A 144179-nucleotide genomic window follows, 5' to 3' on the forward strand; every position below is an offset into this window, starting at 1 on the left:
GTGGGTCCAAATTACTGCCAGAGGGCTGCTATAGCCATCATTCCCTTTATGGCCATTACACTGACAACAATAGAAAAAGAGACTGTTCTTTCGTCTGTATCCAAAACAAAAACAAAAACTTTTTGACTAATGTTTTACTGTTTGCTCAAACTTTTATTCAGTTTCATGTGCTGAGTAGGGTAACACATTTTCCATTTACGCAAGATGCATTGAGACTAAATACAAATAAGGCTACGTTCACAGTGGGACGATATTGTCCTGCTTTAATAAAGTGTTATAATGCAGGTTACCACACTGCAATGTTAAGCCAAATCGGCATTCACAGTGCAATGTGAATTACGCAGTGCGTAACGTCTAAACGCAGGCATTAACAGATACGGGGAAGCATACTTTTCATTGCCTGTATGCTGCACTCTATTTACTCTATGTGATGGTAATGCAGGGTTAAGCTGCATTGTGACTTTGTTGCAAAGCAATTTTGCATTGCGACTTTAACATCGCATTGCAACGCAATGTTCCACTATGAACCTAGCCTTAGTATTTGCTGCATTTTCTTACTGTGTTGATACACTGATGTTTTTCGATCCACAAACCTTGAATCGAATGTTTTAAATCATTACATAAAGATATATAATACTACAGGAGATAAGGGTATTCTCAAGATGCAGGTGAATGGGCGCAGACCCCAACTTTACCAAGTGTCCATCTCTGCTGCAACTCCTGGCTCCTGACAGACATCCAATGCTCTCCAGGCCCTGCCTTACAACAGATTGGTTTAGGGATAAAGAAGGGATTTGCATATTCAATAATGATGCGTTGTGGGAAACCATTATCGCAAATACGTCGGGGGGGGGGGGGGGGAAGCATTCTTCACAGAAGAATGCATTCTTATGCTTAGTCACCTACACTGCGCAGAAGTACCCAGGTAAAGATAGGTGTCCTAACTCTGGCCCTGTAACATGCATAGTGCAGACATGCAAACATTCATTGCATCACACCTATCTAGGGATTAGGAAAACACATCCTGACGTCCTCTCCTGGGACAGATAGCGCATCTTACCAATCGCACCAGGGAGCTAACGTAATGTATCCATGTGCACCATGCACATACACCAGCATAAGCTGTGTGCATGCTGACAACAAAAAAAACATACAGGGGAAGGAGGGAGTGCACTGAATTAAAACCCTGGCCACAGGGGTCAGTAACAAGGAAAAAAAAACACATATATCCAGGCACATTGCCTCTAGTTAGGACATTAAATAAGTTGTTAACCACTTGGACCAGCGTGGTTTTTTTATGATCTGTGCTTGGTGGGCTCTGCAGCCCCCAGTACAGATCAGGTTGCAGGCAGTTGCCTGGGTGTTGCGGGGGGGGGGGGGCACCTCAAAGCCCCCCTCCGCGGCGAAATTCCCCCCCTCCCTCTCGCCCCTGGTGATTGGGGCTGCACAGGACGCTATCCGTCCTGTGCAGCCTGTGACAGGCTGTCCTCTGTCACATGGCGGCGATCCCCGGCCGCTGATTGGCCGGGGATCGCCGATCTGCCTTACGGCGCTGCTGTAGCAGCAGCGCCGTTCAATGTAAACAAAGGAGACAAACGTCTCCTGCGTTTACATTTAGTCTGCGGGCCGCGATCACAGTGTGTGTGTATAGGGTGGGCCATTTATAAGGATGCACCTTAATAAAATGGGAATGGTTGGTTATATCACCTTCCTGTTTGTGTTACATTAGTGTATGTGAGGGGGGAACCTTTTCAAGATGGGTGGTGACCATGGCAGCCATTTTGAAGTCGGCCATTTTGAATCCAACTTTTGTTTTTTCAATAGGAAGAGGGTCATGTGACACATCAAACTTATTGAGAATTTAACAAGAAAAATAATGGTGCACTTGGTTTTAACATCACTTTATTTTTTCATGAGTTATTTACAAGTTTCTGACCACTTATAAAATGTGTTCAATGTGCTGCCCATTGTGTTGGTTTTCAATGCAACCCTCTTCTACCACTCTTCACACACTGATAGCAACACCACAGGAGAAATGCTAGCACAGGTTTCCAGTATCCGTAGTTTCAGGTGCTGCACATCTGGTACCCTCTTCCTATTAAAAAAACAATGGTGTGGTATATGGGGTACAAAGATAGTGGGGCCATTCTTCATCAATGGAAACCTCAAGGCCACTTGATATGCGAAATTGTTACATGACGATGTGTTTCCCTCTATATGCACTGAAGCTGGCACGTTCTGAGTTTTTCCAGCAAGATGGTGCACCACCACATTATGGGTGTCAGGTCCAAGCATTCCTAGGTGAACAGGTTCCTGGAAAGTGGATTGGTCGTCGTGGGCCAGTTGAATGGCCCCCAAGGTCTCCCGATCTGACCCCCTTAGACTTTTATCTTTGGGGTCATCTGAAGGCAATTGTCTATGCTGTGAAGATACGAGATGTGCAGTACCTGAAACTACGGATACTGGAAGCCTGTGCTGGCATTTCTCCTGCGGTGTTGCTATCAGTGTGTGAAGAGTGGGAGAAGAGGGTTGCATTGACAATACAACACAATGGGCAGCACATTGAACACATTTTATAAGTGGTCAGAAACTTGTAAATAACTCATGAAAGAATAAAGTTATGTTAAAACCAAGCGCACCATTGTTTTTCTTGTGAAATTTCCAATAAGTGTGATGTGTCACAAGACCCTCTTCCTATTGAAAAAACAAAAGTTGGATTCAAAATGGCCGACTTCAAAATGGCTGCCATGGTCACCGCCCATCTTAAAAAGTTTCCCCTCTCACATATATAATGTGCCACAAACAGTAAGTTAATATCACCAACCATTCCCATTTTATTAAGGTGTGTCCATATAAATGGCCCACCCTGTATATGTGTGTGTATGTATATGTATATATATATATATATATATATATATATATATATATATATATATATATATATATATATATATATATATATATAATATATGTAAGAACATAGTGCTCTGATAGAATGGCTATGGAGCTTAAAAGACTCTCTCCTAATCCTAGAATATTCCTATTGAGCCTTCTCTGTCCCCTCATTCCAGTCTTTTCCCTCAATGAAGCTTACACTGCCTCCGTGAGCCCTCGGAGGAGATCCTGCTCCATACTACACATGTGCAAGTGCCCATCGGGAGCGTACATGGCGCTTTGGCGGAGAGGGCTTTTTGGCACAGGGTGAGCCAAATGACAGCTTACCCTGCTTCCGCACACATTTAGGAAAGGGGGGGGGGGGTTGTTTACTATTCGCCCTCTGAATCGTCACAGCTTGGAGGGGATTGCAAGATCCCCAAATTACCCATGCGCTAGGCGCAAACTATTGCATTACTGCTATATCCAAGCTTCTGTGCTACACAGCGTGGCGCCAAAAAGCCCTGCTTTGCTAAGGGAGGGCTTGGGGGCGCATGTGCTTCCGATGGCTCTTGATGGGGACCAAAACTGTAGGGAAAATCCTGCTATGAACCTTCCCTTTGATACAGAGCTTCATCCTTCAGATCAGGAGTATTTTGGCTGCAGTTGTTATGGGTGTGTGGCCACACCTGTGTTATAACCCTTGCAACACATTTGTGCCTTTAATTTGTAATGATGCCCCTGCTTCCAGGTATTTAGTCACATTTTGTCTTCGTAGTACAGAATGATTCCTGTCTGTGATTGTCAGACTGTGCAGACTGTGTGAAATATTTATTTTCTCACTTTCATAACTGACTCTCAGTATAACTTAATTAGTTAACATAATCTTAGTAATACACAGCAAAACCACCACCGGAAATATCACATTTATTACAGAGATTTAACAAGTCAACTTTGTAAAAATATTATATGCTTAGGTAAAATTATAACATGGATAACAGTTGGCATCACTTATAAACAGTATAGGCTTTGTCCCTTGCAATTACTAGCGTCAATGTATCTAATCATTGTAAACCACACAGGTAATAATACATCTTTTATAAATGTAACTAAAGAACAGTTACATGGCTTCTGCTTTCTTTGGCCCTGTCGCCACATAATATCATTAGTCCTTGTGATTTTTCAGCCATGTTCTGAGCTGCTCAACCTGTGCTGTCACACATCCCTTGGCTGTCCCCCCAGCGGCCGTGTACTGCTCCACACTGTTGGTGTAGTTCCACACTTTGGACACATCACTGCTAAAGAGGGGGCTGGGAGAGTAAAAGAGTATTAAGATAACAAGATCAGTAGCAGTAGTGAAAAGATAACATGCCTTCCAACAAAGTAATAATGCAAAGTGGCAGACCTGGCATTAGGCCGGTTAAAATCATCAAGAAATGCATTTGATTGGCACAGTTCCAAGCTGTATACAGTTTGCATAAAATTTTCATGCACGTTACAATTATTAGCATCTCTTTGACCAAATTACTGGTGCTCATTGATACAGCCTTGATTGTACAATCTTAACCACTTTTGTTTAATAAGGGGCAGTACCTAAAGCATCCATTAAATGTATCTACACTCTGCTTACCCTTTTGCTATATACTGTAGATTTGTAAAGATAGTATCATTAGAGGGCACCTAACCCCAAAGCCACTTACACACCGAGATACTTCTACTTCCCGGCAGGGACCACGACTCAATCCTTCGGACGACAGAGTCGAGCCAACACTGTATAGATGCCTCACTAAATTTCAGGCTAGCAATGTGTCTGTTACTATGGAGTGAGTGCAGAGGGACAACAAGCAGCGCACCATGGAGCAACTTCCAGTGGGCAGGGAGTAGAGAAAACAATGCGCTCGTTGGGGATCAGTAAACATCGGGCATGCCGGGTCTTCAGCAGACATTGGGCTGCCGCTGTACACGCGCTGGATTCACTTGAGACTCTAGATTCAAGATTATCAGCCGCCATGGCAGAATTCAGTCCAGTGTGTGTTCATAGCTCTAAGGCTTGTTCAGACCGTGTGGTTCAGTTTTAATGCACCACATATGGTCTGCTTTGTGCATGGGCGTATGAAAGCTCAGAGACTTACAAATGATGTACATCGCACATGCAGCGAGATGTGTTAGCACACAGCAGTGTGCAGTTTTACAAGCATCTTACACACAACACACATCATGCAAGTCTATGGCAACACAAGGTTGCTTGAGTGCATTTTGGCACACTTTTTCATCATGTGGAAAATTGGATGGGCACCTTTATAAGTAAGGCATAAAAGGTGGGCAGGGGTGGAACTGAGCACAGTGTTTATATTTCATAGTAGAGGACTAAGGTTTTAAAAGTTCCCATGGTACTAATGAGAGATGGAAGAGAGGGGCAGGATACAGCTATTGTGAATTTTTACTCAAGATTTCTGTTTTAATAGTTTATTGAAACCTGACTGATGAATTAATTACACACATTGTTTGCATAGTGGTAATGTTTGCATTCACATGAGCTCAGGAACAACATGGTTTGGCATTACAAGCTACTGGACTATATTGTCAGATTAGTAACTGCCTTAAGGAGAACAAAAACAGGTTCCTCAGTTATACAATAAGAGAGTACATGAACAACAACTCTGGTGTGCTTCTAGTATAAAACATGTACAAAAACTGTTAAGAAATATGGATATTAACACTGGGAACATACTGTATATCTCTCTTCTCCATCATGCTATTGCATTGCCATTAGCTCCAGCTTTCTTAGAGAATGCAGCTTTCATCCTGCCTTGTTCTTGACCAGGCAGCACTCAGTGAACAATGAAAGGATGCAATGTGTGTCCTAATCATTAGGTAGTGCTCAAGGCACAAATCTAGGAGGCATATGCCTAGAGCTGACTTTGAACCCTATAGTGCTTTACCTGGAGTACTGTAGGCTGTGTAGGCATTAGACAAAAAGTAAACTTAATGTTCTACCAAGAAGAGCCAATTCTAGAGAACTAGTGACTCCTGTTCAGAAATATCATTTGATTAATTTCCCAACATGTGGGATTCCTCCAGATATCACCTAGATGGCAGTATCTGCAGGGAATTATTGTAGATTGTGCATTTGTTATTTCATATTCATTGCCACTTTGGGAACAGAGATCAATCTTTTAGTTCTTTCCCACGCTCGCTGAACTACTGAGCATCAAAATTGGAAATGATGGCCACCTGACGCAGCTAGCACAGGACCTGATATGGTAGCACATGAAACTTAATGCTCTGCTGCCTTGCATAAACTTCTAATGGCACCAATACCATAACAGACCCAGGGTACATAAAAGCTGTTACACATCCCGAAATGCCCAATCCATGCACCACATATGCAAGATACTACAGCATCCAAAGAATGAACACCATTAACCAGCAAAAGACAGGTCATGCTATGCCTTTTACTTGTGCCAGAATTGAAGTGCTGTCATTCATTATTATTGATAAGACAGGAATGAACCATCATATATTTTATAACACACCTGATGCTCTTCAAGTCCTCCAGGGAGAGTTTATTTAGAGGAATGCCTTTGGTTTCTGCTAATTGTACAGTTTTACCAGATACTCCATGTGCTTGTCTGAAGGGCATCTATTATCATAGAACAAGAATAAGTTTAGTAATAAGTATGCTTTGTTTATGTACATACTTTGTCATACATGTATCACATGGTTTAAAATGGCTAAAGTAATTTATGCTAAACACAATAAAGAAAACAATCAACATGCAGTTCCTTAAAGCAAACCTGTACAGGACGGGGAACACTGACTGACCCAGGGAGAGGGAAGCCTCTGGAAAGTCCTCTTCATGTCCCATACAGTTCGCAGCCGCACTCCCCTTTATAAACAAGTTGAACTTTGTGACTCTGCCTGCGCCATAGCATGGAACTGCTTGCGGACGATCGGCTTTGGCTTATTGAGCAGGTGCGGTACCGCCGCTCTCGTACATGGCGGGGAGCTTGGCCACAAGAACATATCCGCTCTTGTCAGATATGTTCACTTTTATGTCCTCCTCGCCCAAGCGCAGCAATGGCGGGGTCAAGGAGGACATGGGAAGCCTGTACTCTATCAAGAGGCTTCTCTCTGCCAAAGGTCACTATCTTACTTTTTGTTCCCCCGGCCAGTTCAGGTTTACTTTAAGCGCGTATGTGTTCTGCACTTAAAATCTGTATTCCTTTTTTGTAAACACACACCTGTACTATAAATCTTATACTCTTTCAGTAAAGACAAAAATAATGTTGGGAGACACCTAATCCTATATAATAATCTCCCTGTGTCCCTGCATCCTCCTGTATCCGTGTCCTTGTGTTTTGGCCAGCACGCATGCACAGCACACGGGCGGACTTGGGACATCACAGGCGACAGGGTGCAGGGGGGCGTGTGCGTGCTGACCGTGCATGCGTTGCGACAGCGGGGAAGGGTGGGTGACGAGAGTAGCGGCCAAGCCCTAGTGACTGTTTTTTAACGGGCGGGTTATATCTGGTTGTCAATATGCTTTACTGCAAAGGTAACTATTTTCTACCCTTCATCACATGGAACTTAAAAAATTGAGCTACTAAAGTGGAGAAAACTGAAGATGGTGTGCCATTTTTTTTAAAGGAGCAATATGTTCTTTTGTCTAAAGGTAGTTTTGTACTATTCACAGGTAACACGTCATCGTTTTGACAGCATCTTGTGCACCGCACTGCTGACACCCAGATGTGAACCTTACCATTATTACAATGGCATTGTGTTACTATGAGATTATATTGTCCATTGCACTGCACTGCAACAGTCCTGTTCAAAGGACCCCAAATACCAATCTTTCATTGACAAATATATTTCAGAATATATATTATGTTTCCTGCCTAGACTTTATTAGTATGTGTAGACTTTATTAGTATTCATCTGTTAAATTTAGACCTGCATTGAAGATGACAAATGTTAAATGTTCAGGTTGCTCAAAAAAAAAAAAAATGTTGTGATTAAAGAGACAAGCTCTTCCACTGCAGAGCTACAGCTTCTGCTAATAAAAATATCTCAGCAAGTCAGGTAGGCACTGTTTTGAAGGCATCAGTTAATAGAGGAAGAGTGGCACACTAGCTATCCTTTGAGTAAAGTTAACCTTGAGGTGACTGCAGGTGCTTAATGAGCACACCACTCCATGGGGCATATTCACTAACCATTGGTAAAATGACCGTGCACACACAGAGCAACTGACATAGTGTGTGCTGCACACATAGCACAACTTGCATTGCCTAAGTCACATGCGGGTTACTAGGTGTTGCGCATGTTATGTTAGCAATGCGCTCTTTACTTAAGTAACGCATCTTGTGCTACGTGCGCAGATTATGCTATGTCAGTTGCTCTGTGTGTGCACTATGTCAGTTGCTTAAATACTGGTAAAATGGTGTGCACTGGTGTGTGCAATGGTGTGGGGGCACTGTAATTTTACTGCCATTTAGTAAATATGCCTGATGTCCCCAGCATTTAAGTCCAATATTTGCTGTAAATCTGACAATTGTTTGGGGGCAACACAATGTCCTCCTCATGGTGTCAGATACATAGCATGTGCTACATACACATGTTCTATTTTTGTCACCCGAAATGATTGTTCTAAATGGCAGTTTAGAAGTGCTGTACAGAATTCCTGCTCAGCTTCCATCTGAAAAGCATCTTCTGTTCTATGAAGAAGGGTGGGTGGCGGACAGTGGAGCAGCACCCTGCAGCAGAATATTTAATTGAAACTCCTGTAGCACAATAGCTGTTGGGGGACAGTGATATGTCTAACTGGGTTGCAGAAGAAAATCCAGCAACATTGAGGGGGGGGGGGGGGGGTGATGAGAGAGGTGGAAACTTATACACACTTCTGATTTTGAATGGTAAGATTGTACAAAGATAAATCTAGGCCAGCATTCCAGCAGGATCTTTTATGTTTACAGCACGCAGCTAGAACATTGGTCAAGTTTTAGTTTTCAATAGGAATACAAAGCAAGCTTGGTGATAAGACACTATATGAGATGATACACTTTTTACACTTCAGTCTCATGTGTGCCCACAACAATTTGTAGAAATATATTTTCCATGAGCCTGGACACTTTCTATGTCATGATGAGTTTAGAGGGCTCTCCCAACACAGGTACAATAAAATGTCAGGAACAGCACTGATACCATAATCACATCATTTTATATGGAAGGAAACAGGCTAGTCCTGTTCTAGCTACAGTTAAATATTTCTGCACCATAATTAACACAGAACAGGGCACCTCTTACCCCTTTCCTGACCAGATAATAAGCAATGTCTGTGGCCAGCATATCTGGGCTCAGAGCTTTCTCCATAGCTTCCTTGTTTATCTGGAACATAAAATAAAGTCATACATACACTACATATTTATTAAAAGACAAAATAGTCGAGTAAGTACAATAATGGATGCGCAAGAAAATAAATCACAATAGTCAAAACATTTATAAAGCCTCATCATGCAAGCGTCACTAGAGTTTAATGAGAATGCCTTAGAAAATGTTATTTTGCTTTTTAAAGGATTTATGAGGTGAAACAAACATATAAAGCTTTACTTATCTGGGGCTTCATCCAGCCCCTAGAAGTCTCTCTGGTCCCTCGCCGCAGTTCTGTCTTCCTCCAGGGTCCTGTTGTCAGCACTGTAATGATTGGTGACTTGGCTGGGTCGGTGGCTTGTACGCATGAGTGGGCACGGGTGGTGAGTAAGAGACTACATTCATAATCCAAATAACCTTACATTACAAATGTAAATGGATAACAGAATGCTTATTTAGGCTGGAAGGCTGCTTTAACCAGTTTCAGACTTTAGTTGGGGGTGACAGTGGCATGACAGAGGGGCCCTTGAGGACTCCGGGGGACCTCCAATACTACAGGGTGCTGGAAGAAGCCCCAGGTAAGTAAAAGTCAACTTTTTCCCCACCTCAGTTGTCTTTTAAAGTTAGCGACTGCAACTGAAGTCAACTATGGCACACTACAGTAGCTAGTTCCTGCTGCTCGTGTGAGTCCTGGTCATTGATAACTGCATTGGTTAACATTAGATGCAGTTCCTTAGCTAGAGACTCTGTAACAAATTTTTCAGCCTTAGTTCTTCTATCCTATAAGTTCCTATGCCTGTTCTAATCTGCTCTGGCTTACTGCAGTCTTTCCTAACTGCACTGTCTCTGTAATAAATCAATGTATCTTTCCTCTGTCCTGTTTGTCGGGCTAAGGCTTGATTGTGTGGAATGTGCAGGGCTGCTTGTGATTGGTAGAAGAGATACACACCCTCTGCAGGCCCCCTGCACACTCTGAATGACTCACACACTATGCTTAGCTGAGCCTATTAGAAGCTGGTTAGTTTGTTTGTAAACACTGCCTAAAACTGTTAATTACAAGCCAGGATTGCAGCAGAGAGTGGCAGAAACAGCACAGAGGGGCACAGGAGAAAATAATGAATAGAATGGTATGCTTTTTATCGTAAGAATATTAGAGTACAGATTCTCTTTAACAGTAACTACTAATGTCCACCATACTTTATTAGATGGGTTTTAAATCAGGAAACATCAGGAAAACAATTGATATATACTAAAGATATACAAAAGTTTGAATTTGCAAGAGTATGAAAAGTCTTTTTAGATGATGTACTTATTCAATAAAAAGTGAAAGTGTAAAGGTAAGTAATACATAGCAACCAATGAAAGATCAGTTTATTGAAGCCAGTCTTGTTCATTGTGGATTTTCATAGATTGCCTCTAATGATGCCTTTTTCCAAATATATCCCATGCGATGTCAATAAACTGCACAGTTATATGAAGAGTTTACCTGCAGTGTGGAAATCACACCAGAGGCCACCTGAAGTACAGCACACACTGTGTCAAACACGTCAAACATGGCTTCCTTATCTTCCTGTTGAGGGCCAAACAGAAATGAAAATGGATGCATTGTATATACTGGGGAAAACAGACCTTGAGATAATTACAACAGATAGGATTTCATTCCAGTATACATAATCCAAAGCAGGTATTCTGCCACACAGGTTTATAAATACAGGTACAAAAGAAAGCAGATAGCTAGAGCAACCAATTAGGATTTAGATTTTTAAGAATATGTTTTAGTTATTTTAACAACTGTCTTTATACACTGCAAATAAAATGTATAACAGAACCATCCAGATCATACTCCATACTAATTTGGGTAAAAGCGAATTATGGGAGGTTTTGTTTCAGACAGATTGAGTGTTAAGATGTGTAAACACCCACAAAAACTGGAGCCTGTATAGATCAGGGTTAAATTCTTCAGCATGGCAATATGGTCCAAGAAGAGCCCTGGCCTGCTCCACCAGATTTGCAGCCTAACGACTGCAAAGCTGCATACGTTTATTTACACATCAATTCATCTCAAGTGATCAGCCTGGGAGTTGCTTCTTTCTTGCTTTTGGCTGGAAGGGTTATTAGATTTCTCTGTCTTTAGGTACACACTTCAAGTGTCCAATCACAATGTAATTGTGTATGCTTTACTTGAATAATGTGAAAAAAAGTGTTTTTATATCAGTGGTCTGATTCAGTATTAGTTTGACTTTGCCCTACACTACTGTCCTGTACAGGTCTGTATATATTTTAGCCCACTTTACATTATCAATAGGCAAGAGCATGTTCAGCCTTCTTTGTGAGGACCCCGCTCTCATTGGGTGACAAATAACAGATTTGCATGTAACTTTCTTAGGCTCTTTTGACAAGAGACATGATCATAAAAGGCGCTGCAGCTAAAAAACTTAAATTACCCAAAGGTTCTAAGTGTTTGTGTTTCTTGAATAACCTTATTTTTTCAGTGATAATATATCCCAGATGTTCTTGATTCTGAGATCTGTTAAATCAGGGTGGTCTTAGCCAAGTATATATATGCATAAATACTAGCTTGAGAATGGCCTTATTGACCAGGGAATGACAACAATGCAATTACTCTGCTATAACCAGGGAATCGTGTACTACATACACCATATCTCTAAGTAGTGTATAGCAAACATACAATTTCTGACATGCCCTATTGGCTTTCTGGCATGCTGGGAGAGTAACACTGGCAAAAAAGAGTCACTAGTGATCCAATAGGCTTAGCATGGAGCTCTCACCTGAAGATCTTTGTTGTAGGTGCTAGGAAGACCTTTCAGTGTCATAAGGAAGCCAGAACACTAAGAAAAGACAAAACAGTTACTGTATGTGAACACTTTAATGAATTACTGCTGCTTATCTCTCAGCAAGAAACCCAACACTGGATAATAACTTCCCTATTTGATCCTAAATTCAAATATAGTTGCTCATCTAAAATGTTGACATAGCACAATTCACACATGGAATTATTCACAAGGGGAATCAATTAACCCATACAACTAAATGGCTAGTGCAATGGGCATACCCTTACTGACCTACAGAAGTCCTAACATGTGAACTCATTCTCTGCTCCCACTACCCATCACTGGGAATACACGGTCCCTAATGAAGCTCCCCCACTAGTTAAACATACATAAACAGTGCTTGGTTTCATGTTGATACATTGGGCCCGACTGTGCAGGTTTTAACTATCTCTTAACAAAAAAGATTAGAGAAGAATAAATCTGTGCAGTGCTTGGGAAGATGAAGGCTAACCTGAAATACAATGAAAAAAAATAAGATCTTCTACCAGAAACTTAAACGAATGAGGTGGCAAAAAAATCAGAACACAAAACAGTACATTTATTATATGAGGAATTTCAGAAATGCTTGAGAAAATATAGCCCTGTCTGTGTAAAAACTACTGCAGCTTTAAGGTCAACATGCATAGTTAAAATAATTAAACATTCCAGTAATCCCGTGTAATTTGTACCCTCCATCATGTGATAGCAGGCAGAGGGAAATCATACTAGTGTAAAGATACCTGGCTTCCCTTACATGTCATCCAAAATAAATGAGCACTGCTTTTCTCCTTGAGCCCCTTGATGGTGCATAGCAAGTATATAATCTTAAACAATACAAAATCTTAGATTACAGAGAGGGCGGAGTACCAGTAGTTGCACAATTCCCTTTTTTCTCACGAGGGATCTCTATAAATAATTTCTGACAAAACAGTGTTGAGGATGCCAAGATTGCCAAGTAAATGAAATGCATGCTCAGGACTTGGGCAGATCCCAACAGGTTCATATATGATTTTAGTACACATTTGTTTGTTGTATTGCATACACTTACAAAAGTATATTTCTCTTTTGTGTCAGTCTGCAGTGACCATCTCTGAGGGGGGTTTTGCTGGCTTCTCCCGTGCAGTCCTACAGTGCATGACCATAACCTCCTCACCTATCCTTTGCCTAATACTAACCTCTTAACTCAGTCAAAGAAAGAAAATCAATAATGTCCACCCTTGACCAAAGTCAGTCAGTAGACATAGCATAGAGGGCACATCCCTCCCATAACAACTGGCATATTCCACATACACTGTCCAGACATCCTGTACAGGAAGTATTGTCTTCCTGAGCAGCTCCATGTAGATTGATTTCTCTTCCACAGGAAGTGTCACATGACTCCACATACCAGTTCTATTTTATGTAATGTGCGTGCTACACAATCCTAGGTGAATTTCAAATGGAATATGGTAAAAAGAGGTGCCCGTTATGCAGAGTTATATTATGATACTAATAGAAATGCCAGGTTAACAAGTGATGCCAAGTTGAATATGGCACTGGTATTTCAACTTAAGGATACCATGCTATCTAGGTCCTTAATTTCACAATTATTGGAGGGTTCCTCAAGTGGACACTTAATCACTAAAAATATTTCTACAGGTAGGACTAATAACACAGCTTCCATAGTTAACGTACTCTACCAAAGACACGTCCAGCTTTGCTGCGAATGAGTTCCAGACTGTCAGGGTTCTTTTTCTGAGGCATCAGGCTGCTCCCAGTACTGAGAAAAAAAAAAAAATTCCTTAATGGTAAATAAAATAAAATCTATTACATGCCATACCTGCTTTAGTAATCTTGTCTGCAGCAACAACATTAATAGATATTTCTGACTAACTGAAACCTAAAACATAACATGGCTTGTAATTAGTTATTGAGAGTTATGTTGCAGTTCAGCTCAAGTCCAACTGAAGTGTCATGTGCATATTTGATTTTTTTTTTTTACATCCTTTAAAGTGTACCATAGACCGTAATATAGAAAGATTTTATACTTACCCAGGGCTTCCTCCAGCCCCATAAGCATGTCTGAGTCCCTGACCATCAGCTGTCATTCCTAATTGTGTTTGAAGCAGAAAGAAATAAGAAAAGGGGATACATGGCAGTGATTGCAAGCCAGATAACTAGATATTAAGGTGTTGGGGAGGTTGTGGGCCCTGTGGTGCCTCATAGTCTAATAGCAATCAGTGTGTGACGGCTGGGGTGGGAGGGATGGAGGTGCGCACTTTGCTGTCTCAGCCTTGGGTGCTGGAGGACCTTGTCCCGGCTCTGCTCCCGTGGTCTTCTGTTCAGCCACAATCCGCCCTGGTAACTGGTTTAGTTGCGTCATTCGGGGTCTTCTGCGCATGCGCAGACTTCCCACGCATGCTCAGAAGACCATGACTGATGGGACTGAACCACAGGTAAGTATCAAATCTTTCTATATTACCATCTCTGGTGTAGTTAAAATTTTCCAGCATAACAGAAAATTACATTGAACAGAAGTGTAAGACGTGCATATTTGCAAATAGCCCTTCACAGAAAAGCAATCTACAATGAGGAATTCCAAAACATATTTAACTGATTCTCTCAGAGTAGCATATGTTAACTCCATAAATTTGTTATTGATACAAAAGCTACTCTGTTTGTTGGCGCTTTATAAATCAATAATAATAATAGTAGTTCAATAGCAGCGTGGAAAAATGGAAAGAGACACAATAAGAAGGTAATAGCATAGAGGAGAAGAGAAGAAAAATGAGAAAGGTGGGAAAGAAAAAAAGATAAACCGATCGACATGTAACCAGCTATCCCATCTACATGTCACCGTGCTGGGAATTCACTATTCTATTTGCCAAGGGGCAGAGCTGAATTGGACACCCTTACAGTGAGAAAAAAAGGAACACAGTCTACTTCTAAATAGGCTTGGGACTGTACATATACATGCTTATCTCACCAAGTCACAAGGCAGTTCAGGTACCCTTTAAAGTTAGCCTAAAGTTAGAGAGGAAGAAATAAAGTGGCCAATGGATGCCACTCTAATTTGCATAAATCTGTGTCATCTGCTGCTACCATGGGCCTGATGTGTCATATTCAATTTTGAACATGAAAGTTTCTATATAATTAGTATGCCCCTGTTCTCCCACATGACTGTGATCATGCCTAATGATTAGATGACTGTCTTACAAAGGTGATGGATGGAGCTGCACTGCAGTTTTTTCACATGGCCAAATAGTTGGTTGTTAGTGGTCCAAGAAAGGCAGTGCTGCCATAGGGCAATCATTCTGCATTGTAGCAAAAAGCACTACATATTTATAAACATTAAACACAGTATATGTATTACTACCCCTCTGATACATTCTTGGAGGAAGAATGCCTTCATGTGTAATTCTTGTGTAGAAAGGTATGTGGAAATATTCACCTGTAGGAGTCCGACAAAGCAACAAAGCTAAATTCCTTGGTGCTGTAGATGATTAAATCTTCAGACATCTTAGAAAGGTGAGTCATACAAAGAGAGGCCCAGAACAAAAACTCAGCTGAAACCAACATCAGAAAGCTTTATTCAAATAACAGTTTTGCAAAGCAAGTGAATGCACACTAATTTATACAGCTTACCTATAAAGTCTCGCTCACTAGTAGCATCCATGCTATTTAGGCTGACAGAAGCGAATTCCAGTTCTGTAGGTGGGGAGAGAATGTTGTTTAAAAGCCAAACCAGCATGTTAAGGCCAAATATTTATATTTTATTGTATTTCAGGCACTGCTGAAATATCACAAATATACAAATTTTTAAGTGATAATTTAGATGAAGCTGCAATGAAAATATATACTGTTTTTATCAGAAAATATTGATTTCCTTATTCAGGTAGGAAGGCCAATAAACAAGTATACAAGTTACAACTCTGACTTCTGTTGCACGGAATAGTAAATTATTAAGTTGTCCCTTCCACAAGTATCTAGCAGCTATTGCCCTTCCTATTTATCACATGGTCACTCCTTACTGACCCACCCAGCAGTTTCAAGCACATTTGGCCTATGGAAACAGAATTATGTCCTGCACATACAACTACATAAATAATCATTGGATTGGGCATTGAAAGAAATAGTATTTTTAACAATTTCCAATCCTATGTCAGACTCATAGGGGCTGGAAGAAGCGGTCAGTAAAGATACATGTCCCTGCTCATCTCGTCTGGCAAATTTTTACCATTAGTGGCCACCTTAAAGAACAAACTATTGTTTACAAATGATTCTACGTATGAACAATTGGTATTGATGGTTTGGGACTACTAATGGAAAAAAAAAAAATCTAATCAACCCAATCAGATTAATGAAATAGATCCGAAAATTGGATCGATTTCATTAATATGATCGGATTGGTTAAGGGAGTTTTTGTCCATTAGTGGTCCCAAACCATCATTTCCGATCATTCATATGAAGAATCGTTCATAAATGATCGTTCAGCAGATGGTATCGTTAGTGGCCACCTATAGGGCCGGAAACTCAGAAACCAGCTGTATTCCTTAACCTACTTTCCGCCAGAAAGTGGCAAGGCCTGGACAAGTCCAAAACATATGCCAAAATGTACCTGGAGCTGAGCCACATAGTGCAATCTGCTGACATGGAAGGGTTAGTATCGTGCATACAAAGTAAATGCTGTTCAGAATCTAAATCTGGAACCTCCAATCTCCATCTACCTACACCATATTTACCACCTTTTACGTTTACAGCGATACAAGCAGATCATTCACCAGTACATAAACACAAATACAGTTATTTGCACAATACTGCCACATTTCCTTTCAAAATTTGTTTATGCAAAAGGTGTGCAAACATCGGCACTTGTGCATGCTTTGTTTATATGTCAGCAAGAGTATCCAAGTCATGGAACTTTTACAATGGCTTTTTTATATTTTTTTTAACCATACCTTTACGGAGGAGTTCCCGGTCTACTCCTAAAGGATTTCCAGCTATTGCACCACTTAAAGAAAACATATTAGCATTAGAATAAAGTAAATAAAAATGTTAATATATCCAGTTATAGTAAATGTAAATGAAATGTAATTATTTTTTACCAAGTGCTAAAGAAAATAAGAAAAGTATGCAAGTTAGTGTAATGTACTTACACAAGTAGTTGGAAACTTCAGGATGGTCCAGAGCCTTCCTAAATCCTCATGAAGCCCACCATTCTACCACAGGGCCCCTCTCCCTCCTATGGCCACGCTCCCAGCCATGGACAAGTGCACCTGGACTTGGCATTTGCAAATAAGGTCTGCACCTTTTGTACTGACTAGTAGCACCATCTTTAAAGAGAAACTCCAACCAAGAATTGAACTTTATACCAATCAGTAGCTGATACCCCCTTTTACATGAGAAATATAATGCTTTTCACAAACAGACCATCAGGGGGCGCTGTATAACTGATTTTGTGCTGAAACCCCTCCCACAAGAAGCTCTGGGACCGCGGTACTCTGGGCAAACTGCCACAATGTAACAAGGTTCACAGACAGGAATTAGCTGTTTACAGCTGTCTCTAACAGCCAAAACAGCTAGGAGCAGCTACATAACCTGCCCACAGTAAAAATGTCACCATGTAATAAATGTCAGAATGTAAATCGGGGAGAGGAAAGATTTTACAATGAGCAAACACTGACTAAATCATTTATACATAATTATGGTAAAAAATGAAGCACATTTTTTACTACATTATTTTTACAGGAGTTCCTCTTTAAGGTAGCAGTGCCTAATTAAATCATAAAGGGCTACACAGGATGCTGCACTGCCATTACTAAGCCCCTCCTGCTGAGATGGATGATCTTCGGTCAACTATTAGCTGACAATCATATTAATAAGTGCTAGTCCATTACAAGGGGACAGTGCTGTGCATATGGCCCTGTTGGTGCATCCTGCCAGAGGGTCATGTTTGCCATTTTTTGTGTTGAGGTGGGATGCGTTAGGAACATCACATCTCTACTGCAATGCAAAAAGTGTAATACCGGCCTGTTCTAGGTACCTCTGCTATAAGTCAGTAATTATAGCTGATACAGTAAAAACATTATGCTTAATACAAATTGTTCTTAAAACCCTATTGCACCCTCCTGGATTTGTCATTGTTAGTGAAGATGAAAAAGGGAACTATGCCATTGTTGACAAAAAATTCATATTTGATGCAGCTGTTCAAGATAAAATTCCCTTTGAGAAAAAAAAAATCAAGGTTGAAATACATCACTATCTAATGGCCAGATTGACCATTAAGCCCCATCGACACCATACAATTTTTTGTCCGATTCGATTCACCCAGACATGTCCAATCGGGATTCGATTCAATTCAATTTGCCATTGTTTTGCAATAGCAAACTGAATCGAATCAAATCCCGATCGGACATGTCGGATTGAATCAAATCAATGAATCGAATAAAAATTGTATGGTGTAGATGGGGCTTTAGACAGATCCCTCTCTGTTCAAATCTAACCAGAGAGGGATCTCTAGCCTGCCCACACGCTGCACAGCCATTTCCTATAGATTTCAGCATGCGCACACACCCCTCCCCCTAAGTGTAGGTGTGCCTCACTACCCACTTGTTTCTATCACTTGTTCACACCCATCACCTCCCTCGGCTCCCTTCTGTGAAGCACGTGGACAGGATCAGCTCTGTGCACTCAGGGAGAGACTTACTGGCTCCACCCCCACTACCTCCTATGGGCAATGGGAAAGGAGTATGGACACCTTGGTGTTCAGTCCAGCCAAGCCTTATCAGACATTAACATAGAAAGTCAGCACTCCAAATCCAGCTCACCAGGAAAGTACTTGTAGACACAGCAGTCTTTTGAGTGTGACACCCTGAACCTCTGGTGACCCAGGTGTTTTTTCCTGAAGATACAGAAGCATCCAGAGATGTAGAGGTTTACATGTAACTTCAACTCAAACAAAGCTGACTGGGGAAAAGAATGATCTATCTTAACCACTTGAAGACCGGAGGTTTATACCCACCTAATGACCAGGCGATTTTTTACAATTCACAACGGTTTATTGCTTGGACATACAACTTAGCACCCAACTGAATTTTACCTCCTTTTCTTCTCACAAATACAGCTTTCTTTTGGTGGTATTTGATTGCTGCTGCATTTTTATTTAATTTTTTTAATTAATCAAAAAACACTTAAAAAAAATAATTTCCCCCCCTCCCCCCCCCCCGCCCCAAACTACACTACCTTACATAAACTACAGAATACATACATAGATCTATGTCTATGGCAAGAATTAAATTGTGAGCCCCTATGAGGGACAGTTCAGTGACAATGATATCCTCTGTACAGCGCTGCTGGAGATCGCAGCACTATATAAATCCAATCGCGAGCTGGCATGCTGATCGTTGCGGCAAGCTTTGTTTACTGACGGTAGCTCCCATCTAATCTCACTCCTCACGAGATGACGCCATATGGAGTGACCGAGGAACAAGAGAGCCACACTGCGGCCGCAAATCGGCATTAGGCGGTCGAAGAGTGGTTAAAGGGACTCTGAGCAGTGAATAAAAACAAAATCTGAACTTACCTGGGGCTTTCTCCAGCCCACCGAGGGGTTTTACCAGAATATCAGCCATACAGTCCCCCTGATGATCCGTTTGAGAAAAGGAATAGATTTCTCATGGGAAAGGGGTTATCAGCTACTGATTGGGATGAAATTCAATCCTTGGTTACAGTTCCTCTTTAACTCACAGTCCCTGTCTCTACTAAATGGTCAATCTCTTAAAATGACATTTTGTAATACAGAAACCTTACCTTCCCAACGGCAAGACATTTATCCTCTTTCTGATTTCTCCCAGTCTCTCAGCATCTCTGCACAATGCAACTGCATGGCTGTGACACACAAGCGTAAAGAGAAGATGTCAGCACCCATTACACTATATTTATTTCAGTTGTATTGTATATTATAGATAATTACTCCAGTTATAAGGGCCCATTCACACTTGAAAGTGGTTTTGCGCAGGTGATTTTACAGCGATTAGCACGGTAAAATCACTGTACACTCTTGTGATTTCCGGAAATCGCGATCAGCGTTTTTTAAGCACTGTATCGCGATCGCTCCAGAATCACGGGAAAATGCTGCAGGCAAATCGTTTTGCGATTGCCGCCAATTGCAAAATGCCTACGATCGTCGGGAATCGCGGCAGTGAGTTCACTGCCATATAGTTACAATTGCGCTAACGGTTTAAAAAACGCTAGCGCTTTGGCGATTAGCAGGAATCACCCACTAATCGCCCTAGTGTGAATGGGCCCTAAGGGTGTCTATGAATAGTGTGAATGGGCCCTAAGGGTGTCTATGATTACTTATGAAGTACCACGGATGTATAGTGTGTTACTGACCTCTAGTGGGCAATTTAGAATAATGCTAGCAATTTTAAATGCATACTCATATTGCATACCCTGTGTCTGCTGACTGTGATGTAGAGGGTCAAAGTTGACCCCAATGATGTAGTATAGGGGGCGGGTCGAACTCACATATAGTCCGCGGTTCACCGTGAACGCGAACCACCAAAGTTTGCGCGAATAAGTTCGCGGGCGGACCGTTCAGGCCATTTCTAATTATAACCACGACAGGACTGTACAATAGAAAGGGGTGAAAATGACTAGCTTAAATGCATAACAAGTACAAACTATAACAAAAAGTAGATAAGGATCCTGTCCAAATGTGCTATGGGGAAACTAATATACAATAGTTAGGAAGAATGGGACTGCAGTTCATTATAAATGAAGGATTCGGAAAGAGAGGAAGATGGGTAGGCCATTTACTTTTATACAGATGTCATGAGTGGATTTAAAGGTGAGATAGGAAGGAAGATTAGTTCATTATCATCTAGGCTAAAATTTAGGTAGATGTCAGGAATTTAGGTAGTGGCATACAGTATTATGAAGTATGTTCCAGTGTAGAGAGACAAGTTAGGAGTAGACAGGTAAATCCAAGTGTCATCTGCGTATAAATGGTATTACATAGCTCCTTCCTATCTTAATCAACTTATTTCCAGATACCATCCTACACAAAATCTCCGCTCAGCTAATGATATCCTTCTGTCTTCTTCCCTGATCACCTCTTCCCACTGCCTCTTGCAAGACTTTCCTCGATCCTCTCCACTCCTCTGGAACACTCTCCCTCAACACATCCGCCACTTTCCCACACTTACTATTTTTAGGCGCAATCTGAAAACTCACCTCTTCAGGCAAGCATACTCTCCTACCCTGCCCACTGACCACCATTACTACCACTCCACACAAGGCTTTCCTTTACCTACTACTGTCCTATACCATAAATGTTTAGACTGTAAAGCCCCATCTAAACGATACGATTCTTTGTACGATTCGATTACGATTCGATTAAATCCGACATGTCAGATCGGGATTCGATTCAATTCAATTCGATGTACCATTGCAAAACAATGGCAAATCGAATTGAATCCAATCCCGATTGGACATGTCGGATTTAATCGGATCGTAAATAGAATCGTAATCGAATTATACAAAGAATCGTATCGTGTAAATGGGGCTTAAGGCAAGACTGTAAGACTGTAGCTAGTGATTTTTAAATCGCTAGGGTTGTTACTTTATCATAGAAATCATGAGAAGTATTTTCCACTATAGTGATTTGATTTGGAAATCACAATCGCTTTCTAGAACGATTCTTAGAGTGATAATGCAATGCAAATGTAAAATCGCAATCGCATAACAGAATTAATGAAAAATCGCAATTGCTGGCATTTGTGATTTGTGATTGCGATTGCTAGTGGAAAAGGGACCTAAGGCCTTTTGGCCGGGGCTCTCCTCCCCTTTTGTTTCACAATGCTGTATAATGGATGTACATACCCCCCCACCTTTTGTAAAATCATGTAGTTTATTTGTTCACTGAATTAACTGTTATACCCTCTTGTCTTGTATCAAGTGTTGTATTGTATACTCTGTATTGTTATACCCTGTATGCTATTTTACAGCGCCACAGAAGATGCTGGCGCTATATAAATCAACAATAATAATAATAATAAAATAAGGTTAGATTACCTCAAAATCCAATGACTCCAACGGATAGGCTGTGCTCTCTGCATATGGGTATAACCAGGAAACAGTATATCAACCTCTCTGCAAACAATATATAAAGATTAGAGCATGCGCTTATATTTTCTCATCTGGACTATTATAATATACAACTCGGTAGACTACCTACTAACAGACAGGCACCTCTCCAAATGTGTACTGAGCTTTTATGTCAAGCTCTTCACTAGATGTCAATTAACCAGACAATTCACTTCAAAGGACAACTGAAGTGAGAAGAATATGGAAGCTGCCATATTTATTTCCTCTTAAACAATACCAGTTGCCTGGTAGTCCTCCTGGTCTATTTGTTTTTAGTAGTGTTTGAATAACACCTGAAACAAGCATGCAGGTAAACTAGTCAGATCTGACAATGTCAGACAGAAACACCTGGTCTGCTGCATGCTTTTTAAGGGACTATGGCTATATACTGTAGTTAGCAGAAGATATGCTTTGGAACTGTGTTGCGGGCCATATTGCTGTTATTTGTCCATGTGACTTCTTCGTAAAATATTTATTTGTACAATATCAAAGAATATGTTGCTGCTATATAAATTAAATAAAAGTCAGGCAATTCATGCAGTCTGGTTATAAAGAAGGAAATGTGAGGACAATAGGTTCGGAGTTCATGGACTAATTTCTTACAATATCACAGTGAACTATTCTGTGTGCAATGTTGTAATCTCAGGTCATTAGCCTTTTGTTTGCAGGCAGTGATTCTGCATTTCACAATCACAATGCTGACAAATGCTGCCAGGATTTAAAAATCAACCATAGCATATCATATAATTTCTGTCATTAGGAAGCATACTGGCAATATATTACCATTCATATAATAATATAAAAAGCATGTGTCTGCAGTGTGAAGAGAGGGATTTTCTCTCAATCTTTTATTGGTCAGTCAAGTCACAATACGTTGAAACAGTCATGCAATCCATTTTAGGCTTCTTGCACACTACATGCGATTCTGATTTTTTGATACGATCCGATTTTTGATTCTTATTTTTTTAAAAAAAGTACTGCATGCTGCTACGTTTTTTAATCGGAATCAAAAATCGTATTGTATAAAAAAAAACAAAAAAAAATCGGAATCACATGTAGTGTGCAAGAGGCCTAAAACCAATGGTAAGCTTGAAGCAGGAAAAATAATATTACACCTCATTGCAGTAGTGCTAAACACTGCAAAATAGACATTGGCCTATTATAAATAGGCTGATGATTTGCGTTGTGCTGATGGTACTATCACTTACATTGCTGCCCTGTCCACCATGGTCCGGATAAGTCGAGTCAAGTGCAAGTACAGATCAGAACATGAATCACGCAACCACAGTCTCATATCTGTAACAACCTGAGTGGTGAAAAAAATTTAAATAACATATAATGTAGTCTGTAGAAGAGCTTATGACACATTTCCCCTCTTCTACAGTGGTGTTTAAGTAATTTTATTACACAATTGCCCAGTCAAGGTACCATGAAACCCACTTAAAGGTCCTTTCCATCTCATTTTTTTCAGCCCTTCCAGCCTCGCTGATCCCAAATGACTCATGATCAAATTTACGAGAAAAAAAAAGAAGTAAAATTATGGCATTCTATAACTCGCTTATCAATAACTTCCAGGACATGTAATTTTCTTGTAAAGAGCAATCATCCACATTTTCTCTCTGTCCATTGTGTGAATTTGAAGGCAGGCTGCTAGTCAGTTTCTGTAATAATTTGATTTAAGGCGTGTAGGTTATTAGCCTTCAGCACTCAATATTGGTGTTGGGGGTGCCACCTAAAGCTTCCAGACACACTCAATTTCTTCTGGGGTTTCTTCTCTTAGTGTTTGGAATTCCACTTTCTTCGTAGGACAGCGGTGCTTGTTTTTGGTCAGCTCTGAATTACACCAGTACTTGCTATTTCTAGCCAGCATTCTTTGATCTGCAACCCCAAAGAGGCTTCTAATGGGAGGCCAGCAACTCCACACAGTCTTCACTTCACTGTAACCATTATGTTCAAGGTTCCTGTCACGCCTTCATAGCTGCTGTAGTGGTACTTCACCCCAAAAGGAAATCCCCTACTGCTAGTACTGGGAGTGGGAGTTGCACCTGTGACACGCATCAAACATAGGGGTGCCAGTAGCCAGGCTTCTTGATACATACTGCACATAAGCACCTTTTTACTTTCTTACTATTTTCTTTTTTCTAAACTATAGTTTGTTTATGAGTTACAGATTGCCCAGCAAGCTCATGGTGAATCAGAACTCATAGGAGTGTGTAAGGGTCTGAAAGAGCTACTCTCTTAATTAACTGGCGCACAAACTCATCAAAGGTGATGAGCTTGTTATGATCTGCCTATGCCCTAGCACCTATTATTTTAGGTACATCCTAATATATACACTGGCAATATGTACTGTATTTTTCAGACTATAAGACGCCCCTGACCGTAAGACACACCTAGGTTTATAGGACAAAAATCAGGGGGAAAATATATATACTAAACCTGGTGTATCCATGGTGAAGGGGCATCTTGTGCATTATGTCCCCCTTTGTACCTCATGCCCCCTTGTACCTCTAGTGCCTTCCTGTGTCCTCCTTGTGTCCTCCTCTATGCCCTGTGTGTCTCCCTTGTGTCCTCCTCTAAGTCCCTTTGTGCCCCCTCGTTCTCTGTTTGTCCCCGTGTCCTCCTCTGCATGGGCACAGTACAGGGAGTCCCCAACATTGCGGCGGGTTGGAGGTTCGTATTGGCAGGCGTTCACAAGTCAGGAACTCCCTCCATTTGGACTATAAGACGCAGTGACTTTTTCCCTCCACTTTTGGGGGAGAAAAAGTGAGACTTATAGTCCAAAAAATAGAGTAGTTGTCAGCTGTCAAGCATCTGTGTGTACATAGGTGGATAATTTATACGTATTTATCGTAGCTGGGAAGTACCCTGCTCCCAACTATATTAGTAGAGTTAATGGTTGTGTTGAATAGTTTAGAGTACCTATTTTATTTAAATGTACACTACAGAAAAAGGGATGGCATTAAAGTTTCCATGTACTCTCTAAATGCACAGTATACATTTTCCTCTTCACTACAGTACCGAAGTATGGCAAATACCTGATCATTTCTACTGCGTCCTGTATGGAGTTTTCCTGCTGGTTCTCCAATGAGTTCCTAAACACAGAGAACACTTATTTGTCACCAAATAAACACAAGATTCATTCATGGAAATGCGGATAACAGACTTGCAGATCACCAAGGCAACTGAGGCAGTCACTTCAGGTACGAATGCAGAGCTGCAGGTGTAGTGTGCTGTTGAAAACAAACCACTCTGTGGGCACATTCTTCCTCTCTTGTCAGAGCATGCAATATCAATGGCTTGTCACAGCTGTGTCACTGCTCCCATGTCCCAGCCTGCATGTGATCTCAATTCTCACATGCTGGCGGGAAACACTGACATGACCTTGGCAGAAAGTCATCATGATGCACACCTAGACCATTTTCTGGCTTATATACTGTAGTTATTCTTTATCAATGGATAAATGTACCTTGCTTTTACAGTCAAACTAGCCAATCTATACCGTAGAATCCCTTTATAGTAAACTTCAAGGGACCAGGAACAGTAGTTTACTATATCAGAAGTTTACTATATCAGAATTGGTTATACATTGTATATTTATACAGCCGCATTTGCTGGGACTGGAGGACTAAGTTTAATATAAGCAGAGTTTACAATATCAGTTTACTTTTATGAAATTCTCCTGTATATCACTTTTAAATTATGGTTTTCCATTGATGCATTTCTATTCAATTTTGCTATTATTCAATAATAATAAATTGTATTTATTTTTACTATGAAAGAATATTTAAAAAAAGATCCAAATTGTTTTTATTTTTCTAAAATTTCAGTTTGTCTAAATGTAATGTCTGCTATGAGCTTTCCTCTTATAAAACCCCTGGTCAATGGAGACATTAATGTACACAACTGCAGTTCCAGTGTTTAAAGTGGACTTGAACTCAGAATGTCCCCTCTGCTCTAAAAGATATGCAACAGCATAATAACCTTTAAACAAAAAAACATTTCTTTGTTACAACCGATACAAATCCTAAAATAATTCTGCAATGTTTCTACTTCCTGATGCATGGAAGCAGACATATTGTTAACAGCATGCTACACAAAAAAGGAAGGTGTGCTCTAACCAGGCAACACCTGATTTATATGCTGGATGCCTCAAGTCAATTGACTAATTAAAATAGCAAAGCGTTTGCTTGCTGCATTCGCCTACCAGAATATGCAGGATCTAAAACTATCTCCCTGCTATTCCTGCAGGAGTTGGCCCACGCAATATACATTGAATCTCAACAGGGGTGCCGCGTGTAGGCCTCCTTGTACCCCTAAGAAATGAAGGGCAGTGCAGATACCCCCACAAAGCATCCACTGCCCAGGAGCGCCATAACTGCCCCTCAGGGAGGGGGGAGTGAGAGAACATGGCTGGTACACCCCCCCTTCTCCAGATGGGGCCAACGTCCAGGGGGGGGGGGATCAGATGAGGGGGAATTAAACAGGCTAAACTCGTTAAATACATACAGGGTGCATTTCTCTATGTTTTCCTTCTGTCCAGTGCAAGAGTTCAGGTCCACTTTAACATCACACTGACCACTGTGATTGGATCTCTAAGTAATCAGGTGACTAGAAGCCACTTAATTGGCTTCTAGTTTTGCTCTTCATGTTCCTGCCTTCAACTTGACAGCTGGATCACTTAAGAGATTAGTGTTTGTTCATTAAGAGCCAGCTTTAAACCGGGCGATTAATAAGCGAATTGCCTGCTTGTGTTGATCCTTTGTGACTAATAACTTTTCAATCTTTTACCCAGAATAAAGTATGCAGACCGCCAGTTTCAAAAGTACTTCTCCATATGCCTTAACCACTTCAGGATTCTGCGTACGCATATATACGCCCCTGAATCCTGAAGTGGATTCCATGGAAACCGTTCCATGTCAGCTCACGGAGGGTGTCTCCGTGAACACCCTGCGAGCCGATCGGCGGCTCGCAGGGTAAATGTAAACACACAGGGAAGATCTTCCCCGGTGTTTACATGTATACGGCGCTGCCGCGCAGCAGCGCCGTAGAGGAGATCGGCGATCCCCGGCCTCTGATTGGCCGGGGATCGCCGGCATCTGATAGGCTAAAGCCTATCCCATCAGGCGCAGGACGGAAATCCGTCCTGCGCCGCTCACAGGGTAAGGGAGAGGGAGGGAAGGGGAAGGAGGCCAGGAAGCGCTGCGGAGGGGGGCTTTGAAGAGCCCCCCCGCAAGCGCAAGCAGCCGGCGGCGATCAGACCCCCCCCCAGCAGGACATCCCCCTAGTGGGCAAAAAAGGGGGGAAGTCTGATCGGCCTGGCTGCAACCTGATCTGTGCTGTGGGCTGGAGAGCCCACGCAGCACAGATCAGCACAAAATAGCGTGGTACAGAAGTGGTTAAAGCATACCTAAACTGAAAATAAACTGATGAGGTAACCAATTGTATGTGTACTGTAGTAACCAGTGGCGGCGCCAGGGGGGTGCTCAAGCACCCCCAAAGCACCCCCTTGCGTGAACTGACTTCAGGCGTCTAAGAGACGCCGAGTCAGTTCACAGCAGAAGCCCGGAGCAGCAGGCAGGGCTACGGTAAGATAGCCGCCCGAAGCCCTGCTCTGCAGACTTAGAGTCTGCAGTGCAGAGCTTCGGGCGGCCATTTTCCCGTAGCCCTGTTCGCCGGGTAATGCAGGCTGTTGCAGGAAGGAAGATTATCGTGGGAGCTGAGCTGCGCACCACAAGGAGGTCGGAAGAGGAGGAGGTCGGAACAGGAGGTCTTCTGACTAGGTGAGTAAATGGGTTTTTCTTTTCTTTTTCAGGTGGTGCTGCTGATTGTGGTCAGATCTGATAAGGATTGTGCATATTGGGGTCAGATCTGATAAGGATTGTGCATATTGGGGTCATATCTGATAACGGTTGTGCATATTGGGGTCATATCTGATAACGGTTGTGTATATTGGGGTCATATCTGATAACGGTTGTGCATATTGGGGTCATATCTGATAACGGTTGTGCATATTGGGGTCATATCTGATAACGATTGTGCATATTGGGGCCATATTGGGGTCATATCTGATAATGATTGTGCATATTGGGGTCATTGAACGTGGTTTTTGTTCAAATCTGCTCACATTACGTGTATTTTCTTGAGAAAACCTGCACAATTATGTGAATTTTCTGGGGAAAGGGTCACCAAAACTTGGGCCCTCTGTCTTTGCGTTACACTTTTAAAGGGAACCCGAGGTGAGAATAATATTGAGGCTGCCATATTTATCTCCTTTTAAGTAATACCAGCTGCCTGGCTGCCGTGTTGGTCCTCTGCCTCTAATTCTTTCAACCATAGACCCTGAACAAGCATGCAGCAGGTCAGGGGTTTCTGACAATATTGTCAGAACTGACAAGATTAGCTGCATGCTTGTTTCTGGTGTAATTCAGTTCACTACTGCAGCCAATAGATCAGCTGGGCTGCCAGGCCACTAGAATTGTTTAAAAGGAAATAAATATGGCAGCCACCATATCACTCTCACCCTGGGTTCACTTTAAATTACAGTTAGCCCCGTCCTCATCCGGTCATGCCACGCCCATTTTTTGCCGCGGCGCGCTGCAGGTTGTAGCCACACCCATTTTTTGCGCGACGCAGGTCGTCAGCTCCCCCGGAAATTGGTCCAGCACCTGCATAGCACCCCCTAAAAAAAATTTCTGGAGCCGCCACTGGTAGTAACAAAATATATATATATATATATATATATATATATATATATATATATATATATATATATATATATATATATATATACATATATATATACATACATATATATATATATATATATATATATATATATATATATACATATATTCGCTGAATTGTTTATCTCATCATGTCACAAGTCAGGTATGCTTTAGAAAGGAACTTAACCAAGGATTGAACTTCATCCCAATCAGTAACTGATACCTCCTTTCCCATGAGAAATATTTACCTTTTCTCAAATAGATCATCAGGGGAGTCTGTATGGCTGATATTGTGGTGAAACCCCTCCCACAGTGGGATATCATGACCATGGTTCTGACAGTTTGTTGTCTGTGAACCTCATTGCATTGTGGGAAATAATATTTTTTGCCAACTGCCAAGCAAGTACTATCTCCCTCTGTGCATAGAACTGAGTAACTAACATTACAGATCATCTGGCAGAACTAAAAATGTCACCACCAGTGATACATTTCAGAATGTGAATCAGGGCGAGGAAATATTTTACATTGGGCAAACACTGCCTAAATAATTTATAAGTGAATATTGTAAACAATAAGCCATTTTATTCATTATGTCATGCTCACTGAAGTTCCTTTTTAAAGCAAAATGATAGAGCTGTAAAAGTAGATGGAGACAATTCAGCATCTGCTGGATTTGTGTGGCCTTTGTGAAATATTCAGCAGTAGCAAATTAGCCGTTTTAGCAGCTTATATTCAGATATGATAGATACACTGCTATGAGCATAGATGCTGCATTGGTTTATTCACTACGGCAGTGTCCAGGGTTAATGATTAGTGGCTGGATAGTGTAATGGTTAAGAGCTCTGCCTCTGACACAGAAGACCTGGGTTTGAATCTTGGCTCTGCCTGTTCAGTAAGCCAGCATCTATTCAGTAGGAGACCTTGGGCAAGTCTCCCTAACACTGCTACTGCCTATAGAGCGCGTCCTAGTGGCTGCAGCTCTGGCGCTTTGAGTCCGCCAGGAGAAAAACGCGATATAAATGTTCTGTGTTTGTTAATGATACAAGACCAAGTTGCAGACATACCATACTACCCTCGCTGATGGCAAACAGATATACTTCACTCGCTTGATCACTACCCAAGCCTCCAACCCACGTCGTCTTTTTGCCACCTTCAATGCCCTACTCAACTGTCTCTGCCTGCCTCACATTCATTTCCTCCTGGATGGCCGCCTGAAGCTTAATTTGGACCAGACTGAGCTTCTAATATTCCCACCCCGCACAGCTGCACCCCTCCCAGATCTGCACATCAATATCATCAATATCGAAAATACTACCATCCGCCCTACCTCCCAAGCCCGCTGTCTAGGCGTTACCCTGGACTCTGAACTTTCCTTTACACCCCACACCCAAGGTATTGCCCGATCCTGCAACTTCCACCTCCGCAACATCTCCAAGATCCGCTACTACCGTCCCCTGACACTACTAAACTCCTTATCCACGCCCTTGTCATCTCCCGCCTAGACTACTACAATTCTCTTTTGTCTGGCCTCCCCTCTAACCGTACTGCCCCACTTCAATTGGTAATGAATGCGGCAGCCAGACTGATACATTCTTCTCATAGTAGCGCCTCTACAGCTCCGCTCTGTAAAGCCCTACACTGGCTTCCCATCAGCTTTAGGATCAATTACAAAATCCTGTGCTTGGCCTACAGATCAGTGCACAAGAACTGTCCAACGTACATCTCTGATCTGGTCCACAGGCACATACCAGCCCACCCCCTCCGATCCTCCAATGACCTGTGCCTAGTCACACCACGCATATCTCAGTCGCATGCACGATTGCAGGACTTCACCAGGGCTGGCCCTGCTCTCTGGAACTCGATCCCACCAGCCATCAGACTCGCCCCCACCTTTAATACCTTCAAACAAGCTCTCAAGACTCAACTTTTCATGCTCGCATACCCCCCCTACACCAGCACTATAATATGTTCTGTTAGACACCCTCTCAACAGATGCACCTATTGTCTCCACCCCCACCCTTTAGATTGTAAGCCTCTGGCAGGGCCCTCCTCCCTAGTGTTTCCAGCTTGATTATGCAATCTTACTGACAATCACCCCTCTTGTAGACTAGAACAGTCTCTATTTTGACATATAAAAACAAAAGTTTGCCTTCTTAAAACAGAAAGAATTTGCAATAATTCAGGTTTGAGTGAGCTTGAGATGTCTCCCAGTGCATCACTGCTGAATATATGCAAATTAAACATTGTTACCCTTAGAAGCTAAACACACCTCCAGAACCGCTGGAATGCAATGATGTGTCAGCTTGTTAATTTGTACAGAGCCATAATCCAACATGCATACAGACTGTTTTAGATTGTTTGATCCTCATCAGTGCATGGAATGGATTAATTTGGCTCTATGGAGTAGGGCTTGTAACACCGGGAGGTACAGACTAACCAGCAAGCTCATGGTGAATCAGAACTCATTGGAGTGTGTAAGGGGCTACAATGGTCCTAAAAGCCCCCTTACTAAAATGCTAAGAAAAACAAAATGTCAGTAATTCTGTGCTTACCAGCTCAATCGCGGTTTCTTCAGCTGGCAGCGCATCTGGGACTTCCAGTGCGGCTGCCCGCATTGTCAGGGATGGTGTCAGCAGCATTCATGCGGAGATCCGGCCGCATGATTCTCAGACTGCAAATGAGGGTGGACACATGCGCTGTCGGCGACGCCCTTCTTATACTCTAAGGAAGCGTGTCAGCTGATCACCTGTCAGCTGACACGCATGGCTCCACCTCCGGTTCCTGATTGGCCAAGCGGCTTAGGGGCGTGGTTGCCTGCTTACCCGGGCTATTCAAGAGCTGTGCTGACACTTGCTCACTGTCTGCTCTAGGTAACACTTCACAGTGAGGGTGCGTTTCCACTAACGCGAATTCGCATGCGTTCCCCGCATGCAAATTCGCATAACCAATAAAAGTGAATGAGCCTGTGTCCACTTGTCAGGAAAACGGAGCGTTTTCTTGTGCAGGAAAAATCTGCTCAGCAGAGTCATCCGAATTCGGACACCGCACACATGCATGCGATTCGCATACAATGTATTTAATAGGGAATTCGCATGGTGTTTTTTCATGCGAATTTTCATGCGAATTCGCATACGATTTCGCATGGAATCAATGAAAAAGCACACAGGCACTGACATGGTTAAATTCGCACACAGCGTCATCCATGCGAAATTGTATGCGAATTTGCGGTAAAATTCGCATACAACCGCATGCGATTTCACTCCTGCATGCGAATTCGTCCGCGGAGAATCCGCGGTGATTTCCCACCGCACTAGTGGAAACGCACCCTCAAGGCTTCAGACCTTAGTCAGATCCGTGTGTGCTTGAACCGGCAGGACCCTGGGGATTCGCACTTAGCTCAGGAAAAACATATTATTGTGATTGTATTTATTGATCTCTGCCTTGTCTCTTACTACTCTCTTGCCTAACGATTCCGTACCTTTGCCAATCTGATCTGTTGCCGACCTCAACCTGATTACTCACTACTCTCTTGCCTCACGTTTCTGTACCTTTGCCTATCTGATCTGTTGCCGACCTCTGCCTGAATAAACACTCTGATTTTGCCTTACGATTTTGTACTTTATCTGTCTGATCTGTTAACGACCCTGCCTGCTGACCATTCTCTTAGCTGTATCAGTGACAGTACTGCTTTCTGCTGTCACTGAATGTTAGACATTTCCCCTGTCTGGGAACGTCTATTTTCCGTCTGTCTGCTGGTGTCCTCATACACTAGCAGAATCGTTACACAAAAGTTTGCTTTCTTAAAACAGAAAGAATTAGCGATAATTCAGGTTGGAGTGAGCTTGAGATGTCTCCCAGGAGCCACTGCTGAATATATGCAAATTATTTTGACATATGACACCGTACTGTTATCAAATCATTTGCATGATCTTGTTTTGTTGTGAGTTTCCTGTATGTCCTACCTTGTATGTTAACCCATTTATCTATTGTGCAGTGTTACGTAATATGTTGACGCTTTATAACTACAATAAATAATGATAATAATAAAATAATAATAATTATGCATTCCTTTTTACGTGACAGATAACACTAAAAAACTGCTTACCTTGAGGCGGCGTTCATTGGCAGTATGTATATCCTCGTCAGCTTTTGTAAGGACAAATGTACCTTTAGACCATTCCTCGTGGATCTACAAGAAAAGAATGATCAAGCATCTCCTAAAATATATAGAACAAATGCAGAATGGAGCATTCATTCAGCAGGGAGGAAAGTCAGTCATCATTAGATGTGATCAAGAGAGGTATGCAAACTCTTGTCAACTAGAAATCCAGAAATCCAGTTTGCTGCACACCTAGGGCTTGATTCACAAAAGCGTGCTTAGCACGTGCAAACTGGCTTTTTCATGCGCTAATATGCATGTGCAAAATCAGCCACTTAGCGTGCTAAGCATACTTTGTACGCGAAGTGGCTGATTTTGCACGCGAACAGTACGTACGGCGCAGCGCCGTTTGCGCGCACTGAGTTATGTGGTGCATTCGATAAAATAGCACGCGAACAGTGACAGCTTTGCCCATGGAAACTTGCAAAGCCTTAACACGTGCCAACTGAGTTAGCACTGGTTAGTGACTCAAGCCCCTTGTGTTCTCCAACACTAGAGCACCTTAATAGGTTAGGCCTACATTCTATATAGGGGCAGCGAAAAAAATGGTATTAAAAAGGCAATAATCGATGTAAATAACAGCACATTTTACATGAATTATCACAGAGCTCTTCCTAAATATTGAACATTAGCCATCATAGAAGGAGATTCTGACCAAGTTATGTTTGAATGAGTTTTACATGTCTCCTCATCACACTGAGTCTGTGGAATGTGATGTTCAAGTATTATCTTTTTTTGTCTTAAAGTAGCCAGCATGCTTGTGGGACCCTCTTGATGTTGTAATTAGGCATCCAATTACATATAGTGCAGAACCATGTATCTCCTTTTCAATGTCTAGTGTATATATGCTGTGTTCCTAATTTTGTCAGTATACAGCAATCAGTCTGACCAAAGGCTTCATAGCTGAAAGCTTACGGCTTTTCTTCTAAGTTAGCCAATCAATGGTATCATCCTGATTCAGTTTTTCTTGCTGTTCCAACCAGGATTGCAATTGATCTCTGGATGTATCATTGACAAAAATAAGAAACTACTTCATCATACATTCTACAGTAAATGCTCTTGTGTTTCACATGTACAGTATAGGATCACCACATGCATTGTTCTATGTAATGTGCTATTCGGGAATTCGAACCACTGAACTTCTCAAAGCTCTTACATTCCTTTCCACAGAGCAAAAAGGGAATGTAATACAAGTACTGTTATGGTGGGCTGAAGTCAAGTGGTCATTAACTACCTAAAGACCGCTTCACGCCAAAGGGCGTGACCGCAGCAGCAGCCCCAGGACTTCCTAATGCCAATTGGCGTCAAGCCCTGGGGCTGGATTTTGCAGGAGATGCGCACGAAACTCCACTTGGTAGGCGGAGCTCCGCTCCACCTTCAGTCTCCCAGTGGCGATCGCTGCTAAGAGACTGTTAGACAGCGAAACCGCCATCTATTAGCATAGTACAGTGTTGCGATCTAAGGTAGCGCTGTACTGGGGAGAGCAGTACTGGGGACAGCCGTAGCCTATGACAGCTGATCGCCGTCATTGGCCGGCTTGGAGGAGAGAGGGAGTTAGGGGGGAAAAATAAATTTAATTAAAATAATAATAATAATAATAGCAAATATTTGCAAAAAAATAAAATAAACATTGGGGGAGCGATCATACCACACCAAAAGAAAGCTCTGTTGGTGGGGAGAAAAGGGGGGAGTGGGGGAAATCACTTGTGTGCTGAGTTGTGCGGCCCTGCAGCGAGACCTTAAAGCTGCAGTGGCCAATTTAGCAAAAAATGACCTGGTCTTTAGGGGGGTTTAACACTGTGGTCCTCAAGTGGAAAAAACAAAACACTGTAACCCATTACACTCAGAGGCGGCCTCTTTTTTTTGGGGGGGGGGGGGGGGTCAAGTAGGGCAATCGCCCCAGGCCCTGCACCTTCTGCAGGGGCCTTGGATTTCTCAGTGCGCCCCTCCATACCTCCCACTCCAGCTGTCACACACTAATTGCTATTAGACTGATTGCTATCCACCCTGAGTTCCAAAGAGCTTGCACACGTTCTATTGGTCACGTTGCAAACCTCACACTGGTGTGAGGCTTGCAACACGGCCAATAGGACGCGTGCAAGCTCTTTGGAATGCAGGGTGAATAGCGGAATTATGGGTAAATAGCCCCTTGTATCCCCACCGCACACCTGTGCCAATTAAACCTTATTTGAATCACGAGTAATCACTCGGGATTACTCGTGACAGCATCCAGTGAGCATCACTGCTGTCTTGCAGTCACTGCTGTGTATCCCCTTCTTCTTATTTTTCTCTGTTTCAAGCACAATAGGGGAATGATAGCTGAGTGAGTTGTGCACCCCCTCCTACACTGTGCCCTGAGGCTGGAGCCTCTTTCGCCTCGGACCGGCACCCTTGTCATAGCTGTGGATTTCCAGCTATGAAAATGAAAGCACCCAACACCCTAATAAACATTGATAAAGAATTTGCTACAACTATTTCCAGTGGTAAGACATTCCACATATTAGCCATTATTTATGTAAAGATTCCCTTTCTGAAACAGATGAATGGAACTCCATTAATTTCAAGCTTTTGTATTGCCCGTGGATATATTTACCACATTAAGAAGATCACCTCTAAGTTTTCTATTTACAAAGCTAATTAAGCCCAGTATGTCCAATCTTTGTGATGTGGTGCACATAACTGTTTTCCATATTGCAGATGTGGCCTTACAAGTGACTTATACAGAGGCATTAATATACTACATTTTTATGTACATTTATTATTTTCATGCAACCCAGAATTGTATTCCTTAGCTGATGATTCACTACCACTCTTTGCCTTGTGTCCCTCAACCAGGTCTCTTTACACACACACACAGTTACCCCGAGTACCTGGGAATTCTGAGCTTCTGAACCAGGCTGTTGTAGGGAACCGTGCCAAACGCTTTTGTATAGTTAAAGTATTTAACATCTATTGCTTTCCCAATTTCTAGTTTTGCATTCACCACCTCATAAAAGCTGAGCAGATTTTACAGGCAACAGACATTGCTTTAACAAATCTATGTAGCTTGTCTGAAATTAGGTTATTCTGTGCTAAATCACTTTTTATAGTGCTCCTTAGGATAGCTTTAAATTGTTTACAACTGATGTTAAGCTTACAGGTCTATAATTTTCTTAAACCAGACCTAAACTCCTGCACAAGAGACAAGGAAAACACAGAGAAATTCACCCTGTGTGTGTTTACTGAGAACAGTCTGTCCAATTCTCCTTTATCTCTAAATTAGGGCTGTCCTCCCTGTCTGAACTATGCCGCCAGTGCTGTGCTAATATCTAAACACAGGAGGTTAACCCTTTCTGTGTTGACAGAAAACCAGGAAGTCAACACTGCAGGATCTCTATTGGAGTTCTAAAAGTTGTAACAAAGAAATGGCTTTCGTTGAAGGTTATTACTCTGATGCTTATATTTTACAGCAGAGAAGAAGTTCTGAGTTTAGGTCCACTTTAAATTTAAAAAAAATGGGGGGGGGGGGGGGGGGGGGCAGCAGCTGTACTTCACTCCTATGGAACTGACCAGCTTGAAAAAAAGAGTCATCGAAAAAAACAAAAAGTAACTGTTAACTGAGCTTAAGTCCTCCAGTACCCAGGGATGGCTGCCATAAGGGATGATGGGAACAACACACAGTTGTATTAAAAGATGCAGGTAGCTCTCTTGTAAGGACAGGAGGAAAGCATGCATTTAGTTTCTTAGCTGCAGTTCCCTCAGCTGCAGCTACAACTCAATTCCCTTTTCCATCTTTTATGGGTCCTAGGACAGTATTTACAGTGGAGTACAAATGTAAGCATGTAAAGGATCTTCCACTGCTCTGGCTGATACTTTGTTCAGCTTTCTCTTCACCCCCAATGAGGTTCCTCTGTTGCAGCGCATTTCCGATCACTGGTGATTAGAAAGCACTACTAGCCGCGGTAGTGGGTCCCAGTCCTCATTATCACTAATGTTAACTCTAGTCTCACACTCGCTTCCTAACCACTTTATTGATACATAAACCTAGTCAACCACTATCTTCCCCACCTCCCTGATTGCCTGTTGCTACACTGTTTTTGCAGATCTGTGTTTTAATGAATAAATGGAAGTTTTAGAGTAATTGATTGTACAGGTGGGATTACCGCTCTGTTGCACTTACGTGGCACTATAAAATTAACCCTTAGCTGCACCAGTATTTAAAGTTTCAGATTCTGTCTTTGGGTGTGCACTTTGCTCCACATCTCTTTGCTGATTAGATGGCAGACTGGCAGGATTGGACTGGACTGATAGTCACTATCAAGTTTGATAATAAAAACAGCCAACAATAAAATAGAAAAAAAAAGTAATTTTTTTAAAAATGATATGAGGCACACATATCAGTTAAATGCAAGGATGTGAGCTACAGAGTTACCGGTATGTTTATTCCCTTGCCTGAAGCTATGCTTTATATCTAATGCTGGATACACACGTTGCGTTTCCGCGTCGATGCAGCGTTCGATTCGCATCGCTTCGATTATTTCCAAAATGTCCGATTCGCGGTTCGATGGATCGTTAGGTCGATTTGCCATACTTTACATGGCATTCAACCTAAAAATAATCGAAATGCGCTCGGAAATGCTCGGAAACAATCGAATCGACGCGAATCGAACGCCGCATCGAACGCGGAAACGCAACGTGTGTATCCAGCATAAGATACTTACAGTGGGTTGCAAAAGTATTCGGCCCCCTTGAAGTTTTCCACATTTTGTCACATTACTGCCACAAACATGCATCAATTTTATTGGAATTCCACGTGAAAGACCAATACAAAGTGGTGTACATGTGAGAAGTGGATCGAAAATCATACATCATTCCAAACATTTTTTACAAATCAATAACTGCAAAGTGGGGTGTGCGTAATTATTCAGCCCCCTGAGTTAATACTTTGTAGAACCACCTTTTGCTGCAATTACAGCTGCCAGTCTTTTAGGGTATGTCTCTACCAGCTTTGCACATCTAGAGACTGAAATCCTTGCCCATTCTTCTTTGCAAAACAGCTCCAGCTCAGTCAGATTAGATGCACAGCGTTTGTGTACAGCAGTTTTCAGATCTTGCCACAGATTCTCAATTGGATTTATATCTGGACTCTGGCTGGGCCATTCTAACACATAGATATGTTTTGTTTTAAACCATTCCATTGTTGCCCTGGCTTTATGTTTAGGGTCATTGCCCTGCTGGAAGGTGAACCTCTGCCCCAGTCTCAAGTCTTTTGCAGTCTCCAAGAGGTTTTCTTCCAAGTTTGCCCCGTATTTGTCTCCATCCATCTTACCATCAACTCTGACCAGCTTCCTTGTCCCTGCTGAAGAAATGCACCCCCCGAGCATGATGCTGCCACCACCATATTTGACAGTGGGGATGGCGTGTTCAGAGTGATGTGCAGTGTTAGTTTTCCGCCACACATAGCGTTTTGCATTTTGGCCAAAAAGTTCCATTTTGGTCTCATCTGACCAGAGCACCTTCTTCCACATGGTTGCTGTGTCCCCCACATGGCTTGTGGCAAACTGCAAACGGGACTTCTTATGCTTTCTGTTAACAATGCCTTTCTTCTTGCCACTCTTCCATAAAGGCCAACTTTGTACAGTGCATGACTAATAGTTGTCCTATAAACAGAGTCCCTCACCTGAGCTGTAGATCTCTGCAGCTCGTCCAGAGTCACCATGGGCCTCTTGACTGCAATTCTGATCAGCGCTCTCCTTCAGGGCCGGCCTTAGGTTTCACAGCGCCCTGAGCGAAAGCTGATTTTTGTGCCCCCCTTCATCCTCTTTCCACGTGCGTGCACACACACGCACTCACACACATAGGGCCATATGCAATTCACCTTTTCTCATGAGATATCTCCCAGGACAGTGGTTAGCAACCATTTTGATGTCGTGGCACATCACGCCAAATGCTCAGATCTCTGTGACACAGCACATATGTATAATAGGAAAAATACTACTAATAACCACGAATGGATGGAAAGAGTGCATTATCCTGAAGGCTAGAACCTTTCAGGAATATTAATAAAAACAATGTTAGCCGCCCCCCCCAAAAAAAATTTGCACCACACGTTATAGCCGCAGTGCGCCCCCCCAAAAAAACGCCCCCCCCCCCCGATCTCATGTGTAGGTGCCCTCAATATAGGTTGCCAAGCATAGGTACCCCCAGTATAGGATCTCATGTGTAGGTGCCCTCAATATAGGTTGCCAAGCATAGGTGTCCCCAGTATAGGAGGTCAGTTGAAGGTCTCCATCGCCCCCATAGGTAGACAGGCATAGGTGCCTCCAGTATAGGTAGCCATGTGTTGATGCCCTCCTTAAAGGTAGCCAGCCATAGTTGCCCCCAGTATAGGAAATCAGGTGTAGGTTCCCTCAGTATAGGTTACCAGCTATTAGGCGCCCCCTTGGAAGCCGGCGCCCTGAGCCACCGCTCTGGTCGCACAGGTCAAAGGCCGGCTATGCTCTCCTTGTTCGGCCTGTGAGTTTAGGTGGATGGCCTTGTCTTGGTAGGTTTACAGTTCTGCCATTCTCCTTCCATTTCTGAATGATCGCTTGAACAGTGCTCCGTGGGATGTTCAAGGCTTTGGAAATCTTTTTGTAGCCTAAGCCTGCTTTAAATTTCTCAATAACTTGATCCCTGGCCTGTCTGGTGTGTTCTTTGGACTTCATGGTGTTGTTGCTCCCAATATTCTCTTAGACAACCTCTGAGGCCCTCACAGAGCAGCTGTATTTGTACTGACATTAGATTACACACAGGTGCACTCTATTTGGTCATTAGCACTCATCAGGCAATGTCTATAGGCAACTGACTGCACTCAGATCAAAGGAGGCTGAATAATTATGCACACACCACTTTGCAGTTATTTATTTGTAAAAAATGTTTGGAATCATGTATGATTTTCGTTCCACTTCTCATGTGTACACCACTTTGTGTTGGTCTTTTATGTGGAATTCCAATAAAATGTATTCGTGTTTGTGGCAGTAACGTGACAAAATGTGGAAAACTTCAAGGGGACCGAATTTTGCAAGCCACTGTATGTGCCATGATCTATGTACATTTCCAGTCTGAGCCTGTAAACAGAAATTATCACAGCCTGCTTCTGCACATTATTCCAGTTATTTCCTCACTGTGCAATTACCCAATTACTGTATATACTCGCATACAAGCCGAATTTTTGACCCCCAAAAAGGGGATCAAAAGTTGGGGGGTCGGCTTGTATGCGAGTGTTCCCTGGTGGTCCGTGGTCCGCGGCCCCCGCTACCCCCTGCCCGCTCCCCCCGCCGCTGCTATTACTTGTTTCGGCAGCGGCTTCCTCGTCCCCGGCGGCGCTTCCTCTTCCCCGCTCTCATGCCTCTATGAAGAAATCACAGCAGCGCGCCCGGCGCTGCTGCTCTGATGATGCAGGGGGCAGGAAAGAGCGGTTCCCATGGTAACGGCAATGCAGATCGCCGCTACAGGGAGCCGCGCTCTTTCCTGCCCCCTGCATCATCAGAGCAGCAGCGCCGGGCGCGCTGCTGTGATTTCTTCATAGAGGCATGAGAGCGGGGAAGAGGAAGCGCCGCCGGGGACGAGGAAGCCGCTGCAGGTAATAGCAGCGGGGGGAGCAGGGCACAATACCGGCCACTACCTACCTACACTGGGTACTATACTAGCTATACTGGGGCACTACCTACCTAAACTGGGCACTATATTAGCTAAACTGGGCACTATACTAGCTATACTGGGGCACTATACTAGCTATACTGGGGCACTATACTAGCTATACTGGGGCACTCTACTAGCTATACTGGGGCACTCTACTAGCTATACTGGGGCACTCTACTAGCTATACTGGGGCACTCTACTAGCTATACTGGGGCACTATACTAGCTATACTGGGCACTATACTAGCTATACTGGGCACTATACTAGCTATACTGGGCACTATACTAGCTATACTGGGGCACTACCTACCTAAACTGGGCACTATACTGGCTAAACTGGGCACTATACTGGCTAAACTGGGCACTATACTGGCTAAACTGGGCAGATTGGCTTCAATTTGTTCCAGACGGTAACATTCGACACACTAGTTTTAGACCAAAATCCACTTTTTACCCTATTCAGGCAAGGGGGCAATATCTGAATACGTTTTACCAGGTAGTATTAGATCAGTTTAAAAGCATATGTAGGGAAGGATCGCCCAAGACCCACCATAACCTAAATGCCGCTGAGAAGATCTCACTTAGACAATTTGCAGAAAATAAACAAGTGGTAATCAGACAAGCAGATAAGGGCGGTGGGATTGTGATTATGGACTATGCAAGGTATCGAGATGAAGGGATTAGACTGCTGACGGATTCAACAACATATCGAATATTATCTAAAGACCCCACACCAAATTTTAAACAGGAACTGCAAAACCTGGTGGAGAGAGCTTTTTGTAATGGCATAGTAAACGAATTTGAGAAGAAATTCCTGGTACCCAGCCACCCCTCCATCCCGTATTTTTACCATATTCCGAAAATTCACAAAAATCCTGTTGAACCTCCGGGTAGACCAATTGTAGCAGGGATGGAGGGACTGGTTGCAAATACCTCTGCCTATATTGACTATTTTCTCCAGCCCATTGTGTTACAAACTCAAGCCTATACACGGGACTCACTACACGTGATGGACATGCTTCAAAACTATAGATGGGACAAAGGGTATCTATGGGCATCATTGGATGTCACATCATTGTACACCAGCATTCCGCACGAAAAAGGAGTGGAGGCTGTACAACACTTTCTTATTCAAGATGGGTCCCTCTCTTTCATACAAGGTCAGTTCATTCTGGACTTACTGCAGTACGCCTTGTCCCACAACTATTTTAGCTACATGGGAAAACTTTATTTACAGACTTGCGGGACATCTATGGGAGCTGGGTTCGCACCCAGCTTCGCAAATCTCTATATGTCGTATTGGGAAACCCAACATATATGGGCAGGCAATCCCTTTGCACAAAATATCGTATTTTACACCAGATATATTGACGATATTTTAATAATTTGGGATGGGGATGAAGATTCCTTTGTGCAATTTACTAAAAGGTGCAATACCAATACATTTGGCTTAGAATTTACTCATGTAATTTCTGATAAGAGCCTAGTTTTCCTTGATCTGGAGCTCTATTCAGACTGTGATGGACAAATATGTTCAAGGACACACTTTAAGCCCACGGCTGGCAATTCTTATCTACACTCCTCTAGTTGTCATAGTGCCAAATGGATACAAAACATCCCTAAAAGCCAGTTTTGTAGACTAAGAAGGAATTGTACCTCAGATGTGGATTATCTTAATCAAAGTGAGGTATTGGGTAATAAATTCCTCGAGAAAGGGTATGACCGTGTACACATACAGGCTACCCAGGAGCAATTTAAGAAAAGGCGCCCTAAGTTAGAAAGATGCACTAAAGACGATTTAAGCCAGCCCAGACTCCCCTTTGTTACCCCTTATAATGCAGTACATAACAAAATTAAGTCCATCATAACCCAGAACTGGCCTATTTTGCAACAGGACCCCTTATTGAAAAGAATTATACCAGACCGCCCCTCAGTCATTTTTAAGAAAGCGCGATCTGTTAAGAACACTATAGCACCAAGCAACATAAGAAAGATTGTAGAAAAACCTAAAAGCATGTTTCCCACTGTGGTAGGCAACTTTAAGTGTCACGTCAAGAGGTGTGGTTGTTGCCCCTTCATCCGACACAGAACTAAGGAAGTACTTGATGCAAACCAACACGTTTCCAAAGTAAAAGAATTTATAACATGCGGTAGTGACCACGTCATATACCTTCTTACTTGTGGTTGCACTAAGGCATATGTCGGCCGAACCACCCGACCACTTAGACAAAGACTTGGAGAACACAAGTGTAACATCTTGGAGGGGATAGAAAAACACAGTGTCCCTCGCCACTTCAAAGAATGCCACGATAGTTCAGTAGAGACACTCAGAATCATGGGACTAGAAATGATTTCAAAAAACATGCATCATGGTGAAAGATTCAGGAAACTATGTGAGCGTGAGACATTCTGGATCTTTAAGATGAATACACTGAGCCCAAATGGACTCAATGAGAGTCTGGAGATTTCGACATATTTGTAAAAATTTCTTGTAAAAATTTATTGTAAAAATGTTGTGGTAATGTTGTTCCCTAATGCTTTCCACAGTAATTTATGTTCCTTTCTTCTCCCCCCTTCTTTTCACAGCACCCCCCTTTAGCAGACATCCACACTAGATGAGGGTGGTGAGTACTTGAGAAGTAAGGTTTGGCCCTTAGTAGGCTTCCAGCTGGAGATATAATGTACTATATAACTGTTTGTCACGGATAGTGTTGTTAGGACCCCCCAGATGATATTCCTCCACAACAGGTGGCATATTCCCTCATCTTTCCCTATATTCCCTCCCCTACTTCCCTCCTTTCCCCACCTTCCACCCCCCCATTCCTTCCCCTCCCCATCCCTTCTACAAATCCCCTCCCTCCTTTCCCAACCCTGTCCTGGCCCCCGGTCCCTTAGCTACCAGCCGAGATTTGATATATAGCATTTTCTTGCATAATGTTGCCCACGCCCCGCCGAGTTTGGAGGTAGCCTCAGAGAAGATACTTAGACACATTGACCAGCCCCTCTTTATAAAACATTGGCCTTATGATATTTTATCTTATTTTATATATTTATTATATATCTTTTACTGGTTTGATTACTATTGTTCTAATCATACTGTAATTTATATGTATTTTATATTTATGAGTAGGTTGTTATTAATCTTTGATTTTCAGGTATTTACTAAAGGTGTTTTTAAACATTTTTCCATAAATGTATGTATATAAAGGTTCTTTTTGAATATATGCATGCAGCAGCGGCGCTTGGTGCGCCAATATGATCAGAGTTTCCTTTTAATACCCCCAGCCGGGATGCACCACTACCCCCAGGCGTTTCTTGTTGCTAAATTAAAGTTATAAATAAAGTTTTACCGACAGTTTCAATGGGAGAGCCCTGTAGCCATGACAACGGCTCAGAGGACTCCCATAAACAGTGTGCGGTGCGTATGGTCGTCATCTGACGAAGGCGCAGAGCGCCGAAACGCGTAATGACGCCATACGCACACTGATTCCCAGCCACGCCCAGACCTACAGCGAGACGGCGCTCCCAACTCCACCGGAGATCGCGCTATTGGCCACAGCGCGCCGCTGCTGAATCGTCCATAGGTTGAAGCGGTGGCTGTACCGCTGAGAAAGCGTTGTTTTTATTCCTATCTTGTAAGTACCAATATTCTTTTGCGAATAAAAGCCCACCTTGGGTAATGCACCATTGTGCGCTCCATCTTTTTCTTTTTAAACTGGGCACTATACTGGCTAAACTGGGCACTATACTAGCTAAACTGGGCACTATACTAGCCATACTGGGGCACTACCTACCTATACTGGGCACTATACTGGCTAAACTGGGCACTATACTAGCTAAACTGGGCACTATACTAGCTATACTGGGGCACTACATACCCATACTGGGCACTATACTAGCTATACTGGGACACACTGGGGGGATTACGCGGCCTGCACCAATCCAGCATTTCCTACCCCCGGCTTATATGGGGGTCAATCATTTTTCCCTTTTTTTCCATGGAAAAGTTGGGGGGTCGGCTTATATGCGGGTCGGCTTATATGCGAGTATATACGGTACCTGTTCCAGTCCTGTGACAATCTGTTCCATTTCAGAGTGGGTCACAAGTCCAGCTTTTTCCAAAGCTTTTACATAAGCTTGACTTCCCTTGATATCAGCTGACCACATCCTCTTGTCATAGGATACAGATGAATTAAACATCTCCATTATGGGGTCAATGCTGCCAACAAATCTTCCACCCCATAATTTATCTCCCTGGAAGAAAGTTGCAATTTTCATTAGTGGCATCAGCAAGAGCTTGCTTTCACAATAGCACTGCTGAAAACAATGGTAAATATTTTATTGTATAGTTTATTGAAAAAAGAAATGACATAATGAAAATTTACAAATAGGCTGATTTATCAAGACAAATGAAAACACAGATGAAGCAGGTGAATTAGATTGTGAGCCTTGCTGAGGGACACTTATTGAGGTAATTTGTTCAATGTACTCTGTGAAGATATGGAAAAAATGCTTAAATCCAGTATTCATAAATTAAGAATAATAAGAAACAAAAAGTTGAAAGTGGTCTAGGGCAACAATTCAGAATCTTTATTCCATTTTAGGCCCTATTCATACTGGTGGATTTTTCTGCAGCGTTTCAGTGCTTTGCTGATCACCGGTGTACAATGTATCCCTATGGGACCATATTTACTGCATCGCTTGGGATTAGTATCAAGTGGAAACGTGCTGCATGTAGCACTTTTGGAGCGCTCATGATGCATTTCCTGTTTCCTGAACAGGAAACTTCAAAGCACAATTGCTGCAAAATCGCAACATAAAAACTGCAACCACCTAGGGCTTTCATGTGTGAACCAGGCCTAACAGTTTAAGCGTGATTGGTTCCTTGGGTTGCCCAATAATCATGGACCTATTTATAAAGTGATAATAGATGACTGCTTTAGATCCCATCCCACATCACTGCACATTGCAGTAGACCACACAACTAAACAGTGACCCATCTATAAAAGGCAGATGTATTTTTGCAGATTCAAACACAACTGTACTGTGCTCTGCAGTTAGCTGGTGTGGTATACATGATGCTGAAATGCTGTTGTGACCTGGCTGACCAATGACAAGGTGACAAAACCTATCTCTCACTCTTTGAAAGCGATGGCCACAATTGGCAGCCAGAAGGTCAGCCTCTTAAGTAGTAATGTTTTGCGATCACTACCAGTCAAAAGCTCCTTGGATTCTCCTAGAGATGGTCAATAATAATTCTGGCTTCCATGCAAATTCAGCAGGCAACATTGCAGGGCCGAGGCTGAGCAAATGGTCGCTGTCTTACAAGGTCTGAGGATGCGGGGCAGTGCTTTTCAGCGCTGCTAGATTTGGGCGCAGCCGGCGCCTCCACAGACTGGAATAGGAATTACTTCTATCAGGCTCTCAGTGAGTAACGTTGGCGCTGTCAGAAGACGGAGCCAAAGTTGCTTTTAAAACATAATAATTCGGCCTCCAGCAATCGCCGGAAGCCGAATTATATAATTCCCCCCCTATCCATGGCGGCCTGGAGGGGGAATAGTAATTAACACGGCCCGGACTTGTGCAGAAGCAGGATAAGCCATACACCGGCTGTGTCCTGCGCCCAATTTCATATGTATGCTGAGGATGGAGTGATGTCATGTAGCAGGCAGCACAAGTAGGGAGAACAATGCTCTTGACCGTTGCTCCCCTGAAGTGATCCACCAGGACAAATTATTGTTCGAGCAGTTAAGAGGCAGTAGTGGCTGGCATACAAATCCTGGGGTCTCTGCAGAGGCGGCAATTATCGTCCGCCTCAGCCAAGTGTCAACTGGCTTAACGCCTGTGAGATGTAGACCAACATCGCCTCTCTGGCAATCACCACCTCTTCCACATCTCCTGGTCACTTGCCGGCACTTCTAATATACTTAATTGAGCATTTCAATGTATACATGTACAGCATGCTGGCTCCAAGTTATGGCTATATTCCCTCTCTGACACTTGCATGCATTCCAATCAGGATTCTATGTTTGCACAGCCACAATCCATAGGCTGCAATGATTACAACTACCTGTTTGATTGTTGTATCAAATCGTGAGCACTGATACTGTGTGAGGTGCCCGGTGAGTAGATCAGGAGGCTTTGGCATACTCCTTACTGCACTGGCTCTTACCTCTGCTGCTGCTGTAGGCTGTTAAATGGGAGTTACATACAGGTGCACCATTCTCTCCACATTTAAACTCAGAATTGTGTCTTTGTTGTACTCTTGGCTTCAGGATATAGAATACAGAAGAAGACTAACCTACTTTGGGGAAAAAAGTGGCCTGGAACATCATGTGCTCTTGCAAAATTCCAGCGATATCTCTCTCACTATGTTCAACACAAAACAGCCTTTACTGAACGAATTTAGGACAGTAAAGACAAAGTTAGAGATCAGGTGACCAGTACCTATTGTGTAAGACTAGTCACAGGACAGATTGGGTGCTGGCACACACTTCCAAAGTCAACCAGAGCACACATAATCTAGCTTAGTCTTGAAAAACAGAGGCTACAAAGGGAAATCCTTACTGAAAAATATATTCCTAAAACAACTATATGCAAAGCAGAATATAATAGGATATTAATGTTAACTTTGGATCCAGCAGCAATAGATTTTGAAATACAAAACTTGTGGACATAAAATGCTAAAATGTACAGTAGCTATCTCATAAAAATGAGTACATGTTTTTGTAAATATTTTAGTATATCTTTTCATGGGACAACACTGAAGATATGACACTTTGGTACAATGTAATGTAGTCAGTGTACAGCTTGTATAACCATGTGAATATGCTGTCCTATCAAAATAACAACACACACCCATTCATATCTAACATACTGGCAACAAAAGTGAGTACACCCCTAAGTGAAGAATGTCACAAATCTGCCCGATTTGACACGTACCCTCCCAGTGATCATGTTACTCGGGTCATGTGGGTGTGTCATGGTTTGGAGTTGCATGAGTGCTGCCAGCACTGGGGAGCTACAGTTTGTTAAGGGAACCATGAATGCCAATATGTACTGTGACATACTGAAGCAAATCATGAACTCCTCAAATGGAAGGTGGAAGAGCACGGTCTCTCGAACATCCACCTGGCAACCTGTAAATCTCCAGTGCACTCCATGCCAAGGAGAGTTAAGGCAATGCTGGAAAATTATGGTGGGTACACAAAAAATTCACAAGACAAGACACAGACCATTTATATCACGCTTTTGTTCTGGCGGACTCAGCACTAGAGCTGAAGCTACTAGGGTGTGCTAAGTAGGCAGTATCAGTATTAGGAGTCTTGCCCAAAGCCTCTCTACTGAATGGATGTCGGCATACTGAACAGGAAGTGCCAAGATTTTAACTCTGTTCTCCTGAGTCAGAGGCAGAGCCTTTAACCAGTACACTATCCATTCAAATATTGTCATCTTCAGTGTTCTCCCTAGGCTTTTTTAGCCAGGTGCTCCACCCGGCTAGTTTTGGTGAGCACCCGGCTTTCATCGGCTCACCTCCTCCTATGCTATAAGCAGAGTTGTGCACCAGCCCTGCATTCTCCCATATTGCCCCACCCGGCTACTTTTTCATACCACCCGGCTGGGAAAAAATTCTAGGGAGAACACTGACCTTGGGGAATTGTGCCATACCTCACTTAGGGGTTTACTTACTTTTGTTGCCAGCAGTTTTGACATTAATGGCTCTGTGTTGAGTTATTTTGATCGGTCAGCACATCTACACTTGAATCAAATTAATAAAAAGAATACATTTACTGAGAATCAGACATTCAGACTACTACATGTGGGCACTAATATGGCTTTCCCAGCTTGAGTAGCTCTCCAACAGGATTCAGGGAAAAATGTTAGAGCACAGTTACAAAGTATTCCAGTTATTCTACATGAATAACAATGAACAATATTTTGTTCCCATTTGATGGACCATAAACATTAGGTAGATAGTCCTTTTGGATGTATACTGTATTCCTTTAGCCAAGAAAACCATTCTGTACTGGAATTCTTGGACCTCTTACCTCCCTAACGTGTGTACCTTACTCGGATTTGCCCCATAGGTGTGTACCAATCATAACGCTTATTTTCAGTTCCATCTAGCACAGTCCTTCAATTTACTGTAAGTGCTGCACATCTTCAGGAATGTGTTGTTCCTCTACACCCAACAATCAGAAGGATTTTTTCACAATAAAACCTGGATTGTATCTTGCTGATTATCTTATAACTCTCCGCACTTCATCTGAAAAAGGTCTACATTTGTAAAGACTAAAAAAGGAAAAATATCAGTTTAACTGCAACCAAGAGGTTTTATTTTAGCTATGGGCACAGCACGGAACTATTAGAAAGGGAAGTCTCTCCAATAATGACACTGTGGCACACATTCCATAAGCAAATTCTTCTTCTAGTAGTGTACAAAGATTTCCCTAAATTCCTGCAGTGGTGAAAGGTTCACTGAGAACAGGAAGTAAAGCAGATCTATCTAACAAGGGCATAGACAGTGATAAAAACTTATCAAAATCTAAAACATGTTTTTTTGCCGTTACATTGTTTCTTTCTGTGAAAAAAAATTAAATCATGCTATGTGAAGGCTAGGATGACAAAATAATCGCTTAGAAATTGTGGAGAAATCTTCAGTCATGATCTTTACATTACAGTGAAATGGTTAATGGAAATACATAAGAATCTAACAGGTTGAAAAGTTCATAGTTTAATCCTAGTCACAAGGCAAGATACACAGCATGGTTCCTCTGATTTTACAGGCTCTGCAGAGGAAAGTATATTTTATGCCACCTGAAAAAGTATCAGATCTTTCAAATGAAGTAATTTTGCATAGTTACCTAGAAGTTTATTACCATTTTTTTTTAATTTAAAAAGTAATGTTATAATGATCACATTAAGGCCTCTTGCTCACTATATGTGATTGCGATTTTTTCAATTGCTGAGTGCTGAAAAGTTATTTTAAATAGCAAATTAAAAAGATTTGGTGAGTTTTAGTAACATTTCACTCCTATACTGCAAACCTGTCTGGCATCACAATTCCGGATGATTGTATAAGTGATGCGTTAAAGTGCAAGAATACTACCGGTGAGCAGGGAACTTAGGGGGAAGTGTGTCCCCATCCTGCATGCGGGGAAGGCAACTCCACACAGCATGTGAATTGCACAAGGGTGTGCTCTGGTGGATGTTACTCGCTATGTACCTGCTCTCTGTTTCTTAGGCACATTGGAGGAGTGTTCATTTGAACCAGGATTGATTACCAGAGGTGCAACTGCATTTTAAATCATTCACGTAGAGGAAAGACTGTTCTTACTCTTGGCAGTTTGCAGCAAGCTGAACACTGAACTGTTACAAGGTGGTGAGCACAGTATCATTTGAACAAAGATACAAAATCTTACCTCTGATGCCATAGTTTCAACTATGGAATAACTTCACCAATGCAACAATAAACCTGAAATACACAATGCCCAAAAACTTATTGTTATGGAGTTGAGACAAAGGAGATGATAATGAGATGGTTACTTTGAATGTTCTGATTGATACACATACAGTAACAACATTGTTTATAAACAACAAATGGTTTCACAACAAATACTCGCATAGCAAGTACCCTCTTTCCCTGAAATTGCCAGTATACTTTCCCTGGAATTTTGAGCATGCTCAAAATATAATCCCTACCCCGAAAGTAAGCCCTAGCAGCAGTAAAGGGAAAAAGCATGGCAAATTGTGGTATTACTTCTTCCCCATAGGTTGAAGATCTAAGACATAGCAGCATGGAGCTTGGGGGGAGAAGAGGATTAGAGGGACATCGCAAGACATGGGGGATAGTGCGACATGGAGCTAGGGGTAAGAGGAGGATGCAGGGGGACACCAGGAGGACACTAAAGGTACAAGGAAAGGCCTCTTTCAGAGATATATTCTATTCTGATGCCTGTATCTTGTACAAGATTGGATGGTGCACGTGAAAAATGGTCCCTGGATGTCGGCCCACTCTCAGATGTGGAGTGGATGGATGTATTAAGGGCAATGCATGGTATTTTGATTTCTGCGGTGGATAGGTTTGTACATTTAAAACGTATCTATCGGGCATATTATACCCCCCAACAGCTACATGGTTATTATCCAGAAAGGTCAGATAGGTGCCCTAAATGTAAGGTGGCAGAGGGAAACTTCTTTCATATGATTTGGAACTGCCCGGTTATTACAAACTATTGGTCCGATCTGGCCCATATTATGACAGGGGTAATGGGAGAGAGGGTGGTGGTTGACCCTAGATCTCTTTTGTTGGGTTTATATATAGACTCTAATATTTCTCCACAAGGCATTGCCATGGTACAGTTGATGAGCTTCTATGGAAGACGGGAGGTTTTTTATAGATGGGGCAGTGATACTCCTCCTTCTGTCTCTTCATGGGTTAAGAGAATGAATGGGGCCATGGTGTTGTACAAACTTACATTTCTCAAGCGTAAATGCCCTGAAAAATTTGAGAAGATGTGGCAATGTTGGATTGAATATATCGACAACAACAATGTTTTAGACAACCCTACTTAATTGAAGGCTCTGGGTGTATGTTGGAATAAGTTACTATTCTAATATACGGAGTTGTTGTTACGAGTTCTTGCACTGAACCCAGGGAGGGTGGGATGGGAAGGGATTGATGGGGGGGGGGGGGGGATGTTAATATATAATACTGTAATGTTTGTTGCTGGTCTTTTTTTTTTTTTTTTTTTTTCTTCCTCTCAAAATTTCAATAAATTTCAACTTAAAAAAAAAAAAAAAAAAGGTACAAGGAGGACACAGAGGCACACAAGAGGTGGATCCAGCAGAGGAGGAAGTGGCACAGTGGGGAAAGTAGGAGCACACTACACAAGAACTTGTGTGTTCATAGAAATATAAGACGTCCACTGAAAATAAGCCCTAGCACAACATTTGGAGCAAAAATTAATATAAGACACTCTTATTTTCGGAGAAACATGGTATTGCTTGTACAACTTCCGTGCTTTGGGTTCCATGACTGAAAGCCTTGACCCTGGACCTGCTACAACAGTACTTCTTGCTGTTGTATACCTAGTTTACTGAATGGACACACACACCTCTGGCAAACCCCTGACACTGACTCAACGAACCCCTGGGGTTCGATCGAATATAGATTAAGAATCACTGCTCCAGAGGCTTCTCACATCCTCCTAGAGACCACCACTGCTGCCCGGAACCCCCTTTAAGATTGCAACCAGGCTACCCTCTTCATGCATGAGTGTGGCCATTCTGGGCCTTCGCTAAACAGCCGCACCAGTACAGTAGCACAGAGCAGCTTGTATATGATCTGCTTCTGCACACAGTGTAGGAAGGGCTGTACTCATGAAGGTGCAGTAAGGCCGTGCTAATGCGTGAAAAGGAGTGTGGCCATGTTAACATATCCTAAAGCCCTTGTTGGATATGTTCTGGGGCTCTACACATGGCAATGGTGAGGACCAGGCGGATATGGAAATCACCTGGAGTATTTAGAGGCTTCCCTCTTCCGAGGTATCTTCTTTTTTGTCTTTAGGTTTACCTTGGGTACACTTTAAAGCTACTGTATGTTCACAGTGCTAGCTGCATTACATCACACATTATACCTACAAAAATGTTATTTGTATGTACCTAATCGCCCTTACATGACTTACAATATTGCATGATGCACTTTGTAGCCTACTCAATCACTATTTACATTGTACCCATCTGACTTTCCTTAGTTACCCCCACATTGGTTTTACATGTGTAACAATTAGTCAAATAACGTTTACATCTTTACTATATTGTTGCAGATTACAATTGCATTATTTTGCATAATTATTGCCTGGTGCTCCTATGGGGATTATTATTCCTTTGTTCCCGCACTTTATATGACCATTGCAAAGCATACAGTCGAAGAAAAGTATGCTTCACTGTCACTGTTAGGGCTCGTTCACACTAAGGGCATTTTTGCCCTTTTTTCCAGCGCAGGCGATTTTCAAAAAATGCTTGTGCAATGAATCTCTATGAGAAGGTTCATATCATCACGTTGCGTCCTCTTTACCATTTTTGGGACATTTTTGCTATAATGGAAGGTATAGGAAGAGCACTAAACGCTCGCAAAACCACTTTATGCGGCGATTGCGTTTGCGTTTTTTTTTAAATAAATACATTGTATTTATTCTTATCCGGGTCAAAGAGTTCACTTCCTCACTTGCGTCAGGGAGTGAAGGACAAAACTGCTCTGGAAAAGCGCTTAGAAAAGCGATTTTACCAAAAACGCAGCGCGCAGTGGAGTGGTGGGAGGAGGAAAAAAACGCTGCACAAAATCGCAAAATGCTTGCGTTTGCAATTACAATTTTAGATGTGAACGAGGCCTTAATGTATTTATACTTACCTGGGCATTCTCCAGCCCCATGAGGTGCTTGGGCTGCCTTGCCACCCGCTCAGTTCACTTCATATCGATCCCTGTGCCAGGGCCCATCGTGACCAGTCATGCACTCCTGTGCGTGCGTGGCCTGGCCGTGCTACCGTACCTGGGAGCCGGGCTACACATGTACAGGCACACACGACAGGCCACAATGGCCAGGTTACCAGCATCAATATGAAGTGAACAGAGCGGACATAGAGGACGTAGAGGGAGCCCACGCACCTCATGCGGCTGAAGGAAGCCCCAGGTAAGTATAAATACATCCAATTGTACCATTTCAGGTTCCCTTTAGCATTTGCATTATGCAGTAACGCACTGCATACAGTACGTTGCAATGCCGCACTCCCTTAGATTGCACTGACGCACAGTGAACTTTGCATTGGGTTTACTTTACAGTGCGACATTCCGCGTTACTCTGCATCCACTACATCACACCAAAATGTACCACTGAGAACATAGCCTTAGAGCAGCTGCAATATCACTGATGCAATGACTATCATGGATTTCATAAGATCTTGTTCCAGATTCTATATTATTATACTATATGAAACTGAAACTGTTTTCTATCTCTTAGTTCCAAACGGATCTCAGTAAAAAAACAAAATACAATTGTCCTACTATAGAGAACTTTCAGGAGACCTTTGACATTTCCACTATTTTTTTGCAATCAAACTGCCCTTTCCATCTATAGAAACATTATATAAAGGAAATACAAACTTCCTAGTAACAGATCAATGAATGTGTGGTAAAACAAGGCGAGCTACCTGCAGGCGTGCCCCTCACCTGATTCTTGTAGGTAGGCAGCAGGTTCTTTCCCTTTAACTCAGGGATGACGCTCTGGCATTTGCTGTAATGTAGTCCTTCTGCAGCGCGATGTCATTAGTAACCCCGCCTCCATTGCTATGAATGACCAATCGCAAATCGTGTGAACCATGTATTTTTGTCATTCATTATTAGTTCCTGTGCCTGCTCCTGTCAAATGGTAGAAAGCATCGCTTTGACGTCAGCATCAGCAGCTTCATGGGTTCTCTGCAAACTGAAGCAGAGCAGTCAGCGGCTTCGTGGCGCTTTCGGGAGAGTTCCTGCCTGCAAGGGTCTTGGAGGCACGGATTCGATCCTGGCCAGTAGCTGCTGCCAAGTTTTAATAATGCGAACTTGTATAAAATCAGTGCGGTGTAGCTGTCTGTGTTAGCGCCCACATTAAAGCTTTATTTCAGTGTTATAAAGGATTTTAAATAGCGATTAAAAGAATTTCGCAAAACTAAATCAAGCGTAGTGAAATGTACCTAGAAGTCCTTAGCATCTTCACAAAACCGGTTATTATGAGCAATTTATAACATCGAGCACGATTATCGCCGTACAAAAGGGCTTTTGCGTGTAGTTGCGACAGAATGCAGCGGAACCTAATATAGGGAGCTATTTTCCGGGGGAATGAGAATAGTGAGGGACACAGACAGTCAGAGAGAGAAAGAGAGATCAGCAAGCATGGAGGTGTAAGATGCTTATGTTAATTTAGCACTGCTGTAGGCATATGTGATTATACATACGTGCATGCTTATGTATGGGAGAGGGTGTTCCGCTATTCATAGTGTGTTTCTTATTTTTCTAGGAAGGATGCGAATGCAGCATTACTCAGTAATTATGAGGTATGTGTGGAGGTGTAAGGAAAGCAACAACCATTATGACTAGTACAGTATATGTTGCCTGAAGCTTACGTCGCACAGGTAACTGCTCAGTGACAAAGTGTTGCAATACTACTTACCTATTACCGGTGTTCCAACATTTTAGCACACCCGACAGAATAGCATACAAATGCTACTGAGCATGTGCAAAGTCATGCAGGGCATACAAACATCGGTAGTGACAAGATCAACAACAGGGACTAATTTCAACTTGCTAGCAACAGAGTAAAATCAATTGCGGTGAGCTTTTAACACAAGTGCAGATGAGTGCAATTTCCATGCCTCTCGATGGATCTATGCATTTAAAGAGAACCCAAACTCAGGGCAGTTTGGAGGCTAAGATGCTCACAGGTTGAGAGTGTCAAAATCCCCATCCAGAATGTTATTTGCGTTTGCAGCCCCCCACCCCCCCAGTATGATTTAGCCAGGGGTGGCCCCCCAGTATTAGGTAGTCAGTTGTCCCCTTAGTATAAGCCCCCCTACCTCCCCCAGTATTGGTGGCTAGATATGCCCCCAGTATAGATAGCCAGGCATGGGTGCCCCCAGTATAGGTAGACAGGCATGGGTGCCCCCAGTATAGGTAGACAGGCATGGGTGCCCCCAGTATAGGTAGACAGGCATGGGTGCCCCCAGTATAGGTAGACAGGAATGGGTGCCCCCAGTATAGGTAGACAGGAATGGGTGCCCCCAGTATAGGTAGACAGGAATGGGTGCCCCCAGTATAGGTAGACAGGAATGGGTGCCCCCAGTATAGGTAGACAGGAATGGGTGCCCCCCAGTATAGGTAGACAGGAATGGGTGCCCCCAGTATAGGTAGACAGGAATGGTTGCCCCCAGGATAGGTAGCCAAGTATAGGACCCCCAGTATACGTAGGCAGGTATAGGTGGCCTGGCATAGGTGCTCCCAGTATAGGTAGCCAGGTATAGGTGCCCCCAGTATAGGTAGCCAGATAGGAGGGGGCCAAGGGGGGAGTAGAGTTCACAGTGTAATACAGCCGTAAGGAGAGGGGCCTGACTTGAGCCCCCCCCCCCATGCTCCCCCCTCTAGCACAGCTTTGGCAGCAGCGGGCACTCTGGCAACTCGCCTCTTTCGGGCTCTGGTCTCATACAGTAGAGCTCCATGTGATGCAGTGCTCTGTGTCTCCAATGAAGACAGTAGCACGTGGAGCTCTACTGTATGAAGATCGGAGCCCGGAAGAGGTGAATTGTCAGAGCGCCCGCCACTGCCGAAGCTGATCCTCCAGCTGATCAGGGCTGCACTCCTCTTCTGGCAGAAGTGAGGCCGTGCCTGCGCAGTAGCACGGAGCCGTCCATGCACGAGCAGCTCAGTGTGTGTGACACGGGTGCCCGGGACTTGGAAATTAAGAGAGAAAGGAGCAGCCAACGGTAAGAGGCTAAATATTAAAGGCCTCTAGTGGACACATAAGGTATGTGCCACGTTTCACCCAGTGTTTGACCTCTGTACCATATGTCACACAAGTTTACGAGAGGTATCAGTACAGGAGACTTGGGCGCAGGATACAGCCGGTATATGGCTGGTCCTGCTGCTGCACAAGTCCCGTCCATGTTCCCCCTCCAGGCCGCCATGGATGGTGGGGAATGAAATAATTTGGCTTCCAGCAACTGCTGGAAGCCGAATTATTGTGTTTTAAAAGTAACTTCAGCTCCGTCTTTTGACGGCGCGGAAGTTACTCCCTGTGCGCTGCTATAGCCGTAATTCCTATTACAGCCTATGGTGGCGCCGACTGCACCGAAGTCTCCTGCACTGGATTAACACTGTTCGGTCACACAAGTGCCCCAGACTTGGTAGTAAAGAAACAATAACTAGCAGCAGGCAGGGACAGGAGAGATTGGGACTGTGGGGTGGACAGGTGAGATTAAGCTTTGGTAGTACTGTGCAGGCATAGAATGCTCCCAGCTAAGATGGATAAGTGTGAAGCTATGAACATGATTATGCAACAGCTGAAAGAAGCAGTGATTGACAGGCGCATGTGGTGAGCAAAAGTCCCTATGGTTATGCAGAGTTGACTAAACAAATGAGGAAGAGGAAAGGACTATACTTGTTAAGGTGGAACTGAAATAATAAAAAACAGTGTTAAACACACCTGGGGCTTCTGCCAGCCCCTTGCAGCCTTTCTGTCCCGCGCCGGTCCTCCACGATTCTCTGTTTTCCCGCTGCCAGCTGCTTTCGGTACTGTTGTACCGTTGACGGCAGCTGCTGCCCCTCGCTAATAGCGCATGATGCTATTGAGGAGAAAGAAACACATGGCCTGGGTCACGCAGGTGCAGTTGTCGAGTCCACCGAATCGAAAGTAGCTGGCAGTGGGAGAATCGCAGAGGACCGGCGCGACACAGAAAGGCTGCAAGGGGCTGGCAGGAACCCCATGTAAGTGAAACTCTTTGGTCTTTTTTTAATTTCAGTTCCACTTTAAGTTGCATCTGTGTCCATCTTGTAGTAAACATCAGGTATCTGTGTGGGTACTATGCTAGCAACAACACCTGGTTAAATAATGGTGAGAGAGTGTATATATACCATTTAGACCAGATATAGGTAAACTTATTAAAGTTCCCCTGTACTGAGAGAGATATGCAGGCTGCATTTCCTCTTAAACAATACTGGTTGCTCAACAGTCCGGATGATCTCTTTGGCTGCAGTAGTGTCTGAATCACACACCTGAAACAAGTTTCCAGCTAATCATCTGGTCTGCAAGCTTGTTCAGGGACATTTCACACAGGGGCGGTGCTTATCTCTATAGAGACTTTTGTACGGCCTCGTTATGGCATGACAGAAGTGATGCCTTTGCCGCATCACCATCGCAGGTCCAGAGCTACGTTATTGCGCAGCTTCTGTGTCAAGTTGCGTGATCTGCGTTTGCCCGGAAGTCATGTTAGTTTATGGCAACACCGGGATTCTTAAAAAATTACTCTTGTGGCGCACATGCGCAGAAGTGTATTTTTACAGTACGCACCTGTGCACTTCCACATACCCCGAAAGCAGGAAGTGACCATAGCGCGCGTTATTTCCTGCTTGGCCCAATGCCAGATGGGAAATACCACGCAGTAACTCGGTATGCCCCGAGGGCCTGTTTCTAGCGGAGCGGTGCGGTGGAAGCGACACACCGCATCATTGCCTCCAGTTTACAGTGTGAAACCGGCCTCTGGGTCTGTGGTTAAAAGTATTGGAGGAACAGGATAGCCAGGCAATTTGCATTGTGTAAAAGTATATAAATATGTCAGGTTCCATATCCCTCTTTCTTCAGATGTGCTTTTATTGTGTTTCTGTGAAAACAATCACTTTGTGGTATGGGAGTACATTATTGATAGTCATTATCCAAGTGTAGGTTCAGAGGGTCCTATTTAAAATCTAACAGGTACTTTCCTGGCCATATGTATGATTTCTAATACAAACTGTCCTTCAAATGTAACCTCTATTTTGTGCTTGTGGGTTTTTTCCCGAGGCTCTGTGTGCCCCCGAAGAAGAGCGTGACACAGATGTAAACCGTCCCGTATCTTTCAACTTCCACAGACACCACTGCAAGTACCTCTTTCTTTGGCATTCCACATTTGTCTACAGATGGCCAGGAATCTTTAAACTTTTTTGCAAATCCTCCAATAAAGTTATCATAAATGCTACATAGCATTCTTCCTCTCTAGACCTCAGGCATACAATGTAACCTAGTCCAAAATAACTCCCTATTGTGTCTTGGAAGTAGTTGTACATTTTTGTTTTTCGCTATGCAATATTCACTGTAGCTTATTATTTTGTCTGCCATTTCTATATCTTGTAACAATGTCTGTATTGTTATGTACCCATGTGTTTTTTACTCTGTACAGCACCACGGAAGATGATGTGCCTGTAATGTTGTTGTTTTTTTCTAATGCATCAGGTTTATTAGAGAATCCAGTGTCGCTGTAGGTTTTGAGTATTTAAATCCAGTGGACCACACTTTCTAGGCTGAGACGTTGACTATTACACCCTTATTAAAGTCTGGAAACTCTCTTAAAACCATGGAATGAAAAGTAACGGCTCAGCCACACTATAAGCGCTTTTCTGAGCGCTTGTGATTGGTAAAAATCGCAGCGATTTCTTGTGTACGCGATTGAGCAATCGTGGCAATTTTTACCACGATTTTATTGAAAGTGAATGGGAGCGATTTTTTTTTTTTTTTTTTTTTTTTTTAGTGTGGCTGAGCCCTAAGACCTATCTCTGTACAAACCTGAGGTGTGACTGATCCATACTTCGTTTGGTGGACATTATGTGCAGTATCATGGATCATGCGCAGTATCATGGATCTAGATTGCATGGTACCCTATTTAAGGGGATTTATAAATTGAATATATCTAAACGGAGGAGGGGGGAACAAACAAACGATTTGCTGTGCAAAGAAAGTATGTGGATGTCCTGATTACAGACACTATCCCCCTATGGGTTAAATGGCGAATTAAAGTCTTTCCTTAGGAAACAGGTCTATACTTGAATTGGTAGGCGGTGAGAGAGCCTGTCAAAAGGAGTGTATTCCTAGTTAGAGTTAGGAGTCTGAATGATACTTTCTGGTGTCTGTCTTTATATGTCATGTGTGAAAACCTCCTGAGTCATGATTGATATTTGATGCTCATAAAATGCCCTAATTAATATATGATGCCATTATGGAGTTGAAAAAAACTGATGTATAGGTGAAGCATATGTGGTTGCTTCACTGAAGAATGCTATAGATCTACGCTTGATGCTGTCTATTACATTGCTGAATAGAGGATGTGCTGCCTAGGACAGTAATGGAAATTGATACACAACTGGTTTATAATGTCTGTGACTGTGATCTATATGCTGACAGATGAAAGTAACTCTCTGCTATACCTGATTTATAGTATTCTGGAAGAACTGTGCTACATGGCTAGATTTGCCTGTGAACTGTGATGTATTGGGAGGTGGAGACTTATTGTCAAGGAGGTTGGGTCTGATGACATATAAGAGGGAGGCAGGACACATCCAGCTTACATCCTGATGAATTATTATTATTATTATTGATTTATAAAGCGCCAACATATTCTGTGGTGCTGTACAAAGTAAGAAACAAACATGGGGTACATAATAATACAGACAATGGTGTACACCAAAATACAAGATACATAACTAGTGACAAAATACAAAGAATGATACAAAATACAAAATATAGAATTGGTAATGAGTGATAAAAGAAACATGATGAATAAAATGTATAATGGTTACCAAGACACAAAAAGGGGAGAAAGCCCTGCCCTTGCGGGCTTACAATCTAAAGGGAATGGGGGGGGGGGGGGGAACAGGAGGAGGGGTAGTATGCAACAAGTATATAGAGGCTGTGTGTTTTAGGATACCTAGTAGGAGTGCCATTTGGTCTTTGGACAAAGGAAAGTGGCCTAAGGCAGCGCATACGCTTGTCGGAACAAGTGTGTTTTTAGAGAGCGTTTAAAGGTAACAAAGGTTGGCGAGTGACGGATGTGTTGTGGGAGGGCATTCCAAAGGAGGGGTGAAGCGTGTGCGAAGTCTTGTGAACGTGAATATAAGGAGTTGATTCTAGAGGAGGACAACAGAAGATCATGTGCCAATCTGAGATTGTGATTGGGTTTGTATCTGGAAATTAGTGAGGATATGTACCGGGGAGAGAGATTGTGGAGAGCTTTGTAGGTTAGAGTTAGGAGTTTGAATTGAATCCTCTGGTTAATTAGCAGCCAGTGAAGAGCTTGACAAAGAGGGTCGGCAGAGAAAGATCAAGAAGAAAGATAAATGAGACGAGCAGCTGAGTTCAGTACCGACTGGAGCGGGGCCAGTCTGTTAGAAGGGACTCCACAAAGTAGTATGTTGCAGTAGTCCAGACGAGAAATTATAAGAGCATGTATTAACATTTTAGTTGTGTCTTGAGTGAGAAAAGGACGGATGCAAGATATGTTTTTGAGTTGGAGATGGCAGGAGCTGGTTATGGAGTGAACATGAGGAATAAAAGAGAAAGATGAGTCAAATATTACCCCCAAGCACCGAGCTTTGGGAACTGAAGTTATGGGAGTGTTAACATTTATTGTTACTTCAGGCAGGGAGATGGACAGAGACGGTGGAAAAATTATTAGTTCTGTTTTACTAATATTAAGTTTTAGGAAGCAAGAGGACATGAAGGAGGATATAGCAGACAAGCAGTCAGGAACACGTTTGAGGAGGGAGTTAAGGTCTGGGGCAGAGAGGTACAGTTGTGTATCGTCTGCATAGAGGTGGTATCGAAACCCGGATGAGTTGAATAAATCACCAAGACCATGCATGTAGATGGAAAAGAGGAGGGGACCAAGGACAGAGCCTTGAGGAACCCCGACAGACAAAGCATGAGGAGAAGAGATCTGATCTGAGTAGGAGACTGTGATAGACCTTCCAGAGAGGTAGGATGATAACCATGTGAGAGCAAGGCCCTTTATTCCTACATTTGAAAGTATTTGTAGGAGTAAGGTGTGGTCGACAGTATCAAATGCTGATGACAGATCAAGAAGGAGGAGTATGAAAAATTGACCTTTGGATTTGGCTGTAAGAAGGTCATTTGCCACTTTGGTAAGGGCTGTTTCCGTGGAGTGGTTAGAGCGAAAGCCAGACTGGAACTGATCAAGTAGGGAGTTTGCAGATAAATAATGGCTTAATTCTGCATGTATATGGCGTTCAAGTAGTTTGGATGCAAATGGGAGAAGTGACACTGGGCGGTAGTTGGCAAGTGTGGTAGGATCTAGAGAAGGTTTTTTTAAGTAGTGGTGTAACAGCTTTTTTGAGTGGGGATGGAAAGATGCCAGTGGAGAGGGACAGGTTAAATAGCGTTGTTAGTGCAGGCAAGAGAGATGAGGATAGCTACAGAATGAAATGGGAGGGAATAGGATCCAATGAACAGGTGGTTAGATTAGCTTTGGCAATTTATAGAGGAGAGAGAGTGTTCAGAGAGTGGAGAGAAGGCAGTTAGAGGGCAGTCAATGAGAGGTGTGGTGGTGGGATTTGAGGGCTGCAAGGAAAATTCACTTCAGATTTTGTCAATTTTATCAGTGAAGTATGTTGCAAATTCTTCAGCTGATAAGCAAGATGAAGGAGGATGGGGATGGAGAATGGAGTTGAAGGTGCTGAACAAGCGTTTTGGATTGTGTAAATGGGCGGATGGAGGTTCGAGGGAGAGTATAGTCGGACTTCAAAAGATGGCAGGAGAGAGAGGGAATAGGAGTGAGAGGCTTGAAGGAGCATTTATCTGAGGGGAGAATGCCCACACCACCATATTTATTCCCACTTCTAGGGGTGTGGCTAAAGTGTAAACCTCCATAGGAGAGGGCGGCAGGTGAGACTGTGTCAGAAGGGGTCAGCCAGGTTTCAGTGATCCCAAAGAATGTGAAATCTCCCACGAGACGGGTGGGAAATGCGTTGATGGGCGGAGCTAGCACATCATAGTGGCAACCTCCACACACTGCCCTTACTGAGAGCGCTTATGGGACGGCGTCCCACGTGGTAGCCCGACCAGGAGCTGCAATTGGCTGGAGCTGTTAGTCTACAGCGTGTGCTCCTATGCACGCATGGCTGCTGCCTGTATCATGCTGACCATAGTGACATCTGGCTGCTGACTGCTGAGCTACCTAAACCGACCGATACGACGGAAGTGGTGAGACCATTCCAAGGGGTTACATTGTTCCACCTTGATTGCTGTCTTATACTTGAACGATTCTTCCATGTGGTTGCATGTATCACAATTACCTCATATCGCTGCTGTGCAGGTGGACTTCATGCCCCCTATGGGGAGCTTATAGTAACATCATGATCTTATTGCTCATGCAGTTTAAAAGTGTGCATGGTTGGGGCCATGTTGTCAGTGTGCAAGGGTGTTGGTGATTGATATGCTTGCTTAGTATAGTTAGGTTGCTGGCTATTGTTCTGAGCATATCTAACAGTTGCTGTTGCTCCAGCAGATTTTTAGCTGATTTTTATATGCTGATTTTTTGCATGCAATCAAGCAAGTGTGTAATTTAATATTTTTCAATAAATATGTAGATTATCTGGTTAATCAGGGACCCGTGCCATTAATCAATTTATCTAGACATTTTGAATGCCTGCTGTGAACCTTCTTTTGAACTCTATATTCATTATAGATTTCACAAGCTGCTAGTTTCCTTTTAAACTTGGTCCATACCCAGGACTAGGCAAGAGAGTCAATTATTGATACCTTAAGTTTAGATTAAAGGACCACTATCCCGGAAATTGTAAAATTTTAAATGAATGTAAACACATACAAATAAGAAGTACATGTCTTCCATAGTAAAATGAACCATCAATGACTTTTCTCCTATGTTGCTGTCACTTACAGTAGGTAGTAGAAATCTCCGGCATCCAGTAAGTAAATAAGATAGTCAATAGTAATGCTGTATGGATGGGGCACCTCTCCATAAAATAAAAAAACTTTATTTTATGGAGAGAGGTGCCCCATCCATACTGTTTTACTATTGACTATTTAATTTACTTACCGGATGCCAAACATTTTTTTTTTTTTTTTTGCCAGATTTTTTTTTTTTTGCCAGATTTTTGTTTATTTTTAATATTTTTTGTGGTTTTGAACTAAAGGACTTTTTGCATTTTGTTATAAATTTGTCTGCGGTTTGGTGATTTGATAGGGCATTGCTTTTCTTTTGTTTTGTGTAATGTGATTGTTTAGCCCTTTGCACATTCTGAAGGATTATCATCTTTTGATATATGATCAAATAGTATAGTGCTGGTCCATTTGCTCTGTGGTTCCCGGTAGTAGAAATCTGACAGAACCCACAGCTTTTGGAGTAGCCCATCTCATGGGAGGTTCTCAGGGTTTTTTTTATTTACTCAAAAGCACTTAGCGAATGGCAGTTGCTCTGTCCAACTGCTCAAAAAAATGTGAAGTGAGCAGGGAGGCTGGCCAACATCTTTGTGTAAATTATTTTCAGGTTGTGTCTTTATAAAGAATAAAGCCCATGCTATTAATCCCCCATGAAGAGATTGACTAGTCCAAAACCTGTCTGTTCTGTCAGATTTCTACTACTTACTGTAAGTGACAGCAACCTAGGAGAAAAGTTATTTATGGCACATTTTACTCTGGAAGTAAAGAATTTCTTATTTGTACTTGTTGGCATGTATTTTAAATAGTACACTTTTTCACGATAGTGGTTCTTTAACTACTTCAAGACCGCCCCACGCGGCGTTGCACTGGGGACAGCCCGTGATACGGCTGTCCCCCTGAGTGACAAGAGAGCGATCGGCTCTCATAGGCGATCAGACCCCACCAACAGAGAGCTCTGTTGGTGGGGAGAAAAGGAGGGGGGGGGGGAAATCACTCGTGTGCTGTGTTGTGCGGCCCTGCAGCTTGGCCTTAAAGCTGCAGTGGCCACTTATGAAAAAAAAACAGCCTGGTCTTTAGGGGGTTTTACCACTGTGGTCCTCAAGTGGTTAAGCTGGATGCCGTCCATTTTGGTAATGCTGTGATCTGGATTGTTTTAGTAATATCTACCTACTGCTTTTACTATGTTTTAGATAACGATGTGATATTTAATATGAAATACATTGTTGAATTTTATAGATATCAGTGTTGAATCCTTGAACTTTGTTTTTTTTTGTATTATTTATTATTGGTTTCATCTTTATTTCCTTTTTTTTGCCACTGCTACAGGTATTTCAGTTACTTACTGACTTGAAAGCCCAGCAGAGGGAAGGAAGAAAAAATAAGAACAGTGTTGGGCAACAGAACCTTAATACCATCATGTATGAGGTGAGCTTGAAGACACTTTTGTTGCCATTCAGGTTTCCGTATAGAAAATCCCTTAGTCAGTCCTTCAGCAAGCTATGCCCAGTTAGTTTCTGCCCTAATATAATAAGTAAGATGTATATAGCGCCAGCATCCTCCATGTACAACAGACTACAAGGTATAACAATCCAGCATCCTCCATGTACAACAGAATAAAAGGTATAACAATACAAAATAAGCAGTTATGGATTACAGCTGATACAAGGAAGAAATGAACTACAGATTTTTGCATAAGGGTGAAAAATATGTGCACACATTACACAGCATTGTTAGTCAGAAGGGGGAAAGCCCTGGCCAAAAGGCTTTTCAGTCTAAATGTTTAAAGGATGGAACAATAGGGGATGGAAAGCTGTGTATGAGACCTGATACAGTCATTTTATCCTTCAAATGAACATGCTGGCTTTGTGCCATCTACAGAGAAGGAAGTACTTAAACATGTTTTTTTATATAACAGGTTCTACAACATATGTAAAGGATGATCACCAAGCATGTAAAAGAACAGACAAAAAATTACATTGCTTTGTGCAGTGATAAAAACAAAATATACACTTACCTGGGGCTTCCTCCAGCCCACCGTAGGCCACGAGGTCCCCCGGTGTCCTGGCTCCGGCTCCGCTTACAAGATGACTTCGGCCTGAGGTCGTCAGGTCTGGTTCCTGCATCCATGTATAGCCCCATTACAACGGCCGGCTACGCGTCATCACGCCGGCCGACATGAGAGCCCTGCGCATGCACGGTTCTCCAGGATTGAACCGCGAGCATGAGTAGGACTCTCACGCCAGCCGGTGTGATGACGCGTAGCCGGCTGGCATAATGGCGCTATACATGGATGCGGGAACCAGGCCTGACGACTTCAGGCCAAAGACGTCCTGTAACCGGGACCAGGGAAGGAGCCTACAGTGGGCTGGAGAAAGCCCAAAGTAAGTGTAAATTTTGTTTTTATCACCTGCTTAGGGTCCCTTAAAATACATCTATCAGCAGAAATCATAATCATCCAAGATCCAGCCATGTTTATATAGATCTACAAATTATAAAAACGGGGTAAAGACATTTAAACACTGTACAGGGATATAATCCTAAAAAGTAAGGGCCGTCTTACAGGGAACCTGAAATGAGAAAATTATTTAAAATAAACACATGACTTAGCTGCAAATAAATATTACATACTAACCTCACTGTCACTTCCTCTCAGAAGCTCTCCATTTTCTTCTTACAGTGATCCCTTCCAGTTCTGACAATATTTTGTCAGAACTGAAATATACCAGTTGCTGACAGTTATATATCAGCAGCTGTCAGTTACAACCTAATGTGCAAGGTAATGTCCATGTTTCCCTATGGATCAAGTGGGTGATATTACAGTTTAACAGTTTGCTGACCAGGAAGCTGTTGGGGGGGTAATGGCCATTTTTAAAATGGAGGACGGAGAATTCCATTGATCACAGTGGACAAATGGGGAGTAGCCTACACAGGAGGTAAGTATGAGCTGTGGATGGTTATTTCGACTTTTTATTTTCAGTTCAGGTTCTCTTTAAGCCAAGTATGAAGAACTGACATGACGGCTTGTACTACACGCGTAGATGAGGCGGCGATGTGGCTTTTCAATCGATTAATAACATCCGGCAGGTCGGATCTTACTACCGCCGATTCCCTGCTCGTTCCCCGCGAGGGGACAATGGCAGGGAATCGAGTGGAAGATAAGCGGCGCCGGCGGGGACGAGCGGGGAATCTAATCCTGCGCACGTGCGGCGAGCGGGGACGCGGAAGAGGCGACCCGGCGGCTAATCGAGCCGCCGGATCGGAGCCTCATCTACACGTGTAGATGAGGCTTGAGTTTCTCAAAACCCTGACAATGGTCTGTAACTTTAGCAGTCTGGTTGTGGCTTCTGTCACACAGCTGGCCAAACAGAGCTCCCATTCACGAACACTGAGAGGTGAGTAAGGATAATCAATGAGATGCTAAGAATTTCTCCTTGCATTGACATATTGTGTAAATTGGTCCATTTTCAGGCTGCATACAATCAGAACAAGTTTATTGGTCAAGCTGCATAACATTTACCTGACATTTGAATGCAAGGAAAATGATTTGCATTTCATCCCTACTGGTGAAGGTGCTACATACATTTCTTAATGTTATGTGGAGAGCTGTGACTGAAGCTACACACCATTGCTAGAGAGAGGAGCAGGCCACACAACTACACCGTGGAAAATAAATGTTATGGGAGTTTAGACAGGCAGGGCAGTACACACTGCCGGTTTTGCATATTTTGCTTTAGAAGAAATGCCAAGAAGCTACCCCTTTACGTACTGCAGTGAAACTTGGTTGTAGTTAAATGGTTGAGGCTTAAAAAGATTTGACTAACCATTTAGAAATTGCCTTTTGTCAAATCTATGGAAGTTGTGGCTGATAAAGATGAAGCAGTCTGAGCAGAAACAAAGTAGCTGGTTATAGTGATATCAGGAGGAGTGCCGATTATTATGTCAGAAATCCTTATCTGGCTTGCTGGAGAGTCCCACCTCCTATATTTTATCCATGAGTATGCTTGCCAAGCAAAGCCAGCTTGTGAAATGGTTATTTTCTACTTAAAGGAAACTAAAGTGAGCGGGATATGGAGGCTGCCTTATCTCTTTCCTATTAAACAATACCAGTTGCCTGGCATCCTGCTGATCTTTCATACTTTCAGTAGTATCTAAACAACACACCTGAAAAAAGCATGCAACAAATGCAGTCAAACGTAATGCTGGGAATACACGCCTCGATTTTCGCGCTTGATTTCGCTCCCGATCGTTTTTCGCGCTCAATTCGGTGGGTGATTCTCTTATCTTTTGCTTGTTTTTCTTATCTTTTTCCATTGTCTCCTGTTCAGAATCGAGCGCGGAAACGATTGGGCGGGAGATCGTACGTGTCGGAAATATCAATTGAGCCATCTAAATGGCTCTAAATCTAGCTGTGTATTCCCAGCATTAGTCAAACCTCTGCTCTGCATGCTTGTTCAGGGTCAATGACTAAAAGTATAAGAGGCAGAGGATCAGCAGGACATCCAGGCAATTTGCATTGTTTAAAAGGAAATAAATATGGCTGCCTCCATATCCCTGTCAATTCAATTGTCCTTTAAAAGAAAGTTCTGTCATAACAGGGTATTGTTTAAAGTCTACATCATGCAAAAGATTAAATTTAGCTTTGGATTGATTAAAAAGGGGTTAGAATTATTCTTGGATTGTTGTTGTCGGACAGGAAGTAGGACAGAATAACAAGCTACCAGAAGTAGGGAAATCTTTGTGACAGAGACTGAAAAAAAAAAAAAAAAAGTCTAATTTTGTCTGAGTGAGGAAGAGTTAGAATCCTTAAAGGGAACCAGAGAGGATGACACATACATACCTGGGGCTTCCTCCAGCCCCATACGCACGGATCGCTCCCACACCGCCGTCCTCCGCTGCCTGGATCCGCCGCCACCGGGTCCCGTCATTGCCGCGAGTCGGCAAGTCGGCAGGCGGACGCGGCCAATTCTCCGCATCACAGGGTGCTCTCCCCATACAGATACGCATGTGGCTGCTTACTGCGCAGCCGCATGCGTACGTGTATGGAGGGAGCCCCTGTGATGCGGACAATTGGCCGCGTCCGCCGGAAGTGACGGGCCCAGTACCGGCGGATCCAGGAAGCTGAGGACGGCGGCGTGGGAGCGATTCAGGCTTATGGGGCTGGAAGAAGCCCCAGGTATGTATGAAATCCTTTTCCTTTTTTCACCCCCGTTCCTCTCTGGTTCCCTTTAACAAGATGTTATTACTGTTAATTTCCTATCAGCATGGCCACCACTTTTCATGGTTTTCATAGTGAAGCCATGAAGCTTGTGGAAGCCTCAGGTACAGGTGGTGATTCAGAATATCTGGAATAGGGATACATACAGCAATAATAACCATTTCTAAACCTTGCAAGTCCTGCTCCGAACTATCCTAACTAACGTAGAAATGTTGAACAACACTTTGTTAGTAACTCCTAACTAAGCACATCTAAAATGTTTTAAAGTATTTTATATTTGTTATTGCAATGGGTCAATGAAGATGTTCTCTTTTTACAGAGCAGAAAACTTTCTTTTATATTTCATACATTTTGGGCAATCATAATGTCAGCTTCTGAATGTGCTTTTTGGTGTTTTTAGAACATCTCTAGAACAGTTGTTTCCTCTTTTGTCCTTTGTAAATATTCAAAGTACACAAACAGCAGCAGGACATGATTGGCAGAATTATGAAAGTCACCTGATTCAGTCATGCCAGTCAACCTTGGACTGCAGAGTAGTTTACCTTATTGCTCACTTGGCTGCTGTAGAGGAGCACAAATATAAATGCAGTGCCATGTGTCACTTCATTCATGTGAGCAGAATCAGAACTGTCCCCACAGAGTTCACATCATGTCATAAGACCTGACATTTATATACTTCAGGGTCATGGTGTTTCTACAGTAGGATATTTTAAAGAGAACCAGAGATGAAAGGAATGAAAAGTTTTATACATACCTGGGTCTTCCTTCAGGCCGATCGCTCCCTTGTCGTCCCCCTCCTCCTGGAACCTCTGGTAGATGCCCCGTTATCTTCGCCGGTCGGAGTGTACTAGACGGCTGGACTACACCTGTGCTAACTGGCTCCATCTAGCAAAGATAACCGGGCATCTACTGGAGGATCCAGGAGGCAGAGGAGAACGGCAAGGGAGTGATCAGCTTAGAGAGGGCTGGAAGAGGCCCCAGGTATGAAGCCCCAGGTATGTATATTTTTTTTTTCTCCCCCTGCCATCTCCGGTACACTTTAGGCAAGTCTTGGAAATAAGGCTATACTGAACCTTACCTTCCTGTCCTCCATCATTAGGGGTCTAAGTGTACAGGGAGCTGAGTGTATATGAGCTGAGACACAACCAACATCCATGTAGGGCTATATCTACATCCTTCAACAGGAAATCCTCTGTATCTTTAATGAATGCTGGTAACATTGTAGCAGCAGAAAATAAATTAAACTGAAGTGAGAAAAATATGGAGGCTGCCATATTTATTTCCTTTTAACCTCCCTTTCCCGATTTTAGGGTCTAAGGCCCGGTTCACATTAGCGGTGGCCGTCCGGAATCGCCGTGCCGGAGCCGCACCGCTTGCAGAACGGACGGAACGGACGCACGGCATAGCAATGAAAGCCTATGCGTCCGTTCACATGCGTCCGTTCTGCCGGACCGGAGCCGGACCGGATCCGGACTCCGGCCTCCGTTCCAACATGCGCTATTTTTTGATCCGGCTCCTCCGGCAGCCGTATCCGGGGCGGAGCCGGACTGCACCATCCGGCCAATACAAACCAATGGGAACCGGAGAGCGCACAACACACTGGCTGAGAAATCCGGATGTTCTACCCCACTTCCTATGCGGATTGTTGCGGCGATATTGGATGGGGACACATGGGCAAGCATTTTGGAGTGGAGCAGCACAGCTGGATCCGGATCCGGAGATGTTGGCAGCATGTCGCAGGTGGAGGTGAGTGCTAAACAGCAGAGGGCCTGATTCCACAGGTCCCCCTTCTGCTGACCTCCCAGACCCCAACATTTTTTTTGTTTTTTATGTTACTTTTGCCAAACGGATCCGGATCGCGTCCTGATGAACACCTGATGCAACCTGACCGGATCCGGATCGGATCCGGATCAGAACCGTACGGTTCCGATCCGGATCCGGTCAGGTCATCCGGTCCGTTTGGCAAACAACCGCAAGTGTGAACCGGGCCTAAAAGTGGTACCATTTTTTTCATGTGCTCTTAGACCCTAAAAGCAGGAAAACATACCGCAGATCTGCAGCAGCCCCTGCACAGACCCACCTCCCTGGAATTACCGCTTCCAGCAACTTTTTTCTTTTACTTCAACCCTGACTCGGGGTTACCACCTTAAAGCATCATATTTGAAGGCAAGGAGGATGCCGTAGAGGCAGGAGAGCCGACCTGGGCCGTGAGGACGGGAACCGGCCCGGGGGGGGGGGCTACTGAGCGGCGGGGACCCGGCGGAACGGCACGGAGGGCGCGGACGACGTCCTCCGTGCCTTCAAATATGATGCAGTTGTTAAACTTTTTTTTTTTTATTTGGCCTCGAAAGTCCTTTAACCTCCCTAGCGGTATGGACAGAAATGTCCGTTCAAAAAAACATGCTGTGAACAGTTTAAACATGCATACACATCAATACTCTCCTGCACTGTATACTAGACCCTTGCTTGACACATTTTGGCAAGTTACAGGAAAAAAAACGTTTTAAAAATAAATTTTATCACTGTTTGCACAGAAATTCTGGGGAAATTGAACGCTGGGGAGGTTAAACAATACCAATTGCCTGGGAGCTGCAGTAGTGTCTGAATAACACCAGAAACAAGCATGCAGCTAATCTTGTCAGATCTGACAACCATGTCAGAAACACCTGATCTGCATATGCTTGTGCAGGCTCTATGACAGTATTAGAGGCAGAGGATCAACAACCGCCAGCCAACTGGTATTGCTTAGGAGATAAATATGGCAGCCTCCATATCCCTCTCGCTTCAGTTGTCCTTTAAGGGCTGCATAACAATCCAACCCTAATATGAGTCAGAATTTCAGCAGATTGGTCCTCTTGTGAAATTTGGGGAGGCCACTTATGACGGGCTTCTGTTGGAAGATAGCAAGAAATCAAATCCTGATTCCTGAAGCCAACTTTTATTTACCCAAAATTTCAGAAGTTCTATTAGTTTAGACTGTATTTCTTTTGTAGTGTTCCCTGCAGTCAGTTTATACTCCTCGGGCTTGTTCACACCTAGGAATTTGCAAAATCGCACTAAAAGCGATTGTGCAATGATTCCCTATGAGAGTCTGAGCGGTTCGATTCCGATCTGCTCACCAAAGCGCTGCCTGTACCATTTTTGGGGCGATTTGCCTCAATGAAAAGTATAGGGAAATCGCCAAGCGCTTGAAAAAAAACGCTTTACATAGCGATTTCCCTAGCTCTTTCATGAATAAATACATTGTATTTATTCGTTTCCAGATGAAAGAGTTCACTTCCTGACTGACGTCGGGAAGTGAAAAACCAGAATCGCTCTGCAAAAGCACTTAGAAAAGTGCTTTATAAAAAAAATCGCAGCACGCGGGCAATAAAAAGCACAGCTAAAAAAAAAACCCACACAAAAATCGAAAACCGCTGGCGTCAGCGATTTCAATTTTAGATGTGAACAAAGCCTTCCAGATTTGCCAATATCTCCAATATGCACATTGTAGCAAAGAAAATCGCCATTCAAACCATGGGAGCAGGAATCTTGAATCTCCAGGAACTTAGGCAAAAAGAAAAAATTCCGCTGCACCAGGGCTGGGTAAAAACTGTTTCTTCAACTTTGATACATCAGTGAGCACAGAAAAGGCTGACGCGTATCGGAGCTCTGAAAGGCTCCTTAGCCAAGGCTATGATTAAGGAGCCTTTCAGAGCTCCGATACGCATCAGCCTTTTCTGTGCTCACTGATGTATCAATAAAGTTGAAGAAACAGTTTTTACCCAGACCTGGTGCAGCGGAATTTTTTCTTTTTGCCTAAGTTCCAATATGCACACTCGATATTCCTTTTAACCCATTAGCACGATGGCTTCTGGGGCGTAACAATAGGGGCTGCAGCCCCTGCACCCGCGGGGGACCCGGGGACCCTCTAGGACCCACTCAGGGCCATTTTGGGGGGCAGGAGGGGTCGCAGCATGAGGAGAGAGCATGGGCACACATCGGTGGAGAGGGGGGACATTACCCCCCCATCCCCCTCACCTTAGACTCTCCCCTCAGTTCTCCCCCTCCAGCATCTATCGGCGGCAGCAGAGCGGCCATGAACACATACCTTCATGCCTTCCACCACTGGAGTTTCCTCTCTCTAAGGCCCATATGCAATTCACTTTTTCACCTGAGTTTTCTCCTAGGTGATAATTTTACACTTGTCAATAAGATGCCATTTAAAACACTAGAAAGCAAGACAATACTCAATATAATTTTGATAATACTTTATCACCTACTTTTTGGTCCTTTTTTAGTTGAAAAATGCTGGAAAGTTATTTTAAATCGAAAATGAAAAATTATCTCCTTGGAGAAAACTCAGGTGAGAAAGGGAATTGCATATGGCCCTAAGTGTCTAACACTATAGCGTGAGGAACTTAGAGATCGGACCTCGGCGGTGGATGGAGGTGTGTGCTCTTGCCCGCTCTGCTGCCGCTGATAGATGCTGGAGGGGAGGGGGTGGGTGCTGAGGGGAAAGCCTGAGGTGAGGGAGGAGGGGGATTGTCCCCCCTCCCCACTGATGTGTGGCCAAGCTCTCCCCTCATGTTGCGATCCCTCCGCCCCCAAAACAGCCCTGACCTATCTTATAACAGATGCGGAATATAAAGGCAGAGCATGTGCAAATTTCATCTGCCTGGCAGAATATGCAGGGACTAAACTAATTGTACTGCAGGAGTCAGCCCACGGTCTCTTATGCCCCCCAAAAAGGGGAGCAGTACTAGCAGGGTCCCAAACACAATTGCACCCTTCCAGCAGTTGTGGTGCTTCTAAGCTACAAGTGTCCTTGGGGTGCTGCAGAGAAATGGGAAGGGAGGGGCAGAGAAATTCCCCCCACCCCAAAGGAAAGATTACCTGTCTTTAAGCGAATTGCATCCAATTGCAAGAGTATGCAAACCGCCTGACCTGGGAGCAGCATCACCGGTGGAGGGTGGACAAGAACAGTCAGCTCCCCCCCCAAATGCTGCACCACCCATGGAGCCTCATGGCTTTTGTGGGTCCCAACGCTGGAATGGCAGGGTGGATGGCCATGGGGGAAGCCCCTAGATAACCCAAAGGCTTCCCTCTACATAGGTAAGTACCCATATGGGGCACTTTTTTCCCTTCAGTAACACTTGAAGGGGTTGTGTGCCCATTTGAGCTAAAGAGCACCTTTGTCCTACTGGGTACATATCCATCATTTAAAAGCCATATTTGGACAATTAGGGGGGACACTTATTGACAGATTGCTCATACATGGAACAAATTGAATTTGAATTGTAACATAGGAGAAACTAAATAGTTATGTGCTCCTGACTTATAATGGCTGCGGAAGTGTCTCTCGACAAATTTAAAGGATTTGTGGTTTGGAAGAGGACATGGAGGTCCGGAGGATCCAGAGGCTTCCCTCTACCAAGGTAACTATCTAACCCTTTGACCTGTGAATCTCACAGGTTTGCTTTGTGTCTTCTCTGGTGGAACTAGGAAAAATTGTTTCAGCTGTAGTGCTCCCTCAAACCTAAATAAATCCATTTCAAAGCCAAAGTCTAATATGAGTGAACATGACACACACTATCTGCCTTCCAGTCCAGTCTTATTTTTAGTTTTGGAAAGGGAGGATAAAGGTTTTATGTTGTCTTAATCTCCCCAATCAGGATGAGGAGAGATGCCGTGTGATGTCTGTACATTCTGCTGTATGCCTCCACACTGATTTTCCCTCAGTTTCCCTCTATAGCACCCTCAGAGCTCTAATGTGAATTCATAGTGGTCTAATAACCATGAAGCACAGGAATGCCCTAAAAACTTGAGATTCTACAGAAAGGTTACTGCTGTTTCTGTCCTAGATGGAGAGATTCACCCTACTTCCTGTGAGGGCAGGGAGTAGGGAATGTTTCCTACAACGGGACACAGCAGTACAAACTATTTTTTTCCAGTTTCCAAATCTAAAATGAACCTTCTGGCTGATTAGTTAAATATTTACTTTTTCATTGTTTTAAGGAGCTGGGTGGTTTTTTGTCTTTACCAAGTACCCCTTAGCATAGTAAACATTATCACAAGTACCCCTTGACAAATAATATTTAATCGTAGTTCATGACAATTAGTTCTAAACAATTTCCATGCAGTTACTATTGCTTTCAATTAGCTAAAATACTAATTTGGTGATGTTTAAATAAGATTTATCATTTTCTAAAACTCAAAATTTTAATTCTTAGTTAAGTATATCAAGCCCGAGTACCCCCTGGAACCATCAGAAGTACCCCCTGGGGTACGCGTACCACACGTTGAGAAACCAGGTTCTATAGTACTGTCAAACAGGCATCCCCATCATCTGCTGCAACACACCAGCTGGGCAGCATTTTTTATCCTTTGCCTTCTTCATCAACCACTCTGGCCCACTCATGATCTGTTTTCCTTCTCCAAAGATCATGCCTTTATTGACCCATTGTCTAGTTATTTGGGATGCAAGTGAGCACCCTCAATGATTGAGGAGCTAGTCAAGCAGAATGGGGCCATGGAGAAAATCTATATTTGTTGTGTGCTTCTTGCGTATCCAAAGAAGACACAGGCGGTGCAATGGGACAGGGAATAATGTCAGTATCGTAGAGTGGAGAAGCTTGGACACAGAATAGCAGATCGCAGGCACTAGAAAGCTGTGCCACACTATGAGGGGGCCCTACAAAGCTGTCACTCACTGCTAGAGCACTGTAACTTCATGAAAATCTATTAGTTGTATGTAGTAGCTACATCCTCTTTTTAAGCGATACCTACTAGCCTTTCATTCCCATACCTACAGAATTGGACAGTGCTGGATAGATGCTTCTTCTTCCTTGCTGGAAGTACTCTGTGACATTAAAGTGAATCTGTATTTATAGAAATCTGGGAGATGTCATGACTAACTTAGAAATGGCGGTGTTCGTTGCAATGTTGGATCCCATGTTTCCATGGCATTACCTTTTAGCACCAGAAATGTAAAGTCATCCTCCTCTTTTTAGCGGTATTCACAATGTCTACTCTTATTGCTTTCAGGCTTGCTGCATCCTTTATGGTGCAATTTATCAGCACAGGATGGACTGCTGCTATCATCCATGTATCTGTCACTACCATCATAGATTTCTATGGTAGAAACTACTTGCGAGGTCATGCTAAAGCTACCACTGAAAGTTTTTTTTTTTTTTTTTTTTTTTTTTTTTTTTTTTTTTTATTACTGGGATACTGTAAACATCACAAAAGTGGAAAACTATTGATGACTCCAGATGGAAAGTGGTAAGGTACCTATTCCCATTAGTATTGTGGCAGTACCTCTCCAGTAATTTGCACTGTGGGCCAGAGCTGACTGGATGCAGTGCCAATCTCATATTTCACTGGGTACAACTTTAGCACTTAATCAGTATGTGCAAAAATACCAGCCAATTGCTACAGAAGTAAAGGACTTTTGCTTTTTTTTTTTTTTTTTAAATACAGAAGTCGCTCTTGTGTGAATGATTTAACTTTCCGTTCATTGACAGTCTTGTGAATTAGCTGCAGGTTGCATTTGCTCACACTATCCAATGTATACCAGTAGAGGGCACTACATGACTTCTAGCAAATAAGTCTCTTCATAAAGGTTTGCTGCTATATCTAACTGGGGCAAACTTATGTTTATGGTAAACCTTCACAGTTGTGCTTTTATAGACTTATAGATGATGTTATTGTAATTTGTTGTCTTGACAACCTTGTTGGTGCTGGAGAAATTAAAATGTGAGCCAATAGAGTTCATTGTTTCACATTAGTTTTAGAAACACGTCATACTATGATTCTTCTAGTAAATGTAAGTACATTATGTGTTTCTGTGTTGTAACAGCAAACATATGTTCAACATTGTCATTACATGATGTAAGGGGCAGATCTGACTGTATTATTCTTTTTAACCACTTAATGACAAGCCGACCTATAAAAACGTCCTGCTAGAGCCTCTTAATGGCTCCAGGACGTTTTTATAAGTCAGACAGTGCTGCTGCCGCTGTGCACGTGCACATGAAAATGGTGGAAAAAAAAAAAAAGAAAAAATACACCTTTATTTCCAGATACTATATTGTCACCATACTTTGTACAAGGGACATGATTAAAATCTTGTGATAACCAGAACAAATAGGCAGATAAAATGTGTGGGTTTTATGCACAGTAGTGTTTATATTAAAACTATAGGGGGTGAAATTGGAGAAATCGTGTATTTTTTCATTTTTTTCCTTGTTTTTCCCTTTAAAATGCATAGAAAATAAAGTAATTACTGAAAACAAATGGATTGCTAATTTTGCTCCCCTGAAGAGATGTGAGGATGCCTTGGCTGTTTGGTGCTCATAAACATATCTGCCTTGAATCCTCTATACTGGTTATACTGGTACATCGCCAGTGCCTTTTCCCAGTTTTTTATGTCTGCCCCTGATGTTATTTGGGTACTAGGGAACCCAGTACATTTGGTTGGTTCTTTATGAGACAGAAAAAACCGTTCTGTGCGCAATGTCACACACCCTTCAATCTAAGTTGCAGCCGATCTAAATTGATGCCCAATGTCAATCTTTAAAAGTAACAAAATGGTCTGTGTTGATCAGCGCAGATATATTCACAAGCTTCACAAACTTCAATATCCTCCACCACACCTCTGTGAACGCACTCACCAGCTGATTAGATCATATGAAATGATCATATGCGCTCTGTCAAAATGATTCTCTGCCCTTCTGGTCAAAGGTGGGCTCCTCTCTATATCTTCTTCATTTCCTCATATGCATAACCTTAAAATATAAAAACGCTCCACGTAGCGTAGTACAGCTTCAAAAAAATTATTTTCCATAAAATCAAAGTAGAATACACTCACGTTTCCACCATGTATGTCTATCACAGGCATACAGGTAAGCGCAGGGTTTGTAAAGCAGCGGACCGCAAACAGCCATATACTCCACGTAGCACCGCCGTCTCACGGACATCCGCGCACTTCCAGACTCCCTTGCCCGCTCTGTAGCTCCTCCCCAACCGGTTTCGTCACGTGACTTTCTCAAGGGATTAGAAGGTCACGGGCTATGAGACGTCATATCCGCCTGCTGTTTTGCAAAGCCTGCGCCTTCCCATTTTACAACTCTTAAAACAATGCTATGCAAAATAGTACATTTAATTATTCAAAACTTTAAAGAGGATACCATCTTTATTATGAAGTCAATACTCCATATCTTGAGCATGTTCTTGAAGTTTGATCACTGTCATCCACATACTCATTCATTCCATCTAAAGGGGTACTCTAAGTTAGTTTGCTCATATCCACACACTCTTTCATTCCATCTAAATCTAGACACATCTCCAGATTAATTTGTTGCAATAAAACAATTCAAATTATACTCTTTATTAAGACCTTCTGGGGCCATAGTTCTTAATAAAAGAATCCACTTAGTTTCCTTTTGGAGCAGTTCCTTTTCCCTATCCACTCCTCTCCAATGCATATCTACATTCTCTATTATGCAGTATTTTAGATTGGAACAATCTTTTGCAGGTTTATCAAAGAAATGCATAGGTACACTATGGTCTTTATTACCCTTTTAAATCTTATGTACATGCTCATATAAGCTCGTATAAGCGTTGTTTAAAACATCTCGTGGTCTGCCCACCATATTGGAGCCCACCTTTGACCATAAGGGCAGAGAATCATTTTGACAGAGTGCATATGATCATTTCATATGATCTAATCAGCTGGTGAGTGCGTTCAGAGGTGTGGTGGAGGATATTAAAGTTTGTGAAGCTTGTGAATATATCTGCGCTGATCAACACAGACTATTTGGTTCTTCATGAGCCTTCACCCCACCCTATACACAGTCACCCTGCTAGCGATTATTCCTAAGAGGACAAAGTGACAGGAAATTTGAATTAAAAAATGTCAGATGGTATTTTTCTTGCATAGGGAAAATAAGGCAACATGAACAATTATTAAGCATACTATTCCAGTGAAAGTGCGCTCAATAGTGCAAATTATCTCTCATATATCTCAACCTATTATCAAACAATACTAAATTTTATACAAATATCTTCCTTATGTTACAACACCTCTGTATCTTCCACCTGTAAAAAGGAAAAGGAACCCTGAAAGGACACAAGCCCTTACAAGGATATTACTACACCTCTACTTCCAGTCCACCTATTCAATAATGTGTATATATAGAGTTCACCTGTGAAAAAAACACACATACAAAATTGTATATTGGATCGCTGTCCTTTGTCACCAAACATATAAGTGTACCAGTCTCAAATTTCCACGGACACTGCGCTCTCAATATGTTGCACCAATCCTTCAGTTCTCTGTGTCTTTATACTCCGGATGTGGCCATAAAAAAGAAACAAACAAATAAACATTGCGTGATTCTGTATATATCATATAGTTTCACCACGTGTATTAGAAATTCTCATGTGGTCCCACCACATGCAGGTATCACAGCTCCTCACCCTCTGTGCTGCCTGCCAACCCACAGACAGCTTCTGCGTTTACTATCAGTGATTTTTGAATAATAGCTTTCACCATCCACCAAACTGTGTTGCACAATTGCCACCACGATCTCCAGCCTCTCACCTTATCTTAATGCTGCCAGATTATAGGTCAGCCACAGCACTTAATAGATTCCAATCTCGCTGTATCCTCAGCAGTCTAAACCTCCATACTGTCCAGATTTCATCAAGCTCAAACCTAATGACTAAAGAGGACAGTATGGAGGTTTAGACTGAGGATACAGCGAGATTGGAATCTATTAAGCGCTGTGGCTGACCTATAATCTGGCAGCATTAAGATAAGGTGAGAGGCTGGAGATCGTGGTGGCAATTGTGCAACACAGTTTGGTGGATGGTGAAAGCTATTATTCAAAAATCACTGATAGTAAATGCATAAGCTGTCTGTGGGTTTGCAGCCAGCACAGAGGGTGAGGAGCTGTGATACCTGCATGTGGTGGGACCACATGAGAATTTTTAATACACGTGGTGAAACTATATGATATATACAGAATCACGCTATGTTTATTTGTTTGTTTCTTTTTTATGGCCACATCCGGAGTATAAAGACACAGAGAACTGAAGGATTGGTGCACGTGATTGGTGCAACATATTGAGAGCGCAGTGTCCGTGGGAATTTGAGAATTATTAAGCATAGTTTGCATTTGACAATATTTTAATTTATTTTTTCCAGTAACACTCCAGGACAGGTACACATTGAGACTTGGCTCCTCCCAGGAACAGGAAATATCCCTCAGCCTCTCTATAAATTAAACATGGACCAAGGGTCAGGCAGTATTGGATATTTCCTGGTCCAGGAACCAAGTCTCTCTATGTGCTCGCTGTCCCGGAGAGCCTGGGTGGCTAGGGAATGTGTTGGCACAGAGCTGCATGCTCTCTGGATACAGAGTATCTGCTGTCCCTGGAAGTACCTGTGGGGTTGCCTTAGGGTAGCTGCTTCCAGCGGGATATTGCGCCCTGTTGGTCGGCCTGGATGATGGATAGGCATCGCTTCAGGAGGGGTCGCTCTGAGGACACACCAAGCGGAGGCAGCGGCACGATAGTGGCGTCCGACAGATACGCATGGCGGAGGCGGTTTGCGGAAGTCTCTCGGCCGCGACCTCGGGGAGAACTCCCGGGTCGCGTGACGCCACTACCGGTTTGCCGGGTGGAGAGGAGTGGCCGTCCGGAGTCCCAGCGTCTGGCACATCGTGGAAGGATGTCGGAGATAGAGCAGGAGCCAGGACGGGTAAGATTGCTCTGCTGGGACCCGGGCTGCGGTGGTGACTCTTGTGGGAGCGCTTTTTCCGCATGCAGCAATTTGTTTGGTGGTATGTTGTGCTGCACAAAGGCATTGCTTTGTGAAACAGATTATGCATCATCTTGTTTAAGCAATGTGCTCACACTTTTCTACTGTGTTAAAGAGTAATATGATAAGTTGTGAGGATTTAATTTAAGGACTTTTTTGTGTGCTCATTTAAAGTCTGCAAATGAATTACATTTTCCATGCATTTTTTTGTGGAGGAAAGCTGAAAGTGTTTATACTGCTTGATTAACAGATATAAGCATATAAGCCTTAAGCAGATATAACTATTTTTGTGCATTGGGCTTTAAAGCTAAGTTATGTGGAGCTAAATATTGTTTTGTGTTTTTTGCAGGGCACTTCGACTAAAGTACCTGACCCTGCTAAACTAATTAGGCCCGGTTCACATTAGCGGTGGCCGTCCGGAATCGCCGTGCCGGAGCCGGACCGCTTTCAGAACGGACGGAACGGACGCACGGCATGGCAATGAAAGCCTATGCGTCCGTTCACATGCGTCCGTTCTGCCGGAGCCGGACCGGATCCGGGCCGGATCGGGACTCCGGCGTCCGTTCCAACATGCGCTATTTTTTGGTCCGGCTCCTCCGGCAGCCGTATCCGGAGCGGAGCCGGACTGCACCATCCGGGCAATACAAAGCAATGAGAGCCGGAGAGCGCACAACACACTGGCTACAAAAACCGGACGTTCTACCCCACTTCCTATGCATTTTGGATGGGGACCACATGGGCCCAGCGAAGAGTGGGGCAGCAGCGATTTCATGCTGGAGCTCTTTTTGCCAGCAACATGTCTGATATGTCTGAAGGAGGCGAACAACAGAGAGAATTCCCAGGTTTACGAGTAAAAAATGCCTGGATCCATGGTCCCAACTGCAGTCTCTGTATCCACGGATGGTCTCCACACGTCCACCTGTCTCCAACAATGACCCCAGACCCTTCTGCTGACCTCCCAGACCCCAGGTAATTAAAAGGATGTTATCTCCTTAAGAAACCAGATCCGGACCGCAACCGTGTTCACACCGCACGGAAACCGGATGCAAACGGACCGGATCCGGATAGGAACCGTACGGATCAGGTCCGGTCCGGATACGGTGCGGTCCGGACATCCGGTGCGGTTTTTACTAAACCGCAAGTGTGAACGGGGCCTTAAACAGTGCCCTGTGTGTAATTCAAAAGTCAATCCTGCATTAACAAAACTGTTATGCAGAGATTGCACTTACAAAGTAATCTGCATTTCAAAGAGACATACAAGTTTTGAGATGAGATTTAAAAGATACTTTAAAGATATTTAAAGCTACTACTATACCTTCTAAACCTGACACACCAGCTAATACTCAAGCTGATAAGGCGACTCTGCCTCAGGTGTCGGAAGTCATTGAGCATAAAAAAGCTACTAGGAAGACTAATAAACCAATTAATGTTTCTGATGAAGAGGAAATTAGTGATAATGATGGTGATTCTGCAAACTCTGAGGGGCAAGAAATAGAAAATAAACCGTCAAAGTTTAAATTCCCTGTGGCGGAAACTGACATTTTATTAACGGCCATATATGAAAATTTAAATTTAAGTAAAACAGTTACTGAACCTGCTTCAATGCATGATGAATTATATGAAGGTATGGAAAATCCACAAGAGCTGTGTTTTCCAGCCCATCAATCAACCTTATTACAAGTAAATGGAAGAACCCCATTAGAAAGTTATTCATGTCTAGGGGGTTTAAAAGACTGTTTCCGATTTCTGAGAAAGATTGCAAAATGTGGGACAAGAATCCTAAACTATATGCCACTGTTTCTCAAGGCAATAAGGATGATGAATTGGCCTTTGAGGATCTTGGACACTTATAGGACCAATCAGATAAAAATGAATATGTATTTAAAATACTGTGGCCTGCTATCTGTGCTAACTTCAGGCCTTCAGCTGCTACAACCTGTGTAGCAAGTGTGATAGCACTGTGGTTGCAGCAATTGGAAGATATTAATAAGGATACACCTAAAGATCAATTAATAAACTCCATAACAGCAATGCATAAGGCAATTGCTTATATAATTGACGCAGCTTCAGAGTCAATAAGGTTAACAGCAAAAGCAGCGGGTATTTCTAATGTAGCAAGAAGAAATTTATGGATTAAAACATTGCATGGAAGTATGACATATAAAGATAGTCTGTTCCATTCCAGTAGTGGGTGATACTTTTTTTCGACCCAGAATTAGAAGTTCTTGAAAGAACTGCTAATAGAAAGAAATTGTTCCCTAAAAAGAGACAATTTAAACAGGGGAAGAGGTGTTTTTTTCCGTCAAAACAGACAAACATAAAAACCAGAAAAGAAGAAAGACTTGGTCTTTCAATTGAGATAATAAAAAAAAAAAAAAAAAAGTTTTTAATTTCACTAAAGTTAACTTTGCCTCAACATCAGGAAATGTTACAAGAGATTATCACAGACATGCTAGATAGAAAAGTGGTATCAGTGGTGCCTGTGGATCAGAGAGGCGAGGGCTTCTATTCAGAAGTATTTCTGATCCAAAAGCCGTAAGGAAAATACAGAATACTATTGCATTTAGAATTTAAAACCAATCAACCCATACATAAAATATGAAAAGTTTCGTATGGAGTCGATTTACTCAATAAGAAATCTTCTGATACCAAACGGCTTTATGGCAAGCATAGATCTTCAGGATGCTTATTCACATATACCAATCGAGTTAAAATCTCAAGCGTTCCTAAGATTTGCAGTACAAATGGAAAAAGGGGTTCAGCACTTTCAGTTTTGCTGCCTCCCATTTGGCATAACATCAGCTTCAAAATTACTAATGTTATAGTAGAATTGATTGCTGCAATGTACAGAATACGCCTTATCATAATACCTTACCTGGACGATCTTCTGATAGTGGAAAAAAAAAAAATTAAAAGAACTAGAGGAACACAGACTGTATTACATCAACGGCAGGAGGCAAGCTGGATAGTGAGCAAAGAGAAATTGCAGCTTGTTCCAACGCAGAGTATTTTGTTTCTGGGCTTTATGATCGATTCAGTACAACAAAAGATATTTCTTCCACAGGAAAAGATACAGAAGATTGTAAACAAAGTTCAATGCATGTCAGTCAGTAACACTCAGACAAATCATGCAGCTTCTGGGTCTTCTGTCTTCAGTTGTGCCAGGAACTCAGTGGGCTCTGAAGCATACCAGTATTCTACAATCTTGGATGTTACTAATTGGAACAAACAGGATACACTAGACAATATGGTGGCAGTTGATCCACCAGTGAAAAAAAAAAAAAAAAGTTTACGATGGTGGCAAGTAATTCAAAACCTCACACAAGGCAACAGATGCAAGTTTGTCAGGATGTGGGGCACATGTAGCCACCTTTCAGGTTCAGGGTGTCTGGAATCAGTCAATGATGGAACACTCATCGAACTTCAGGGAACTGATGGCGGCAAAAATGGCACTAATCAGCACATTATATATTCTGAAAGCGTGTCATGTTCAAGTACAATCAGACAATGCAACTGTGGTAGCATATCTGAATCGCAAGGGGGGAACCAGGTCATTATTTTTTACCTTGGAGATCCTCGACATAGCAGACCAAAACTTGCTATCACTAACAGCAGGGCACCTGAAAGGGTCGCTTAATGTTCTGGCAGATCAAATAAGCAGACTCCAGATAACGAACACATAGTGGTCTCTGAATCAGAGTTTATGCAAAATAATTGTGAGAAAATGGGGCCAGCCCAACTGGACTTATTCGCAAACAAATCCAACAGGAAGTGCAAACAGTTACATTCCCTTAATATGATGGACAATCCTGTAGCAATTGATGCCCTGACTCTGATATGGAATCAGACTCACATGATTCTCATTGCTACTAACTGGCCCAAGAGGGCAGGGTATCCGCTTCTCCTATCAATGTTAATAGACCAACCATGGGAAATACCAGTGTCAGAGAACATGATACAGGTACAAGACCAGGCTGTAGTAAACCTAGAAAAGTGAAAACTTACAGCGTAGTTTCTGAAAGGGCAGTGCTTGAAGTCAAGGGATTGTCCTCAAGAGTAGTTAATACTCTCTTGAAAAGTAGAAAAGACAATACTCGTCTAATATACCAAAAGGATTGGGAAACTTTTATTTTGTGGTTAGAAAACTCTAATTTTTAGTTAACAGAAATGGCTACAATTTTAGAATTTCTGCAGGAGGGCGTAGGAAAAAGGTTGGCCTTAAAGGGATACTGTAGGGGGGTCGGGGGAAAATAAGCTGAACTTACCCGGGGCTTCTAACAGTCCCCCGCAGACATCCTGTGCCCGCGCAGCCACTCACCGATGCTCCGGCCCAGCCTCCAGTTCACTTCTGGAATTTCTGACTTTAAAGTTAGAAAACCACTGCGCCTGCACGCCCGTGTCCTCGCTCCCGCTGATGTCACCAGGAGTGTACTGCGCAGACACAGACCATACTGGGCCTGCGCTGTGCGCTCTTGATGACATCAGCAGGATCGAGGACACGGCAACGCAGGCGCAGTGGTTTTCAGACTTTAAAGTCTGAAATTCCAGAAGTGAACCGGAGGCGGGGCCGGAGCATCGGTGAGTGGCTGCGCCAACACAGGATTTCTGCGGGGGACTGTTAGAAGCACCGGGTAAGTTCAACTCATTTTCCCCTGACCCCCCTACAGTATCCCTTTAAGTACAATTAAGGTCCAAATTTCTGCCCTATCAGTTTTTTTGTGTGGATAAAAAGATAGCTTTAGACCCTTTTTATAATCAGATTTGTGAAATCAAGAGACCAGTTATGGTTAAACTATTCCCGAAATGGGATTTATCTTTAGTGTCGCAAGCATTGACATCTGAGTTTAATGAAGATTCATTAAAAATGTGTACTCTTAAAACAGTATTTTTGGCAGCGATCACTTCAGCTAGGCGCATTAGTGAACTCCAAGCTCTCTCATACAAAGAACCATATTGTTCCTCCTTTAATGATCGAGTAGTTCTCCGGACAAGCCCAGAATTCCTACCAAAGGTTGGTGACATGTTCCACAGAACACAGGTGATCGTATTGCCAGCTTTCTGTATTAATCCAAAATCAGAAAAAGATAACCTTATAACTTACCTGTAGAAAGTTAGAGTTCAGAAAATCAGAATCACTGTTCATAAATGATGCAGGAAAATCCATAGGATTAAAAACCTCTACAAAAACAATTTCCAAAGGGATCAAAGATTGTATTCTGGAGGCATACAAATTATGGGTAAGGATCCTCCAGGGAACTTAAAGGCCCATTACACCAGGGCAGCTGCAACAACGTGGGCTTACAGGGCAGGTGCTTCACCGCTGAACATCTGCAAGGCTGCGACCTGGAAGAGTTTTGGAACCTTCAGGAAGCACTATCGATTGGACCGGATAACGGAGACCGATCAAGGCTTTGGAAGAACTGTCTTAAAGGCAGTTAGCCCACCCTAAGGTTGGTGATTGATTTCTTGCTGATCATCTCAATGTGTACCTGTCCTGGAGTGTTACTGGAAAAACCAGGAGTTAGCTTACCTGGTAACGACATTTTAAGTAACACTCCAGGACAGGTGGGGGTACCCACCCCCATATATATCATATATTGCATGATATACATGTTATATTATATGTATTTTAATGTAATATAGTAGGGTTATGTTAATGTATATTGTTCCTGTTCCTTGATGATATACTGCCTGACCCTTGGTCCATGTTTAATTTATAGAGAGGCTGAGGGATATTTCCTGTTCCTGGGAGGAGCCAAGTCTCAATGTGTACCTGTCCTGGAGTGTTACTTAAAATGTCGTTACCAGGTAAGCTAACTCCTGGTTTCTCTTTACAGCTCTATAATTTTCCATGGCACTGTACAAAGTAAGAAACAAATGTGCTCCATGGACGACTTCTCTATGGATATACAACATCTTTATTTTTCATAAGACTATTTCATTTATTACATACATTATAAATATGGAAATACACAAGCTGTGTGTGTCTAGCAGGTACAAAAGTGAGAATGCGGAGGTGCAGGGCCAATGTTCCGGGCTGCTATACGTTCTTATCAAGACCCCCCGATGTCCTTCTCTCTTATATATCCGCAACTAGTTAGATAATCAAAATGGCTGGTGGCCTGTTCCTAGGGTGATTTTCTATCTACTTAAAATCTCTAATGTGAAGCCCTGGCAGTAGGATAGTATAACATGGGGTACTATAATGGGATTAATATGCATTATAAAATGCATATTTTCCTTTTCCCCAATCATATCTATGAGTAGGGTAGAAAAACAAGATGCATTCCCACAGGATTGATACGACTGCTTGAGGAAGGACTTGTAAGGGCCAATGCACACCAAAAAGCGCTAGCGTAATCGCAAATGCTCAGCGCTTTTTGAAGTGATTTTTCAGAGCAATTCTAGGCATGTGCCTAGCAACTTTCTAATTATACCTAGCGATTTTTTTATTTTTTTGTTACAGTACAGCTGTAACTGAACAGCTTCTGTTAGAAAATGCTTGGAAAATCGCTGTTCTAGCACTTTTCAGAGCGATTTTCCACTTTCCTATAATTAACATGCTGCAGGACCCCCGTTTGCGTTTGGAAAAAAATCACATCACTCTGGTGTGATCCATCCCATTCAAATACATTTGAATCGATGAAGAACCCGGCACACTCTTCCTTCATGTTTTTAACCTCCTTTTTAATGAAAATGCATTCAACTTTTTAAAGGATAACTGTAAGCCCTGGCCCCCTGCAGACATACTGTGCCAGTGCCGGTAGTCAGCCATCCTCTGTTCCCCCACCACAGCTCACTTCTGTGTTAGCCGATTTTAATGTCAGCAGCCAATGCGCCTGCGCGTCCTTGGTTGCACAGCTCCTCGCTCACATCGCCGGGAGCATCCTGAACAGGCGCAGTATGAGAAAATGTCATACTGCGCCTGAGCGGGAGCAAGGAGGTGCGCAACCCGGGCAACGCTGGTGCAGTGGCTGCTAACAAGTCGGCTAACACGGAAGTGAGCTGCGGCGGGAGAACGGAGGATGGCTGAGTACCGGCGCCAGCACAGGACGTCTGCAGGGGGCCGGTAGAAGTCCCATGTAAGTTAAAGGGGAACTTCAGCCTAAACAAACATACTGTCATTAAGTTACATTAGTTATGTTAATTAGAATAGATAGGTAATATAATCGCTTACCCACCCCATTTTAAAAGAACAGGCAAATGTTTGTGATTCATGGGGGCTGCCATCTTTGTCATGGGGGCAGCCATCTTTTTGGTTGAAAGGAGATGACAGAGAGCAGGAGACACAGTTCCAACTGTCCTGTGTCCTGATCACCCGTCCCAGCTGCACACACTAGGCTTCAAATGTCAAATTCAAAATGTAAAAAAAAAATGCACCAAAACAGCAGAACGAGAACAACAACATCAGAAATCCCATCATGCTTTGCACAGCATTAGGGAAAAAAATGCCCGGGCAGTTTTTTTCTGTGCAGCTAAAAATGAGGCATGTATAAGAGAAAAAAAGTTCTGATGCTGTGAAACAGTTAAAGAAACACCAGGCCTTTCCAGTGCTGCTGAGTCAATTTTTAGTCTGGAGGTTCACTTTAAGCTCCTTTAAAAAAAAAAAAAAAAATCTTACAGTTATCCTTTAACCACTTTGTCCTCCTTGACGTATAAAAACGTCAAGGAGGACAGGCGCGCTCCCGCGGCCGATCGCGCGCGTGCACGCGCACTCCCGGCCGCGGAGTCGGTAGCCACGGAATCAATGTATCGGGCTGGGGAGCCCGATCATTGATTCCTCTCCCCCGCTGAAAAAGCGACAGCTTCTCTCGGAAGCTTCGCTCTTTCTGAAGCTGTGTCCCTCTAAGCGTACATTGTACGCTTAGAGTGACGTCATGTAAAAAAAATCGAGATTGCCATCTTGTGGCCAAAAAGTAAAACTACAAGCAAATACCCAAAAACATTACACTACACCAATATTTCCCCAAATAAAACACTTTTATATCCCACCCTCCCAAAAATGCCCACATAAAATGTTTAATAAAAAAAAACATTACTATAAAAAAAAAAAAAAACATAAATATTTACCTAAGGGTCTAAACTTTTTAAATATCTATGTAAAGATGAAATATTTCTCTCTATTTTTTTTTTTTATAAGCTTGTAAATAGTGATGTATGCAAAACGGAAAAAATGCTCTTTTATTTCCAAATAAAATATTGTCGCGATACATTGTGATAGGGACATAATTTAAATGGTGAAATAACCGTGACAAATGGGCAATAACAATACGTGGGTTTTAATTATGGAGGCATGTATTATTTTAAAACTATAATGGCCGAAAACTGACAAATAATGAATTTTTTCATTTTTTTTCTTATTCTTCCTGTTAAAATGCATTTACAGTAAATTGGCTCTTAGCAAAATGTACCCCCCAAAGAAAGCCTAATTGGTGGCGGAAAAAACAAGATATAGATCAGTTCATTGTGATTAGTAGTGATAAAGTTATAGGCTAATGAATGGGAGGTGAACATTGCTCGGATGCATAAGCTGAAAACGACTGAGATGTTAAGTGGTTAACCTCCCTGGTGTTCTATTAAAGATCGCCAGGGGGCAGCGCAGCGCTATTTTTAATTTTTTTTTTTTTCAATCATGTAGCTAGCCTAGCGCTAGCTACATGATGCCCCCCTCCCTTCCGCATCCCTCCCACCCCTCCGATCGCCGCCGGCGCTGTAAGCCATAAGGAAATCCCGTTCTGAAACGGGATTTCCTTTAGGGCTTCCCCCGTCGCCATGGCGACGCACGTCGTGACGTCGGCGAAGCCGTGACGTCACAAGGAGACCCGATCCACCCCTCAGCGCTGCCTGGCACTGATTGGCCAGGCAGCGCACGGGGTCTCGCCTGGGGGGGGGCCCTGCATCGCGGCGGCGGGCAGCGGCGATCAGGTGAGACACGCAGCAAGTAAAGTGCTTGCTGCGTGTTTAACCATTTAATGACAAACGTATTAAAAGGTTATGCTTTACCCTATTAACGGCAACATGACGTTTTAATACGTCGCGCGTTCCCGCCGCTGCTACCGCCGTGTGCGCGCGCCGCTACCACCGCCGTTTCTGTCGGGCTCCTGTGCTGAGTGATTGGGGAAGAGGACCGAGCGGTCTTCTACCCAGTCGCAGTGCCTGGAGTGAATGGACGTGACTGCGAACAGCGGCTACGTCCATTCACAAAAACAGGAAATTGTTACAGTTAAAGTGTAAAAAAAAAATAAAAAAAAAATGAATACTTCCTATAACGAAGTGTTCACTAGCTCCATCTTGTGGCCAAAAAGTATATAACACATACAAATACATACATATACAAGTACATACACATTATTAATAAAATTACACTTTCAACCCTCCCCCCAAAAAAAACTTGTAAAAAAAATCAGCTTAAAATACATAAATAGATAGCTGCCTTAGGGACTCAGCTTTTTTAATCTATATTTTATAAGGGAAAATTAATTTTAATTTATTTCATAGGGGCTTGTAATTATGGCCAGAAGAAAAAAAAAAAAAAACAGAAAAATAACACCTATATTTCAAAATAATATATTGTCGCCATACATTGTGATAGGGATTTAATTTAAACGGTTTAATAATCGGGACAACTGGGTATATAAAATGTGTTGGTTTTATTTAAAGGGGAACTGAAGAGAGAGGTATATGGAGGCTGTCATGTTTATTTCCTTTTAGACAATACCAGTTGCCTGGCAGCCCTGCTGATCCTCTGCCTCTAATACTATTAGCCAAAGCCCCTGAACAAGCATGCAGCAGATCAGGTGTTTCAGTGGTTCAGACTTATAAGTCTGATCTGACAAGACTAGCTGCATGCTTGTTTCTGGTTTTAATCAGATACTACTGCAGAGAAATAGACCAGCAGGGCTGCCAGGCAACTGGTATTGATTAAAAGGAAATAAACATGACAGCCTCCATATACCTCTCTCTTCAGTTCCCCTTTAAAGGAGAATGTTTAATTTTAAAACTATAATGGCTGAAACCTGACAAATAATGATTTTTTTTCCATTATTTTTGTCATTTTCCCAATAAAACGCATTTAGAATAAAACAATTCTTAGCAAAATGTACTACCGACAGAAAGCCTAATTGGTGGCGAAAAAAACAAGGTATAGATCATTTTCTTGTGATAAGTAGTAATAAAGTTATTAGGGAATAAAAGGGAGGAGCACTGACAGGTGAAAATTGCTCTGTTCCATTAGGGTAAAAACCCTTGGGGGTGAACTGGTTAAAAAAAAAATTATTCAAATCGGCCCAGCGGGGCCTGAGCGGCGACCTCCGGCGGTAATGGACGTATTAAGTCGTCCATACCGCTAAGGAGGTTAAACCAGGGCTTCCCAACCCTGTCCTCAAGTACCACCAACAGTGCATGTTTTGCAGAAAACCACAACAATTCACAAGTGAGGTAATTAGCATCTCAGCAGAGCTAATTATCTACCTCTGTGGATTTCCACAAAACATGCACTGTTGGTGGTACCTGAGGACAGGGTTGGGAAGCCCTGCTTTAACCTCTTCAGGACCACAGGCTTTATCCCTAAAGACCAGGGCCCATATGCAATTAATTTTTTCACCTGAGTTTTCTCCTAAGTGAAATTTTTAAACTTTTTAAACCAAGAAAATACTCAAAATAATTTTATTAGTACTTTTTCACCTACTTTTTGGTATTTTTTTAGTTGAAAAGTGATGGAAAGGTATTTAAAATCGAAAATTAAAAATTATCTCCTAGGTGAAGACTCAGGTGAAAAAGAGAATTGCATATGGCCCCAGGCCTTTTTGTGTTAAATAGGCCACTGCAGCTTTAAGGCCAAGCTGCAGGCCCACATAACACACAAGTGATTCCCCCCCCCCCCCCCCCCCCCCCCCCCAGAGCTCTCTGTTGGTGGGGTCTGATCGCCCCCAGGTTTGTTTGTTTGTTCGCAATAAATATTTATTTGATTTTTTTTTTTTTTTTTTTTTTTTAAATTAAAAATGCATTTGGTACTTATCCGTTACCCGGGCACATCCGGCAGGTGGCGCTAATTACATGATAACTTCACATTAACACAAGAGTGTTAATGTAACCGCTTCTCGGCACTACAGTGAGTGAATTGAATGACAAATAAGCCGGCGGCAATGTAACAGATCAAGCCGCCGGCTTCGTGTCTCGCTCTTCTCCCCCTGCCTCTCTCCTATAGAACACTGGCAGCCCTGGGGTCGTTTGTCGCAATAAAACAAGCAGGATTCCCTGCCGTGACGAATGACTCTGGGGGACACACATGTCCCCGCCGGCTGCCAGTATTGTATAGGAGAGAGAGGGCAAGGGGGAGGAGAGCGCCAAATCCGGCAGCTTATTTGTCATTCAATTCACTCACTGTTTTAATATACATTTGGCCGCAGCGAGCCGGCCACTTCAAACAGTGCCGACAAGCGGTTACATTAACACTTTTGTGTTAATGTGACGTTTTCATGTAATTAGCGCCACCTGCCGGATGCGCCCGGCTAACGAATAAGTACCATGCATTTTTTTTTATTATTTAAATTCCCCTCCCTCCCTCCACCCCATCTGCCTATCACAGCAGATCACTTCTGAGTCCCCTGTACATCGCTGCTGTAGATCGCAGCACTGTACATGTTAATTAGATGGTGTCACAGGAGCCCTGGTGGTCAGACCACAGATTGCCTTCCAATCGGTTTCAGCACACAGACCATGCAAGCTTTGGTCGCGATCTTTGCGCAGAAACAGACAGGAATTTGGGCAGCAGCCCGACCAGAAGGGAGCCTGTGAGATATGGGTAATTACAACTTTACATGATTTCAGGGTATCTGCCACCACCTTGGTTACCATGGGACCGAGGAGCCCACTGACTGACTAGTCCTGCGAATAAAAACGGTTAAACACACTCTATTCTGTCTAGGTAACCACAATACAATAGTAGTAGTGTCTCTCCAGAGGTCTGGTTCAGCAAGTTTTAAAATCCAAACAAAATGGAGGATGTCCTTTGTTTCAATTCAGACAAGATGGCCGCCAACCATGTGTCCTCTGGCTGGCAGCATGCTCTCAGGAAGATGGAATGGGAGGACTGCCTGAGTGGTTCCTTCCAAACACTTTTGAACAATGCCCACCTTTGGGTGGAGCCTCAAGTACAGCCCAGGGGTTGGACAGGGGCGGTGAGCCCCCTGGCTGGGTGCTCTCTGCCCACCAAATATGACATTTGTCGTATCTCGGCTTACGCTTTCCTCACACACATGACCATCACATATTCATATTCCTCAGACTAGGCCAGTTCATATTGATACCAAACTTGGGCATGTTTGCATGCCCGGTTAAAAAACAGTGGAATCCCCCGAATTCTGGTTATGCCAGTGGCCCCAATTAACTATCAAAATACTCACAAGATCCGGACCAGCAGAATGATATAACTTCCACAGCTCTCCGATGTATGGTACTTCTAAAACATGCATAAAGATCATAACTCTATGTTTCCCTATCCTGGCTGAATGGTTCCGCTAAGTCTGCCTCCTGCTGGGATTAGCTTCCTTGGCTCTGAAAAGACTCCTGGTTTGTTAATTAACATCTGAGTGTTACACCTCTGGCTTCATTAGCAAGTCACAGGGCACAGGCTTCATGAAAAGAACTCTGCTAACTACTCCCCTGAAGACAGCAGAGACCCCCCAGGCTGGACTGCCTGGTGTCCACAGACATGAGATTCTGATTGGGCAGTGCAACGACAACCGAGGCAGGAAGTCGATTGCGGCTGCGTTTTCTGCACACTGACGGCTCGTCCGTCACAGATGGCGGTTTCGCCGTCTAATAGTCTTCCGAGTGGCTGAAGGCAGAGCTCAGCTCCGCCCACCGAGCAGGAGATGCGCGCGCAAGCTGCGCGCAATCTCCTGCAAAACAGAGCCCCAGGACTTTACGCCGATCGGCGTGACGTGGTCGGCTAGAGGCTAAACTCAATCACATAGGAGGACAAAATATAAAACGCAGTCCAAGTTTCAGGCAAAAATGTTTAAGATTCAGCATTTATTGAACAGTCTCTTGTCCAGCATGAATGAGAAGCAAAAAATGCTGTGCTAGCCGCTAGCCCAACCCCCCGGTCTCCGCTCCCCTACCGCTTGTTAAAATATGTCGGCAGCGAGCGGGGACGCTTACCTTCCTCATGCGTTTTGCCGCTTGACTTCCTGCAATGTCGCCCTCTATACTTCGGAGGGTGGCATTGCAGGAAGTGACGCGGCAAGCGGAGGAAGTAAGGAGAGAAGGTAGGCTTCCCCGCTCGCTCACTGCCGATATATTTTTAACATACGTTTTTAAAACAAGTGTGAACCTACTTTCACACAGAAGGGAGGGGTGCAGTTTGGAGAGGCAACATACAGTAGAAGAGATGAAAATATATCAAGAATCAGACATAGAAGGAAATTAAAGAGGTGTATAAATCTTTCTAAAAGAGGTACATAGAAGTAAAAATAATAATAATACACAAAAATAATAATAATCATAAAAAAAATCCAGTGTTTAGGTTCACCTTAAATCAGTTACCATATGACAAGTGTTTGCTTACACCTGGCAAAGGAAGAAATCTGCTAAAAGGTGCAGCTGACCTACATCGAAAATGTTGAAAGGTCAGCTGAACTGCATAAAAGGTCTCTCTGCACACCCCTTGATGATGACCTTCTTATCTCTTCCTTGCTGCCAGAATGTTTATACAGCTGCATACAAGTGTTATGACCTCATTACAGCTGCAGTCTGCCTTCACTGACTGTAGAGAGACTGATTTATAGCTCTTCTAGTAAACAGAAAAGGGAATATGCTATACACCAGCCTTTCCAGATGTGAGCGTGGTTTCAGGGGCACGAATAGATAATTTGCATATTCAGTAGTGAGGCATCAAGTGGAAACCACAGGTGCTCACTTAGAGGACAACTGAAGTGAAGGGAATATGGAGGCTGCTATATTTATTTCCTTTTAAGCATTACCCAGGGGTCTGGCTGTCCCGATGAACCTCTGCCTTTAAAACTTTTAGCCATAGACCCTGAACAAGCATATGCAGTTCAGGTGTTTCTAACATTGTCAGATCTGACTTCATTAGATGCATGTATGTTTCTGGTGTTATTCAGACACTACTGCAGCCAAATAGAACAGCTGGGCTGCCAGGCAACTAGTATTGTTTAAAAGAAAATAAATATGGCAGCCTTCATATACCTTTCACGATCACCTTTCACTCACTTGTCCTTTAAAGGATAGTTAAGTTGAGGTGGTATGTTAAAATGGAGGCTACTATGATGTGTGGGCATCATTGCACTGAGGCTTACTGCTGCTTCCAACCACTCCTGTGCCGCCGGAGCAGTGCTTTTCAGCGCTGCTACATTTGGGCGCAGCCGGCGCCTCCATAGACTACAATAGGAATCGCAGCGCTCAGTGAGTAACGTCGGCTCCGTCAGAGGACGGAGCCGAGGTTGCTTAAAAACACAATAATTCGGCCTACAGCAATCGCTGGAAGCCGAATTATTTCATTCCCCCACTATCCATGGCGGACTGGAGGGGGAATAGTAATTAAAACGGCCCGGACTTGTGCAGAAGCAGGATCAGCCATATACCGGCTGTGTCCTGCCTGCGCCCAAGTCTCCCGCGCCGATTACATATGTACACCTGTTAGTGGTGGCAACTTGGCTGAGTCGCTGACTTTTAACCCGGAGGTACTCTGCTGCGCATGGAGTATGCAAGTTGTAAAGTTGTATGGATACTGTAAATACACATTTGTTTCATCCTACCACAAGTTACTTTAAATTATATATTAAAAGAAAACCTCTTCTTTGTTTAGTTCAATGTATTGCAAGAATCAATGACAAACCCTATTTCAGTTTATTTACTTATATGTTTTTAATGCATGTGAACCTCTGCCATTCCACCAGGTTTTTTGCAGAAACTGCCAGATAGGAGTACCAAAGTTTGCTGCCAGTAAATGGATTAGGACGGGTGTTGAAATAGAGTATGGATTCTGCTTTGTGCAATGTACCGGTAATTGCTTTTGCATCTAGGTGGGAGTTTTACAGCAATCTTGCTCTTGCTATGGTTGCAAAAATGTAGTTTTGGAAATGTTTACCAGTTTGCACAGTGAAATAGGAAAGGTTTAATAATATTAAATTAGAAAACGACTTGTGCTTCACTGATCTATGTTTATGGCTGGTTTTATGACAAAGTTGGAATTTCCCTTTTAATTCTCCTGAAGTACAGCATGCTTTCCATCTGCTTTGTGCTCACTAATGCATCCTGCAGAGATGAGACTGACTGAAAGTCTACACCTGCAGCAAATCACCAGTCCCCAGACAGCCACTCATAGCAGAGAAGTGAATCCCATATTAGCAGCTGAGAACCTTCACTAGTCACATGACCAGCTTCTCTCCACTCAATGAGATTACCAGGGATTACCACACATCATTAAAGTTCTCTTCATGCCTGCAAGCACAGAATCCTGCATCTGTGTGTTCTCTAAATATTCCTTCCCTCTGAATAAATCAGGACACTCTGTTAGCAAAATGAAATTTATAGTTCTTTGGGGATTATATGTCATCCATCCATTTCTTTTTGTCTGTAGAAATAATGTATAGGTACTCATTGCTTTATTCTTAGAATACACATCTTGATATCACTTAGCATTCAATGTGTGTAATTTTGGCATAGAGTCTGTGCATGTATTTCTCATTACTTGGGGTCCCAGCTGCTCTCACATTCATACTGAGATACCTAGGCCAGTGATCTGCAAACTTGGCTCTCCAGCTGTTAAGGAACTACAAGTCCCACAATGCATTTGCCTTTATGAATCATGACTGTGGCTGTCAGACTCCTGCAATGCATTGTGGGATTTGTAGTTCCTAAACAGCTGGAGAGTCAAGTTTGCAGATCACTGACCTAGGCCAGTGTTTTGTAAAATCCTAACTGTGAACACCAGCAGGTTTGTTTCCAAGTTTCTGGGGATTTGTGTATTGGTCTTAGTGATTCAGCTGCACTGTACCATTTTTAGAATGAGGTGAAAACAAAAATCCATGCCTTTTGCAGGTCCCAAGCTTTGCATTAATGCTATTGCCACTAGACCAGTGGCATACCTACCATAAGGCTCCAGATGTTCACAGCACAGGGTGTAGCCATGGCTAGGGGTGCCGCTGTGGTGCACAGTCACTGTGTTCTTCCACCAGGGACCTTTTTTCATAGTTTGGGCAACATTCAGGAAAAAAGCAGCAGGCAGTGCAGTGGACTGTACTACTTCCTGCACTAGATGTAGCACCGATCCCCCTTCCTGTCCCATGGGCAAAGTATCTCCTCACTCTCTACACACAGCCTGCAGTGAGTGAATGTGCAGAGCAGCTAGATGAGTAGAGAGAATGATTGCTGTGCTGCAGCTGGGACATTAGCAGGGAGAGGTGACTGGATGTGAGCAGAGAAGCAAGCTCCAAGCTGTATGGAGTACAGAGTCTCTTAACGGTTAGCCCCGTCCATATCTTGATGACTCTTCACCCCCCCCCCCCCCCCCAAATAAAAAAAATAAAAATTGCAGTGACACACTCAGGCCCCCAACCCGTTAACCCTCCCATAAAAAAAGGGGGGGGGGGGTGTTTGTGAATAATCAGCACTGGGTGTCAAGTTCCCTGGGTACGCCACTGCACTAGGCTGCACCGCCCTCCTACCCTCACCTCCAAGCTAGAGGAGGAAGGTAAGCTGCCTCATGGAAAGGGGTTGGTGGTGGCCTGAAGTAATGGCATCTCTTTCCAGTGGAATTCTATGGGAGGCAGCAGGGCTCATATCTCTGAGATGTGCAAGAACTTGCCTGGAAATCAAACCCAAAGAGATGTGAATAGCTGATTCTTAAGATTCCCATGTTCCAAAATTATCAATCCCTTTCAGGAAAGAATTTATTCCTACTGCTCACAGCACATTGATTTTAAATAGATTCCAGCAGGGAGTCTATTGAAAATTAAATGAACCGCAGCGTTTCACTGTTTGATGCAATGTAATGCTTTGCCCCGTTGATCATCTGCCGTTCCTGCCCTGCCCCAAATCGACCTACATTTTCTGTCCTGCCCGATCAATACTTTCGATCGATTTTGACCAAAAATCAAACATTTTAAATTAATCGAATCCCATCCAATTCAGAGTGATTAAGTCTACAGGAATGGAATGGAAAAATTGATATGTGTATGGCCCCATTAAGTCAGCACAGTACAGCAGGTATCTTGGTGATGAGATTATACAGGGAAATAATTTGAGATCTCTGACAATTTGTGAAGTAGAACGTGAATCACATCTGCGTTTCATTCACTGCGCAAATAATGCATTTAATCTTAAATATAAACAACCACCATCGCACTACACTCACCAATGTGCAAAATGCTTTCTACCTAAAGCTGACATGTTTCACTGTATATGGAGATTTGATAGTATTAAAGCCTATTGTCAAGGTGTATATTTTTAAAGTTTTTGGGGGCTGATATGGAGTGATCTCCACAAGTTTGTCTATTTCATTAGGCGAAACCCCAGGATGTGGTGAATGGTTATCAACAGAAAATCCTAAGAAGAAAACTCGCTTGGCTCCCCTCATGTTGATGGCAGTGAGGAAAACAATATTCAACAAGTGGATGTTCGCATCTGTGCCTACACATGGGACTTAAAGAGAGCCAGAGGTGCGCTTAAAAAAATGAAAAAAAAAGTAGGCTACCTGATCCGCAAGGCTGAGCGGATCAGGTAGCCGCAAAAAACGCCGCTCCCGTGGGCCGCAGCGGCCCATTTTCACTTTTGTGAGATGTTGCAACACTGCACGGAGAGACGGTATCTCTCATAGCGTGCAGAGAGGCACGGCCAGAGAACGAGAGAGATATATGCCCAGTGTCAGCTCAGGAAACCCCGCAGGAACGCCCCTGGGGGCTTTTTTGAACTGGGAATTCCTCTCCCCTGTGATTACCACTGAGTTCGCGACAAATCGTATCTCTAAACTCACGGGGTTATAGTGCGGCGGTGGGGGGGGACAGAGAGCGGCGGTTGGGGGATGCAGAGCCATGTCATTAGGCAGAGGACATGCCTTTTGTGTCCCATCTGCCCCCGAAGATCCACCTCAGGTTCTCTTTAAAGGAAGAACAAGTGCATATGATGAACCTGGATAAGCTAGATACGCTTATGCACTTGGAGAAATCTTCTACAACGTTCTGGAAAAAGTTTATCATGACCATTTACACGACGAAAGAAATTCGGTCCTTTTATGGATCCTTTCAAATATACTGGATGGTATGCCCTCATGAACTTGCAGGGCAAATTAGGTCATCTGAAAATGTGATAAGTGAAAGGTTAGGTTTGCTTCTTAGTAATATAATCCACTGATGGTGATGGGGTGGGTTGTGGAAGGGAGGGGGTGATGGAGGTAGATAAATGTGGTATCCTTTTGTTATTTGATTCGGAAATCCTGCGTTATGATTATAGCAATGTGTTTCACTGATGCGATTGTAATGTTATGAATTATTTCACTTTGAAATATAACATATTAGAAAAAAAAACTACCGTGCTTCAAGTTCAGCCAGAAAATCTGGTACAACACTAGTCTAGACCCTCACAAATTCCAGCTGATTTAGAGGGCGGCGATGTTATTTCAAGATCATGTAATTTAAGCACTTGTAAAATTAATGTTCCCTTTATATTATAGGCTTGCCAGTCATGCAGACGTGATCACTGGCCTCTTGCATTTTTGCATCAAATCTGTCTCATAAATATGATGCTAGACTACTAACAGGGACTTTATACTATGACACTGATCTGGACAGTACATTATGAGATTCTCTGAGGGTCAGTGACATGAATTGTTCAGTGTGCTTTGTAAAGCACTGTGAAAAATGCTAGTAATATATAGAATTATAGTAATATAAAATTAATGTTGGAGGAAAAATATTATTTGTATTATGTATTTATATAGCTCCCATAGCACTTTATGGAGTCCATAGTCCTGCCAGTAATTGTCTCCAGAGGTGTTTACAGTCTGCTCCCTACCATAGTCTAATGCCAATTTGTGTGATGGCAGTAAAAGGACCACTACAGCGAAAAAAAGTAATCAGTTAAAATCTGAAAGAACAGACAGGTTTTTGGACTCGTTCATCTCCTCATGGGGTTTTTTTTTTTATTGTTTTCAAAAACATTTCCTGTAGGGCAGTTTAACTGCCAAACTAGTAAGATAGCAGTTAGCCTCTCTACACTATTTTGACAGTTAGACTAAGCAACTGCCATTCAGGAATTGCTTTTGAAAACAAAGAAAACCCTGAGGGCTAGATCACACTCTGTGCTTCACGATTCGGCGGGCAAAATCTTGTGATTTGCGCTTGTGATTTCAGTTCAATAGAACGAGAATCGCAGTGCGATCGTCACCAAAGCGCTACATGCAGCGCATTTGCGATTGTTCGCAAACCCTGCACTGAGATTGTATCCATAGGGACGCATTAGGAGCAGTGCTTTGCAAAAGGGCTAAGTGTGATCTGGCCTTAAGAATCCCCCCTGAGGAAATGGACTAGTCCAAAACCTGTCGATTCTGTCAGATTTTTACTACTTACCTTTTTTCGCCGGAGTGGTCCTTTAATTTACCAGTATGCTTTTAGGGTATGAGTAGAAACCGGAGTACCTGGAAAAAACACGCAAAACATGGGGAGAACATTTTATATACCGGTATCCTAAAAATGCAGAACCTAGGTATTACGGTATGTTTGAGTAGAATGAAGAATCAAACATTATACAAGATTCAGAGCCACGTTGTGAGAAATCAGACAATAGCATGAATGTAGAATTAGGTCACTGAAGGCTTTTAAGCTGCCCTAGTTTGCTAAGCACACTGGCATTGTTCTGTACATTTCCTTTAAGGTTCTGATTTACTAACGTTCACCAGGCATAATAAACCCTAGAGAACAAAAGTAATTCTACAAATCACTTTGTGTCTAGTAAAAATAAACTTCTGTTGCGTAGCTAAAGTTTGTAACCCTCGCGTGGATCACAGGAGTCTGCAGCAAGAGAACTGTGGGTGTATGATCACGGTAATAACAATTCAATTCACTTTATTGTCATTGTGTAACACAACGAAATAACACAATGATCACATGCAGCCTCCTGGACTGAAAACGTACTTGTAATTCAGGACAAGCTAGAATTATAACACAGATCTCTCACTGTGGTCAGAAATACCTAGCCTCAACCTAAATTGCCAAAAGGCCTAGCTTTTAATCTTTCCTAACCACTTTTTTTTTGTACCTAACCCTAATAACCTGATCTATTAGTATTTCTAACCTCCCCCCTTTCCTACGTCTGATAACCCTATCCTAACCACGCTGTTGTCATGGGGCGGCTGGAGGTAATGGGCCTTGGGCGGTAAAAAGTACAAATCCGGCCCTGGTCATATATACACCAGCGCAATCACGCAGCTGCGGTTCCACTAAGCATGTAGCAACACTGGCTGTGGCCCAGGTGAAGGTTTGCAAAACTGCCACATATTAGAAGGAAATTAGCACTAAATCCAGGCCACAATTTCAGGATCACTTGTGTTCCCCAGTTTGTTTGTTTTTTCATATATGGACAAGCTTAGTCAATCAGATCCATTGTCTTCATAGCATGCTATTTTTGAATTTCTGTTTTGTTTTTTCCACCATAGACTCTGAAATATTTGTCCAGCTCACCCTGCCAGCATCAGAGCTCGGAAATAGTGCAGCAGTTTCTTACAGCAATGAAATCACACAAACTGACCAAGTAAGTGTCTGCCTGTGTCATTTTCCTTTATTATTTATGTCCTACATGTTCAATGGATTAGCAATATATTCCAAAGCATAGTTGCTCTGCATGTAAGCAGAATGCATATTTGGCACAGTCTGAAATGAAATAAGAAGCATATGGAGGCCATTTAAAACAAATAATCTATGTAATTCTGTGATAACTACAATGAGCTGAATCCTCTGCACATTTCCATATACATTAGAAGGGGAGTAGCAATAGCTGCTATAGGGCCGTGGAGCAGAGGGAGTTCAGATGGTGCTTGAAGTATTCACTTTCTTGGGTTCCTTCACCTCCACTCTGACTACAAGTGCCCATGGACTATATGTAATGTAGATTGCATGAGAATGTAAATTGGCAATTAACTTATATCCATAGGGTAATGGCAAGTGCCATAGCTAAAAAGTGTCAACATCTGAGGACCCCATGAGAGCTTTACTATGGGGTCCCATAATCTCTGCCTACGCCACTGTACATTAGTAAGAGGTATTTGGCTGGTTGATGCTGGAGTCAGATTGGGAGGAATGTAGGGGGGGGGGGGGGGGGGACTAGTGGTTTTGTTTTTTATTTATTAGAGTGAGTGGATGTTAAGTTATTGCTCAGTACACTGCAAAATATTACGGGCTCTTGTATCAGTGGTTATCTTGGCACTAAGAATGAGAAGATTTGTCCAAACCAGTTTCGCAATAACTTTCAACAGCATTTTTGCGACATGATAGCATTGCAGTCTATGGGGCCATGTTTACGATTGATTGCAGGGCCCCAAAACATGGCATCAACGCCAAATTTGGCATGTGTATCATGGAACAGGAACATGTCAAACAAATAACCAAATTGTTTGTGAGAAAATCAGTTTTACAATTTAGAGGGCAATGCGATGTCCTATTGTAGTGAATTTTGGGTCATAACCGCAAATCTTGTCCCCGTAGACTTGCAAATGGGAAACGCTGGCAAATTTTGGCTGCAATTTCACAAAATTCTGATTTACTGTAAAAATAAGTACACACATTTTGCCTGCTCATCTTTACAAGGCACAGTGTGAAGGCCATGAAATGTTGTTCTTATCCCTGTAAGTATCACTGTTTTGGAATTAAGAAGGTCGAGGCTTGCTACAGATGGAGGTTAGTGACAAGGTTTCAGTAAGTACTTAGATCAGGTTTAGGGTACCATTATCTGTGAAACAGGACCTTTAGTTGCAAAACTTTTGTGTGACACAAAAGGTAACCTCTGTTTCCGCAGCTTACTAGGCTACCAGACTGCTTATGTAGAACTGTGTCTTAAAGTGTACCCGAGGCGGAGCTGAGGGCAGATGGGACACAGAGGTATGTTCCCTGATTCCATGACATGCCTCTGTGCCCCTTATGCGCCGCACTTTGACTCCCCAAAATTGCTGACATTAAGCTTGTCGCCAACCTCGAGCGGTGGGGGCATCCCTAGAAAGAGTAGAACTCCTTCTAAACTCCCTCCGGGGTGTTCCTAACGCCCCTTTTCCAGCTATCATTGGGCAGCTCTAACTCTCCCTGGCCGCTCTCTCTGCCGCTCCACAGCCTCCCTGCTGCTGCTCTGTGTGAAACACACAGAGCTGCGCTTCCAGCGGCGTGACCCTGGGGATCACGAAAATGAAACTTAGAGATTGCAGGCTTCGAGCCCTGGGGACCTGATCCGGCCAGCCTCCCTAGATCAGGTAGTGTGTTCTTTTTTAGGTAAATTTGCCGCCTCAGATTGCCTTTAAAACAAACTTTTGAGAAACAAAGCTATTTAAAAAAAAAATTCCATCTGGAGCCTTTTTGCCACTCTCTTCTGGTTCCTCCGCCTCCTGTCTCCGTCTCCGGGTGTTTCTGTCTCCTGTAGTCACCCTGTTTGCCCAAAGAGTGTAAGAGGAATTACAGTTCTTCCTGCACTATGCAGCTCATTACCCATGAAGGAAGATCGGAGTCTAAAGAGTGCAGCAAACCTGTCCTGCAGTCCTAGTTGGGAAAAAATGTTAATCTGACTTATTTATTGTACAGCTTTCTTTAGAGGTAAGTTTTACTAACAATAAATTACTCAGTGACTGTTGTTCATAAATCATTTCTATGATGTAAATAACTGCCTGAGCTAGATCTGTAAACCATGCACGAGCTGTATGGCATTTTGCCATCAAACTACATTGCCAACCGTTTATTGGGTAATTATGTAGCCTGGAAAGGTACTGTTGATTCAATTTGTACAGAGAAGTGCATGTAATTGAGGCCATTGTTTATGTTCGCATGGCATTGGCAAGTCAGGTGTTCTTATTCAGAGACAATGCAGGACGGTCCGCATACTTTTTTTTTAAAGCTGTTTGGCATGCAGCATAACCATTAACAAATGGCAGCAAAATTGCTAAATATTACAACCACATTTATATTAATAGTGTAGCTTCAAAAGATGCATATTATCTGCCAGACCTTTCATAATTTCATTTTATGACTTTCTCCCTGTACTCTTCACAGAAAACACTGTCTGATTGCGTTAATGGCTGCAAATCATCTTTGTGGCAGAAGGCCCAGCAAAGAAAACAATGTCCAGTAGATTTCTTTTCTGTTCCGTGTTATTGGCTGACTGTTTATTACCATTACAAATTGCCAAAAATAGAAAGTGCCTTTGCTGCAGCATCATAGTGCAAAGAGAATGAGTGCTTCATTTGTCCTAACTTTCTATCCACATTCTGACAGATGTATGCACCTAAATGCTTTATTACCATACGATAGTAATGATTTGTGATAGTCTCAAGCTAGTGAGGGAATAGGCAAAAAAAAAAAGATACTTAAAGGAACACTATCAGTACCCAAGTGTTCTAAAATGACAATGTACAAATAATGTCGAAGTAGCTGTGTAAACAGTTTCCTACTTTTGTTAAATATGAAAGGCAAAAGCTTTAATTCATTGTGTGTAGGCTTTAGCGGTATTGGAACAAATCATTCACAAAAGGAGTGTCTGCTTCAATGCACAGCTAGTAGTGTTTTTTGCTCATCAATCTACAGAATGTTTTCCCTAAAAGCAAAAAAAGTATAAAAAGCTGTGGTGTCAGGTTTCACACACAATTACAAATGTTTATAACAAGTTACATTTCCTCTGCTCTCCTACAGACAGCTCAGAAACTCGGGCAGCTGCAGCTAGTGAGAGCTTTCTCACACACAGGTTTAACCATTTCAGCCCGCGGGGATTTTTCACCTTATGGACGAGAGGAATTTTCACCTGTCAGCGCTTCTCCCTTTCATTCCTCAATAGCTTTATCAGTACTTATCACAGCAAAATGATCTATACCTTGTTTTTTCCGCCAGCAATTAGGCTTTCTTTGGGGGGTTAATTATGCTAAGAATTATTTTAATCTATCTGTATTATAATGGGAATAATAATAAAAAAATTAAAAAAATGCATTCTTTTTCAGTTTTCAGCCATTACAGTTTTAAAATAATTAATGCTACCATAACTAAAATCCACACATTTTATTTGGCCATTTGTCTTCGTTATTTAAATGTTAAAATTATACCCCTAGTTTAATGTATGGTGACAATATTTTATTTGAAAATAAAGGTGCACTTTTTCAGTTTTACATCCATCACTAATTTTTAGCCCAATATTTATTAATTTTATGTCCTCTTGACATAAATAACCATTTAATTTTATTCCCCAAAGTTAGTAGGTGTGTTATACTATTTGGCCACAAGATGTCCCTACTGAGCAAAAATCCCATTAGCGTACAATGTACGCTAATGGGGATACAATGTATCACTACATTGTAACCAGGGAAGTGACGTAGGCTTCCATCGGAAGCCTCCGATCACAGCGGCGGCGGGGAAGTTATGAATGGAAACATTGTTTCCATTCATAAATTTAATGATCGGGCGGCGGAAACCGGCGGAAATCGCGGCGGGAGATAGCGCGGCGGCTCCATTTACAGAATAAACACTGTTTTTGAACAAAAACAGTGTTTATTCTCGGCGGACATGCTCGGATTGGCACAGGGGACTTTTGTCCCCTGCAGCCAATCCCCTCTGCTAGCAGCAGCAGCGCGATCGCGGGCATCTGCCCGCACGATCGCCTGCAGACCACCCAAACTGCAGGGACGTGATTAGTGCGTCCCTGCGGCTCTAGCACTTGCCGCTGCGGACGTGAAGCTCACGTCCGCGCGGCTGAAAAGGTTAACAGATGTAGTGTGAGGTAATTCCCCCTCCCCTCATGGTTCACTCAGCTGTCAGATATGACCAGACTTGCCGTCAGTTTAGCGTGAAAGGAATTTAATACGGTAAACAAGAAATACGCAAGTGAAATGTGTACATCAATATTTAAAACCACTTCAGGAACTCTCTCAATCCCAGGTTAAATTAAAAAAACATGTTAATCGATAGTGTTCCTTTAAAATAGGATCTGATGATAAATGGTATAAAAGGTATATACTCCGTGTTCTTCTCTTTGTAAGGGTAAAGGTCTCCAAAGATGAGCAATAATTGGCTGATCCAACTGTTTTTAGAATGTAAAACTATTCTAGTCCTTTTTGTTCCAGATAAATTGATACTAGCTCAGTATTCTAGCTGCTCTCTTTTAACCTTGTCATTGGCATGAGGCTACATTCACAGTGGGACGACGCGCAGCTGTGTTATAAAGTCTTCTAACGCAGCTTACCGCACTGCAATTAAAAGCCTATGGGATATTCACAGGATGACGTTAGCGTCGCATTGTAACGTTTAGCGTTATGATAACGCACTGCAGTGCATTACCTCCAATCCCACATGTTACCAGGTACAGGAAAGCATACTTTTCATTGCCTGTATGTTTTACTGTACCTACTGTATGCGACGGTAATGCAGCGTTAATGTGCGTTACCACATTTTTTTTTGTTACGTTGTAATGATGCGTTGTGACTTAAGCGTTGCATTACAACACAACATCCCACTGTGAATAAGCCCTAAGTGTATGTTTTCTTGAGCTGATCCTTTACAAATTTATTGAGCACTCTGCGGAGGTTGTGTGCCTTGAAGATAATTTAATTTGTCTACCTTCTGATTACAAAAGGTAAAAATAGTGCTGAGAAAAGAAGTTTCTCCAAACCAGTACTTACAACTGATCAGCCCACTAGCCTGCTTAATTACGATAGTATGTAAAGAAATCCATTAGACCCATTACTGATTCATTAATATGCTGTTCCTTTCAAACATAAGTAGAATGCTTGCAAGCTCTGAAACCGTGGCAAGTCTTAAAGGAGACCTAAACTAGAGTTAAATCTGCACTATTTTACTTACCTGGGGCATCTTCCAGCCCCAGTAGTCCATGATGTCCCTCTGGGTTCTCCCACTGGTAGCTCCGTTAGATTGACGACCCGAATAACAGTCGCGGTGGCTGCGCATGCACAGCCCGGTCCACACACCTGTCTTGAACACACTCCCGCCACTGGAATTATTTTGCACATGCGTTATTCCTGGCAGCAGGAGCCCAATCTAGACCGGTGTGCAGACAGGACTGCACATGCACAGTCGCCGCAACTGCCGTTCAGGTTGTCCATCTAACACAGCCACCAGCTGGAGAATGGAGAGGACGTCGAAGGACTTCACAGACTACGGGGACTAAAGAGAGCCCCAGGTAAGTAAAATAGTGCAGATTTAAATCCAGTTTAGGCTTCCTTAACCTGCCTGGCGTTCTATTAAGATCGCCAGGCAGGCTGCGGGAGGGTTTTTTTTTAATAAAAAAAAAACTATTTCATGCAGCCAACTGAAAGTTGGCTGCATGAAAGCCCACTAGAGGGCGCTCCGGAGGCGTTCTTCCAATCGCCTCCGGCGCCCAGAATAAACAAGGAAGGCCGCAATGAGCGGCCTTCCTTGTTTTGCTTACATCGTCGCCATAGCGACGAGCGGAGTGACGTCATCGACGTCAGCCGACGTCCTGACGTCAGCCGCCTCCGATCCAGCCCTTAGCGCTGGCCGGAACTTTTTGTTCCGGCTACGCTGGGCTCAGGCGGCTGGGGGGACCCTCTTTCGCCGCTACTCGCGGCGGATCGCCGCAGAGCGGCGGCGATCAGGCAGCACACGCGGCTGGCAAAGTGCCGGCTGCGTGTGCTGCTTTTTATTTGAGCCAAATCGGCCCAGCAGGGCCTGAGCGGCAGGCTCCGGCGGTACTGGACGAGCTGAGCTCGTCCAGACCGCCCAGCAGGTTAAGGACACCTGAATTGAGAGGGATATGGAGGTTGCCATTTTTATTTACTTTTGAACAACACCAGTTGCCTGGCTGTCCTGTTGATCAGCAGTGTCTGAATCACACACCTGGAAGAAACATGCAACAAATTCAAGGTGCGTTCACACAAGCGACTATAGTCGTTTGAAACGATTGTTCCCCGATCATTTCAAACGACGATCGTTTGAAAAAAAGCAGCCAACGACCATGAAGTCTAACGACGGACGAGCTAGATCGTTTAAAACGAATGATCTAGCTTGGCGGATTTTTCCCAACGACGATCGTTTGCAAAAGTAGTACATCGTTGGAAACGATCGTTCGTACTAGGCTTGACATGCGCATTTCACAATTTCTCCATGGAACTTTTCATTTTTATGCAATAGTTGCTTTTACGTGATGTAACGTTCGTTCTAACGATCTGATCGTTACACACCTTTTTTTTTTTTTTTTTTTTTTTTTTAATTTATTTTTATTCAAGGAAACAGCAAGATAATAACAGACGGTTGTCACCAAGGTAATGATATTCACATTCAATTGCAACAGTGAAAATACTTATAGCTAGACAGTAAGGTAAGATGGACACTGTGACAACACGCTAACATACTTATCAAATGACAGAACTGTATCCCGGTTTTATATACAAAAACAAGGAGAGGGGAGAGAGGGGAGGGGGGGGAGGAGGGGAGGGGGAATAGGTGGAAGGAATTGGGGTGGGGGTGGGAAGGAGGGGGGGGGGAGAGAGGGAGTCACCAGCCCATGTGGTGTTACTTAGCATTGAGGAACCAAAGGGCCTACAATTATACCCATCTTGTGGGTGGGACACCTAGTCCTGCCACTTCCAACAATTGGGTAGAGGCCCAACGACTAGGCAGAACTGCAGAACGCAAGAGCTTTATCTGTATCCCTGAAATCGATCCAAATTGCCCATCTTTGGGACCATAGATCATGTTTCGCTTGGGCGGATAACATTAGATCGTCTAGTCTCATTAGCTGGTTTATTTCCTGAAACAACTCCCTTCCCGAGGGGCGCCTAGGGTTCTTCCAGAGTCTGGCGATCAGCAACCTGGCGCATATCAAAATATAGCGAAATATTGATTTTTTAATGTTTTTGATAGATCCTGGTAGGATGGATAATAGAGCTATCTCTGGGAGGTAGGGGAGGGGGGTTAGGTACAGTAATTCATGTAGTTTAAACACCTGTTTCCAGAAGGGCTGGATAGATTCACATGCCCACCAGGTGTGGAAATAGGTGCCTATTTGGGTTGAGCATCTCCAGCAAATGTCAGGTGTCTGTGGGTCAAATTTGTGTATGGTTTGTGGATCTCTGTACCATCTACAGAATATTTTGTAGTTTCTCTACTGGGCTAAAATTGAGGGAGATGTTTTGTGGGAGAGGGTAAAGGATTTCTCCCATTCATCTGGTTCAAGAACCCTACCCAGATCTTTGTGCCATTTGTTCTGGATGTTTTCTAGGTTGATCTCCCCAACTGAGCAAACCAGCATAGAATATACCTGTGAGATCATATGATCTGGTTTTCCCTGTAGGGAACACAGTTGCTCGAAGAAGGTGAGGTCTCTGTGTATGTTCCCTGCTTTGGATAATTTTCTGTAGAACCCCTGGAATAAAGATTTCACCAACCATTGCATGGGGGGTTGAGGAGTGTCTTTCACATCCCATGTTTCAGAAGCGGACAATGAACGCCCTGTGATATAGTGTCTGATCTGCGGCCAAGCAGTCCTGTCCCTGCCCAGGAACCTGGGGGCGTGCATAAATAAGCTAAATTGTGGGTTATCCAAGATACTGCTCAGGGGACTGGGAATGGAGGATATGTTGTATGCTGCTCTGGCCCTGTCCCACCCGTCCAATAGTTCCCTGATCCAGAATGGTAATGCGTTTCTGGAAGGTCTGAGATTTTTGGTAGTCCATAAAAGAGCTCTAGGGATTCTGCAGTTATTATGGGAACCCAGTGCTTTTGCGAGCCATTATGGAAAATGTCTAAAATTAGGATCAGCTGGGCAGCTTCATGGTATTTTTTAAAGCAGGGAATGCCCAGACCTCCTTCTGGCTTGGGCCTGATCCAACAGATTGAAGTGGCAACGTGATTTCCTACCGCCCCACAGGAACGAAATGACTGTACTTCTAAGTTTAGAGAAAAAAAGTTTAGGGATGTTTATCGGGATGGCTTGGAAGACGTAAAGAAGACGTGGCAGTATATCCATCTTAAGGACGTTTGCCTTGCCTAGCCAGGAAATTTTCAATTTGGACCAGTTTTTGAGGTCTTGGGTTATCTTGTCTAGCAAGGGGATGTAGTTTAATTGGTATAGTTCTGACAGATTTGCTGGGATATGAACACCCAGGTATGTAATAGAGCGAGATGCCCATCTGAAAGGGAAGGAAGTCCTAAGGAGATCTGCTTTATGCTTTGGAATAGAGATGTTGAGTATTTCGGATTTGGCTAGATTAATTTTAAAGTTGCTGAGGTTTCCAAAGCGTTCCGCCTCTCTTAAAAAATTAGGTAGGGTGATCTGTGGTTCGGTAATAAAGAGAAGCAGATCATCAGCGTACAGGGCTATTTTGGATTGCTGGTCGCCAGACTGAAGGCCTTTGATATCAGGGTTCATGCGCAGAGCTTCAGCGAAATGTTCCATACACAATATGTATAGCATTGGGGACAGGGGGCAACCCTGCCTCGTCCCATTGGAGATGGGGAAGGCATCCGACAGGATCCCGTTAACACGGACCCTTGCAGACGGGCCAGCGTATAACCCTAAGATCTTATGAATCAGGTTTTGTCCCAACCCCACTTGAGCTAAAGTTTCTCTGAGAAAACCCCAGTGGATCCTGTCGAATGCCTTCTCCGCATCGATAGTAAGCAAACGCATCTGACTGCCATCTTTCGTTGCTTTATGTATCAGAGAGGTGGTTTTTAGGGTGTTGTCCCTTGCCTCTCTCCCTTGTGTGAACCCTGCCTGATCGGTGTGTATTATTGAGGGGAGAATGGACTTGAGTCTCTCTGCTATTATTTTTGAGAACAGCTTGATGTCTAGATTTATTAGGGAGATGGGGCGGTAGCTGCTGCATAGGTTAAAGTCTTTACCTGGCTTGGGGATCACCACAATGTGGGCTTGTAGTGCCTGTTTCGGGAAAGAGGAGGTCCCTGAGATGGCATTAACCTTCCTGGCGGTAAGCCCGAGCTGAGCTCGGGCTATGCCGCGCAGGAAGATATCTCAGCCCCTGGTGGGGCGATTTGCGCACTTCAAACTGCTGTACGCGCAGCTAGCACTTTGCTAGCCGCGCGTACAGCTCGATCGCCGCCGCTCTGCGGCGATCGCCCGCACGCAGCGGCGCAAGAGGGCCCCCCCCCCGCCAGAGCCCTGCGCTGCCCGGACCAATGAGTTCCGGGCAGCGCTATGGGCTGGATCGGAGACGTCTGACGTCAGGACGTCGGCTGACGTCCATGACGTCATTCCGATCGTCGCCATGGCGACAGGAGAAGCCAAACAGGGGAGCGCGTTATATACGCGTTCCCCTGTTTGCTTTTGATGCCGGCGACGATCGCACTAGAGGGACACATGCGCCCTCTAGTGGTGTTTCATGTAGCTACCACTCTGGTAGCTTTACATGAAACAAAAACAAAAAATAAAAAAAAAAAGGATTTTTGCCTAAGTGGCAAAAAAAATTAACCGCCAGGAGGGTTAAAGGTTTTGTGAAGTATAGGAGTGAGTTCGGTTGAGAGAATTTTGAAGAATGCACCAGACAGGCCATCGGGACCCGGACTCTTCCCATTCTTAAGGGACTGAATGCCAGTAGCTATTTCAGCCTCTGAGAATTCTTTATCTAATTCTTTAGCTACCTCTTCCCCTATCTGCTTGAGTTTCGTTTGAGAGATGTACTGTTTGATTTTATTGGAGAGCATGTCTGCATTCAGATTGTGAAATTTGCCTTTTAGATTGTACAAATCTAAGTAATAGTCTTTGAATGCGGCGGCTATTTCAGAGGATTTGTGTTTTAAAGCGTCAGTTTTGGGGGTTCTGATTTGGGGGATGAGAGACTGGTTACTTCTGGGATGTAAACTGGATGCCAGGAGTGTGCCACATTTGTCTGCTCTCTCATACCATACCCCCTTGAGTTTCTCTCTAGCCCTTAAGGAGCTTTCGTCTAGCAGACCCAGAAGTTCCTGTCTCCTGCTGGACAGCTGGAGAGCAGAGGCTTCTGATGTATCTATGCCTGATTTTTGTTTGTTTTCTAAATCTGTTATTAGAGCTAGAAGGGAGGAAATTTTCCTGCTTTTTTCCTTTTTAATCCTGGCGCCATGGGATATGAATACCCCTCGCAGCACACACTTTAATGCTTCCCATTTAATGGGGTACGCAGTGGTATCATTGGCATGATCAGATATAAAGTTTGAAATGGCTTTCTTAATGTCCTCAAGACAGGTATCATCTTTTAGTAAATTATTGTTTAGTCTCCACTGAAACCCCCTGTAACTGTCCGTGGACATGTTAAGGGAGCAATATACGGGCGCGTGATCGGACCAGATGTGGATGCCAATGTCCACTGCTTGTGTTTTTTCCAGTAAGCAGTGCGACACTAGGATATAGTCTATGCGACTATAGGAGTTGTGTAGAGCTGAGCGGAACGTGTAGTCCCTGGCGCCTGGATTAAACACCCTCCAACTGTCCACCAGACAGAGATCCAGCAGTTTTTTCTTTATCTGGGATCTTAATTTGTATGAGATATGTCCCTGTTCGCTAGAGGAATCTAGTTTGGGATTAAGGCACATGTTTATGTCTGCTCCAACCACGATAACACCATCAGCAAAAGTTTCAAGTTTGTTTAGATAGCGTAATGGCCCGTACTCACGGGCTGCAAATGTTGCCTGTCGCCAGCACACGTGAGCGTGTGGGCGACAGGCCGGCGACAGCTCCTCGCCAGGTCCCTCCGCGTACACACGCGGAAGAGGGACCAGCGGCGAGGCAGAAGCTGTCGCCGACGTTCCTCCTCCCTCCGCCGGAAGCTCCATATACTTTAATGGAGGTTGCTGTCGCTAGTCCGCGTACTCACGCGGACTAGCGACAGTTGCAGCGGAGGTGCGGCGGCGACTGTCGCCATGCGATTGAAACTTTCAATCGCATGGCGACATGAGCGACGGGCGACAGTTCGGGGTGCGCGCGCGTGCAACGGCCCATACTCACGGGCGACCTGTCGCCGCAACACGCGCGCGCCGCGTGTTGAGGCGACAAAAGTCCCTCGTGAGTATGGGCCATTAGACCATATAGTTTACCATATAGTTTACCTTTCAAAAAGACATATCTGCCTAGTGGATCTGTTAGTGTCTATGTCTGTCAGAGGGAAGGATTTATGGAGGCCAATTGAAGCTCCCTTTGATTTTGAGTCGGGGAATGTGCTGTGGTACCACCTATTGAAAAAGCGATTGTTAATACAGGGAATGGTGTCGCTTCGGAAATGTGTTTCTTGCAGCATGGCCACTTTAACTCTCTGTTTATGCAGATGATAAAGAATCTGTGATCTCTTATTGGGATTATTAAAACCTTGCACATTATAGGTGGCGCACTTGCAGTCTGATGGTTTTAATTTATTGGCTGACATTTGGATCTCTGAGTGGGCATGAAGCTTATTTTGTTGCACCGATCAGCATCTGGCCCTGGGGTCCCTTGCTTGGTTAGAGGCTTGGTGGCAGAGGGTGAGTGAGGGAGGGGGGGAGTGGTGCTGAGGGGGAATGGGAAATTAAATAAAAAGAGAACATAAAACACGAGGAATAAAATCATCCTCGTAGAACTCAATGTAAGTGGTCTTAGCACTGGTCGGAAACCAGTATATCATGTGGTGGGGAGAGGAAACTCACGTAACGTGTGGTCTGGCACCCAACACTATACATGAGCCCCCGCCGGACTCAATGAGCAAAGGTCTCCTTTAGTGGAGGTGATGTGAACAGAGCCCTTACACTGACATTGACCTGACCTAGGAGGGCAACATACATGAGAACGTTTAACGACAAGTGGCCCAGCCATTAAAATAGTGGTGTGCGTACAGAGGGCCTTGGATATATCACGTAGTATCGTAAACCCTGAGTAGTGTGGAGGAACACGTATTTAAACAATATACATGCATCAATCCCTGTCAACATATAACTTTATCGGAGTAGGGCATTTGTACGTAACAGCGATTTAACATAACTAATATTAACCGTAGACATCTCCATATCGACCTTGTCTGCCCCCCAGGCGTATCTCCCTTCAAAGTTCCGCGGCAAAGGCCTCCTCTGCACGGCCAGGGCTCGACTTAAGCTCTGCGGAGTTTGCTTTCCAATAGTCGTCTGACCCCGAGACTCACACCTCTCCGTGGTGTGGGCCGCGCATAGGATTGCAAAGGGGGCCCAGAGAAAGTTCCCTATGTGAATGGGATAAACCGTCTCGTGCACGCGGGAGGTTTGAGTATATGAATACAGAGGGGAAAGGCGGGACGTTAGGCTATGGCGGCAATTTTCGGGGCCCAACAGATAACATGGGGCAATAGTTACAGTACCTTAAAGGGAGAATAACTCGAAACCCAAGGAGTGAAGCAAATGTCTTCCTGAAATGATCCGTAGGAGAAGCAAAGATGAGGACTGATTAGCGGTTCCCTTTTCTGTTAACCGTGGCCCATCTCGGCTTCTGAGGCTGGCTAACTGACGGTTTTGCGGCATGTAGCGGCCATTCATCCATTTGTACTTCTGGTAGGTGGAGGATGTCTCTGAACTTCTGTAGGTCATCGGGGCTGTATAATAAAGCAGTTTTGCCCTTGTGATGTGCCTGTAGGTGAAAGGGATACCCCCATCTGTAGGGTATCTGTTTCTCTCGTAGGATGGCCAGAAGCGGACGAACTGCTGTGCGCATCTGGAGGGTTAATCTGGAGAGGTCTGCGAGGATCAAGATTTTTGCCCCGTCAAATTCAATCTCCTCCAGGTCTCTTGATGCGGTCACGATGGCCTCCTTGACTTTATAATAGTGTATGCGACAGATAACGTCGCGTGGTCTATCCGGGTTGGTACTGACAGGGGCCAGTGTGCGATGGGCCCGATCAATCTCAATATGGTCGTCCTTGTCCTTGCCCAGTATTTTATTAAAGATGCAAAGCAGGGTCGGGATAAGCTCTGTTGTCTTGATGGCTTCTGGGATACCTCTAACACGGAGATTGTTGCGTCTATGACGATTCTCTTGGTCGTCCAGGCGTAAGTAAAGATAATTTATCTGCTGGGAGTGTGTGTCGATGGTAGTTTGCTGTTCAGATTGGTTCTTCTCCAGCTTTTCGACCTGTTTTTCCGTGTCCTCTAATCTGTTCCCTATGTGTCTTATCTCCTGCTTCACTTCCGAGATCTCCCTTTTGTACGTCGCTTCCAGTCTGCTTATGTAGGCTTCTAGGTCTCCCTTCGTGGGTAGGGACCTAATGTAGTCATGCAGGTCGACCTCCTCATAAGATGTTGACCCTATTGAATGAGTCGGAGAGGATTGCCCCGCCATTCCAGCGGGCGCCTTAGGTGACATAGAGATGGAGGGGGAGGCCTGTGTGTCAGGGTTCGTTCTTGGAGACGTATTCGGGGAAGGTGAGGACTGACCTTTGTTATCTTTATTGGCCCTTGGAGATGTATTCTGCATCGGTGAAGACTGGCCCTTTGTAGTGGTCACGGTCTTTGGAGATGAGTTCTTCTCTGTGGGCTGTGATATAGGGCTGTGCCCCTGCTGTTCGGGCGCCATCTTAGAGGTGCCAGCGGAGTCGTCAGCTCTCGTGATCGGCTTAAGATAGTGCTGGATCTGTGCCGCTGGGGCCGTGTTAGATTGCCCCTGATCCTTCTTCTTCTTGTTGTCTCTACCTCCCATAGTGGAATGAGGCGAGGGAGACTAGTTTAAGTCGCTAATGTCGCTGATAATTAAGTCCAGAAGCGGGAGCTCAAAGCAAGAGCGTCTTCACTCGTCCATGAGCAAGCCACGCCCCCTCGTTACACACCTTTTAAAACTAACTTTACTTAGGCCGTTCTTTCATCAATTAAAGGTTCGTTTGTCGTTGACAACGAACGATCGTTGTCGCATGTGTGTATGTAGCTTTAGTCAGAGCAACTGATCTGCATGCTTGTTAAGGGTCTATGGCTAAAAGTATTAGACGCAGAGGATCAACAGGACTGCCAGGCAATTTTGAAAAGGAAATAAATATGGCAACCTCCATATCCCTTAATATTTTTCTTACCTGGAAAAACTGGCATAGATTAATTAGCCATCGTGCTGTCAGGTGACCTCGTTATAACAAATCTAGAGGATTTTTTTTTTTTTTTTTTGCACTAAAATAGTGGTCAGCAGCTTGTGTTTGGCTTTCATGAAAACCGTTTACATTGCTGAAGTTCTCATTGTGGTAACACACAGGGACATCATGTATTGTATTGTCTGTAAATATTGCATAACATAACTGATGTTTTATTTTCTGTAGAGCAGAGAAGCTGCAACTACTTAACCATCGGCCTGTGACAGCAGTGGAAATCCAGCTGGTGAGTACATTCCTCCTCCAATGAGAAAATGCTGCAGCAACCACTGATATCGTGCCATACGTGCAGGGAAGTGTAGGAAGCCTGTCAAAGCTTTGTAGTACTGTATAACCTTTGTGTTGTGAAAGGCCCATCCACATGGCTTTCACTCATGCTGCTTTTTACTGCATCATTATATTCCCGGTTTTTCCATATACCGTATTTTTCGGACTATAAAGTGCTCCTGACCATAAAGCTACATACACATGAGGCACGGATGTCTGCAGTTGCATGGAGACAAGGAACAGTTGAAAGTCTCCAGCAACGACAGTTGTATACAAGCGACGATTGTATACACGCAGCAACAACCTGTCTGCAACATAGAGGAAACTATTGCTCAGCAACTTCTGTCGCAGGTTCAATGAACTGTCGGACTCACAAGAGTTGCTAGAGACTAGCATACACACGACCGCACCGACTTGAGACTAGGGACAGTTGCTGCAACAGCTGTTGCCGGGGATTGAACAAGTCAATTATGGCCCATACTCACGAGGGACTTTTGTCGCCTCAACACGCGGCGCACGCGTGTTGCGGCGACAGGTCGCCCGTGAGTATGGGCCGTTGCACGCGCACGCACCCCGAACTGTCGCCCGTCGCTCATGTCGCCATGCGATTGAAAGTTTCAATCGCATGGCGACAGTCGCCGCCGCACCTCCGCCGCAACTGTCGCTAGTCCGCGTGAGTACGCGGACTAGCGACAGCAACCTCCATTAAAGTATATGGAGCTTCCGGCGGAGGGAGGAGGAACGTCGGCGACAGCTTCCGCCTCGCCGCTGGTCCCTCTTCCACGTGTGTACGCGGAGGGACCTGGCGAGGAGCTGTCGCCGGCCTGTCGCCCACACGCTCACGTGTGCTGGCGACAGGCAACATTTGCAGCCCGTGAGTACGGGCCATCAAACGCCTGGAGACAGCTCTGACTAGCAACAGTTGCTTGCGCACGCCTCATACACATGGAGGACCTGTTGCCGCAACATGCGCGCGCCATGTGTTTCCAGCAACAGTTGTAGCCCGTGTGTATGGGCCTTAAGACGCACCTAGGCTTAGAGGACAAAAACCAGGGGAAGAATACTGTATATACTAAACCTGGTGCATCCATGGTAAAGGGGCATCTTGTGGATTATGCCTCCTTTGTACCTCATTCTGCCTTGTACCTCGTGTGTATCCCTGTGTCGTCCTCTGTCCTCCTGTGATCCCCCATGTGTCATCCTCTGTCCTCCTTTTGTCCTCCTCTATACCCCTTTGTGTCCTCCGCTTGACCCCCTGTGTCCTCCTCTGCATGGACACAGTACAGGAAGTTCCCGACATTGCGGCGGGTTGGAGGTTCATATTGACAGTTGTTCACAAGTCAGGAACTCCCTGCATTTGGACTATAAGACGCTGTGACTTTTTTCCCAGAAAAGTCTTTGGTCTTACGGCCCTTTTCCACTAGCAATTGCTAGCGTTTGCGCTGAACGCTAGTGATTGCGATTCAGCAAAAGTTAAACATTTCCCGGCGATTTCCCGACGTTTCCGTGGTGCGATCGCGATTAAGTAAAAAACTAATCGCGGTAGTGGAAATTATCTACCGCGATTCCTATGTTAACAAGGAAACTGTAGCGATTTTAAAATCACTAGCAGTTTGCGGTTTTGCGATTCAGCAATCGCAAACCCAGTAGTGGAAAAGGGCCCTTGTAGTCAAAAAAATACAGTACCGGAAAAATGGTTCAAGGGGGTGTAAACTAAGTTTGTATAGCGATCTAAACTAAACAGATCTCTAATCAATTGCTAAAACATTAACTGTTAATTCACATCAACTTTTTTTTTTTTTTTTTTTTTTTTTTTTTTTTTTTTAGTAATTTAAAGCTCTGTCTAAAAACTTTTTGAGTAGAACAAGGAAGCATTCGTAGCTTGGCTTAGTTGTTATTTCTGTCTGTCCTTTCTGTTAAGGAGAATTACCTTACTTGGTAACCCCAATGGCTCTCATGTGGCCCTAATACAAAAGGGTGTCAATGGGAGTAGCGACAGAGCGCAATAAAAATCTGTTATCGATTCCCGAGTTACCCGCTAATTCTGGAGCAGTGACATTAGTCTGTGACATTAGTTCTGGAGCAGTGACATAGTCTGTCAGTTCTACCACACCTGTCCAAAAAAACATAAAAAACATACAATTTTCTTTACTGCAGTTTCTGGTCCTGTTGATGATTTAGCCTAATATGTGGGCAGAAACGGAAGCATATTCTCACTGGTGTACCGTATATACTCGCAAGCAAGCCGAATTTTTGACCCCCCAAAAGTTGGGGGGTCGGCTTGCTTGCGAGTGATGTGCCAGCATGGGTAGGTGGGTGGGCGTGGTAGTACCCCTCCCCGCTCCCCCCGTGGCCGCCGCTGGTATTACCTTAGGCGGCGCCGCTTCCTCTATCCCCGTCCTGCTCCGGTACCTGACTCACAACAGCATGCCCCTCGGCGGCTGCTGTGATGACGGAAGAAACCATAGAGAGCTGTTCCCATAGTAACGGCATCGCCGCTACAGGAAGCCGCTCTCTATGGTTTCCTCCGTCATCTCAGCAGCAGCCGCCGAGGGGCGCGCTGCTGTGAGTCAGGTACCGGAGCAGGACGGGGATAGAGGAAGCGGCGCCGCCTAAGGTAATAGCAGCGGCGGCTGTGGGGGGAGCGGGGAGGGGCACTAACAACCTACCCACCCACCTACCCATACTGGGACTATACTGGGGCACTATGCTAGCCATACTGGGGCAATATGCTAGCCATACTGGGGCAATATGCTAGCCATACTGGGGTACTATGCTAGCCATACTGGGGCACTATGCTAGCCATACTGGGGCACTATGCTAGCCATACTGGGGCACTATGCTAGCCATACTGGGGCACTATGCTAGCCATACTGGGGCACTATGCTAGCCATACTGGGGCACTATGCTAGCCATACTGGGGCACTATGCTAGCCATACTGGGGCACTATGCTAGCCATACTGGGGCAATATACTAGCTATACTGGGACACTATACTAGCTAAACTGGGCACTTTGCTAGCTATACTGGGGGACTACCTACCCATACTGGGCACTTTACTAGCTATACTGGGCACTATACTAGATATACTGGGCACTATACTAGCTATACTGGGACACAATGGGGGGGATCACGCGGCCAGCATTTCCTACCCCTGGCTTATATGGGGGTCAATCATTTTTTCCTGGTTTTCCAGGTAAAAGTTGGGGGGTCGGCTTACATGCGGGTCGGCTTGCTTGCAAGTATATACGGTAGATAAGGGCAGTAGTGAAAAACAAAAAACATAAAGGATAATCAACACTTTTTTTTTTCTTCAAATTTTTGTTGAGAAGTGCTTGTAACAATACAAAATGCTCAGTGTAAGAGCAGTATAAAATATCAACAAAAATATAATGTAATAAAAGTGTTAAACACACTGGGCACAAGTCCAGGGCGTCATACATGAAAGCATCACAATTCAGAAGTTGTAGGTATAAATAATCCCCAGACATACTACCACTCCAGGTAATGATAATTCTGGAATAAAATAATGACCAGATAGCTTCTCAGGGATTTTCAACTATTTATATAGAAAAAGCCAGAGTAGGAAGAAAGGAAGGATAAAGAGAAGAGGAGAAAAAAAGTGTCTGAGCTGTCAATTTCCTTAGTATGCTTTTTCTACTGAAGCACAGTACTCTTCCAATACCCAAAAACCTATATTAGAGCTTATCGATGAGCCGAAAGATATTCCATTTTATAAACATTAGCAACCCTAGCTAGATATTCCCGATTTGTTGGACATTTAGGATCCTTCCAATGATAGGCAATCTGGCTGCAGTCAAATAGTGATTCACCAATCTTTGGATATGTGATCTAGTTTTAGGAATAGGCTTGCCCAGAACACACATCCAAGGATCCTTGGGGATCCCTAAATCAATTTGAGAGTGGATAGTATCTAAAATCCTATCCCAATAACATTGTATTTTTGGACAGCTCCAGAACAAATGATACATAGAGCCTTGCCGCAATAGCAGTAACGGGGGTGCTATTGTGGCTGGGAACGCGAAGAATCACTCATGTTCCCAGCCTGTCGGTGGCTGACGGCGAAACCGGAAGTGGCCGCCGGCGGGTCCAGGAGGATCGGAGCGACTCTACGTGGGCACCGATCAGCTGCAGGGGGCTGAGGGAAGCCCCAGGTGATTAAAACTTTTTTTTTTTTTTTTTTTGACTTAAGTGCCACTTTAAGCCCAGACATGTAACATCACTTAGTTTCTCCTGTGTTCTCAAGCCCTGGATAACCATGTGTACATGTTTGTGTACATGATTCTCTGATCAAATGCAGTATACAACAAACTGTATTTGTACTGAGATTGTGTTGTCTTCATAATGCCACTGTTCTCCACTTGTAGTTTAACTCAATACAGCGGAATAGAGCATGCTGCATTCAGAGAAACACAACACAGACATGGCAATGCCTAAATAAGTCCCATTTTATTTCTCGCCAGAGATCTTGACCTCTATTTTTAAGGGACTTAAAATGTTCCTGTGTTTATAAGAGAAGCTGTTGTTGACCTACACCTCTCCAGCCATGTAGATGGTGAAACTATTTTACAAAATGTCTTGCTTTTATGCAGATGGTGGAAGAGAGTGAAGAAAGGCTGACAGAAGAGCAAATTGAGACCCTCATTCAGACAGTAACGACCATTCTTCCTGGAGATCCTGAAGCTGAGACTGAGGAACAAGCAGAAATGGAAGAGGATACACCGCAAAACTAACAAAACTCATTTACAACTAGCCCGTCTTCCCAATAGAAGCAAATCTGTTCCTTCCTTTTTCTTTTTACTTGATGTACAAAGCCCATATTTCCCAAAAAAATTAGTTTTTTTTGTGGGGACAAATCAAGTGCATTATTAAATAATTTATTTTGATCATACCACCTGGATATCACATTATTTCATAGAGTATAATCTTTATCATAAGAAGGGGGGCAGTCCCCCATTATAGTAAAATTCATAGAGGACTTGATGGATCCTCTGGAAGTGTGGCAGTTCAGTAATTGTGTGGCCGTTGAGGGTATGTGTGATATGAGAACTAGATGATCCAAATGCATGGGCCCAGTGCAGTGTTTCGCAGTGCAAACCATGGAGAATTCCGCTTCTCACTGCTGAAATGATGCAAACATGCATTTGCTCTGAAAAATAGTTATGAACAAAAGAGATTCATTTTAGACACTGCAAAGCTCATATTTGCACACTGCAGTCTTAATACTAAATCTGTGATTCCCTCGCCGGTGGATTTGTATGATGAGGTATTGGTATATTTTTCAATAAAGGAAAGTTCCCAAATATACGTTATACTTTTGCATCACCCACTGTCTTGAAATTAGGCTAATCCCTTGTTCTTTGCTATGTGCTAGAAGTATTTATGACTTGGGTGTACTTCCTGCTTTGAAAGATACCTGACCCAAGGCAAAGTTACCTAAATTAAGAACAGAGGTATGTTCATGCTGAATCCACATACCTCTGTGCGTTGTCTATTCCTCTCCTTGTTCCCCTTTGTCTCAATCAATCCTTGAAAAATATGACTGTTGGTGAAAGTCAAATTTTTCGGACAGACAGGTAGGCTTGTTACTTGTTCTTGGCTGGTTTTCTTTTATGGCTTTGTTCGTGGTTGGTTTACTTTAATGATCCATTGTAGTGCAGGCAGGAGTTTTGCATACAACTAGTTCCTGTGTCTGCGTTCACTTCAGATATAACCATGTGACTGTGCTGCTCTGCTTTGTGCAAGACAGAAGGTAAAAAGAGCTGCAAGAGGTTGCATTTGCTGAGAGGTCCAGACAGAGAACATGTAATTTGCTGTTGACAGCCTTACAAACCTCTATATCCACTACAGGTACTCTATGGCAATGTATGCAGTCTTGGGAGTGGTTTTATGTCAGTATTGTTGCTGGGCAGATCCTTCTGCTTGCTGAGTTGTCTTCTCTGTTTCTACTAGAGTGTCTAAAGTAGACACTAAATACCAGCAGAGTAATGTTGGGTTGTATTTAAAAAGGCAAATTAGCACAAGACACAGTAATAAGGCAATTCATGTGCAGATGAATTTAAATATTAACATCATAGACAGATTGCGAGTTGTAGTTTTTCTTTTAGACCACCACAGAAAATGTTTCTGGGTTTCCATAACTGGGCCATCCATATAATATCTGGGGAATAAGGACACAAATCAGTCAGAATCTGCCTACCCTGCCTAAGGCAAAGAAAGGGAGAAGGAAATTAAGAAATGGAAGAGGAAGTTTCTAATAAGAAATGCAGCACTTATCTGTTCCACCCTTCTCTAACAGCACAGACATTCAAAATACATGTAAACACATACAAATAGGTAGTATGTTTCTTCCAGAGTAAAATAATCCATAAATTACTTTCTCCTACTGTATGTTGCTGTCACTTACAGTAAGAAGTAGAAATCCAACAGACCTGACATGTTTTGGAATAGCCCATTTACTCATAGGGGGTTCTAGGTATTTCTTTATTTTCAAAATCTCATAGTGAATGGCAGTTCCTCCATCCAACTGCCAAAAAAGTGTGCAGCGAGCAGGGAGGCTGGCCAGCATCATTGTATAAATCCTTTTGAGGCAGTTTTTTTTAAAGAATAAATGCCATGCCGAGAATACCCCATGAAGAGATGGACTTGCCTGAAACCTGTCAGCTCTGTCAGAATTCTACTATCTACTGTAAGTGACAGCTACATAGAAGATAAGTAATTTATGGCTCATCTTACATGAGAAATGTACTTCATATTTGTATGTATTTACATGTATTTTACATTATATATATATATATATACTGTATATTTTTTGTAATAGTGTTCCTTTAAAATGAAATTCCAGATGTGTTCAATAAAATTGCTAGGATATATCAGTAACACTGACAGGATAAAAAAGTACTGCGGTTCACGCCTAATTATACATAATTTCAAAACGCACTCAAAGGCGGGGTTTTATTTGAACCAGAGTTCTCCTATTTATTCTTCATACGTTATTTCTTCAATTTGCGGATAATATACAGTGGTTTGCAAAAGTATTCGGCCCCCTTGAAGTTTTCCACATTTTGTCACATTACTGCCACAAACCTGAATCAATTATATTGGAATTCCACGTAAAAGAACAACACAAAGTGGTGTACACTTGATAAGTGGAACGAAAATCGTACATAATTCCAAACATTTTTTACAAATAAATAACTGCAAAGTGGTGTGTGCATAATTATTCAGCCCCCTTTGATCTGAGTGCAGTCAGTTGCCTATAGACATTGCCTGATGAGTGCTAATGACTAAATAGAGTGCACCTGTGTGTAATCTAATGTCAGTACAAATACAGCTGCTCTGTGAGGGCCTCAGAGGTTGTCAAAGAGAATATTGGGAGCAACAACACCCTGAAGTCCAAAGAACACACAAGTCAGGTCAGGGATCAAGTTATTGAGAAATTTAAAGCAGGCTTAGGCTACAAAAAGATTTCCAAAGCCTTGAACATCCCACGGAGCACTGTTCAAGCGGTCATTCAGAAATGGAAGGAGTATGGCACAACTGTAAACCTACCAAGACAAGGCCATCCAACTAAACTCACAGGCCGAACAAGGAGAGCGCTGATCAGAAATGCAGTCAGGAGGCCCATGGTGACTCTGGACGAGCTGCAGAGATCTACAGCTCAGGTGGGAAACTCTGTCCGTAGGACAACTATTAGTCATGCACTGTACAAAGTTGGCCTTTATGGAAGAGTGGCAAGAAGAAAGGCATTGTTATCAGAAAGCATAAGAAGTCCCATTTGCAGTTTGCCACAAGCCATGTGGGGGACACAGCAAACATGTGGAAGAAGGCGCTCTGGTCAGATGAGACCAAAATGGAACTTTTTGGCCAAAATGCGAAACGCTATGTGTGGCGGAAACCTAACACTGCACATCACTCTGAACACACCATCCCACTGTCAAATATGGTGGTGGCAGCATCATGCTCTAGGGTTGCATCTCTTCAGCAGGGACAGGGAATCTGGTCAGAGTTGATGGGAAGATGGATGGCGCCAAATAGAGGGCAAACTTGGAAGAAAACCTCTTGGAGACTGCAAAAGACTTGAGACTGGGGCGGAGGTTTACCTTCCAGCAGGACAATGACCCTAAACATAAAGCCAGGGCAACAATGGAATGCTTTAAAATAAAACATATCTATGTGTTAGAATGGCCCAGTCAAAGTCCAGATCTAAATGCAATCGAGAATCTGTGGCAAGATCTGTAAACTGCTGTTCACAAACGCTGTCCATCTAATCTGAATGAGCTGGAGCTGTTTTGCAAAGAAGAATTGGCAAGGATTTCAGTCTCTAGATGTACAAAGCTGGTAGAGACATACTCTAAAAGACTGGCAGCTGTAATTGCAGTAAAAGGTGGTTCTACAAAGTATTGACTCAGGGGGCTGAATAATTACGCACACCCCACTTTGCAGTTATTTATTTGTAAAAAATGTTTGGAATGATGTATGATTTTCGATCCACTTCTCACATGTACACCACTTTGTATTGGTCTTTCACGTGGAATTCCAATAACATTGATTCATGTTTGTGGCAGTAATGTGACAAAATGTGGAAAACTTCAAGAGTACCGAATACTTTTGCAAACCACGGTATGTGGATACAACATTAGACCTTCACTTCACATCAAAAAATGCCTGAGACGTGTTTCACGGCCAAAAGCCGCTTCCTCCGAGGCACACCGTACACAAAGCATCCGTGGGCCTACGACAACCTCCTATCCGCAATCTGAACTCTGTAAAAAGACCGCTCTCAGTGATGATCCTGGTGCCGTGTGGGCTGCAGGAGATGCTAATTTCCCCAACTTTACCTTGCAGTGTGTATGTAGATTGAAACTGAACCAGTCCAAATGTTCAGCAACTAAACCTGTCTGGTCCAATTTCAAGCTCAATTTCAAGCTGAAACAATTTGCATCTCCTGGCTGGCAGATGTACTCACATCAGAGGACTAAATTTCCAGGCGTGCATTGTGGCAGTTGGGAATGAGTACCATCTCACCAGAGCTTGAAACTGCACCACCTACAGGTCTCCCTGAAGAAGATTGACCACAACCACATAAAGACTGTGTGTGTGTGTGTGTGTGTGTGTGGTGGTGGTGGTGGTGGGGGGGGGGGGGATTGGGGTGGTATTGCTAGGGAGCAGTCCCACAAACCATACTGGCCTCGTTATAGGAAGTGTTCACTTTTTTTTTTCACACTTTATTTAATTGTTACATTTCCTGTTTTTGTGAATGGACGTAGCCGCTGTTCGCGGTCACGTCCATTCACTCCAGGCACTGCGATTGGGTAGAGGACCGTTCGGTCTTCTTCCCCAATCACCCAGCACAGGATCCCGACGGAAACAGCGGCGGTAGCGGCGTGCACACGGCGGTAGCAGCGGCGGGAATGCGCGATGTATTAAAACGTCATGTTGCCGTTAATAGCGGTAAGCATGACGTTTTAATACGATAGGATGTCGGTAAATGGTTAAAAACAAAAATATGAATAACATCCTCCATCCCTTTCCTCTTCAACTCTAATTATTGGGCTCAAAAAAACTACAGTATGTTCACAATTTTGCATGTATTGTCTGATTATAGTGGCCATACATGGGTGTAGCTACACACCATGCCCCTCTAACACCCCCCAGCCCCCACCTGTGAAAATGTAATGGGCCCCACCTACCTAGGATTAACTACCCCATAATAACCACCTTACCACCCCTCATTAAAGCAAACCTGAAGCCTGAAAAAAAGTTGGTGTACCAGAGACTAAAAAAAAAAAAGTTTTATACATACCTTTTATGTATAACTTTTATTTTTTTGTCTCTGGTTTCCTTTACTACTGTAGAGGTCCTCCACGACACCCTTTCACTGCTGGCCGGAACCCTCTTCTTTGTTGCCACGCTCCTGTCTGTGTACAAGTGCTGTGCTGCAGGTGCCAGTAGAGCAACTGTGCAGTGTAATGGAGCCGCTCGTGTACAGAGGAAAAAACCGTGCACAAGCGGCTCCATGCTACTCCGCAGGCTGTACTTTGCAGCGCGGTTGTGCTCATACATAGCAGCATAGCAACTGGATGCAGAAGTCTCCCCTGGCAACCCCCCATCATAACAGCAGAAACACACACACACACACACACACTCTCACACACACTCTCACACTCACACACACACACACACACACACACACACACACACACACACACACTCACACACACTCTCACACTCACACACACACACTTAAAACAAGCCTGGCCAGTGTAAAACCCCTCACCCATGACGTGTGGGCAGTATAACATCTCTCCCACCACCACTGCAAATAGCAAGGCCTGGCCAGTGTCCTATTCTTATTTAGTATTTATATAGCGCCGACATCTTCCGCACCGCTGTGCAAAGTATATTGTCTTATTACTAAACTGTCCCTCGGAGGGGCTCACAATCTTATCCCTATGTATGTAACATAGTCTAGGGCCAATTTAGGGGAAAGCTAATTAACTATGATTTTGGGATGTGGGAGGAAACTGGAGTACCCGGAGGAAACCAACATAGACACGGAGAGAACATACAAACTCCTTGCAGATGTTGACCTGGCTGGGATTCGAACCGGGGACCCAGCGTTGCAAGGCGAAAGCGCTAACCACTACGCCAGAAGCGGTACACTGAGCTTGCTTTCTGCCTGTTTTTAAAGCTTTTATCTGTATGCAGAGCAGCAGTCTACAATAGACTGGGTTATCTCAAGCTTGTAGTTTGTCACTCAGTAAACAAGGCTGGTCTGGCAGAGTTTATACACCCACTCGCTGGAGTAACACTGTAATATCCAGACCCATGCTGCTGCAGATTTTGTGATGCAGTGTATTTGAATAAAGATGGTACTTTTACGCTATGTGAAGTGTTTTTTTTTATCTTACAAGGTGTGCTGGAGACAGATCCAGGGAGTGGAGTGACAAGTGCCAGACAGGCTTGGGGTGGCCGGATACCCCGCAAGTACTGACTGACCTGCTGGGTCTACACATCTGGTGAGTCGCCTACTGAAGGAGGGGGGGAGCACCTGGTCTATCATCCTGTGGTGGTGAACTGAATTTAGACACAGTTTACACAGTGTACAGTACACAGAAATCCCTTTGAATGTCTTCATTACAGCTTGAGCGCTGCTCTATTTTTACTGTGATAATCAGTTTACTGTCACTTCAGGTTTGCTTTAATACATGTGTGAAAAAAGTGAACAGATCACTTAAAATGTGCAGTTTTCCTTGAACTGTAGTTATGGCTTGGGACTGATCCAATTGTAATAGAATCTGTAGAATGATTTAGGAATGCTAGTAAATGAATCCCATTCGCATGTCCTTGTAATGTCTGGTTGTGTTAGCATCAAAGTATCACATTTTATATATGCGCTATCTGTTTGTAATCAGATAACGAGTGTAATTTAGTCCATCTTTATTTAATTCTATCATATGCACGTATTATGTGTCCTTCCTTTCATTAACTACATAAAATACATTTGCAAGCATAAAAGCTCAGCTATCCAGATGTTCATGCTCAATGACAGCTGCTGTTCTTCCTAAATTTCTGCCGTTATTATTACAGTACTTTGTGTTACTTCTAAAAGCATCTTATGTTTACTCATTATTGGATAATTGCCGACAACATATAGCCAGCCCAATGCTCTGACTGTTTTCTAACCACAATCGCAAGAGAACATAATGACTGCAACAGTGTGGTTTTTGGAAGGGAGCATTTAGCTGTATATTACTTGCACACAAAGGAGGCCTCGTTTAGTTTTACATGGAAGATAACAAATGGAACAGGATGCAGAAATAAAAAAATACAGTGACCAACATTTCACTCCCTACATGTAAAGGGACAATTGCCCATGTACTTTTTTATAGTAATAATTGCTTCTTTTACCTTAGAGACACTGAAGCGAAAAAAAATTATGATGATTTGTATGTGTAGTACAGCTAAGAAATAAAACATTAGGAGCAGAGACAGAAGTCTAATATTGTTTCCAGTACAGGAAGAGTTAAGAAACTCCAGTTGTTATCTACGCAAAAGAGCCATTGAGCTCCACGACTTTCAAAGTTGCAGAGAGCTCTGTCTTCTGAAGCTTGTTATCTCAACTGTCAGTCGTATTTTCTTTTTCTCTGCAAAGGACAGGTCAATAGTTTACTGGCCTACTCTGTAAAATCCTTTAGAATGGTGAGTAGTGTGTAAACTGCAAATATTAGAGAATGATGCAATGTTATAAAAAAAAACTATATAACTGAAAATAAAAATATGATATTTTCTTTGCTACTAATGTTCTAGTAAATATCCGTACTATACAACCAATTCAATATACAGTGGCTTGCAAAAGTATTCGGCCCCCTTGAAGTTTTCCACATTTTGTCACATAACTGCCACAAACATGAATCAATTTTATTGGAATTCCATGTGAAAGACCAATACAAAGGGGTGTACACGTGAGAAGTGGAACGAAAATCATACATGATTCCAAACATTTTTTACAAATCAATAACTGCAAAGTGGGGTGTGCATAATTATTCAGCCCCCTGAGTCAATACTTTGTAGAACCACCTTTTGCTGCAATTACAGCTGCCAGTCTTTTAGGGTATGTCTCTACCAGCTTTGCACATCTAGAGACTGAAATCCTTGCCCATTCTTCTTTGCAAAACAGCTCCAGCTCAGTCAGATTAGATGGGCAGCTTTGAGAACAGCAGTTTTCAGATCTTGCCACAGATTCTCGATTGGATTAAGATCTGGACTTTGACTGGGCCATTCTAACACATGGATATGTTTTGTTTTAAACCAGTGGTGCTCAACCTTTTTTGGCCCGAGGGCCGAACTTCAAATCAAGAAAAATCTCGAGGGCCAGAACACATGCATACAAATTTTCGATGTAAAACGTTTAACGTTTTTCTAGTAACAGTTAACATGGTGTTGGAAATGGAAAGAAAACGACAATATAAGAATTGTTGTACTCACCATTTGATGCACATTTTCTTAATGAGAAGTTTGTGGCTGTTTGGGTGTATGCACAGGGCAGATTAATGCAGCAATGGTATCAGAGTGGCCTGTAGTGTGCTGGCTGAGGAGGCTGTCAGCTCTGTGTGGGGCTGAGGAGGCTGTCAGCTCTGTGTGGGGCTGAGGAGGCTGTCAGCTCTGTGTGGGGCTGAGGGGGCTGCCAGCTCTGTGTGGGGCTGAGGGGGCTGTCAGCTCTGTGTGGGGCTGAGGGGGCTGTCAGCTCTGTGTGGGGCTGAGGGGGCTGTCACAGTGTGTGCCCCGGTGTCTGCACGCGGTGTCCTGCGGAGGAGGAGAAGATCGGGTGGTATGGCGTAGTATGGCACTCCGCGGGACGTGCATACACCAGCGTGTGCTTGTATTCAGCCCCGGGTAGTGCTGGGATAGTTAGAAAGCCTCGCTCATTGGTTACTGCAGGAACCTTCGTCTAATAGGAATTAGGCTGATTCCTATTGGAGGAAGGTTCCTGCAGTAACCAATGAGCGAGGCTTTCTAACTATCCCAGCACTACCCGGGGCTGAATACAAGCACACGCTGGTGTATGCGCGTCCCGCCGAGTGCCATACTACGCAATACCACCCGATCTTCTCCCCCTCCGCAGACAGACACCGCGCGGGCCACAGAAACTGGTTTCGCGGGCCACAAATGGCCCGCGGGCCGTAGGTTGGGCACGGCTGTTTTAAACCATTCCATTGTTGCCCTGGCTTTATATAGGGTTGATGCCCTGCTAGAAGGTGAACCTCCGCCCCAGTCTCAAGTCTTTTGCAGACTCCAAAAGGTTTTCTTCCAAGATTTCCCTGTATTTGGCTCCATCCATCTTCCCATCAACTTTGACCAGCTTCCCTGTCCCTGCTGAAGAGAAGCAACCCCAGAGCATGATGCTGCCACCACCATATTTGACAGTGGGGATGGTGTGTTCTTAGTGATGTGCAGTGTTAGTTTTCTGCCACACATAGCGTTTTGCATTTTGGCCAAAAAGTTCCATTTTGGTCTCATCCGACCAGAGCACCTTCTTCCACATGTTTGCTATGTCCCCCAAATGGCTTGTGGCAAACTGCAAACAGGACTTCTTATGCTTTTCTGTTAGCAATGACTTTCTTCTTGTCACTCTTTTATAAGAGCCAACTTTGTACAGTGCACGACTAATAGTTGTCCTATGGACAGATTCCCCCACCTGAGCTGTAGATCTCTGCAGCTCGTCCAAAGTCACCATGGGCCTCTTGACTGCATTTCTGACCAGCGCTCTCCTTGTTCGGCCTGTGAGTTTAAGTACACAGCCTTGTCTTGGTAGGTATACAGTTGTGCCATACTCCTTCCATTTCTGAATGATCGCTTGGACAGTGCTCCGTGGGATGTTCAAGGCTTTGGAAATCATTTTATAGCCTAAGCCTGCTTTAAATTTCTCAACAACTTTATCCCTGACCTGTGTGGTGTGTTCTTTGGACTTCATGGTGTTGTTGCTCCCAATATTCTCTTAGACAACCTCTGAGGCTGTCACAGAGCAGCTGTATTTGTACTGTCATTATATTACACACAGGTGCATGCTATTTAGTCATTAGCACTCATCAGGCAATGTCTATGGGCAGCTGACTGCACTCAGACCAAAGGAGGCTGAATAATTACACACACCCCACTTTGCAGTTATTGATTTGTAAAAAATGTTTGGAATCATGTATGATTTTTGTTCCACTTCTCACGTGTACACCACTTTGTATTGGTCTTTCACGTGGAATTCCAAAAAAATTGATTCATGTTTGTGGCAGTAATGTGACAAAATGTGGAAACCTTCAAGGGGGCCGAATACTTTTGCAAGCCACTGTAATATATATATATATTTGCTTCAGTGTCTCTTTAACCACTTCAGGACTCAGCCTTTACCCCCCCTTAAGGACCAGCGCTGATTTCGCTGATCTGTGCTGGGTGGGCTCTACAGCCCCCAGCACAGATCAAACAACAGCCAGAGCGACCAGATCGCCCACCTTTTTTCCCCACTAGGGGGATGATGTGCTGGGGGGGTCTGATCGCTCCTGCCTGCGTGTGGCTGGCGGGGGGGGGGGCACCTCAAAGCCCCCTCCACCGCAGGATTCCCCCTCTCCCTCTCCTCCCTCCCTGCCCCGGAGATCGGAGGCTGCACAGGAAAGGATCTGTCCTGTGCAGCCTCTAACAGGCTCCTGCTTGTCATGTGACAGTGATCCCCGGCCGCTGATTGGCCGGGGATCGCTGATCTAGTACAACGCTGAAACTGTTAGCAGCGTTGTACAAATGTAAACAAAGCGGATTATTTCCGCTTCTGTTTACGTTTAGCCTGCGAGCTGCGATTGGCAGCCCGCAGGCTATTCACGGAGCCCCCCGTCGTGAATTGACAGGAAGCAGCTGCTCGCGTGAGCGGCTGTTTCCTGATTAATTAGCCTGCAGCCGGCGATGCAGATGTGCGTCGCTGGTCCTGCAGCTGCCACTTTGCCGACGCGCGTTATGAGTGCGCGGTCGGCAAGTGGTTAAAAGACTACTACAAATTTAAAACAAATACATTTAAAATGTATATTTTGACCTGAGTGAAATGGACTATAATTTTTTTTTCCCTGTGTTGCTGTCACTTACAGGAGGTAGTCAAAAGCTGGCAGATCTGACAAATTTTGGAATAGTCCATCTCCTCATGGGGAATTCTCTGTATTGCTTCAATTTTTTACAAAAAGCACTCTCTGGATTTATATCTATACAAAGATATCAGCCAACTTCCCTACTGACTTTCACATGTGTTTTTGTAAATAAACAAATCCCCCATGAGGAAGTAGACTCATCCAAAATCTGTTAGATTTTCATTAGCCACTGTAATAGACAGCAGCATAGGAAAAAAGTAATATATAGTGCATTTTCCTGTGAAAGAAATCTACATTTTATAGGTATGTATTTTAAACTTAATTTTTTTGCACTTTAAATAATGTGCATTTAAAGAGAAACTCCGACCAAGAATTGAACTTTATCCCAATCAGTAGCTGATACCCCCTTTTACATGACAAATCTATTGCATTTCACAAACAGACCATCAGGGGGCGCTGTATGACTGATTTTGTGATGAAACCCCTCCCACAAGAAACTCTGGTACCGCGGTACTCTGGGCAAACTGCCACAATGTAACAATGTTCACAGACAGGAAATGGCTGTTTACAGCTGTCTCTAACAGCCAAAACAGCTAGGAGCAGCTACATAACCTGCCCACTGTAAAAATGTCACCATGTGATAAATGTCAGAATGTAAATCTGGGAGAGGAAATATTTTACAATGAGCAAACACTGACTAAATCATTTATACATAATTATTGTAAAAATGAAGAACTTTTTTTATTACATTATTTTCACTGGAGTTCCTCTTTAAATGTGTTATGTCTTTAATATTCTTACAGTGCAACAGGTAAAGGGAGCACCCAAAGCAGTCGATGTGGTTACATAACATGTTGTTATTAAATATTTTTAAAATTCCTACATATTATGCAGTATTGTACATTAAAGGGTGTGGATATCTAAACTGCGATTCTTTAAATAGTATTTGCTCCTGTATTTCAGGAAGCTAAGTACATTAAGTGCCTCCCTAGGTGGATTGTGCTGGGAGTGGTTGAAAAAGAATTGGGAAATGAAAAGTAATGTGGGGTGGGGTGATAACATGACTCAGACCTTTATCTTTACAGTGCTTGCAGAACTAGTTGTTTTGTACTCATTCTTGTGAATGGTAATATATAAACTTTTTGGATGCATGAGTATATGTACCCAGTGGGCTACTTATAAAAACATTGTTCAGACCCGTTTTTATAAATTGATTTCAGATAATTTATAACTACGCTATTTTAAGCTTTTTCCCCCTGGTATTAGTCACTGAGCTGCGCCTAAATGAGCTCTCTAAGTTTGCTGGGAAATTGTTCTTTTATTTCTGGGTGCAGATGATGAGGCTTGATTTATAGTAGAGAGCTTCTGTGTGCAAGCTAAAGTCATAGGTACTAGTTGTGGAGATGGTCAATGAGGTGCTTATAAATCCAGGTCACATCCAACTTAATGCAAAAGTCAAATTTATTTTTTTCCAAAGTTGAATTTCATGACTCCGAATCCTGCTTTGCTCATTTTTACTTGGGGATCATCATTTGACTGTATTTAAAAGTTACATTTTGAAGAACTTAAGAACTTATCACTACTTTTTCAACCTCTATCTGTAAATTGTACTGTAATTTTATGTATCCCACAAGTTCATTGCCTTTAAGTTATCTTTGACTAGGGTGGACCTTTGCTTTCTTCCTCAAATCCAGCATATAGTATTGCTGCTTTTATCTGTGCAAAATCTCCAAATCCTCCCCTTTCTAAAGGTCCGTACACACGCCGGACTGGAGGCAACGATGGGTCCGTCGTTTCCTCCCGCTGGGTGGGCGTTCCAACGACAGTCCGGCGTGTGTACGCACTGTCGGCGGACTGATACGGCTGTTTCTGAGCGATCCGCCGGGCTTGGATGAGACTGTGGTCACACGACTGCTAGTTTACTAACTTTTCAGCAACCCCCACTACACAGCAGTATAGCCTAGGCAAGAGTTGCAACCTTTAACCACATACCGTAATAATTTACACTAGTCTGAAAATCCAGTCTGGGTTTTCGGGATGACTTATTAGATCCACACTGTAGATGCTTGGAGATCCCACAATATGCTTTAGTAAATCAGCACTAGGCAAGTATCCTTACAAATTCGATTGTATTGCATCACATTGCTGCAGCTATATAAAATACCGAAGACATTTTTGTCCACATTTTGTGAGTCATAAAATAATCTTATATTCAGGGGTGAAATGAAAGTCTGCTGGCAAGTATTTTGGATTATGACCAAGCAGACTAAAATGTATTTTGGGAAATGCAGCCTATGTTGTGATAAGACTAAAGGCTATTTTTTGTAAGACTGAATTGATGTGGAACAGTGTTGCAGACACAATTCACAATGTGCTCGCCATGGCCTGAGTTAAACTTGCTGTATGACAGGAAGGTCTATATGACATCTGGATGCACAACATAATGCAGGCCATATGCAGAGGCTAGCAATGCATGTATTGTATTCTAATAAATGGAATTTTTCTACTAACATTTACTTTCAAAGGTCAGACATCATTGTCTCAGCTCAAACCAAAAAGGGGGAAGGGTGGGAGCACAAGTCCTGGGAGATATAATCAACCCTACGTAACAAAAGTCTCCCAATAATGTCTGCTGCATTGTTACAATAAAATAATATTGATTTTTAGTACAATAAATGTAATATATAGGTAAATGAGTCAGAGTTTAACATGGACCTCAGGGGTGAAATTAATACCAACATTATCAGCGCAGGAAACAGAAGTTATAACCGTAGCAGGAAAAATGTCTAAAAACTGAACACGTGTCGTAAAATCCAGATTTTGTTGATTAGTCAAAACTGCCATGGTAGTTTTTTTTTTTGCCTTTGCAAAGACTTGTAAGAAGTTGTCATGTGTGGGTGGGAGGAGCCTCATAGTGTGGCCTGAGAGGTTCTTGATCCTACCTGTGCCACTGAGCCATCCTCAGAGAGGATATGTGAAGAGAGAAATAGTGAAGTGCCAGCCGCAGTTGCATTTCAGAGCTACCACAATGCTTTGCTGCTGCTTTATAGTTAATTTACTCCTCATTGAACACTAACATAGGATCGGCGGATTAATAATTCACCTGTTCACTGAGAAATGGGCATTATTCTGAAACATGTGGTTGTTTTTGCCCGAAGCCTCACTGAAAAAGTCTGGAGCTCTATGGCCACCTCCACCTGTGTTGCCCCCCCCCCCCCCAAAAAAAAAAACCCTTAACAAAAATACATAAATAGTTGCCTTAGGGATTCACCTTTTTTAATATATATTTTATGAGGGAAAATTACTTTTAGTTTACTGTATAGGGGCTTGTAATTATGGACCGGACAAAAAAAAACAAAACCGAAAAATAACATTGTGACAGGGACATGATTTAAATGGTTTAATAATCGGGACAACTGGGCAAATGTGTCGGTTTTATTCACAGGAGAACGTTTAATTTTAAAACTATAATGGCCGAAAATTAAAGTATATTTTTTTTATTATTTTCTTATTTTTCCCGTTAAAACGCATTTAGAATAAAAAAGAAAAAAAGGGAGGAGCACTAACAGGTGAAAATTGCTCTGGTCTATTAGGGTAAAAACCTATATACATATAGTTTTACTAATGTGGCTGCTAAAGGGTAATGCAGTAGTCAGCTGTTGCTGCACTGGGTAAAAAAAAAAAAGAATAGGAATAGTCATAGTAAGTGTCATTCTGGTTCTTTTTCAATTTTGCAATATAGAGCTTAGGTCCACTCAAGGAAAAACAACAGTACACAGATAAAACCACTAAGAACAAAACAGTATCCCTCCTTTTGCCAATGCTACAATACTAAACTACTGCCAATGCAAAGGGTATTGATCCATAAAAGTGAAATACAGTTGATATGTCAACAACAAGATGGGGAATATAATGTGCTAGTTGCATACCTCCCAACATCTTGAAATCAGAAAGCGGAACACTTAGGCCACACCCCTGCCAAACATCTAACCACACCCCTGACACACCCATAGTTACACATACCATAAAGATTTTATACAAAAAAAGTTTTTTTAAATTAAAACCACACTGGTCCTTTCTATCCTGGTTAATATTCTTTCATAATAACTTTTAAAAATAAACAATATACGTGGCTGGGAAGGGGGGTGCCACTGGAGAGGAGGTGAAAGAAAATGATCGAGGTGCCAGCCACACCAATATGACATGCAGGGCTAGTATCATTCCTCCCTCTCTCCGAATGTGCCCCCCTGTGTCCCCCAGCTTACAGAGTAAGTGTGCGCAGCGGAGCAGGCTGTTACCATCGATCCAAGCGTACCGGCAGCTGGCTCTTCTCTGCTTCCTGTTTCCTATGACACAGGAAGCAGAGTGAAGCCGGTATGCGAGGATCAATGGTAAGATGACAGCCTTCTCCGCTGTCATCTTACCATTGTACCAAAGTGTTTTATTTTACTGGGCACCGCCCCTTCACCACACAATTCATTGTTGCACCTCAGTTGGGATGTTAATTTTTATAGCTTAACATAAAATCACACTGGGAGCGCAACCACCTAATTCCTATACCTGAGCTGTGAAGGGACTTCCCCGCATGGACATTAGGAGGTTGCCATCGGCCACTCTGGTTTGTGAGTAGCAAGTTACACAATCCTTTGTAAATCACCCTTTGTTAACTTCCTACACTATATTTGCTCCTGATCTTCCTTTCTGTTCCCTTCTGTAAAATTAAAAATCCGTCAAAACCTTCCTCTCTCAATTTGAACAATAATATATCTTTACTGAGCCACAAAAGTGTAATGTTAAAGTATTTATTCTACTATAATGACATTGGAACCGACTATGGACAAATCCAAGGACAAAAATATCCACAGAGTACTGGATTAGCCAGCAGCTATGCATGTTTTGTTATGATGGTCTGGACCTTTGCATGCAAAATGTGTGTCAAAGACAAAGTATGTCAAAGGGCTCGACTGCTGCTTCTATGTTAAAAATAACATTTGCAATGTTATTTCTCAAATTGACTCATAGAGTGAATACTTTAGTGCTGAGACAGGGCTCCCCACTCAGTCTCAGTGGAAAACTTGACAGAAAGCAGGAAAGAGACCGAGATGGCTGCAGCACCAGCAGTAGCTTTGCCTCCCGATACAGGCCCGGGATCCCGAACAGATGTTTGGATAGCATTAGATGAAGAAATGTGGCCATAGTTCTGTTTACATATCCACAATGCTTGCAGACAAAGATTTGTTATCTCTGCAGAAGTATTTAAAGGTCATTTTTACTGCTGAAGATTTTTCTGCTTTGCGTGCTATTATTTAATTGTCTTCTATTTGGTAACAGGAAAACGGATAGTGGATCTGGAAGCTCTGCAGCTGAGTACAAATCACAAGGTATAACTCACAACTTAGGGCCGTAATCCAGAACTGCCATTTATAATTCTACTTCTATATTTTATTGATCTAAATCTAGAAATCTAAACTCGTATTGGTTTACAGCACATCCTTATTACTCTTTCCCTTTTGATGTTGCATGTATATAAGCTGTCTGTACCACCAGATTGCAAACTAACAGGATGTAAACCTGACGAAGGCTGCAAGGCCGAAAGCTTGTTTATTCTTATTCATTTGTGGTTAGCCAATAAATGGTATCATCCTGATTTAAAACTTCTTGCTTTTACTGATGGCTAACATGGTACAATACCCTGCTGTTATTACTCTTAGTACTAGAAGGGCTGGAGCCCATAAGAAAACACAAAACAAAATTAAAATTGCTAAGTGCTTTTTTGTAACGATGTTTGTAGTGTTTTTCAGAGCGATTTCTGGCAATTTTAATGCAATTTTTGAATTTAGTGCTAGCAATTTGTACATCGATTGCGATTTTCTTTTTTTGGTTCTGGGTAGTATAATTGTTGTAAAATCACTTTGTATGGATGACTGCAGAAATCCTATACTTTGTATTGAAGTTTAAATGCTCCCAAAATGCTGCAGGGCATGCGGTTACGATTTGGGGAAATTGTAATAACTCCTGTGGAATCGCCTCCATTGACTTTCATTAGCCTAGTGGTTTTAGAATCACTGGCTATTCCAAAGTGCTGCTGTAATAGTTTCTGTGGGTCCTGGCCCCAACATAAAAAATCTATATTTGTTAAAAAGAAAAAGGTATTATTTTTAAAGGGACCCTGAGCAGATGCCGTGGGTATACCTATAAGCATACCCATGTCTATTTGGTAAAGAGGAAACATTCACCGGCCCCTTATCTAATCGTTCCTGCTCTTGGGCTGGCTGTTATCAATTACATTGTATAGGTGACTGAAATAAAGTCATGCTCTGAGCCAGAACAGGAAGCCTGTGGGTCCTCCCTGCACATGTGCAGACTTCTTCCTCCCCTCCGCATGTGAACAGCAATATGACACATGGCAGAGGGAGGGGAAGAAGCCTGTAAGTCTGTGCATACGCAGAGAGGACCAGCAGTCTTCCTATTCCGGGTCAGAACGTGACTTTATTTCATAGTCGCGGATCCAATTTAATTGATAGCGGCCAGCCCGGGAGCAGGAGAACGTTGATAAGGGGACAGTGAGTGTCCCCTCTTATCCAAATAGTGGTGGGTATGCTTATATGCATACACACGGCTTCTGCTCAGGGTCCCTTTAAAATGTTTGTATTAGATCCGATTTCTCTTCTATTACCATTGTAACAGGGCAGATAAATTCGCCTTTGAGTTGTCCTGGTAACCTGCTGCATTCTACCTTATCTTGCCAAGCTGTCCACATGGTGTCTGATCTTCTTACACATTCATGAGCTCCTGACAGCTGAATGGCAGAGGTAGCAAGAACAGGAATGAGAACACCAGGGGTTTTGCTGCAAACTGCTTTTCTATTCATTTTCATGAAAACGTACAACCACTGTAAGCAATACTTTGTACAGATTCTTCTGACATTGCCAGAACTCTGCTGGTTTACACCTGAGGTTTGAGTAGTGTTCACGGTTGGATAAGAAAAGAGCCCGAAATGCTGAACTAGTGAAGGTATACCTGTGCCATGGAAATGATTGCAACTTCAGCAGAATTTGTGTCCTCCACCTTTCCTCTGCTTCACATTGACCTTCCAACCCCTCTGCCTAACACTAACCTCCCCTTTATTTTGCCTAATGCAACCCTATCCCTCTCTGATGCCTCAAACTACCCTCTACCCATCCTATGCCTAACACTACCTTCTGTGCCTAAAACTACCCCCTACCCATCCTCTGCCTAGCACTAACCTCCCACTCTCTGATGCCTAGCACTAATGTCTCCTCTGCCCTGCCTAACACTAAAGACTGGTACACACCATGCAATTTCCCATCAGATCAATGGGTTGAATCGATAATCTCTGTCATGTCCTATCTGCTGCTGATCAAGAACGGGAACGATTCTGTGCAGTAATGAACTAAAAAATAATCTCCTTCTCGATCGGGAGCAGATGGATCAAGAAAATGATCGATGATTCAACCTGACAATCTGAGGGTTAATTGCATGGTGTGGACCAGGCATAACCTTCTCCTCTGGGATGCAAATTCTGCCAGGTCGCAAAAAAACTACACCACCTTCTGAAGGGTTCAAGCTTGACAAGACCAACACATTTGTCAATTCGAATGAATACTCACAAGCTTAGTTGCCCCTTTAAGAACTATAAACATACTTCAAGTACCACAAGAAAAATGGGTGCAGCGGAGTCCTGTTTACAGAAATGGCGCAACTCTGAATATAACAGTAGGCAGAAAAGAAAGTAATTAGGAAAGTGCAACATATTAACTTTCCTACCTGTATATGAAATTATTTAACAAAGTGTTAAACTGCTCTGATCTGATTACACTCCCACCATCCAGCAGTGAGGTGCCTCCAAATAGTATTTGGTAGCCAGAGATGCCCCCAATATTAAGCTGCTAGACCTGCCCCCATTATTAGGTAGCCAGATGGCGCCCCCAATATTAGGTAGCTAGGATACCCAGTATTAGGAAGCCTAATGGGACCTCCAGTATTAGCTAGCCACTTAAGTGCCTCCATTATTAGGCAGGCATAGGGGACCCCCAGTATTAGGTAGCTGAGCAGTTTTCTTCATAGTTAGATACACAAGGACTTCAGATAGTGACATAGACAATGCAGGGGTGTATGCATTTCTGTGGGAAACGCAGTGCTTTGACATGGAGTCTAGTTGAATGGGGTCTGTGCTGCAAAGGAGAGCAACAGGTGTTGAGGTTTTGTTAAACGCACGGCGACCTGCATTGCAGACCAAGGTGACTGTTTGTTTAGGTCCTTATTAATGTGTAATACATGTATAAATTGTGTGTGCGTGTGATGTATGTAAGAATAAATGTAAATACGAGTATGAAATTGATCATCATGTTCAGATGTCTCTATGCATTATTGTGTTTTAAATAAAGTTGGTTAAAAGTGTAAACTTTGGTGATGTCCAAAAATATCAACAATAAAGAATATACATATATAAATATATAAATACAGTGTACAGTATGTATAAAATTAATTTTAGCTTGAGAGTGACAGCTTAGCAGTGGTACAGGCAGCGTTACATGCTTAGCCGGCTGTAATGATAGCTCGGATGATGTGGCGTGATATGAAAACATGCAGAGATAAATTATACACCAACATGAGGAAATGCAGCTTACTTAGAAACGAGAGGAACACAGAGCGAATACAGGAAATCACAATACCATTGAATCAGGTGGTTTCTGCGCATGGCGCCCCATAGCAGAAATGATATACTGCGCAGGGCGCATAGCAGTAATTCGGGACCCTGAATTACTTTCCTCCGAGTTGCGACAACTCTGAAGGGGGAATAATATTTAATGCCGCCAGGGAATTAGGCGGCAGCAGGGACAGCCATCATTCGTCTCGCCCTGCACCCAACTCACCGACGGCGTACTAATACGTATACCAATACCATAGAGATCTTCACATCATTCTACAGACAGTGACTTCTTGGGTTGCTTTACTATACTGCAGTTTAACCACTTCACCCCAAAGGCGTTTTTACCCTAACGGACAAGAGCGATTTTCACCTGTCAGTGCTCATCCCTTTCATTTGCCAATAGCTTAATCACTACTAATCACAATTAAATGACCTATATCTTGTTTTTTTCACCACCAATTGGGCTTTTTGGGGTTGATATTTGTTTTCAGTAATTACTTTATTTTCTATGCATTTTAACCAGTTGACGACCAGGGGATTTATGGCTGATCTGTGCTGCGTGGGCTCTCCAGCCCGCAGCACCGATCAGGAGTGAGCCTTGGCGATCAGACTTACCCCCTTTTTTCCCCACTAGGGGGATGTCCTGCTGGGGGGGGGGGGTCTGATCGCCGCCGGCTTGCTGCGCTTTGCGGGGGGGGGCTCATCAAAGCCCCCCTCCGCAGCGTTCTCTGCGCTCCGTCCCTTTCCCTCCCTCTCCCTCCCCCTGTGAGCTGCGCAGGACGGATATCCGTCCTGCGCATTGAAGGATAGGCTTCAGCCGATCATAGGCCGGCGATCCCCGGCCAATCAGAGGCCGGAGATCGCCGATCTGCCTTACGGCGCTGCTGCACAGCAGCGCCGTATGATGTAAACAGCGGGGATTTCTTCCCCGCGTGTTTACATTTTGCCGGCGAGCCGCGATCGGCGGCTCTCCGGCCGTTCACGGAGACACCCTCCGTGAACGGACATGGAAAGTTTCCATGGAAACCTGCAGACGACCAGTTTACGCCAATCGGCGTTAGCTGGTCGTCAAGAAGTTAAAGGGAAAAAATGACAAAATACACGATTTCTCCAATTTCATCCCCTTATAGTTTTAATATAAACACTGCTACTGTGCATAAAACCCACACATTTTATCTGCCTATTTGTTCTTATTATCACAAGATTTTAATTATGTCCCTATTATGGTGACAATATAGTATCTGGAAATAAAGGTGTGTTTTTTTTTTGTTTCTTCACTATTTTCATGCGCACAGCGGCAGTAGCACTATCGACTTATAAAAATGTCCTGGTGCCATTAAGAGGCTCTAGCAGGACATTTTTATAAGTCAGCTTGTCATTAAGTGCAGTGCTGGCTCCACAATTAAGCACAAATACTGCAACATAGGTTATGACCTTATGGCCATTCATACCACTTATTGCTGCCTCAAAACTCTTTGCCTGCCAAACCCCCCTCAAAATCAAACAAAAAAAAAAAAACATTCCAGCATAATAATTCCAACATTTGTATCACACTTTTCTCCTGTTGGACTCAAAGCATTTGAGATGCAGCCACTAGGACATGCTCAATAGGCAGTATCAGTGCTAAATAGTCTTGCCCAAAGTCTCCTTACTGAATAGGTACTGGCATATTGAGAAGGAAGAGCCACACACACTCTTACCCAGTCATCACTTTTCTTTTATTTCCAAGCCTATGCTCTTATTGCAGCCAATCATAATGCACAATCACAATGCACAAATAGTCATGGCTGACATTTTGCTTTCAAATCTCACACATATATTGTCATATCTACACATGCTCAGTCTATACCAACGCAACCAACATCATTTTTCTACACTTTGAATGAGTACTGCATTGGTAGCAGTGGCTGGATAGTGTACTCATAACATAAGAGATAAGGAAGAGGCACACTTTAAGACACGACCACCACACCTTTCACCACGCCCCACCACACCCCTCGTCATGCATACCACAAAGAATTCAGAAGCAAAAGATACTGTTTTATCATTCAAACCACATTGGCCCTTTCTATTGTCATCAGCTTTCCATCATTTAAGCATTGGAAGATAAGAAATATATCAAGTTAAATCATGGAAATAAAGTTTAAAATCAATTAAATACATTTTCAGTAGAAAAACACATACATTTACACAGATTACACATCAGTTTTGAAAGGGGGACAGATGAAGGACTAAGGGACAGAGGGATTAACCCTTAGAAGATAATTTATTTAGAGGCTTGCAAGTTCTCCAGGCAAATTTATTTTAGCACTTTATTTCTTTATTTGTTACGTTTCCCTACTAATAATTAGTCAGTTTCAGTTCAGTTTCTATATTTTCTGCCAGCAGAGAGAGATCAAAGCATTCCAAGAGTTTACAGCACAACAAGTTCTACCGACTGAGGTCAAAAGCAGTGCACTTACAATTACACTAGATCATACATGTCAAACTCCGCCCCTTGGAGCCAATAAATGTGGCCCCCAAGTGGTTTCCCCACTTTGCATTATGTTTGGCCCACCCTAGACCACCAGGGAAGCTATATTGGATGTGAAGCCCTAGAACACCAGAGAAGCCATATGGGGAAGGTAGAGGGAAAGTACTAAACACTAGGGAACTGTATAGGGGAAGGTGGGGGTCATTAGAAACCAGGGAACTGTATAGGGGAGGGAGGGAGAACCACTAGATACCAGGGAACTGTATAGGGGGTGGAGGGGGGGGGGACATTGGACACCATGGAACTTTAAAAGGGAGAAAGGTGGCCAGTGGACATTGAGGTTGGCCCTCCACAAGGTCACAGTGTTAAATATCGGCCCACTTTGTATTTGAGCTTGACACCCTTGCTCTAGAAAGTAAACGGAAACACAGGACTTCTACGCAACCCAGAACAATGGTTTCCTGTTACATGAAAAGCCTCACCTGCTGCACCTGAAGGATAAAACTTGATTGGTTGCTGATCAGCATTTATTCTAGTTTCTTTGGTTCCGTGTTTGTAATTCAGACCTGTGGGCTCTCACAAAGAGGTACATAATTTAACAGAACAATGTGTTCTTGTACAAGCGCTGCTCTTTTCTACATGGCGGGGGGGGGAAAAATACATTTACTTGTTCTCCTGGCTTTATTAAGTCTGATTGTTCCAGTCAGCATGGGTTACATCTAGGATGGCTGGCAAAGATTTCTTTTAATATAAGGCATGTTCCTTTAGAGAGATGCACAGAGACTTCGGCACCATTACTAACAATAGGTTCAATCCAGGATACTGGCAGCTTTAAATGTAAGACCTGTAAGTCTGGGAATAGCTTTTACTAGCTGCAGATAAAAATGTTATGATTGTGAACAAGCTTCTTGCAGCACCTTTGTATTCTGACATTAACAGTTAAACAACTAACTATAAAATCGCCTGCGCTAGTTTAACAGTTAAGAATAAAACCACTTTGTTGATGTTGATTTTCTCAGAATGGAACATATAATAAGGATTGTTATAATTATTTTTCAGCATGCTCAACTGCAGTACTTAACCGTGAGATGGAAGCCAACAATGGGTTATAGAAGCAGCAGTATGTGAAACACACAGCTGGCTTTATTAGCCGCCATAGGCAGCTGAGTTCTGGATCACAGTCACAGCTACAATTCACACATGTCCCCAATTCACTTATGCTGGCAACTGGTAATTCCAGTGCTGGAAGCCAATGCGTCTCCAGGCCTTATGGAAGGAGATGCTACAATTTCAAAATTTCAGTGGACGTTAAATAGGCATCCCAGACAGACAATCTATACCCTGGTTTGCTTCAAAAACTGCATAGAGCAATCATGCATGAATAGTTCTACCTCCTTTGTAAAAACTTGTGCAATGTGTCTTGCATATATTGTAAATACAGAAGACAGCAAGCACCAGAGCCAGTGACATACTAGGTGGGGTGTGGAGGGGCGAGCTGCTTTGGGTGTCAGCATGGAAGGGGTGACACCTGGGCAGTAGTGACCAAGACCTCAGCCAGCAGGGCAGATTAGTGTTGGGGAGTCTGGATGAT

General features: G+C 43.3%; 2 protein-coding genes across 5 annotated transcripts; one reads left to right on the plus strand and one right to left on the minus strand.

Moving 5' to 3' along the window:
• Window positions 1-3784: 3784 nt before the first annotated feature.
• Window positions 3785-54063, minus strand: ASL (argininosuccinate lyase). 2 transcript variants are annotated; one of them, XM_068268587.1, is made up of 17 exons: window positions 53976-54063; window positions 50170-50222; window positions 44807-45001; window positions 33033-33116; window positions 25238-25294; window positions 23408-23505; window positions 22128-22205; window positions 19860-19937; window positions 17009-17061; window positions 15696-15758; window positions 15502-15616; window positions 13746-13830; window positions 12030-12089; window positions 10727-10810; window positions 9178-9258; window positions 6411-6517; window positions 3785-4184 (listed from the first exon to the last, which is right to left on the minus strand). In XM_068268587.1, exons 2-17 carry the CDS (start codon window positions 50179-50181, stop codon window positions 4040-4042), a joined length of 1395 nt encoding a protein of 464 aa, XP_068124688.1. In that variant the 5' UTR covers window positions 50182-50222; window positions 53976-54063; the 3' UTR covers window positions 3785-4039. The 2 variants fall into 2 exon arrangements, with proteins under 2 accessions (XP_068124688.1, XP_068124689.1); XM_068268588.1 differs by having other exon boundaries at window positions 53957-54012.
• Window positions 54064-54616: 553 nt separating this feature from the next.
• On the plus strand, window positions 54617-120709 carry CRCP (CGRP receptor component). 3 transcript variants are annotated; one of them, XM_068268589.1, is made up of 6 exons: window positions 54617-54685; window positions 54802-54838; window positions 64546-64644; window positions 100915-101009; window positions 115699-115756; window positions 120411-120709. In XM_068268589.1, exons 1-6 carry the CDS (start codon window positions 54624-54626, stop codon window positions 120549-120551), a joined length of 492 nt encoding a protein of 163 aa, XP_068124690.1. In that variant the 5' UTR covers window positions 54617-54623; the 3' UTR covers window positions 120552-120709. The 3 variants fall into 3 exon arrangements, with proteins under 3 accessions (XP_068124690.1, XP_068124692.1, XP_068124691.1); XM_068268591.1 differs by lacking the exons at window positions 54617-54685; window positions 54802-54838 and adding an exon at window positions 54860-54916; XM_068268590.1 differs by lacking the exons at window positions 54617-54685; window positions 54802-54838 and adding an exon at window positions 63791-63926.
• The last annotated feature ends 23470 nt before the right edge of the window (window positions 120710-144179 follow it).

This window comes from Hyperolius riggenbachi, chromosome 2, assembly GCF_040937935.1.
Source record: "Hyperolius riggenbachi isolate aHypRig1 chromosome 2, aHypRig1.pri, whole genome shotgun sequence".
Taxonomy (NCBI): Eukaryota; Metazoa; Chordata; class Amphibia; order Anura; family Hyperoliidae; genus Hyperolius; species Hyperolius riggenbachi.

Excerpts from the sequence above, each read along its gene's own strand:
- CRCP (XM_068268589.1), top strand. The coding sequence starts at position 54,624 with ATGAGAATAGTGAGGGACACAGACAGTCAGAGAGAGAAAGAGAGATCA. Across the intron at positions 54,686-54,801 it reads AGATCAGCAAGCATGGAGGT|GAAGGATGCGAATGCAGCAT; the intron begins GTAAGATGCTTA and ends TTATTTTTCTAG. Across the intron at positions 54,839-64,545 it reads CATTACTCAGTAATTATGAG|GTATTTCAGTTACTTACTGA; the intron begins GTATGTGTGGAG and ends CCACTGCTACAG.
- ASL (XM_068268587.1), bottom strand. Across the intron at positions 33,117-44,806 it reads TTGTCACAGGACTGGAACAG|ATCCACGAGGAATGGTCTAA; the intron begins GTACCGTATATA and ends CTTTTCTTGTAG. Across the intron at positions 12,090-13,745 it reads CTGGACGTGTCTTTGGTAGA|TGTTCTGGCTTCCTTATGAC; the intron begins GTACGTTAACTA and ends GTCTTTTCTTAG.